This window comes from Falco rusticolus, chromosome 4 (genome assembly GCF_015220075.1).
Source record: "Falco rusticolus isolate bFalRus1 chromosome 4, bFalRus1.pri, whole genome shotgun sequence".
In the NCBI taxonomy this organism is placed as follows: Eukaryota; Metazoa; Chordata; class Aves; order Falconiformes; family Falconidae; genus Falco; species Falco rusticolus.
Window position 1 is genome coordinate 89,422,987 of NC_051190.1, and position 131,229 is coordinate 89,554,215.

At 45.2% G+C, this 131,229-nt stretch overlaps 2 protein-coding genes across 9 annotated transcripts; both read left to right on the forward strand.

Annotated features, from left to right (window-relative positions):
* The first annotated feature begins 4,226 nt into the window (after positions 1-4,226).
* On the forward strand, positions 4,227-81,716 carry LOC119145980 (solute carrier family 12 member 7-like). 8 transcript variants are annotated; one of them, XM_037382880.1, is made up of 26 exons: positions 4,228-4,442; positions 21,747-21,841; positions 26,820-26,942; positions 35,451-35,597; positions 36,341-36,395; positions 40,249-40,379; positions 43,918-44,159; positions 46,597-46,808; positions 48,329-48,496; positions 49,906-50,004; positions 50,712-50,769; positions 53,244-53,418; positions 56,640-56,758; positions 57,928-58,026; positions 60,248-60,367; positions 62,350-62,454; positions 64,712-64,880; positions 67,733-67,928; positions 68,242-68,411; positions 68,563-68,694; positions 70,418-70,525; positions 73,504-73,620; positions 75,835-76,016; positions 77,345-77,359; positions 80,150-80,283; positions 80,742-81,716. In XM_037382880.1, the coding sequence occupies exons 1-26, from the start codon at positions 4,319-4,321 to the stop codon at positions 80,831-80,833; spliced, it is 3,387 nt and encodes a 1,128-aa protein (XP_037238777.1). In that variant the 5' UTR covers positions 4,228-4,318; the 3' UTR covers positions 80,834-81,716. The 8 variants fall into 8 exon arrangements, with proteins under 8 accessions (XP_037238784.1, XP_037238777.1, XP_037238778.1 ...); XM_037382886.1 differs by lacking the exon at positions 4,228-4,442 and adding an exon at positions 8,217-8,284; XM_037382882.1 differs by lacking the exon at positions 4,228-4,442 and adding an exon at positions 14,257-14,389.
* A 14,413-nt stretch (positions 81,717-96,129) lies between these two features.
* Positions 96,130-106,035, forward strand: LOC119146333. The gene is made up of 4 exons (XM_037383837.1): positions 96,130-96,181; positions 96,805-97,167; positions 105,072-105,170; positions 105,866-106,035. The coding sequence occupies exons 1-4, from the start codon at positions 96,130-96,132 to the stop codon at positions 106,033-106,035; spliced, it is 684 nt and encodes a 227-aa protein (XP_037239734.1).
* Positions 106,036-131,229: the final 25,194 nt, after the last annotated feature.

Sequence of the window (131,229 nt, forward strand, 5' to 3'; positions counted from 1 at the left end):
TTTGTGATGATATCCTAACATGCTTCATGCTGTGGTGGATACAGCTTCCTAAATCATTCCAGGAAAGAATCCCCCAGAATGTTCTTTATCAATGATTTTGTTATTTGGAAAGAATGAGAAATCAGCCAGCTGGCCAAGATGCCACATTTCGGAATCATACCAGCATCTGCTCTTCTATCAGCATGCTCTGGAAGACCCTGGAAGAGTATAGCCAACTTCTTTCATAACAGAGACGTCACACAGGATTTCTGGAGCTGCTGCTGGGTATTCCATTTCCACAGAAAACTGCGATTACACCACTGTGGTCTTGTTGATCCTGCCTAAAAAGTGCCGGTTCACTGCTTGCATTGACTATGTTGGCAATGACTACTTTCATCAGGTTTTCACAGCTTCCATTTCCAGGTGCTCTGAACGCAAGACAGACACAAAATCTGACATTTTGCTGTAGGTGTGTCTTAGTGATCACCACAGATTATGAACAGCTACTGCAGCATCTCTGCAGAAATACCCTAGGCATGAGCACTTAGGCAACAGAAACTCTCTGGCTCTCACAAAGTTGGAGTCCATTGCCATGTGCTAACCTGAACTGTGTTCTAGATGACAGTGATAACAGACTAAGGAATCAGGTGATAGCAGGTTGTGATTGCCCCTCTTAAGGAGAGACAAGTAGTCAACAGACTAAGTCGTAGAACAGTACCACTCGGCATGGTGTATGGGACTTCGGGAAACACTTGTTTGTACACTAGAAATAAAAAGCACTGTGTAGCTGGCTCGCATTTTGGTCACAGTACAAGACAGAAATATTCGAAGAGTCAGGAAGGTCTGGCAAAGGTCAGACAAGAAAGGTGTCACAGTCAATGTGGGTTACGCTATATCCTTTTTGGAGTTATTGTTTCCCAAGATAAATGTTCACTTCCTGCAGTCCTGATACTCAGATGTATTTATGGCTGCATTATAATCCCTTTGTCTGTTCGATTCAGATTACAGACATTTCCCCCCATTACTTATTATTGCAATCATTGTCACCCACAGACTTTACCAGAAAATCTAAATTAAATTTCGTTATCATTCTGCCTCTGCTAACACCTTGAGATCTGTCAGGAAGCAGTGTTGAAATACATGGAAGGTATATGGAGTTAATTCCACAGAAATTTCCAACGAAATTTCATCTGGTACCAAATCAAATGCCTTGGCTATTTTCATGTGGGCTGTAACAACAGAACAACTTTAACTGTTCAGACACATTATCTTGTCCCCCAAAATTTATGTATCACAATCACCTTTCCTTAAAACAAAATTATCATTAAGCCAGTTAGCCTAACTTTCCTGAGTCACTCTTTTTTCCTCTTAGGTATAGATGACTCAATAATGACAATCAATCACCCTTTTGCAATTTTCCCAGTTTTTCCAGGATTTCTAACAATTTAACATCCCTGAGTCCAAGAAGTCACTGGCTAACTTATTTTCAGTTCATGTACATAAACTCCATTAGTCCTGGTGACTTGAGAATGTGTAATTTCAGTAAGATTTTTATTGTCGGTCGCATAGACTGTGATCTGGATGTATTAAGCATTTTTCTCTCCTTCTTTGCCATTTCTGATTCTACTTTTTTTCCTGTGACAGTAACTGTATTTTTTTATTTATTTCTAGTGATTTATTTCTAATACCTCAATAACATCAAAGGCAATACAAGTTTGTAAACTAGCTTCATTACACTTTCGTATCACATGGTTTTCCTGCGGGGGTTTTTTTGGGGGGAGGAGGGGGGAGTTGGGGGTGAGTGTTCAGTAGAATGTTCTCCCCCAAAACCCATTTTTGTTTACAGAAGGAATGCCTTCTAAAGGCCCATCTGGATCTATCTGGTTGTATTGGTCCTGTACCTCCTGTGTTCCTATCTTGCCAAACAGAAAGATGGTGATGGTCCAGAGCTCTCTGCTTTCAGTAAGCATCAAAGACTTAAAGCTTTTTTTTTTTTTCTGCAAAACACTTATGTAACGTTATGATTCCAGCATCGTGCTTTTTAGACACAGATCTATATAATGTCCTAATCTTATTCTACTTTTCCTCTTTTTTATTTCTTATCCCTGAAAGGGTACCATTAGAGTAGTCTGTTGTTAAACCTGGCATGTATCACAGCACTACTTATCTCATGCTATTTGAAAGGCAATGACAATAAATCAACGTAAGAAGTGAGTTACTTTTCCCAGTCCCAAGTCCTCACTGTGCAAAAACTTTTAAGAGGCTCACAAATCAGAGCTCTCAGATTACAGGGAATCTCTGTCATGGGGGACAACCCACAACCCCATACGAACTTATCATCCTCGCTTCACAGAACTGCACCCATTTTTCATCACATGGGTCTCCAGGGTTATGTCAGAGGAAACAGAACAGCTGGAAGAGGAAGTGCTGTCTCTGTTCGCTCAAAAGTTGTTTGGTCCAAAGCTTCTCTCTCTTTGGCTCTTTGCTGTTTTAGACAAAAAATTTGTATCAGGTTGAAGGAAAATTGAAGGCTGTAGTCCTAATTTCTCCCCACTTCAACCTTTTGTGTGTGCAGTATGATACACTTTTCAGCTTTATCATACATGGGTTTCTTTCAATAGACTTTGCAGAGCACCAGATCAATGGCACTTAAAAAATGATCAGCTTTTAAAATTTTCTTCTCAATGCTCACACGTGATCCCATACCTTATACATCGCATGCTGTTCAGTCCTTGTTTTGAAGAGTGAATTGTTATTTTTTGTATAAGGTTTACAATTACTTTTACTATTCTAATTTATCATTGTATCTAGTCCCTCAGTACCATTAATTTTAATAATAGTCTGCACCATGACAAAGTGAGCTTTAACATTAAAAGTGCCCCAAAACATCCTTGTGTGTGCAGGTAACATCATTAACATATTAGAACTCTGCTATCACTAGCAAAGATGCCACTGCAGTTGCTTTCTTAAGCTTGGAAAAAGGCAGGGGGAGGATGAAGAGACACATCCCTGACACAGACACTCCTTTTTTATGCAGCCACTGTTCTCATTACTGTAGTTACACCACGGTTTGAACGTGAGTGGAACTGGAAGCTCATACCAGATAGCAAAGTGTTACCATGCCTCTGTGCCTCTCCATTTCTTGCTGCCCTCCCACCTCATCTGCCACTTCACTGCCACCTTTGATGGCCAGAATCACTTTCCCCGCCCCCTCTGAAAGCCACAGACATCTGCCATCCCACCGAGGTATGGGACCCACAAATCCACCAGAGCCCCCTTTGAAACGCACAGGCAAAGACTGACATGCATAGAGTCTTTCTGCTCTATTCTAGCACTTTGCTGGGAAGGCAGAACAGCAGGAAACAAGGAAAAGGCCCTCGGCTTCCAAGTGTGTTTTCTCTACTCCTGGAGCGGAGCTGTTGCAGCCTCCTCTGGGAAGTAAGTTTAAGGTAGCCAAGAGCTACAGCTCATCACTAGTGCTACACCATTAATACTTGATTTGATCCAGTGCCCATCACCGGTTCACTGGTTCTGCCTCACTTCGGGTCAGAGCCCAGACACTGACCCCGGGCCTCCAGCGGTGCCCGCCGCACACGGCTGCCGCCTCGGAGAGCCGATTTCTGGGAACCGTCAGCATCTCCCGGCGGTCCCAAGGCGCAGGCGGGCCTTCTCCACCACCTGTCCGAAAAGCGACCCACACAGCTCCTGCTCGGGCCTTCCGCCCGCTGCCATCGCCTCAGGGCCGGGGGTCAGGGCCCCGCAGCCCGCTCTGGTTGCCTTTGGCAGGCTGTCGGCTGGGACCCCCGGCGCAGCCGCCCGGTGCTGCCAGCCCACCTACAAGGCACGGCTTGAGAGGAGAGGCATTTTCTGTGCCCCACGGCCGCAGCTGGAAGCCGACAGCACGGCCCCGGGCGGCTCGGGCCCCCTCGCCCCCCGCCCCGGGCTGCCCGCCCCGCGGCAGCCTGACCCGCGGCCGAGGCTTCTCCCCGCCGGAGCCCGCCGCTCCCCTGCGCGGCAGCGCGAACCCTCCCGCCCACTCGCCGCGGCTCCGAGCGGGCAAGTTGCGTGTATGTAAACACGAGCTCCTCGCAGCACCCCCGTCCCCTTCCTCCTCGGCCCCGAGGGGGCCCCGCCGCGACCCGGCCCCCGCCTCCCCCCGGAGCAGCGGCAGCGCCGTCAGTCAGGCGGCGAGGGGCGGGGGCGGGCGGGGGCTCGGTGCCGGCCGCCGCCCCCCGCTGCGTGAGGAAATGGCTCTCACGTGAGGCAGGCGGCAGCGCCCGCCGTACCCTGCCTGCTGCCCGGGGAGGAGGCGCCAGCGGGTCCCGGGGCCGGCTGCGCCATGCCGACCAGCTTCACCGTGGTGCCGGTAGAGGCGCAGGGCGAGGAGCGGGGGCCGGCGGAGCGGGATGGGCAGCGGCAGGAGGAGGAGGAGGAGGAGGAAGACGAGAGGGACCGGGGCTCCGGTGAGCGAGGCGGGGAAGTGCTGGGGGGCAGCGCCCGAGGGCAGCGCCGGCGCTCGTTGCGCGGGGGAGCGGGGCAGGCCGGCCGGCCGCCGGTGGGCCCCCGCAGCCTCCGGGGGGGACCGCGCCGCTTCCCTGCGGCGGGCGGTGCCGGCGCCACCTGCCCAAGTGGAGGAGTGCGCTGGGGAAGAGGGCGAAGGTCTGGCGCCCGCGGTGGCCGGGAGCTGGTTTCTCTTTGTTTCCACAAGCGCTCGCCGCTGGCCCAGAGGAGGAAGTGCTCGCGGGCGGCGGAGCGAGGCAGCCCGAGGGCGGCGTGGGGCGGCCCGGCCACCTCCCGCCTGCCGGAGCGAGCCGGCCCGGTCGGTGCCGCTGCCCGCGCAGGTCGGGAAAGACCTCCGAGTTCGTCAGGTCCAGCCGTTAAGCGCTGTTTAGAAGCCCCGTCCCGCTGGCGCTCACTAGAGAGGCGGGAGGGCGGCGCGGACTGCCCCGGGTCCCTGTGCTCTCGCACCGGCGGCCGTGCTCCGGGCGGGGTGGGCGCTCGGTACCTGTCGGAGCGCTGGGAGCCGCGCCTCCTGCCAGGCCTTGCCCCTGGGGCCGCCGGGGGGGCAGAGCGGAGCCCGCGGTGGAGCTGGGTGGGGGCCTGGCTGGAGGAGCCCCCTGCAGCGGGGTGCCGGGCTCTGCCCGCCCGCTGGGGGGCGGGAGCGGCGGGGGCCGCGGTGCCGGGGCGCTCCCGGGAAGCGGCGGCTTGAGCTCAGCAGCCCCCGCGCTCTCCCCGCCGGCAGCGGGGGCGGGGCAGGGGGCGGGGCTTCCGCGGCGGCGGGCGCGTCCTGCGCGGCGGGTCGGGCGCTGTTACAGGCGGCGCTCCCAGGGGTTTGGGGTGTTTCTTAGGTGATCGCAGGGGAAAATGGGATTTTGCAAAACGCGACTCCTTGTAATGATGGCTTCTTTTTGTGGTATAGATCACAGATAAGTAAGGGTAATACCATGTGATGTAGGGTGTGAATGTAAAGAGATGAAAACGGGTGTTTGACGAACAATATATTTACGTTATTATAACTTCATTTTGCGTAAAGACTCCTTGGGAAGATGGTCCAGTAAAGCACCAAGCTGACAAAGTCAGGTTGTTTTCTCCCCCCAGACCCCTACCTACCTATGAAAGATATATACACTGTGTAGTTGCATTTCCTTTGGCGTATTCAAGCAGTGAGCAAGTGTCCTAATAGCTGCCACTTTTTTCTTTCAAACTAAATAAAATAGTATAAACTGTGGCAACAGTTTGTTTCCTATGCTGGATGGATGACTGCAGCGCAATGTGAATCTGTTTGGGCAGCCACCCTCATGTTAGAAGAGCTGGTCAGAAAGGCGTGGATTGCGGTGTTTGCTCAGATGACATCTCAAAATACAGGCGTAGTTAGACAGGAGTTGTTAGAACCTGTGTGTGTATCAAGCGTTTGGAAATCTTGGGAGAGTGAGGGTAAGAGTGGTACTGGCACTCTTATAGTGGCTTATCTCTAACCTTTAGAGTGGTGGTTAAATAAAGAAAGAAAAAAAATTATTCATGCAGTCAAGTAGAATTTGTGTGGACTAGCGGTTACATTTGTACAATATATTTGAATTATCTCCTGTTCTGGATCTGTATCATGTGAATGGATGTATTTATGTATGACTTCCTGTTAATGTGCCTGTAAAACGGGGAGTAGAGAGGAAGATCTGGAAGAGAGAAGGCATCAACTTGTAGACAAGATACAGTCAGAGAGCTCTGCCTTCATTACGAGATTAAATGCTATACTCAGATGCAGAGGTTTAGGACATACTGAATGTTGCCTTGGGTATTATATGGATGTTTGTGGTATGTAAACCTGTAATACATAAAATTGAAGGTAATGCTGTGTAATCAAATAATTCTCCTTGACTCATTCTTCTGAAAACTGTAAAGGATCCTAAAATATTAGTATAGCTAAAACCAGTTGCAGTTAAGCTCATCTGAAAGCCTGCTGCTTGGAGAAGGAGTATTTGCCTTTCTCCTTGCTCCAGCCTTAAGGAAAACGCAAGGGAGTAAACCACTTCCTTCCCAGGGTGCCCTTCCTTTTTCCTGCATTTGACCTTGGTGCTCATCAGACACTTTGCTGGGCTGGTTCAACGTGCTAAACTGGCAGAAAACTAAACTGCAGAGGGAAAAACATGCTTCCCCTGTTCGGGAGTTGAGGTGAGCGAGCACTGCAGAAAGTCTGTGAATGGCTGGACTTGTGTCAAGGTGGGAGGCAGGTAAGGCTGAGAGCAGAGGTGGAGATAAAAAGGAGGGAGAATGGGAACATCCCCTTTGGCTCATCCTTTGCCTGTATAGCTCAGTGTACAATTCTGTTCCAGTTGTTCAGGAATCTAGAATTTTGTCAGTTTTGATTGAATTGTCTGGCTTAAAACCCAAGTAGTTCTGGAATTCATTTGACTGCACTAGTACCTTGTTTTTTTAAAAAAAAAAATCTACAAAGCCAACCAACCAAAACCCAACAACAAAAAAACACAGCAGGTTGTGTATGTTGTTTAACCATTAGATCACCAGTAAAGTAGCTCTGGTATCTTACCATTCCATGCATTTATCCCCTTTCACATGTTCTTATCTGATACTTACCTATGTGATAATGGAGTAAATTGGGATGTTCTTACTCTATGCTCTTCACTTCTTCATAACCAAAAAAATAGAAGTCTATAGAATTTCAGATGATTATGTGACACCCTCACATGTGTGAAGGAGGGGAAGACATGGGTGAGTGGCTCTTTGGCTGATTATAGCATTTGCCAGAGTAGTACTTTGGAATAGTAGGGAGGTAGAGTGTTATGCTTGGACTGAACCATGTCATTGAGTGTTGGAGCCTGCTGACTCAAATATGCACAAAATATCAGAAGGCATATGTGCCTGTGCAGAACCATATGTACCTGTGTCTTTTCATGTGTTTAAAACACACTCCCAGGGAAGGGTATTCAGGAAGTAGTAACTGGCTGAAGAGGAGAAGGAAACAGGTGGTAGGCGATAATGGATGAACTTTTGTGAGAAATTCTGGCTTTAATTTGTATTCAGTTTTTTGTTTGTTTTCTTCTCATGTGTCAGTAATGACTATTGGATAACTGGCAAAGCTTTGTAAAGTTAATCAAATCTGTCTTTCATTAGCAGGTCTGCATGTCAGCTGTTTCAAAGCATAACTAGTATTTTTAGAATCTCATAGTATTATTTACCTAGCCACAGCAGTGTCTGTTTTAGAAACCAGTAAGAGAACTAACTCCTGCAAACTCTTAAATTGAAGACCCTCAAATACAAAGCATATCAGTGATTAACCTGGTCATCTACCAAGAAGTCATCACGTAACTAAAGTAGCATGAATGCTGTGAATTCCTGTAAAATGCTAATTCCTGGAAAACCAGAAAATGGTTGAGGCAGGTGTATATGCAACAGAGGGAAGACAAGCTAATCTCACTGAGATATCCAGTATACTCTGTTGGCTTCTGCTCAAACATAGAACCAGTCTGTAGTTCAGAACTTCATCTGTACAGAAAAATATGGTTTTACATGTTTCCCTTCATCCCATTGCAGTTTGTCCAGTTTTCTGTATCCTGAAAAAATGCAAACTGATGTCTTCACTTTTTTCTTCTTTAATCTCTCCCCAGGTTAGTTATCCCTCTCTGCCTTGCTCATCTGCTTAGCCAGCTAAAGGTTCAGGTCTAGGGATATGCATGCAAGCATGAGTTGGCAAATATGATACTGTTTTCCACACGTTCTTCCAGGCTTTAACAACTTGTGGGCCAGAAAAAGATGATTCTTCAATGAAACTGGATTTGTTTCTCATTTTTTGGTGAGTTTAGAGTGTGTTCTAAATGTTTGTATTCTAAACACAGTCAGTGAATTTTTCTTACGTTGTCTATGTAGTCGGGAATTAACATATGTTTTTGGCACTTGAGAAACTGTGGCAGTAAGATCTGCTGCTTAAAGGCAAGTTACCTCTTGTTTGTTTTCTGATCCAGTCATCAGATTAAGGGCATCAAATCACGTTAATACTTGTCAGGTCCCTCTCCAGATCACTCAAGATTATTAACCTTGTCCCATCTTAACACTATTATCACTTTTCCAAACTGAAGACTTTTTTTATTTGATCATTCTTTGCATGGAAGCTATTCCATACTTAATTGTTCTACTTTCTGTCTTCCTCTGAACTTTTTCTCACTTCTGTTCATTTTGAAATGGGGGAGGTTCCAGAACTGTGCATGGTAATCAAGTTGTGAACAAGCAGTGATATATATATTTTTTTTTTCCTCTCCACACCTTTGTCTAACATGGACTTTTCCCTCATTTCATTCCCAATGTTCAGACTGTGGTTTGAAAAGTGATTATTGAACTAGTGTTTTTATGAAACAATCACAACGAGACTATCTCATTCATGAGAGGTAACAATCAGTTGGAGCCCAACTGGTTTAGGATTGCATTCCTTCACGTATGCATATATCTACTCTTAAATTTCTGCATCAGATTTTGCCTGTTGGTTTAACAGTCATTTAGTCTTGGAGATCTGCACCTCTCCACAGTCAGCCTGTACCTTGACTATCCTAAATAACTTGAAATGGTTTCACTGTCACATCTCTGGCACCTCATGTTTTTTTATTTTTGTTACTGTTTTTTATTAATGTGTGGAACGGCATGTGTCCCAGCACAACTTCAGTGACCATCTCTGAGAGAAGACCATATTTGTCTTCTATTTTCTTACTCGGTTATTTACCTCTGGCTTATCTTCTATCTTCTCTCTTATTCTATGGCTGCTCTGTTGCCCTGAGTATGTTCAGAGAAGGACTTAATCAGATGTCTTTTGGAGATCTTGGCAAACTGTATAAATTAGGTTTCCATTATCCGTCTGCTTGTGGATTCTTTCAAAGAACTCTCTTAGGCATGTGAGATAGAGCTTCCGTAAAGGGAGATTCTGTTGGGTGTCCTTCGTCAGCACCCGGGTGTCATCTTGTGTAATACAATGTTGGAATGGAAAATATTCCTGTTGCAGATAAACGCACGGCTGACATTTGATCACAGGCATGGGAGTTATACTTGGCTTTGAGGGGCATTGCCTGTTCTGATGTATGCCCAGCTCTGCCAAGGTGCTGTAGTTGATCCTTTCACTGTTGAATACAGCTGTATGTATCATGGTGAATATAAGTGTTTCTGTTAGCTATTGATAGCCTGAAGGGAAATGGGGGCAAATAAAGGAGGCAGAATTAACTAACATCGCTGTGGAGTAAGTGGTCACTTGGCATTTTGTAACTGGTCAAACACTTGTTTTAGACCGTTGCAGTTTTGACCGTTTTTTTGTGAAGTAGGGGATCTTAATAACTGAAACAGAATAAAAATAATAATTTATATCTCTTGTGTTAATTTTTTGTGAGTGAAGTGCTAATGTTCTTTTACTGTACTTATTGCCTAAAGAGCTAAATGTAAATAATTCTAGTCATAAAGTAACTTTAAAATAATATATTCCAGGAGAAGGGAACATCAAATATAGTGATGTCAACCCTCGTAATTTTAAGTTCTCTGATCCTGTAATGAAAATATTATTACTGTGATCTCTTATTGCTGACTTTTCTTTTGGTGATAATACTTTTGCAGCCATCAGAATGTGGTGAGTAAACGTCTTCTGGTGTAACTGGTTTTTACTGGTTTTCATAACAGAACTTTGCTTGTAATGTGGTGTTAAAATTGTGACGTGACCCTGTGAAATGCTCACAGGTAGTGTTGTAAAGGTTGCTTTTGGTAAGGGGTGTAGTTTGTTACTGCGTAGCAGCAGATTTTATTAGCTGCTGCTGCTGGGGAAAAAAAGTATTTCTAGTCTCTCTAGTGCTACTGCTTGTGAACTGTTTTAGGGAGCCAAATTGGCAAAAAACTAGCTAATGACAGAAAACCAGTTGGTTTTGAAAAGATGTTTGAAGAGGCTTTATTTCCTTCAATCAGCTCATTGCAAAAAAACAGTATTGTTTCAGCCCAACACAGAAGAACACTCTCTTGGCAGCACTGTCCTGAATAATTTTTCCTGCATCTTTGAACTCTGTTGTTGCTTTACATAAAAATAGATACTAAAGCATGGGGAATGAAACAATTAGCACTATTTTTACTTGCTCTCCAGACTAATGAACTATAGAATGTTATCACAGGGGACATATTTTCTGAATCTGAGTAGAAATATTAAAGCTTGAGTGTTCCATCCTGCTCTACCCCCGCAATGCGTTGCTTGGTTAAAATGAATTCTACCAATTTAAATGGTTTCTCCTACCCGTTTTTCTTTTTGTACACTCCAGACATCCCCCGCTGCTTCCTCCTTCCCCCAGCTTTGTGCTGAGCATGGTGTCCTATGCAGCAGACCCTATGCATGGGTCTGCTGGGGGCAGCTGTCCCAGCCGTGCCCCTCCCAGCCCCTTGTGCCCCCCAGCCTGCTCGCTGCGGGTGGGGTGAGAGGCAGAACAGCCCTCGGCTCTGTGCAGGCACCCTCAGCAGTAATGAAAACATCTCTGCGTTATCAATGCTGTTCCCAGCACAGATCCAAAACATAGCCCCGTAGTAGCTGCTGCGAGGAAAATTAACTCTGTCCCAGCCACAACCAGCACAGGCAGCAAAGACAAATTCCATGGAGAAGGTGTCATCGCTCCTGGCAGTGGTTATGAACATTCTTTCCTTCCCTGCTGAAACAAAAATACATGGTGAAGCGCATTGGGTAGCGGGGGGGCTACAGGGGTGGTTTCTGTGAGAAGATGCCAGAAGCTTGCCCCCATGTCACACAGTCAGTTTTGCTGGCTGCCAAGAGGGGCCTGCCACCAGCCAAAGCTGAGCCCATTGGTGATGTTGGTAAGAAAAGGTAAAAAAAAAAAAAACAAAAAAAAAACCCACAAAAAAAAAAACAACGCTGCACAACAGCATCTAAGAGAGAAGAGTAATATGTGAGAGAAAATCCCCTGCAGACACCAAGGTCAGTGTAGGAGGAGGCAGGAAGTGCACCAGGTGCCAGAGCAGAGGAGATTCCCCTGCAGGCCATGGTGAAGGACCATGGCGGTATGATGCAGGTTGTCCCCAGCAGTCCATGGAGGCCCACAGTAGAGCAGATATCCCCCCTGCAGCCCATGGAGGACCCTACACTACAGCAGGTGGATGTGCCCTGAAGGAGGCTGGAGCAGGCTTCTGGCAGGAGCTGTTGGCTGTGGAGAGGAGCCCATGCCAGAGCAGGTTTGCTGGCAGGACCTGTGACCCCAGGGGGGACCCATGCTGGAGCAGTCTGTTCCTGAAGGACTGGTGACCCTATGGAAAGGACCCGTGCTGGAGCAGTACTTGAAGAACTACAGCTTGTAGGAAGGACCCTATGTTGGAGAAGGTCGTGGAGATCTGTCGCACCAAGGGTGAGCAGGGGAAGAGCGTGAGGAGGAAAGAGCGGCAGAGATCCCATGTAATGAACTGACTGCAATGCCTGTTTCCTGACCCCTAGTGCTGCGCGGGGGGAGGAGGTAGAGAAATCGGGAGTGAAGTTGAGCCTGGGAAGAAGGGAGGGGTGAGGGGAAGGTGTTTCTAGGTTTGTTCTTATTTCTCATTACCCTGCTCTCTTATTAATTGACAGTAAATTAAATTCATTTCCCCAAGTCAATCTGTTTTGCCCATGACTAATTGCTGAGTGATCTCCCTGTCCTTGTCTTGACCCACGAACTTTTTAATCTTATTTTCTCCTCCTGCCTTGCTGAGGCGGGGGGTGGGGGTGGGTGATGGAGCAGCTTGGTGGGTGCCTGGCGACTAGCCAAGGTCAACCTATGCATGAAGTCTATGAAAACTGCAGACTCTGATTTGATATGCAATTTTTCAATAGTTGCAAAACTGGACAAAGTTTTGATGCATTAGGTTGTGCGACACTACGTTCTTGCTATGCTGCCCTGACCCTGCTTTGCAAGAGGTATAACTGTTTCTTTGGCAGCTTTTCAACCTTCAAAATTGCCATCCTTGAGTTTTAGGGCATCAGAAGTGTTACCTACTTATTTTTCAAGGTCTGACGGTAATCATCAGAAATGGATTAATGAGCAGTTAACAGTATATGAACTTAAAAGGTGGTCCCTGAATCACAGAAATGATTGCCCTAGAATCACAGCTATAGGAAAGTGTGGCTTAATAATGTTTGTGTCAATTGGACGGTTTTTATTATCTGCTTCCTGATTTCAGCAGCTAGCATTCTTAGTCAGGTACCTTAATTAGCTGTATCCTTTAGCTAACCCATAGCAACCAAAAATAAGCAGCATTCAACCTGTTTAGGAGGTCATTCTGGGAGCCTTTTGGAGGCAAGATGTTGAGTGGTAACTGCTGTGCAAAAATTATTATTAATTGTTTTTAAACTTTTATCTTCTGAAAAAAATCCTTTCTCTTTCAAAGAAGAAATTGAAAACTTGTCAGAAGGCAAGAAATAGAACAAGGGACACGCAAGTTTGAAACTTCTAAAAATTAAAAGCATCTTCCTACAAACTTACTTTATGAAGAGAATAAAACCTTTAGGAGATTAATTCCAGTCCTGAAGGATGGGAAGCTTGCATGTTTTTCTTCTAGCTTCAGAAAGGAAAGTTTAGAACATCCTTGAAAATACATCAGAACTTCGCTTTGTTACCTGTAGAAATGTCCTGATAGAAACTTCCCAGGACATGAAGATAAACAACCAGATAGCTTGCTGCCATCGATTAGTGACCAGTCCCATCTCTATCCCTTTACTGGCCTTTCTTGCTTTGTGGAACATCTGCTGAGGAGTTGCACAGGCCACTATATTTTTCTTAGTGAGGAACAAGAAGCATTCCCGGGGTGGGGTGTGGGATCCAAAAAATCAAGATGGGAGGTACATGGAGGCAGGCTTTTGCAGCATTGGTGAGTTAAAGCAGCTCTCTTAGAGGCCCAGCAAGCACCAGAGCTGGTTCTAGGATGGAGGAACTTTGGAAAGTGGGCTTGGAAGGAGCCTTCAACCCTTTCAGCCTTTCCACAGTTGACCATGCTTGTGGCATAGGGTGTTAGGATCACAGAGAAAAGCAGATTTTGGATGTAATTCAAAGATTTGCTTACAGGAACTAGCCTGTTCTAAGCAGTAACGTCCCTTTAATAGAATCAAAACAGGTTGTATGATATTGTTTGTCTGGTATAGAATGTGTGAAATAGATTAATGCATAAACTGGAAAATGGGGATATGTCTGATTTGAAAGAGAATTAACAAATTATGCAGCCAGTCTTAAAGAGGACCCCTTTATAATTTCAAAATACTTGATTTTAAAAAGAATGCTTACAGAGTTGCTAGAATTATAAAGTGCTTTTTATATGCTACATCTTAATTGCAATTAATGCAGGCTCTTTCCTACATAAAATCAATGTTTAGCAGCTATATTTACAGTTAACTTGGTTAAGATTTGGCAGTATATACTTGATGAATAAAATGGGCTTTTTTTAATAGTAGATAGATCTTTCAAATGGGTTAATACTACTTATTGCTAATGTGTCTTGATCTGTTTAGTGGAAGCATTTTGAAGTGAATTTATTTGATGGAAAGAAAACTTTAAATGTATTTAATATTAGGTGAAGACGTGGGATGTTTTAGTAACTTGATCCTGCCCGTTTCACTAAGCATAGTGTTTATTCCTGACGGAAATCCTCCAGCTTAATTCTCTTTAGAGAGTTCTGTGACTGTCATGTAGTTCTGTGTCATGTGCATGCTTCACGCTGCGTAAAGCCTTAATGACTTGTTTCAGGATTAATCCAATACTAGTAAGAAACAGGATTTAAGGTCTTACACAAAGCTGAGAGGAAGCAACTGTCAGTTCCCTGTTTCAATTCTTGATACGTGAAGAATCAGCAGAGGGGAATGACTTGATTTTTTCCTTAATCATGAGTGAACAAGACTATGAAGAAAGTGGGCCAAATCCAAGTGAGTCTCTTTTTAAAAGACAATACCACAATTCTAATGACTCTTCTTCTGAAATAGCAGGGTTTGTACTTCCAGCTATATTAGAAAGAATTTATAAAGAGCTTTTTCAGTATGTTTTCATTAGAAATAGGCTGTGCTTGATTATAGTAGTAGCCTAAGTAAAGGAAAGCTAAATTTTAGTGATGTTGATAAGGTAGGTGATGGATGTAATATTAGAATCCTCCATTATGTAAAAGGGTTTATAAGGAGCTTAAGTACACCTTGTTCTGCTTTTCAGGATAACTTACATAAATTGCGCTCGTCACTGATAAAAATAATACAAGAAATTGGTGATATAGTAAACATATTTAGACATTTCTTTACTAAAAAATCCAAATAACCTACAACTTTGAAGTAGATTGCACTCAATTCTTAAACTCATCTGATACAAAAATTCAGAGGTAAGATTTGTTCAAAGTTATTCCTGCCTTTTCATAATTTGAATTAAAGCGAGGTCAAGTTGGAAAATTTGAGTTTATGTTAAAGCTCTAACGAATACTTCTATATATGTTTGGATTAGGAGTGGTAAAAAGTTACATTTTCAGGATTGTGTGAGTTCTCTTTAGTTGCCTGCCAATCGAAAATTTGGGCATATAGGAAATATGCATGATAGAGAGCATGGAATTACAGTTTTTGCCACAGGCAGCTTTCTTGGACGTGACGCTTCTATATGTCAGTTTTAGTGACTTGTAAGTTAGGTGCTTTTTACTTTGTGAAGTTTATTTACATGAATGGTAAATGCTTGTTTACTCTTGCACGGACCGGATCTCATGTTCATATTCTTGGTCTGTAGTGTATTCTAATGTGGCCAAATACTAACTTAATGAAAATGCTACCATATTTTTTATTAACTGTTATTTTTCATCTGTATCTGGCTAATCAGAAACCAGAAACTACTTCAAGGTACATTGAGTGTAATTGAGTTGCTCTTTAGAAACTATGAAAGGTTATGACTTTTCTGCGAAGTAGTATTCTTCAACTGTGTTCTGCTTTAGACAACAGCATATAAAGCTAGAAATTTCTAGTGGAAAGCAAAGCTTTTTAGTTTTACACGTGTGCTTGTTTAGAAAACAGTTACACCTTATCTTAGCCAAGCTATCTTATTTCAGGCCATGTGGTTCAAAAGTTTTAGATCCCTCTTTCTTCTTTGAATACCACCTGTAATCTTTTGTCATGTAAAACAAATCCGCTTTTATTTTTCAGATAGATGTTGAATTCTTGCAAGCATCTGTCTCTTGTCATGCTGTTTTTTTGGACAGAATGTGTTTGAATGCAAAGGGAAATAGGAGCACTTATTGAATGTGAACAATAATGACAGCTACAGTGTGGGACAGTGAGGAAGCAGTGAATCTGGGAAGGATTTAGGGGTCAGACTGGAATAGAATAGCATGAGCTTGGTTTAATACTGTGGTAAGGAGGGCTAGCTGATCCTTGGGAGTAGAGAGGTGATGATTATACTTCTGTAAATAGCATGATTGAGACTAGTGTTAGAAGGCTGTGTTTTGACTTCTGAAGTTTGAATTTTATTTTATTTTTTTGCTTAACTTAAAAACTGGAGAGATTGCTGCCAAAAATTATTGAAGGTTAGGAAAATGTTTTATGCACAGAAGTGTTTCAGTTTTTCAAAAGGAACCTCAAAGTGATTTGATAAGTATTGTTAGTTTCACAGATAGAAAATATTAAGTGTGAGTGGTTAAATTTGGAAGGTGTACTAGGATGTTATAGTTACAAGTTTGAAAAAAGCAAAATTTAAATAGACATAAGGAACAACTTGTTTGAAATTTTTCAAGTCATTAAGAAAACCTTAATCTTTATAAAGATAAATAGATTTTTTTTCCTTCTTATTTCAGTTCTGGAAGCATCAAGAGATACACTGGTCAGTTTTCAGTATGTTTTTTTTTCACAGTTATAGAGCCTAATGCAGAAATTAAATTCTGTGACCAGTGGAAAGACAGGAAATCAGATTAGATGGTCTAACATTTTTGTCCTTAATCTCTTGAACAGGCATCCTAATGCAAATTTAGGATCACTTGATCATTTCCTTCTTTTACGCCAAGGCCTGCTCCGCTTCTCTTTAGACACCTTGTAACTATTTATTTATTTATTTATTTATTTATTTCATACTCTACCTCTTTTGATTCAGGGGCCTGGGGATGAGTGGGAAAGGGAGAAACCCAACCACTATAGTTCTGTGATTTAGTAATATTGGTGTCGATGCTAAGGACGTAGCAGCAAGAATAAAACCAAAAGCAAAGCAACTCCCTCCCAACTCAGCATTAAGAACACACCACTGTTGCACTTAGAATGAATAGTTCTGTTTGTGTGAGGAAGTGTGATACGGGGATGCAAACGGGTGAGTAGGAAGTGAGAGGGCCACCTCTTTGGTGGCAAAGGTGGCTTCTGCCTGTTTCAGCTGTATTGTTGGGTTCTGTCCTACACTGTATAAAATGCATCAGTTTGGATCAGCTTAGCAACTGTTAACATAACTCCAAGTATTCTACCTGTCAGTGTTTGTGAGGATCATTGCTCTGAAACTTCTTGAGGAATTTGAACAAAGTGCTGTCTTCTGCCTGTTTGACCAACACTTTGAACTGTGACACACAGACATATTTCTGACGTAAGTTTTGTTTGGTATGTGGAAATGTTAAGGAGAAACCATCTAATGGCATTGGCAGTTCTAAACTTGCAGCTAGTGTGAGACTAGGGTGGTTTGTGATAACTTGTGTGGGTTACGGTTCATCAGCAGTTGGGGGGCTAGGGTATGTGGGAGTGAATGCTGTGATCATCTACATGAACATTCTGAATATTACCTCCCAAACAAGACATATCTCCTGCCTTCTCTGCTTACAGCTGTGTATCTCATGTAGAAAATAGAATATTGCAGCTAATTTCCATGTAAATATAGTTACACTGGTGGCAGTGTTTGAGTGTCTCTAGAAATCAAGAGTAGGAGTTTTTGCATGTCCCATCAATACAGAAAATGCCAGACAGGCTTCTAGGAAAAGTACACTAGTTATGACTTTACTTTGTCTGCTGGTCCATCAGTAAGCACAGGGGTTGTGTTACAGTATGTGAACATCCCATAGCAGATTAAAAAATAGTAATAATAATTTTTAAGTATGTATTTCGGGGGGGACGGGACACAGATTTATTTCTGGAGCTTAGGCTTTGGTCACCTTACGTTGGGTGGAATGGAGTGGCACATCAACAGGTGTGGTTTTTGTGTGTTGTAAGACAGAGGAGACGTACCATAATCAAGACCATGGAAGACTGTTGTTGTTTTAATTTGCCTTTCTTATGAATCTCTTAATACCAGTGGTGGTCCCAGATGAGTGGCTCAGATGGGCTGGTAATCTAATTCAGATTTAAGATTTCTGCCTGTAAACCCTCATAACATGAATTACTTTCAGAAATCAAGCAACAGTAAGTATAGAATTTTTTGGAGTGCTTTAATTGCAGAAGGTGTAGTTGGATTCCAGAAGATGTGTGCATCTTAGAGGAACGTCTAAAGCTACATTGGAAGTTAGAATTTTTTTTGTATGTTTAACTCGCCTCCATGCCTGAGAAGAGTTTAAGTTGGCGCAATTTCAAAGAAGCCTGTGGGAAAGATGATTTGCTTGTCAGGCATTGGAACCGGCTGCCCAGGAAAGTGGTTGGGTCACCATCCTTGGAGGTATTTTAAAGGATCTATAGGTGTGGTGCTTAGGGGCATGGTTTATTGGTGGACTTGGTAGTGTTAGGTTAATTGTTGGACTCTGATCTTAAGGGTCTTTTCCAACCTTAATGATTCTATGGTTTGATTGTCTTTAAGCTTCCACACAGAATTTGAGGGAGTAGGGTTAAAACATAAAGCTATAAATGGCTTGAGACTGGCTAGTGGAATGAAATACGTATTTCTATATTCCATGTTACCTCTGTGGAAGCAACCAAAACAATTTTTTCTGTTTGCTCATTTCCACTTGATGCACCAGAGGTGATGTTTACCGCATTTGTGGAAAGTGTAAATCCTGCTTTTTTTTTTTTTTTTTTAGTTCTGGTTTTCAAATGAATCCCTTCTTTTGAAGAAGGGATGACCTGAAGATTGGGATAGCTTATTTTGTTAACTTCAATATATTGTTGACTTTGTGTTGAGGTCCTAAAACTAGTTCTTTTTACTGGATGGTATAATACATCGCTGTTTGAGTTACATGTTTTTAAGGCTCACTGTATGTCTAAGCATATTAAATAAATGTGCTCCCAAAGGTAGTGTTTGTTTTAATTTACAGTCAAATATGATTTTGTTGACAACAATGCTGAAAACTCAAAGGAGCTTGTTCATAGGTGTTCATAATTGTAGGATTAGTCAGCCAACTGCACATGAGAGAGTACTTGTCAGTACATTTTTGTGGTTGCTTTTCCAGTATTGATCCTCTTTCAAATAGCTGTGCCAAACATTCACAAAATACAAAAAGAGACAACTGTAATAATCAGAAGACTTCTCCAGAGCCTGGTGGTGACATGCTATTCTGAAGACTAGCATTAGAAAGCTTTAAAATAGGTAGAACGTTGGTGGGAAACACTGGAAAAGGATTTGAAGAATTTGAAACCTGAGTTCTGTGGCTTTTCCATGTGAAGTCTTAGGTGCATTTGACAAGACTTGTTTGTTAGAGACCTTTTGCTCCAATATGAAAGAGCTCAGAGCACAGCCAAGTAACTGTTTCAAAAAAACAAGCATATAAGACTTCACTATTCTACCTACAATTTAAAATGCTTAAAAATCAGCATCTCGGTACTGTGCCTCCAGAAAGTGTATTCTTTAACCTCAGAATTGTGAATACTCATTCGCATTATTCATTTGCCTACCCTTCTGATGTTTTAGATACCTGCTGGAGGAGTAACTCTAGTGACATTACACTCTGTATGAGAGAAAAACAATACTTGAAATTCCCCAGCTCACTTACTGAAGCGTAATCCTTTCTGAAGGGGTTGGAAGTACCCCAAAAGGAGTACAAATATTTAATAAGTACAGCTACTGGCTGTCAATAGGTGAGAAAGTCAATAGAAGTGTAGTCTTAGCAGGACAAATATCAAGCAACCTTATTTTTATTTTAGCTTGGAATGTGCTTTTTAATGAACGTTTTCTGAAAACTTCAACAAAAATAAGGCAGATTCAAGGAATGGAGCTAAAAGAAATACATTGTTCCAAAAATCTTGGGAAGAAACTGCAGTGTCTTAACTAGGAAGTTCAGTGCTTGTACACATTAGCAAAATGATGAGAGGAATCTGTATGTATTTGCTTGGGTACAGAGCTATTTTTTGTTGTCTATGGAAAACCTAACTGAATCTTCTGAGTACAGTGGAGCTGATTAAAGGAGAAATACCAATTTCTCAGGTAATCTCGTGCCAAACCAGCATGTTTCATGCACTGTGAAACATCTCAAGGTGCTGGTCTGTGAGGGAGATTCTTCTGTGTTCACAGCGTTCTTTCTTCTGGCCTTGCATTAAGCATTGTTGGAGGAGGGGGACCTACCCAGGCTGTAGGACTCAAAGCAATGGGAGACCAATTAATGAACTGTAGAGAAACAGGAAAATGAAAGCTGAAAGCTATGTGTGGGAGGAGATACATTGGATAAGAACAGTAGCTGTGAATGAATTCATCAACAGTTCTTCTCTGGATCATGGAATTAATTCTAGAGCCCTAATAGACAATAGCTGTCTCTTGAGTCTTTTATGATAGTGTGCGGCGGCTTTGTCATGATACCGGTAAGTATAGTGATACTATGGAGAGTCTATTGGACAAGGGAGTTACGGAGAGTGGTAGGAAATCTGTCGGGGATGTAGTCACTTATCTGCTTGAGGGACTGAGATCTATTTCTGTCTTTATTAGAAGATAATACTTTGTGCTAAGACTTGTGTCCATGTTTGCGAGAGCTTTGTTCTGGGACTTCATGTGGGGGGAGGTGTCCTGGAGGGGGCAGAGTGGGGGACACAGGGGAAAAGAGTACAGCTTGTCCTCCTGCGGTTTCTTAATTCTATAGTGAAGAGATTGTATAGGTGCTATTGATGTAACTTGTGAATATAAGGGCAAAAGCAGCCAGGTGAAGTGGCGTAGGCAAGCACTTGAGGCTACTTGGAAATGCCAATGTTGTAACAGCATTGGCATGTAACAGCTTTTGTATTACATGGGCTGGAAGGCAGTGAAAGTGTGCTGTGTTGTGTGTGGGGGCTTTGGGTTTTTTTTGTTTTTTTTCCAGAGGTGTGCCAAAGCAGGTCAGGTTTGCTGCAGCTTAATGAGATTGATATTTCAATAAGGAATAGAAAAAAATGTGTCCTGGTTTCATCTGGAATAGAGTTAATTTTCTTCCTAGTAGCTGGTACAGTGCTGTGTTTGGATTTAATATGAGAATATGTTGATAACACACTGATGCTTCAATTGTTGCTAAGTTGTGCTTATTCTAGATCAAGGACTTTCCAAGTTTCCCATGCTCTGCCACTGAGCAGGTGCACAAGAAGCTGGGAGGGAGCAGAGCTTGGGCAGCCGACCCAACTAGGCAAAGGGATATTCCATACCGTAGAACCATGCTCAGTGTGTAACTGGGGGGAGGGTTGGCTGGGGTGGGCTGATCGCTGCTCAGGGTCTGGCTGGGCATCGGTCAGCAGGTGGTGAGCAACTGAATTGTGCATCACTTGTTTTTTCATGGGTTTTATTTTTCTCACACACACCCTTATTTTTTTATTTCAATTATCAAATTGTTCTTATCTCAACCCATGAGTTTCACCTTTTTCTGATTCTCTTCCCCATCCCAGAAGATTGTGTGAGTGTAGGGTGTGTGAGTGAGCAACTGCGTGGTACTTAATTGCTGGCTGGGGTTAAACCATAACAATATTAGCACATCATGGAGAGTCCCCACAAGCTTTACAAAAGAATTCCTTTTACATGATTTTTAAAATAAATCCTGGCTCAACTACTGGAGCTTGTTTTGAGAGAGTCAGCAGTAATGAAAAGGTAGGTTGTTCTTGCTGCCCAGAAAGATTATGTGAAGTACTATTATCAAGTGCTTTTATTTTAAGCAACCTAGAAAGGTGGGAGAGGGGAGATACCAGTATATGTATTGAGGAGTAGTAAGTAATATTTAAAAGGCAAAACACTATACAGTGATCAGACTGGTAAACTTATTTTCCTTAAATGAGGACGTTGAGCCCATGTGTCTGGGCTGAAGACATAGTGTTTGGCAGCCACCTCCAGTATTAGATAGAATAAGTTCTTACTATTCCTTTTATGGTATACCTCGTCTTTTTTCTTTTCCTTTTGTTTCTGATTGTTGCGCTCTTCCACCAGGGGATGGGATTGCCAGGGAAAGTAGTCCGTTTATTAACAATGCAGAGATGGACAGAGAAAACATGTATGAAGGAAAGAATATGGCTCTCTTTGAGGTAAGTTAAATATCCCCAAAACATATTTCACCTTAGATTGAGGTTCTGCTAGTAAGATGAAAAAATGCAACACTGTTTTCTTTCTCTTCTGAAATTTAGTGGGGGGAAAATCATTTGAATAACATTTCAGTAGTTTGGTAACATTGCTTTTCAGTGAATTTGCGTGATGTAATGATGTGCTAAGATTTTTTTTTTTTTTCTTCCTTCTATGTTTTAGTTTATCGGTATAGGCAAGAACAATAATTTTGATATGCATTAAAGTGAAGATAAGCATTTCTATGGTAGGCTCTAGAAACTGTTATTGGAGAAGGTTGCTGAAGCTTAAATGTAGTGCGTTTAACAAAGCAGTATCCAGTTTTAAAAGGCTTATTTTATTGATATTATATTGAACAGGGGTAAATAAAGACTTTTCTTAAAGCTGCAAAACTATAAACCAAACTGGAACTGCGATAGGCCATGACTTGGTTGTATTGTCCAGTTACAGTGTAGAGCATACCACAGCTATTTCTACTTTCTAATAGAAACATCTGCCTTATCATGCAAGCTTAATACATGTTTAATTCACTGAATGATTGCAATCATTTACATGAAAAAAAAATCTGATATGGTATATTTAAGTGCAACACTTGCAATGAAGTAGTACTTTTAGTGAAGTTTAACTCAAGTTGATCTGCTCTAGCAACATCAGCTGGTCTTGCTTTGATGCTTGCTATTAACAGTAAACAAGGTCCTTCCAACCTGGTTTGCTTAGCCATCCTGCTGTTGTATTCTGCCCACTGTTTTCTTGTAGACCTCTTCATAGAATGGTCAAGGTTGGGAGGGACCTATGGAGACCCATCTAGTCCAACCCCTGCTAAAGCAGGTTCATCTAGAGCAGGTTGCACGGAAGCGGAACCAGGTGGGCTTTGAATGCCTCCATTCAGTCTGAGGAGGAGACTCCACAGCTTCTCTGGGCAGCCTGTGCCAGTGCTCTGTCACCCTCAGAGTGATTTTCCTCATATTGAGATGGAACTTGCTGTGTTGCAGTTTGTGCCCACTGCCCGTTGTCCTGTCGCTGGGCACCACTGAAAACAGCCTGGCCCCATCCTCTTGACACCCACCCTTAGGGTATTTGTCGGCATTGATAAGATCCCTCTGTCTTCTCTTTTCCAGGCTAAAGACGCTCGGGTCTTTCAGCCTTTCCTCACAAGGGAGATGCTCCAGTCCCCTCATCCTTTGTAGTCATCCACTGGACCCTCTCCAGTAGATCCCTGTCTCTCTGGAACTGGGGAGTCCAAAGTGGGACATAGAACTCCAGATGTGGCCTCATCACAGCAGAGTATAGCGGGAGGATAACCTCCATTGACCTGCTGGCCACGCTCCTCCCAATGCGCCCCAGGGTGCCATTGGCCTTCTTGGCCACCAGGGCACACTGCTGGCTCGTGGGCAACTTGCTGCCCACCAGAACTCCCAGGCCCTTCTCCGCAGAGCTGCCTTCCAGCCCAGGTCAGCCCCAGCCTGTGCTGGTGCAGGGGGTGTTCCTCCCCAGGGGCAGGACCTTGCACTTGCCTTTGTTGAACTCCATTAGGTTCCTCTCTGCCCAGCTCTCCAGCCTGTCCAGGTCTCGCTGAATGGCAGCGAAGCCTCCTGGTGCATCAGCCACTCCTCCCAGTTTTGTATCATCCGCAGACTTGCTGAGGGTGCGCTCTGGCCCCTCATCCAGGTCACTGATGAGTAAGTTGAACAGGACTGGACCCAGCACTGACTGCTGGGGAACACCGCTGGCTACAGGCCACCAGACAGACTGTGCCACTGCTCACAACCCTGTGAGCTCTGCCCTTCAGCCAGTTCTCAGCCCACCTCACTGTCCACTCATCTACCACACTTTCTGAGCTTCTCTACGCTACGAGGATGTTACGGGAGATAGTGTCAGAAGCCTTGCTGAGGCCAAAGTGAACAACCTCTACCACTCTCCTCTCATCTACTCAGCCAGTTATTCCATCATAGGCGGCTATCAGGTTGGTCAGGCATGATACCCCCTTGGTGAATGCATGTTGACTACTCCTGGTGATCTGCTTTTTGCCACATGCTTTGAGATGACCTCCAGGATGAGTTGTTCCATCACCTTTCCAGGGATGGAAGTGGGGTTGATTGGTCTGTAGTTTCCTGGGTCCTTCTCCTTGCCCTTTTTGAAGACATGAGTGACACTGGCTTTCCTCCAGTCCCCAGGCACCCCTCCTGTCTGCCATGACATTTCAAAGATGGAGTGGCTTGGCAGTAACATCTGCCAGCTCCCGCAGCACTTGGGGGTGCATCCTATTGGGAGCCATGGATTTGTGGGTGTCAGGTTTGCTTAAGTGATCTCTAATGTCATTCTCCTCAATCAAGGGAAAGTCTTCCTTTCTCCAGACTTCCTCTCTTGCCTCCAGGCTCTGGGAAAGCAGAGCACCAAACTGGATAGTGAAGACTGAAGCAAAGACGACATTCAGTAGCTCTGGCTTCTTTGTGTCCTTTGTCACCAGGGCACCCACCTCACTGAGCAGCAAGCTCGCGTTTCTCCAATCACCCTTGCACTGCTGATGTTCTTGCAGAAGCCCTTCTTGCGGTCCTTGAGATCCCTCTACAGATTTAATTCCAAACAGACCTTAGCCTTCCTTGTTGCTTCCCTGCATGTGCTGACAGCATCCCTATATTCCTCCCAAGTGGCCTGTCCCTTTTTCCACATCCCGTAAACTTCCTTTTTCTCTTTGTGCTTTGCCACTAGCTCCTTCCTCTTCATGCAGGCCTCCTGCCACCTTTGCTCCATTTCCTGCTCATGGGGTTGCAGCTATATTGAACTTGGGGGAAGTGGTGCTTGAATATTAGGTAGCTCTCTTGGACCCTGCTACCTTGTAGAACCCTAATGCATGGGCTTCCTCCAAGCAGGTCCTTGAAGAGGCCAAAGTTAGCTCTTCTGAAGTCCAGGGTTGCAGTCCTATTTATTGCCCTACTTCCTCCATGCAGGATTCCAAACTCCATTGTCTTGTGGTCACTGCAGCCAAGTCTGCCCCTGACCTTCGCATCCCCAAGCAGTCCCTCTTTGTTTGTGAACATGAGGTCTAAGAGCACACCTCACCTCTTTGGTTCCCTCACCACCTGTGTCAAAACATTACCAGCAGCGCTCTGCAGAAACCTCCTGGACTGCATGAACCTAGCAGTGTTGTCTTTCTGAGAAGGTATCAGGGAGGTTGAGGTCCCCCATGAGAATGAGGGGCTACCTCCAGTTGTTTGTAGAAGGTCTCATCAACTTGCTTTTCCTGATCAGGTGGCCTGCAGCAAACACCCACAACAGTGTCCCCCATGTCTGCCAGCCCCTTAATCTTTAGCCATAAGGTCTTGACTCATTGTGAATCCACCCCCAAGGAAAGCTCGATACAGTCCAGTTGCTTCTTCACATAAAGAGCAACTCCACCCCCTCTTCTTGCTGGCCTGTGTCCTAAAAAGTATGTAGCAATCTGGTCATGAGCTATCCCACCGTGTCTCTGTAATAGCAGTGAGATCATGGCACTGTGACCCTTTATGCTGTTTTCTTCTTCTTTTTACGTATCTTTGCACAGAAGACGTGATCTTTCAGTTCCTTCTTTCTGCGTGACCCAAATAAAGTATTCTCACCATTTCTCACCAAGTCTTAGAGAAGATTGTGCTAAGGGTCAAAGTCGTGTTGGTCATTAATTTTCTTTATTTGTCACGTATGCAATTTCTTACTATTTCTGACAGAAACCATGGTAGTGGAGTTTTGTCACTGAATTTCTCTCATTCAAGCTGTATTCTGTAAAGCAATGTCCAAAACCTGTTGTTCAAATTAGTTGCTGTGTTCCTCAGTGTTGATTAAATTGTTATAGCTGCTTTTTGTCCTTAATCTCCTTTGAATATATGCTTGCATCAGCTATTTTGAATAGCCGCTGGTATTAAATCCTCAGCTGATGGTATAACAATGACTATCTTTTGCATATCTCAGACTATATAGACCATGCAGTTATAGTGTTGCCTTCAAAGCCTTCTAGTGACTTCATCACCATTGCCGTAGTAGTGGTAAATATTTTTTGGTAGTACATACGTTTCACAGTGGTTTTCCTGCATTCTTATTCTTCCCATGTTTTCAGCTAACCTATGTTTTGAACTTTTGTATGAATGTTACAAAGAAGTTTGGTTATTACAAACATGATTATCATGACCTAACGCCTCAGACAGAGATACCTTGGTTCTTGTCTTTCTGTTTGCTGCCCTGATCTCTTACCTTCCTTCCAACATTTGATCTTGTGTGCTTGGTTGAATTCTTCGGTTCCACTTTTCTTGGAATAGTTTTATTGTATATGCTTCCTCTGGATTTATTATTTGTTTTAGCATGTTTTTGTTTTGTAGCAGACACTTGGCTAAAGAAAGCGGGCTGATTTCTGTGTCAAGTAATATTATATACATGCAATTATATATGATATGTATATGTACCAGTATTTTCAAACAGTGAATACTTTGGAAGTAGTATGCATGGTTTAAGGTAAAATATATATAAGCCTGCAACAGCAGGTTTGAGAGTGATCCTTAAGTGCTGCTAGAGAGAATCATTTGAGGACACTCTCTAGACATAAGCAAGATGCTGGAAAAACACTCTGACTCGACCCTGCCAGTACAATCCCCTAAAAACTGTATTGTGGTAGAAATAGATTTTTACAATTAACAATGGCTCTTCTCTAGATTTGCCTTATATTCCAGCTGTACAAGCTACACATTGTAAGACAGTGTAAAAAAGTGAAAGAAATGTTGCAAGATAGCCATGTAGCATTAGACTTCTAGAAAGATTTAGAACTCTTGTGGGTTGAAAGCTGATGGTATTTTGTCATGCTAATTTTTTATTTAGGTGAATCAGGGTTGACCTGTTAAGTATGTGTTTGAAGTATTATCATAAAATTATGATGATTAAAAAACCTATTTAATAAATGCAGTATTCTTAAAATCCCAACAGGAAGAAATGGATAGTAATCCCATGGTGTCATCTCTTCTTAATAAACTAGCAAACTACACAAATCTAACTCAAGGTGTGGTGGAACATGAAGCAGATGAAGACAGCAAGCGAAAGGAAGTCAAGGTATTTAAACTTCTAATGTGTTATTGAGACAAAGGTGTCTACAAAGACGAGCATTTTACAACCTAAAAGGAAAATATGTGGATGCCTAAAACAGGAGCAAGGTTTGTAATACTGTATTTAAAATTGAAGTGTTTGGAGTAAAGCTTGTGTTAAATCAGTGTTCTTGTTAGCATGTTTTAGCAAGACCTTGCTGCAAAAGCCCTAGCTAAAATGTGTGCAGAGCTAGGATCTGAAACATGTAGTGCACCAGTTTCATCTTCCTTTCTTTTTTTCTTCCTTCTGCCCTTGTATGAGCATCAGTACCTTCTGTCTACTTCTAGTGTGGATACAGTATGATATTTTTTTTTACTTAAAAAATATTTTTTTTTTTTATTTAATGAATTGGATTTTTACCTAAAGGTGGGATTTAAGGAAAACTTGAGATGAAGCAAATCACACTCTTAAATCAGTGGGCATATTTGCTCCTGTTCGCACGATAGCAGTTTTTTCTGAGTAGCTCTCTGGTTTCTGTGTGTCAGACTAAGTATTTTTAAAACTTAATGGACACATTCCAAGAAAACATTTGTTGCATACTTCAAAAGTATGACACTTGTGGGTGTGTGTGGCAGCAGTGGCAGGCAAAGGCTGTGTTTGGTACGTACCTAAATTCACTTGCTAGAAGACAGCAAGTGTATTCTTCAGGGGTTGTCTACTGGATACAGAAAGTGCCTATCTAGTATAGGAAGTTGGTACCAGGACAGTGAGCAAGGGCAAGGAATAAAGTCCTGCTGTTTTAGCTTTTTGCTTAACCCCACACACAAATAGACACAGGATGCTTTTCATTTGTCTCATTGTGCTTGTTCTGTATTTCTTATCTGAAGATACAGCTTGAGAGATGAGAAGACAAACGCTGATGAACTCGCACTTTTCTTAGTGCAATCCATGTCCTCTGTTCAGCGGCTGTGCAGTGCGTTTTACTAGCGCAGCACAGTGTTAGTCTCCCTAGAACAGACTAGCCAAATGAACGCTCCTGTGCTCACTTGCACTTGATCTCATTTGAGCACTGTATGGTGGACTGAAAATGTGATTCTTATGTATGTCTCTCTTTTAGTTCCGTGTCTGAAATCAAGTGATGGTTAACTAGTAACCTTAGTAACCTGGCAAAGTAGCGTTTTAATGGCATAATTGAGGCAGTAGCATTGATATCCCTTATGGATATTGCCCAAGATGTTAAAAACAAAAATTACGGTCTAAATGGCAATCCATGGTTCTTTATAACTAGTTTGAAACTTGGTGTTTTCTTAGCAATTCTGCTAACTCTATCCCAGCCAAAACCAGGACAATGAGTTAATTTCCTTCCTAGTAGCTGGTACAATCCTGTGTGTTGAATTTAATACGAGAATATATTGATAACATGCTGATGTTTCAGTTGTTGCTAAGTTGTGCTTATTCTAGATAAGGACTTCTCAAATTTCCCATGCTCTACCACTGAGCAGGTGCACAAGAAGCTGGGAGGCAGCAGAACCTGGGCAGCTGACCCGAACTAGGCAAAGGGATATTCCATGCTATAGAACATCGTGCTCAGTATATAGCTGGGGGAGCTGATTGTTGCTCAGGATCTGGCTGGGCATCGATCAGCCTGTGGCGAGGAACTGAATTGTGTATCACTTGGTCATTTTGGTTTCCCTCCCACCGCCCTTGGGTTTAATTCCCCTCTCTTTGTTTCTCACTCCTTTTCATTACAATAGTTGTTGTTGTTACTATGTTTTCCTTTATTTCAGTTATTAACTTGTTCTTGTCTCAACCCACAAGTTTCACCTATCACTGATTTTCTTTCCCATCTCCCACTGGGGTGGGGAAAGGAGTGAGCAAGCAACAGCATGGTACTTAGTTGCTGGCTACAACAGTGCTTTTTGGCACCTGACATGGTTCTCGAAGGATTGAGGTAATGACAGATCGGTTTAATAGTCACTGGTAGTAATGTTTATTTGTTTGCTCCGAGTTGTTAAGCTTGGTCTCGTATTTGCATTATGTTAGCAAACATATGCTGCAATTAAGCTGTTGATTTGGTATTTATCACCCCTGGGGCCTGGTTCTCATCTTTTTTTACTTTGTGATACTGGCATGTGATCTGCTGTGATCTTTGATCATGAAACTATTCTGGTGTGAGGACTCGGTATTGTCCTCACTTCTGTACTTCGGGAGCCATCTAGTGGAAACAGTTAGTGATTACACCTTCTGATTTTTCTCGGAGAGCCAACCTATGGGGGAGACATCTTCCTACATCTCCCCCTTCTCCAGGCTAATTAGAGAAGCATTTAAGAAATCTGAAAGTCTTGGGAACACCCTTGGGATGTTGAAAACACCCTGTTTCTGGTCCTGATCCTATTGCTAGGAATGCTGAATGTGGTGGTTCCAATCTTGTTTCGAGTTAGGCAACTAGCTGCAGCTGCTTAGGTCTCTGACTGGCATGGCAACTAGTCAGGCCCCTGGTGATGAGTGATGCAGAGAACCAACCTGTATTGGTGTCATTTGCCCCTACATGCAAGAAGAACTGGACATGAAAATAGACTCATTCAGTAAAGGACAGAGCAGGGCCACCACAGGAACAAGAGGAAGAGACAGATCACTATCCCTGAATGAGCCACAAAATATGCAAAAAGATTTTATCTGTCAAGCAGGTGAGCATGTTATCACCTGGCTGTTCCAATGCTGGGATAATGGGGCTAGTAGTTTTGAATTAAAAGACTGTGAACCCAAGCAGCTGGGATCACTTTCTAGGGAAGGGGGCATTGACAAGGCAATTGGAAGAGGGATATAATCCTCAGTCTCTGGAGACAACTCCTGTCAAGCATGACGGAAAGATATCCATCCCTTCAAGGAGGATATTACATGGGGCCCAGGGAAATGGACTGAAATAGAGAGAGGTATCATGTTACTGAGGGAATTACTCATACTAGAGATGATTTATCATGACCTGAACAATGCATAGTTACCCACAGATTCAGATGAAGTCAAATGCCCGTGACCCATGTGGTGGAAATTTGTATGGAGCACACCAGCATCATATGTCAACTTATTGGCAGTAATGAGCTGGAGAGACAAAGTGGCATCAATGGTGGATGAAGTGGCTCGCCAGCTATGGGAATATGAAGACAACATCTCTTCCTCCCTCATCTTGACTGTGGAGAAAGAGGTCCAGCAACTCAAAGAGGATAGTTCCTACCTCCTCACCTGTACAGACCCACGTCTTTTGGCTATTAACAGTAAGTGTCCTTCTGCTCAGGAGGGAGAGTACAGGAGATGGACACCCTGGGGTTTTACCTGTGGAACCATAGAGATTACGTGAGGAAGTGGGATGGAAAATCTGCCTTGACCCTGGAGGCATGAGTACATGAATTGCAAGGAAGAACAGTCACAACTGGGGGTTCTTTCATGAAGGTTGCTGCTCCAGTCTCTAGTGGACATTTTCCTAGGGAGAGTGGAAGGGCTGATCTTACTCCAGAGCCTGTAGAAAGGAATTCTAATCCATTTTTGCAAGACTTAAGTGGGCAAGACTGTTCCACGTTACAGCTGCTCTGCACCACTTGCTGCCCTGATGGAGAATCCTATGACCAGAACTAGAGGGGCCCTGCCTCTGGCTGGGTAGAGGGCAGGGACAACTGGGTTTACTGGACTGTGTGGATCCAATGGCCTGGTATGTCAGACTGACAGAAGTGTAAGGTTCTAGTAGATACTGGTGCACCGCATACCCTAATGCCATCAAGCTACGAAGGGGCAGAACACATTAGTATTTCTGGAGTGACAGGGGAGTTCAACAGCTAACTGTTGGAGGCTGAAGTGAGCCTGACTGGGAACGAATGGCAAAAAGGCCCCATTGTGACTGGCCCAGAGGCTCCATGTATCCTTGGCATAGACTATCTTAGGAGAGGGTGTTTTAAGGACCCAAAAAGGTACCATTTGGCTTTCTGTATAGCAGCTGTCTTGGAAATGGACAAAATTAGGCAGCTGTCTACCTTGCCTGATCTCTTGGAGAATCCTTGTGTTGTGGGGGTTGCTGAAGGTCAGAGAACAACAGGTGCTGATCGCTACACCAGTGGTGTACTGATGGCAATATCACACTAGCTGAGACTCCCTGATTCCCATCCGTAAGCTGAGTTGTTGACTGGAGAGCTAAGCAGTGATCAGCAGGACTTTCTCCCCCTTTACTAGCCTCATATGGCCAGTGCAGAAGTCTAATGGAGAATAGAGACTAGCAATAGATTGTCTTGGCCTGAATGAAGTTATGCTGCTGTACCAAACATGCTAGAACTTCAGCGTGAACTGGAGTCAAAGGCAGCCAAATGAATGCCACTGTTGATTTCACAAATGCATTTTTCTTAATCCCTTTGGCAGCAGGGTGCAGGCACAATTTGCTTTGAGTTGGAGGGGTGTCCAACACACCTGGAATCAACTGCCTCAGGGATGGAAACACAGCTCTGCCATCTGCTGTGAACTGATCCAGACTGCGCTGGAACAAAGTGAAGGTCCAGAACACCTGCAATACATTGATTAAACCATCATATGGGGCAATATGGCAGAAGGAGGTTTTTGAGAAAGGGAAGAAAATAGTACAAATCCTCCTGAAAGCAGGTTTTGCCATAAAGCAAAGTAAGATCAAGGAACCTGCACAGCAGATTCAGTTTTAGGGAATAAAATGGCAAGATGTACATAGTGAGATCCCAGTGGATGTGATCAACAAAATAACTGTTATGTCTCCACCAACTAGTAAGAAAGAAACAGAAGCTTTCTTAGGCATTTTGGGGTTTTTGTGAATGCACATTCCAAACTACAGTCTGATTGTAAGCCCTCTTTTTCAAGTGACCCAGAAGAAGAACTATGTCAAATGGGGCCCTGAACAATGACAGGCCTTTGATGAAACAGGAGATAGTTCAAGCAGTGGCCCTTGGGCCAGGCTGAACGCAGGGCAAGGTGTAAAAAATGTGCTCTACACCACAGCTGGGGAGAATGGCCCTACCTGGAGCCTCTGGCAGAAAGCACCAGGGGAGACTCAAGGCTGACCCTTGGGCTTTTGGAGTAAGGGATACAGAGGACCAGAGGCCCGCTATACTCCAAATGAAAGAAATGTTGGCAGCTTATGAAGGGGCTTGCGCTGCTTTAGAAGTGACTGGCACGGAAGCCCAGCTCCTCCTGGTACCCTGGTTGCCAGTGCTGGCCTATGCATTTAAAGGGAGGATTTCTTCTACACATCATGCAACTGATGCTATGTGCAGTAAGTGGGTTGTGCTGATCACCCAACAAGCTCAGATAGGAAATCCCAGTCATCCAGGAATCTTGGAAATTATTATGGACTGGCCAGAAGGTAAACAGAATATCACCAGAGGAGTAGGTGTCACATGCTGAAGAAGCCCCATTGTACAATAAATTGCTGGAACATGACAAGCAATATGCCATGCTTACTGATGGGTCCTGCCATATTGTAGAAAAGCATAGGAGATGTAGGGGACTCCATACAGTCACTTTCCAACAAGTAGCAGCAACTGCTGAAAGAGAAGGTGAGTCCAGTTGGTTTGCAGAGGTGAAAGCTATCCAGCTGGCCTTAGATGCTGCTGATTGAGGAAAATGGCCAATACTTTACCTCTATACTGACTCATGGGTGGTAGCAAATGCTTTGTGGGGGTGGCTGCAGCAATGGAAACAGAGCAACTGGCAAACAGTTTCCATGTGGGCTGCCACGTTGCGGCAAGATACTGCTGCCTGGGTGGAGAACCTGGCTGTAAAAGCATGTCATGTAGATGTCGGGCCACTGAGGATCATCCAAACAACCAGCAGGTAGATCAGTCAGCCAAGATTGAAGTGGCTCAGGTAGATTTGGATTGGCAACATGAAGTTAGATTATTTATAGCTCGGTGGGCTCATGACACTTCATGCCATCAAGGAAGAGATGCAACACATGGCCTGAGACCGAGGGGTGGACTTAACCATGGATGCTATTGCAGAGGTGATCCATGAATGTGAAATGTGGTGCAATTAAGCAAGCCAAGCAATTAAAGCCTCTTTGGGTTGGAGGACAATGGATGAAATATAAATATGGGGAGTCTTGGCAGACTGACTGTATCACACTCCCACAGACTACCAAGGCAAGCACCAATGTGCTTACAGTGGTGGAAGCGACCACTGGATGGTTGGAAGCATATCTGGTGTCCCATGCCACCACCTGCAGCACTGTCCTGGTCCTTGAAAGACTGGTCTTGTGGTGACATGGCATCCCAAAAAGAATAGAGTCGGACAATGGGACTCATTTCCAAAACAATGTCATAGACACTGGCATGGCATTGAATGGGTATATCACATCCCTTATCACGCACCAGTCTCTGAAAAAATGGAATGATACAATGGTCTGTTAAAGACTATGCTGAGAGCAGTGGGTGATGGGACCTTCAAACATTAGGGTACGCATTTAGCAAAAGCCACCTGGTTAGTCAACATTAGGGGATCTGCTAATTGAGCTACCCTGCCCAATCAAAGCTTTTACGTACTGTAGGAGGAGCTAAAATCCCTGTAGTGCACCTTTAAAAATACACTGGGTCATCCCTGCCTCGGCCAAAGGCAAACCCATTTGTGAGGTTACTTTTACTTGAGGACCTAGGTGCACTTGGTGGATAATGTGGGAGGACAGGGAATTCAGATACTTGAGGACTTGATTTTGGGTGGAAATACCCAATAAAGTAAGTCGTGTGATGTTAATTGCTATATGTTGCTGTATATATATGTTATCATTTCTATATGCCCATCGGTGTGCAGGGTATGTCATGGTGGCCATCTCTGCTGCTCTGGGTTTGGAGAGCTGAACCTGACTCCCTCCCAGTTGCCGCATTAATGAAGAATGAACCTTGATGAGACAGGACCAGCGCAGTGGCGTTGGAATCGGAACTGGCTTCAACATGCAGCAATCCAACACCTCATACCATCTTTCTTGCCTTGAAAGACTGTTACAACAGATGGAGCTCACCTTGTGGACAAATGAATTTAATGAATTTATAGAGGGGTGGTCCACAGACTAAGGGACCGATATCTCTGGGTTTATATCAAAAGACAGGAAAGTGTGGCATGACATACATAAATAGTATGAAGTAAGGGAAAGCTACTGTCCTGGTTTTGGCTGGGATAGAGTTAATTTTCTTCCTAGTAACTGGTGTAGTGCTGTGTTTTGGATTTAGCATGAGAATAATGTTGATAACACGCTGATGTTTCAGTTGTTGCCAAGTAGTGCTTACTCTAAATCAAGGACTTCTAATGTGTGCACCTGCTCAGTTGCAGAGCATGGGAAAAGAAGCCAAAGGGATACTCCATACCATAGAATGTGATGCTGAGTATATAAACTGGGGTGAGCTGGCCAGGAGGGGCCTATCACTGCTAGGGGACTGGCTGAGCATCAGTCAGCAGGTGGTGGGCAATTGTATTGTGCATCACTTGTGGGTGGTTTTGGTGGGGGTTTTTTGTGGTCTGTTCCCCCCCTGCCATGAGTTTTAATTCTTTTGTCCCTTTCTCGCTCCTTTTCATTACAGTTGTTGTTCTTATTTTAAGCATATGTTACTTTATTTCAATTATTGAGTTGTTCTTATCTCAACCCACAAGTTTTACCTATCTCTGATTCTCCCCCCCCATCCCACTGCCGTGGGCAGGGGGAGGGAGGGAGCGAGCGGCTGTGTGATACTTAGTTGCTGGCTGGTGTTAAACCAGGACACTTACAGAGCACCAATACTTATTTATTTAAATTGAACGCCTTTTTTCACAGCCTGAGTTGTGGTCTAAGAAGAACTTCTTTATCTGGAAACCTACTGTGTATAACTGTTGTTTTTAAGCTGAATATTTCGGGCCTGATTTTCTTCTTAAGTGTAGAAGACTGGAATTTTAATGAGGCATGAATATTTTTGTGTGTGTCTTGACCCATGATAATCACCAGCAGATAAAAACTGCAAACAAATATACTATGTTCTGGCAGGTTTTACAGCTTTTGAGGAAACAAATTGTAGTCAGCTCTGCATTTCTCCTGGCCTTGTCATAATACTTTGTTTGTAATTTTTTTTAAAATCGAGAACATGTATCTTGGAATTATCATTTTGTGGGCCAGCTACAGGGCAATGGATGGTCACGTTTTTGCAGAACATACTTGATACTTTGATTGTGGCAGTAACTTCTCTTCAGTGGTAGTCGGTAACTGGTATTTTAGAAAACGGTTTGTAAAGCTTTGTAATCAACAGATAAAGGGGCATCCTATCCTTATCAGGGTTTCATCCTAATTCCTGTGGAACAAGAGAGTTTGCTATCACAAGTAGTCTTCTGTTTTTTCAGGGATCTTTCTGCATAAGTAGCCTTAGAATACTTGCAAAGCTGGACGCTCTGAAGCTACCAATTTCACTTGGCATTTGTTCATGGAGCATTTGTGATAAGTGCTTGTGGAATAAAGTACTTATGGGTTTAAAGTGTTCAGTGCAAAGGAATTAAATGTTCTGATTTCATTTCCAGGTTCCACGTATGGGCACTTTTATTGGTGTGTACCTGCCCTGCTTGCAAAACATCTTGGGAGTCATCCTTTTCTTACGTTTAACATGGATTGTGGGAACAGCTGGAGTTCTAGAGTCTTTCATCATCGTGTTCATGTGTTGTGCTTGTGTAAGTTAACTTTTTTTAAAAAATATGGGCCAAATTCTCTGTTAACAAGAGTACTGTTGTCCTCTAATGTATGAACAGCAGAGAAAGGTTTCTCCATATCTGTTAAATATCATGCAGTTGAGTCACATGGGGGGGGTGTTGGTGAGTGTGTATCTATCTGTATCTGCACTGAGTGTCATGTCATTCTAGCCTGTGTGAAGCCTACATCTTCTGAGTTGGAGTAAGCTTTTTCCTGAAGTATTATATGGATTTTATTAAACTTGATTTTAGCAAGTATTTCATGATTTATATTGAGATTTGAACTGTTCTGCTTTTCACAGAACAAACTGGAATATAAACTAGAAATCAATCCACAGCTTTACATCTATAAATTAATATTTTGAAATGTGAGACCTAGTAGATGATATTGTCATAACAGTGACGCTTGGTCAGGTTTTCACTACTATTTAATCGGAATAATGAACATCTTATTTTAAGTACATTCTGTGACCTGTATTCTTCAAGTTCTTGCAAAAGACTGTCTCAAACATCTAAACTAACTGAATCTTCTACTGAAAAATTTAGTATTTAATTTACCTGGATATCCCTAACCAAAGTTATGATTATTTTTAGTTGCTGTGACATCTTATGTAAAAAAAAAAAAAAAAACAAACCCACCTTTTTTTCATTTGATCACTTTCTCTTGCCCCATCTTTCAAAAAACTTCCAGTATTTTAAATTTCCTCTATTTCATCTTTCCACAGACTATGCTAACTGCAATTTCAATGAGCGCAATAGCAACAAATGGTGTAGTTCCAGGTAATGAAGAATTTTATCTGAAATAGTGAATGATCAAATGATGGAAGTTTAAAGCTGGGATAAGAAATTACTGTAGTCTGAGATATCAAGAGTAATACCTTTGTGTCAAGTGCATATTTTCTTTTAACTGATTTAGAAATTACTTTTTAAGGTGAGATGCAATCTTTTAACTGGACTTTCTGGGAATTATGAGCTGTAGCACACATTTGTCATCAATCACTTAATTCTGTTTGAATGAAAGATAAGATGTTATAACTTGAACTCACGGAGACTTGTCTTCATGCAAAGCAGATTTCTTCACACTTACAAGTAAGGCTGCTGTTGTTTCTTCCCCTGCCCCCAAATTTGCCTGGACTCCATTTCTAAACACTGGAGCTACTTATGTTGTTTCCTGCAAGAATAGCAGCCAGTCTTAACAGCAGAAATCTTTGTCTATATAAGCACTCTAGGTTACGCTTATCTCCTTAAATTTTCAGGATAAATACATAAACGTGTTTCTCTTCAGTTATGAAGCTGATAAGTTTTTTTAGATGTAAAATCAGTTAGCCTTTGAAACTCTTGCCCTTTTCAGTTTCTCAATATGTTTATTGATAATACTGGTGTTCTGGCATTGTTATGAACTCTGTACAGCTCAGTAAGGGGTTCCAGAACAGATTTGTAAGTTGTTGAGCAAAAGCAAATGCTATAACTTGTGCAGGGTGTAGAATAAGTGTATTTCATGGATACAATGTCATATAGGAAATATAAATACAATAAAAATGTTTCAAATACTTAAAACTAATAATGAAGTGTAGTTATTCTAATCAGTATCCAGATAATGAAAATGTACTGCTCTTTTCTCCCCCTCTCATATTTTTAAAGTTCATAGTAAAAGCTTTGCTTAATATCTGAGTGTCACAGGACTCTTTGAAGTTTGCAGGTCTTAAACTAGACGGGTCTTAATTTTCACTTTTTTTTTTTTTGTTGTTGGTGCCAGTTTCAGAGAAATGCTGCTTCTGCTGGAATATATAGAGGAGGCAGAGAGCACAGACAGGAACCTAGGATTGAAAGAGACCTTCTGAGCAGCAGGATCTTGTCTCTTACTGTTCATATGACAGCATTATATTTAGCAAAAGGATTGGTGATGGATCATAAACTTTTTTTTGTCTCTTTTGTTCATATTGAAGCATGGAATCATTTAGTTTGGAAAAGATTCTTAAGATCAGAGTCCAACCATTAACCTAACACTACTAAATCCACAACTAAACCACGGCCCTAAGTGCCAAGTCTATGCGGGTTTTTTTAAACACCCCTAGGGATGGTGACTCTGCTGCTTCCCTGGGCAACCTGTCCCAATGCCTGACCACCCTGTCAGTGAAGATTTTTTTTTTTTCCTCGTATCCAATCTCTGGTACAGGTTGAGGCCGTTCCCTCTTGTGCTGTCGCTTGTTACCTGAGAGAATAGACTGACTCCCCCTGTCTACAGCCTCCTGTCAGGCAGCTGTAGGGAGCACTAAGGCTCCCCCTAAGTGTCCTCCTCTCGAGGCTAAACAGCCCCAGTTCCCTCAGCCATGCCCCATCAGACTGGTGCCCCAGTCTCTGGACAGGTGCCAGCATCTCTGTGTCACTGTTGAAGTGAGTGTCACAAAGCTGCACGCAGTATTTGAGGTGCAGCCTCACCAGCGCCCAGTGCAGGGGGCCAATCACTGCCATGGCCCTGCTGGCCACACGGTTTCTGATACGAGCTGTGATGCTGTTGGTCACCCGGGCACACGGCTGGCCCATGCCCATCCACCTGTCAGCCACCCCCACCCCAGGCCTTCCCTGCTGGGCAGCTCCCCAGCCCCCTGCCCCAGCCCACAGCTGCCGGGGGCTGCGGTGCCCCCCAGACAGGGCCTGGCACAGAGCCGTGTTGCACCTCCATCACTTGGCCTTGGCCCATGGGCCCGGCGTGCCCAGACGCCCCTGCAGGGCCCTCTGCCCCCCAGCACATCCACACTCCCCCCCAGCTCGCTGTCGTCGTTCAATCCCCTTGTCCAGATTGTCAGTAAAGATACTAACCAGGACGGGGCCCAGCATGGAGCCCTGGGGACACTGCTTGTGACTGGCTGCCAACTGATGTAACTCTGTTCACCAGCACTCTTTAGGCTCAGCTGTCCAGCCATCTTGAAAAGCAGTTTCAGACTCTGCCCTTTGATTAGAAGTGTATATCTTATTTGCGGACTAATTTTATACAAGGCTGGTGTATATTTGTTTAAAATCATAGAATAGTTTGTGTGGAAGGGTCCTTAAAGATAGCCTAGTTCCTGCCCCCGGGCAGGGACACCTCCCACCAGCCCAGGCTGCTCCCAGCCCCGTCCAGCCTGGCCTTGGGCACTGCCAGGGATGGGGCATCCACAGCTGCTCTGGGCAGCCTGTGCCAGCGCCTCGCTGCCCTCAGAGTGAAGAATTTCTTCTCAATATTTAATTTAAATCTGCCCTCTTTCAGTTTAAAACCATTCCCCCTTGTCCTGTTGCTACAGGACCTACTAAAAAGTCCCTCTCCAGCTTTCTCGTTGGCCCCTTTAGGTACTGGAAGGTGCTCTGATGTCTTCCTGGAGCCTTTTCTTCTCCAGGCTGAACAACCCCAGCTCTCTCAGCCTGTCTCCATAGGAGAGGTGCTACAGCCCTCTGAGCATCCTTGTAGCCTTCTCTGGACTCATTCCAACAGGTCCACATCCTTCTCGTGTTGGGGACTCCAGAGCTCAAAACAGCACTCCGACTGGGGTCTCACAAGAGCAGAATAGTGGGGGGAGAATTGCCTCCCTTGACCTGCTGGCCATGCTTCTCTTGATGCAGCTCAGGATTTGGTTGGCTTTCTGGGCTGCAAGCATATGTTGCTGGGCCATGTTGAGCTTTCTGTCCACCAGCACCCCCAAGTCCTGCTCCTCGGGACTGCTCTCAGTCCATTCTTTGCCCAGCTTGTGTTGATGCTGGGGGTTGCCCTGAGCCATGTGCAGGACCTTGCACTGGGCCTTGTTGAGCTAAGTGAGGCTCGCCACAGGCCTGCTTCAAGCCTGTCAAGGTCCATCACTTCTTTTGTCTCCTCTTTCATCCTCAATTGTCCCGAGTTGTACAAACATCATGAATTCAAGAGGAGATAGAGGAGAGCGTGCCTTGAGGGGGTTGGAGGGAAGTCAAGATAAAGAGCTTGAAACCTAGAGCCTTATTGAAAGTGCAATGGTACAATGGAAATAAGACTTGTAGTTTGTGACTTAAAAGAAAGATGATGCACGTATATGGGAAATATGAGTGAGAATAATTGAAAAAATCAGGGACAAAATGAATAGTATATGAGTAGACAAGAAAAAGTAATCCCTACCTAGCACTTTGAAATGGTAGTGAAATTAATGCCTGTATTAAATGTGCTAATGGTTTCACATACAGAAAAGAAAAATAACGTACGGTAATAAGACAAATTCTGATTTGTCCTTATCTTGTAAAGAAATTATTCTGGAAGTTTATTGTTTGTTTGTGAACAGCTTGAGGTTAACAACTAAAGATTGATTGGCATCTATTTATACCCGTATATCCTGTTGTTAATTTACTTTTTGATTGTTTTACTTGTGGATTTGTTCTTCTTTTTTTTTTTTTTTTCCCCTTGGTGCTTACTTTCATTTCCCCAGAAAATGCACATAAAATGTATGTTTCAAAGTGAATCTCCCTAACTGCCTAGTTGGTATAGAGATTGAATAGTTTTGCTATGAACTTTTCAATGGAGATGCATGCAGTAGTTATCTTGATTAGGTTGATTGAATTATTCAAACTTTTGTTGTGTACTGCTGTCCTTAATCTGAAGGGCTGGAGTCTTTTTTTTTTGTTGTTAAATTCACAGCTGGAGGCTCTTACTACATGATTTCAAGATCTTTAGGGCCAGAATTTGGTGGAGCAGTGGGACTTTGTTTCTACTTGGGTACAACCTTTGCAGGAGCAATGTACATTCTTGGTACCATTGAAATTTTATTGGTAAGTACTAGTTTCTCTTAAGATTAAATGTATTTGAACTGTTTGGGGAGGTTGTGGAGGAATGTATTTGGCCTAAAATGCATCCTAGTTTGGTGATTTTTAATGTTTTGATACTGTTGTTTCCAGTATGTCAATTTATTCTTACTCTATTTTTGACTGTTAGAAGTCCAACGAATTCTGATCAGCAATACAAAAACAGATAAAGGGCTGTCTGATGTAAGTTTGTTCTACTTAAAGTAGGAACCAAACAGAATTCGGTAACTGATAATTACTAATTTGTGCTAGGTGCAATATATATGTTTTCTCCTCTTCATAACATGTTCAAATAGCAAATGTCCCGTAAATAATGCCTGTGCTACTGTATGCCTACAGAATTGCAAGGAAAACTATTAATTTTAGTAAGGCATGCCTAAAATTCCAAAACTAAAGGTATAGAACTAAACTAGACCTAAAAAACTGGAGATGAAAAATATTTCAGAAGGTTTTGTGGAAAACGACATCAGATCAACAGGTAAAATTTGGAAACGTGTTGAGACAATTTGGTGATTTTGATACTAACTTAAAACTACGACTTTGGTATCAAAAATGACAGTGCCACAAGAATTAATGCAGTCCCACAGTAGGTTGCATGTGAAATTATAGTTGACAGTGCTTGTTTTCAGGGCCTCTGAAATGTCATTTGAGTTTAGTAATGCCAAGTTATTTTAGGTTTGTTTTTTTTTAAAAAAATAGTGTGTTTATAAGTGTGAAGGAATTAATTTCTTCTTTAAACATTTACTTGCATGTGTTCACGGTGCACCACAGCAAACTTACAAAAGGTTTGATCCATGTGTTATGCTGCTTTTGTGTTGTATGTCCTCCTCTCTTTCTAAACAAAAATACAGTTGCACATAACGCTTTCTTTAGGTCATCTTAGACTTGGAATTGAAAAGCTAAAGATTCTGTCTTGAGAGTCAGTTTATCTTTTTTCCTTTGGACTCTTCCTTTATTTTGACTCTGAATGAAGTCTTACTCATTTTTCTTCTTTCATCTAACACGAGAGGGTTTTGGTTCCTTTCCTTGTGACTCACAAATTTTAACAAAGGTGTGGATTTCATGGTATTACCCCTCCTTTGTCTTTTCAACAGCTTTTTTCTTTTTTTTTCTTTTTTGTTTTTTTTTGTCTTGCTGTAACTTCTCAACATATATCTTACTTAACTTTTCCCAGGCTGTATACCTCTGAGCCCTGAATCCTGTAACGAGCTCTTCAGGAGAGCTTCCACTTATTTTGTATCTACTGGAATTAATTTTACATTTTACTATTCTGGTTTTCAGATCATGACTGTAAGACTTTAAATCTGGCACCTACTTACAGTAAACAGTCAACACACCTAGTTGGCTCTATGTTTCTATTAAAAGAGCTGTTTACTCTAGGTAATTATAGTGTAAGTCCTTTTTTAAGCCTTTTTTTCTTAAGGTCTAGGACTCCCCTCCTCCTTCCAAATCAAAGTCTGTGGGCCTGGCATCAAGCGGCATTGCCAGGATAACTCACAGGAGCTTTTCAGCTTCTGCAGTGCTCGGCAGTGCCATGTGCACTGGGGAAAGCTTCTGCCCAGTGAAAGGTTATTGAGAACATGAAAGGCACATTTATGAGGCAGGAATTAAGAATCTATTCCTCCTTTTCAGACTACTGGCTGTGAAATTCCATATTCCTGTAAAGGTGCTTGTGGAAGACTGCCTGTACGGCAGTGGCCCAGCTGCTGTGGCTTTGCTTCATCCAGGAGCAGCCAGACAGCTAGTGGTCATCATACCAGAGACTGTGGGTATGCACAGGAGGTACTTCAGGATTCCTCCTTCTTGTTACTTACTATGACCCATGTCATAAATTCAAAAAAGCCTGGATTTGAAATTAAAGAGATACTGCACACTCGCTACCACTAGCTTCTGAGATACGAGCTGCATTAACACCACTAGTACTGTGTCAAGTGGTGAATTGGATTTGGTGCGCTGCTCTCTCTACGTAAATGCTGACTTTACGTATTGCTAATAAACATGTAGGGTGTTCAGCTATGGAATTTGAAGTGAAAAGTCTCCTAGGATGTCATAGCTGGCAGAAGACCTCAGAACAGGCCCCTGTCATAGCCACAAAGCACCAAGTACTGATTTTGATTTTTTTCTCCACTGAAACACGGGTTATTTGGAGGGGCAGAAATCAGTCAACTGCCTGTGACTTTGCTCAGCAAAAGCTGTGAACAGCAGGGCAACAAAGCACATGAGAAAACCTTCTAGAGTACCTCCATACAGAGCCTGATAGTTCTGCAACATTACAATGTAGAATTTTCTATCAATATGGAAATACTCTATCTGTAATCAGGTTTTCATTTTGCTTTTTTTTTATTTCATGGTGACGTGACAATTTTAATTCCTTCTAGCATTCTAGTAAGTATCAATTTGCTAGATTTAAATTTAATTTACAATTAATTTAATTAAATTTTAAGAAAATTCTGGTAAAGAATTGCCTAAGTCTGTCTTTGTATTTTGGTTCTGGACATATCAGGATAGCTTCCTGCTCAAAGTTTCTTCCTGCCTGTAGAAGTTAGTTTTAAAATGGGTAATTTAACAGTTGTTTTGAAGGAGTGGAGTTGCCTCAAGCCCCAGTACTCCCCTGACAGCTGAGCAGAATAATTTTTTTTTATGTAAAGGTGTTGGTAGAAGCAATAAAGATACCTTTATCATGCAGTGTTGTACACAAACATCTCAGAACTATAGGTCAGAATTTGTCTTTTCATTTGTGTTTATCGGTATAAGTCCTATAAGATGTGCTTCCAACTTTTTTGGGTAGAACCCAGAAAAAAATGACATGAAATTGAGATCTGTAAGTGAATCCTATCTGAAATTACAGTTGCTTAAATTGTCTGTTTTAGCATGGGACTGAGCTTTGTCACATTGATCTTAAATTGTGCTGTTGCAACTTCAGATTAAAAGTTAAAAACACTTATCAAGGTACGATGCTTAAGATATCTTTCTTTGAATTTTATGAAATGTAGTGCAGGGGTGATAGTACTGGAAATGTTTTCAGGTGTTTTTATGGTTTTGATTGACTTCATATTTGGTCTCCATCAATGGAATTATTAATTGGCAAATTCTTCAGATGAATCTGAGGATATATCTGGTTTGAGATAGTGTATATGGTTTATAGTTTTGGCTTTTTCATCCCAATTTTGTTGCTAGTTCCCTAGCCACCCCAACCCATCCCCCTGTCCTTAGTGGTTTTTCCTGCTTAGCAGAGACATGGATTTAAGGAGTGGGAACTTATAAAGAGGAGAGAAGAAGCTGGATCAAAAGCATACCTCATTCTCAAAATACATTTTTCTTCATCTCTGTCTCCCCCTTCCTTTTACTTCTATGTTTTCTAAATGCCCATGGCATCTGGTTGAACTGGTTTGTGAGAGAATAAAACTGATATTGTAACAGAAGTTTAGATTTTGAAGTTCAAGTAAATTGTTCCTTAAAAAGTTTTTGCTATTATATGTGTGATAGTGTGCCATATCTCTTGCAGACCTACATTTCTCCAAGCGCTGCAATATTCAAAGCAGAAGAGGTTGGTGACGAAACAGAGGCTATGCTGAACAACATGAGAGTTTATGGAACGTGTATTATCACTTTGATGGCCATAGTAGTTTTTGTGGGAGTAAAGTATGTCAACAAACTTGCACTGGTATTCCTTGCCTGTGTGATTCTTTCCATCATTGCCATATATGCTGGAGTTATTAAGACTGCTTTTGACCCACCTGACTTTCCGTAAGTGCAGTATCTTTAAGTAGAGTGGGGTATTTAAAAAAAAAAAACCCAACAAAAAAAAAAAACGGGGGGAAGGGAATAGCTACTGTAATAATTTCATCTTTTAAGCTAAAATTCAACATACAAGCACGTTGGCTTCAGTAGTGGGTTTTATGTGTTTTAGGCAATTATGTGCTCATTTGTTACTTTGAAATACCTATCTGAATCTTTCTTGTGTTGTTCATAAGACATGATACTCTGGAAAATTTTCTTTGGTACTTAGTTACTGGCTGTTATTCCATCCACACCTAAAGAACAGGAAGGTATTTTTTGCTGACAGTAAATATGTCTGCTTTATCTAAAGAATTAAACTAAAAATGTGTAAGGTGAAAACTTCAAGAAAACTGTAGCTATGAACCATAGTTATGAAAGAAATATACTTTCAAACTTTTTGTCATGAGGAAATCTTTGAAACTTCCATTTCTCCCTACTTAAAATGGAGACATTGCAGTGTTAAATTCATTTGTGTTTATGAAGGCTTTCTGCCCTCTTGTTAATAAAATCAAATTTAATTATTTCACACGTGGCATATTGCTTCTCACTGCTTCTAACTTGTACTTGTTTTAGCTCATTATTAGCCCACTAAGAATTATTTCTTTTGCCCAGTTATCAGTATATGGGTTGTTTTTTGTACACCATTTTCTGTTTGGAGAGAAGACAAAATGATACTGCTCAACACATTGGCAGAATAGCCTGGTAACTTTTGTTACGAAGTGCCATCTGTTAATGCAGGACTAAAGCTATCCCTTGCTGTGGGATTGTTACAGATTCCATGTTTGAAGTGTTGCTGATGACATTATGAATTGAGCATTAAAGCAGTATTTGATGACTATACTGTAAAATGATAACAGGTCTTCCATTGGAAAAAATAAAACTATATTCAAAACTGTCATTTTTTCTAAAGAAAACTTGAATTTCTAAGAAACTAACTTCTAGTAGGAAAATACTTGCTTTAGTCACCTGTATAGGTAAAAGAGGGCTTCTCTGGATATGTAGCATGGGTAAGACTACCGAGTTCCTGGCAACCTTATTTATAGCAGCTACTGTGCTGTATTATTGTTTGAGCTAAACAGAAGGTTATTTTCCAATAAAAGTTCACATGTTGACCAGTCTGCCTCAACATGAGAAACTCAGTTGTGGTTTTATATTATGGTAAAGCTGATCTGGTGGTGAGCTGGTCACCAAAAAGACCAGCTTCCACTTAAGTGGTTAGTTAGATTGGCATCACTAAACCTCCATTAGCTTTGACCATTGTGCAAGTGATAAAATAAGTTTACCTCATGATCTCCCAGTTGAATCAAACTGGACGAAGTTTCTATGCATTCAATCAATTCACCCTGCTGCTATAGGGTCACCAAATCAATAGCAATTACAAAAGAAAATGAACAAGGCAAGTAGCAAGATGATCTTTTTAGCAGCAGCTTTGTGTTAAATCTGCTCAGCTTCCCTGTGATGCTGTACCCTGAAGCTGTACTGGTGTCCTGGCATCTACTCCTAACTGCTGTCACAAACAGGACATTGTACTAGGTCTGTACTTTGCTTGGCTTGGTATACTTCTAATGCCAGGTGGTATGTTTACTGTTGTTATCAGCTTCTTAACTGAGCTCCTTCAGAATGTCGGATATGTGCTATGCGTTCTTTGACTTACCTGACACAAATGTTGTATTTGCTGTTCAGTCTTTTGTCTTCATAGCTATTCTGTATCATTTCATTATTAAGGAAGCCTGGAATGAATATCTCCTGAACTTTTTTTTTTTTGATGTAGCTTAGTAAAAGTATGTTCCTAGATCCTTAATATTCTTTGCTGTTAGGAATTTGCTTTCTGGAAACTTCTGAGTTTTAGATCTTTTATTTCTGAGTGTTCTAATTGCTTCCAGCTTCATGATTCTTGAATTTGTACTCCAATCAGTGGTTTTAAATTTCCCTGGTTTTAAATCTTGGCTTATTTCCTACCTTTTGGATTTTAGTATTTTTGAGGACCATCTGAAATATTTATGCTAGAAAAAGGCATGACATACTTGCTTAATCTTACTTTTGTATTTTCTTGGTCAGGTTCCTCATTATATTAAATATTACTTAATTTTACTACTTTCTTGTAGGACTGAATGGATCATGATCTCTGTTATTTAGTGGCCAAGCTGCTTGAGTTGATTGTGTTTTCCAAAGATTTAATCAGAAGGCAAAATAGATAGTAATACCTTAAAGTAGAAATGCTTGATTGGTGTTTCAAAGATTATTTATTATTTTATATGCAGAAACTATATAGTGTTTTAGTAAATGCAGTGCAGGGAGTAAGATAAGTACTATAACAGGTTTCTAAAGAAGCTGAATAGACAAAAAATAGTTTAATGCACAGCACTGTATTGAAGGACTGCTGTTTTTATTTTCCTGTTTATAGTATCTGTCTCCTTGGAAACCGTACATTGTCAAAACGCAGCTTTGATGTCTGTGCCAAATTTACTGAAAGCAATAATGAAACAAAGACTACAACTTTGTGGCGCCTATTTTGTGATAGTCCTTTTCTTAATGCTACATGTGACGACTACTTTAGTCTCAATAATGTGACAGAAATTCAAGGAATTCCAGGAATAATGAGTGGAGTTCTAACAGGTGAGTTGGAAAGCACTGTGATTTAAAAATTTTTGGATGTTATTGATTTGGTCTATACTGTTCAGTAATGTACTGGTCTAGCCTGTCACTACTGCTTTAGCTCTAATCTGTTTGTGTGAAAGATTGCTACCTGGAGCATGCTTCCTCCTATAAAGTTTGCATCTGATTTTAGAATTTTAGTATCAAATTTTAATTGGAGTTTTATAGGCACTCTTTCAGAAGCTATTGTTCTATTAAAAAAAAGTGATTTTCACAGCTAATGTGGTGCTGTGTTTTTTTAAAGTGTTTAGCTCTTTTGTATGCCAAAGGCTTATTTCAACCCAAGTGGTTCATAATACATTCTTAAACTCTCCTGAGGGAGAACTTGTTTCCAATTTACAGGTGGTGTGTTGAGGAATGAGGTCCTGTGGCTTGTTCAGTGTGATACAGCAAGTTAGTGATGTGTTTGGAGAAAAGCAGTCTTTCTAGCTTCCAATCTAGTATTTGGGCAGGAGATACATCTAAAAAATGTATAGATTTACTTCTGTTTACATTTTTGTAGGGTTGTGGCAGCTTGGGATTCCAGTTGCATTGGGTAACAAGATTAATTTTGAACATGTAATAGATTGGATTGTATACAAATAAAGAATATTTCTGGGGATGACATGGATGTTCTGATACCTCTTCCCTGCTTCCCCTTAAAATAAGGTTTGATGTATATAAATATGCAACTCTTCATAGGGACACTAGGTAATCACTGCTGCCATAGTAATTAAGTTTAAGACATGAAATATAAAGTCACAAATACTATGTGTTTAGTATTTGTAACTTAGTATTTTAGTATATTAGTATTTCAGTACTTACAAAGGTACTAAATGAAGCATAGGTTTCTGTGAATCTAAACTTGTATGTTTAAAAAACTAACTTAATTTCCGTAATGAAAAACTAATCTTTTTCAATTGAAATGTTTGTAACAAGAAATGTGATTTAGGATTTGTTGTATGCAGGTGCATTTCCCTGTTCTGCTGTCACTGTTGTCCAGGGTTAGTCTGTACAGTGGGTCTCAAAGAAGTCAAGTTATTACTAAGCCGCATTTCTTTTTTGACCTGCTCCTCAAAATATAAGAACAGGAAATAGAAATGTATGCTAAGATTGCCTGAACCTGGAGATAATAGTTTCATTATTTTTTCACAATGCATCCCGATAATACATCTACATGTCTGTGCAGCGTAAGTGGTCATTCTGCAAGTATATTAGAATTTAATTCTATAACTAATTTTTTCTTTAATAAAAGAGAAAACCTTGCATGATGCATACCATATGCTGCTGCACTTCCACTGGCATACAGTGGTAATGCCCACCAGTTACAATTGGTATTGATCATATTGCTGCTGCATTATTGGCTTTATAAGGAAACGTTGGGAATTGTCATGATTTTTGTGTAAGAGAAGCCATCTGATTCATAAGATTATTGCGTTCCCACTACTTAAGTATCCTGAAATGGAGAATGACACTGGCACTTGTTTTTTCTCCCCTTGTAGATAATCTGTGGAGTAGCTATTCAGAAAAAGGATCAATAGTTGAGAAAAAAGATCAGCCATCAGTTGCTGGATCAGAAGAGACAAAAATGAGTGGTCTCCCTTATGTTTTTACAGACATCATGACCTACTTCACAATGCTTGTGGGGATTTATTTCCCATCTGTGACAGGTAGATACAGCTATTTTTCGTGACTGAGTATGTGTAGTTACAGCTGAAAAAAAGATTGTGTGCGTGTGTGTGAATGTTCGTTGCTGACAATGATACTGCTAGTGTTGTCCCAGGGTTTATATACCTGAAAAATTCTGGTGCTACAGACATAGCCGGTGGTTGGTTATTTTAGGGGGTTATAAGACTTAAACAGGGAATAATTTTAAGTGCTATTTTGTTTTCTGGAAAGAAAACAAAAGCTCCACGTGTTATTAAATGCTTATTCAAATTAAGATGCATAACTTTATAATGTTTTAATCTTCAAATGCATGAGAGAACAGTTTAGTATTAAGGTAATGTTTTCAGGTATTCAAGCTGTGAACTGCCTGTGATTTGTTTAAATGTCCAATATTTTTTGCAACAGTAACTAGTCGAGACTTTTGGTTCAAGCTTAAAGGTTAGGTTAGATGTACGTAGCTTTCCTCAGGTCACATTTGACTGAAATATCCAGAGAGATTTTCCTTCATAAGTTCCCGGCTCAGTAATTGCAATATCAAGTAACACAACAGAAATCGGGTCAGAAGTTGTTTACTAGTAGGATACCGGGCTGGGGTGTTCCTTTGCATTCTTGTCCCCTGCTGTTCCCATTTCTCTACTTCAGGCTCTTTTTATCAACGTCTCATCGTATCAGAGCCTGTGGTTAGGGTTTCTTGCATTGTGTGGAGTTTGCCCATGCTTTTGCACTGGAATGTCTTGACATTAACTTCCATGTTTTTGCCTCCAACAGTGGTCAGGGCAATTCTAGGAAAGATGGCAGAATAAGTTACTGTATGATTTTTTAATTATTTTTTTTTGTCCTTCCTGTCACAGTATGTGCTAGAAAATATTTTTGTTCTCCTGTTAAATTAAACCAGGGATGTGTACATGTGATTTCCTAATCATTCTTCTTGTATTTCCTGCCTACTCTTTTTTTATTATTATTCTCTATTATTTAGTTTATTGATTTGTTTGCATATCTTATTATCTACTGTCTATTTAATAGAAAGTTAGTGCATTTGGTCACGCTGGCTAAAATTGCTAAATCCCCATTAGTTTGTAACATCCATCCCCAACATTTTGCTATTTCTGTGTATTTCCCCATTTCAAAAACAATTCTGAAGTTATACTTGAGAAATATTTTTTTTTTATCTGTCTCTTTCCCGAGTTTCTGGAATTTGTTCAGTCAACAAAGGATGGTAACACAGATTTCTGAATGTAGTTATGAATGAAAGTATAGATTGAGGATTTTTGCGGGGTTATAATACATTTCTGTAGCCTGCATTGATAATGATGTTAAATCACACTTTAATAGAATAGGAACATTAAAATTTGTTATTTACAAGGAGTTAGTTTTAATTGGTTTTGACATATAAATTTAATCTCTTTTTAAGGTATTATGGCAGGTTCAAACAGATCTGGAGATCTTAAGGATGCTCAGAAATCTATTCCTACTGGAACAATTTTGGCTATTTCAACGACGTCTTTTATTTGTATCCTTTATGCTGTGACTCCTTTGGTTTTTTTCCCTAGTGTGCATTCTGTAGGTATAATAGCATAGTTTTTTCATTGAGATGTCATTAGTTACCGGAATATAAAATGAATGGAATCTAAACTGAAAATAAATATTTTGTATTTGTCTAAAATACAAATAATACTTATAAATAGTGTTTAAAATCTGATTTTATTTTTATATATAAATATTTATATATACATTTTATATTCCAGCAGTGCTTCAAATTCCAAGATATAGTTGATGTTTTTAGTGATGGGATGTAGCTGTTTTTAGCTTCATGCATCAGCTGGAAGATTGCTTTGTTGTTATGCTCAGCATAACCACTGAAAAAACTTAAAACTACCAGCAATAGAAATTGTTGGTCATTCAATACCTAGAAAACACAAATGCTTATTTGTACGAGAGAAGTATCTGTTCTGTTGCATGATGCATGAACCGGCTGCTTCCAATACTTAACAAATCAATTGTATATCAAATGCAGTTGTAGAGAACATAAACTAAAAAAATTGCAGCAGGGAAGTTTTAAAAAAAACAAACCACAGAACAAACAAAATGACAACCACACACACTAAAAAAAAAAAAAAACGTTTGTCATGGACACTTTCATCCCTAGGTGAAAAATTGAATGTTTTCACTCTCTATGTATATGATTATAGTGTAATCTTCCTTCAGTCTCAGTAATAGATCTCTCCTGTATAGTGTTGTTTGGTGCCTGTATAGAAGGTGTGATACTAAGAGATAAGTAAGTTGTATTCAGCTTCTAATTTTACAGGAAAATGTTTATGTTAATAGGACTTTTATTAATGGCTCTTCAAGGAAATATCTGTGAAACATTTTTCTTTCCCTTAGGTTAAAACCTATTTTTTAGGAAAATCTATTTGTGAAACTGAGATGACTACAAAAATGGTCAGGTTATTAGGCTGTATCCCTTCAAGAAGTAGAAACAGAATCTAAGATAAATGTTTGAAGTGGAACTGGCTGTAATAAAACATGCTTAAGAAAGGAAATCATAGTTACTACTTGTGGAGCTGATGGATGGGGGTAAGGGGAGTGGCATTACTTGGTAGAAGTAATATACTACTGAGGAACAAAAACAGAAACAGATTGACACTTACATGACAAGGAAAGTTCATGAGAGAGACTGCAATGCATCATCAGGACTAAGATTTCCACTGGATTTATGACTTCGTTGTAAAGTTTCAGTTGTAGATCAGGAGTCATGTCAGTTTTCACCCATGTAATATTTGTGGATATTTGAGGTGCAATATGAAGCATGATGGGAATAAATGTAATGGGAGATAAGCATGAACAGAATTTCCTGATCTTGATAAATTACCACCTTGGGAGAAGCTGAGTTGACAAGATGAAGCTGTTGGCAGGTTTCACGTTTGTTTCCCTGCTGGTATCAGGTTCTCTTTTCTACTGAGGCCCAGTTTGCTCTTGGTGATAAAGCAGTGGCATTGTAGTATTGTTTGAAAAGTGATGGAGGTGATGTTGAGACAACTTATTTGAAAACACAGTCTTTTACTCTAGAAGGAAAACCATAAGTTAAAAGCTGGATTCTGATTAAAGCTAATACAAGAAGCAGCGGGGAATAATTTTTACTTTAAAATGGTATTGCTGCATATGGGAAAATCTCAGATTTCCTTTTCTTCAAAGTAAATGCACAAACCAAATCAAACTGATGCTTATAAAATAATAAATGAATTATAAATTGTAAATTAATTCAGAACCAATACCTCATTAACTCACATTTTCCAATGTAACATATTTGAAATTTACTGGGGAGGGGTGGGAGTGGAATTTTGCATGCTCTGAGTGCAGGTGATCTGTCAGTAGAGCAGGATGCAGTGGAGCAAGAGCATTGAATCAGTGTTCTTCCCTTTCTACTTCTGCCAGTTCTGTTAGGTTGGATTTCAGGCAAACAAGTAAAATGTATCTATCTTGGTCTGATTTGAAGACCAGAGGGTTTAGGTTTTTTCTTCTCATTATGGATTGTCACCTCTGCCATGGGAAAAAGTAGGTTGTACATCTTTCTGTCTTTCATCTTTTCAAGTTGGTCCTACCCTCTGTTTAATTAAAACACAGACATTATAATTTTAATTAATTAAGAATCAATGTGCAGCTGTATAAGTGTCGTCATAGAAGCATAGTATGTTTTTTCCCCTACATTTCCAAAGAGTTTGGTTTGCTCTTTTTCTGTTTGTTGAGAACAGCATGTAGTCATGCATCCAAGCTTGGGCATATGCAAAAATTTGAACACTGGCTTATTATATTAACCTGATTTTTAAATTTCTTGACCCTGCTTAAGAGCAGATCTGAACAGTCATAACACATGCAACTTTTCTTAGTCTGTAACCTTCTATTTTCTCTGGGATTTATTTTGAAGAAACTGAAAACACTGCAGGGGGAGAGGCAGGGGGGATCTATGCTATCACAGTGTAGATAGTCTTAAAATAGATTTTTGGCTGCTTACTAATAAAACTAAGATGAACTGCAGGAAGATTACCCGCTTTTAAAATAAACATCAGTTTGAGGGGAAGGCAGAGCGGAGGGGAGAACCTTTTCATAGTTTACCCAAGATGTCCATACATGAGCATGAAGTTAATTACCAAAAAAAAAAAAAAAAAAAAAGGCAGTGTCATTGGATGGGACATTCAAGACTGTAATTAAAGCACCTTTTCCTGACTTCCATCTGCTTTTTGCCATAGTCATAAAACAGTGCATCACGTAGCTTGACAGTCAGAAGGCAAGTGGATAACCTGAGGTGGTTGTGTCTAGCAGTTTCTCCTTTACAAAAGGAAAGGCTAATACTCTGATTTGCCAGTCTCCTGCTTATGCCCCAGGGTATACCTGTATTACTTGTAGAACAGACTTCTGCAGTCACAAGGATTTAAAGGATGCATGTGTAAATACTTTTGATATTGCTGTTAGTTCTGTAAAGTTTGCCAAGATACCTGTAAACTGTTATGTGTCTACTTAGAAGCAGTACTTATAATGAATCAATTATAGCATGTTTACTTTAAAACAGCACAATAAATAGAAATTGGTTGGGAAGCCCTCTAATGCATACTGTGACATGGTGTTTATTCTTGAAAAGTGCTGCTGTTCAAAAAAAAATGGAAATGTGGGTGTTGAAGCTATATTAAAAGTCATTTTAATGCTTACTGATTTCTTTTTTTTTTTTTTTTTTTTTATTCCTCCCTCTTCCCTAAGGTTTGGAGAAGCAGTTAATGGAAATCTAGTGGTCGGTACATTGGCTTGGCCGTCTCCATGGGTTATTGTAATTGGTTCATTCTTTTCAACGTGTGGTGCTGGTCTCCAGAGTCTCACTGGTGCACCCCGTCTGTTGCAGGCCATTGCAAGAGATGGCATTGTACCATTTATTCAAGTAAGAATTATTTTTTTTCTTTACTGTGCTTCAAATATGGCTTATGTTTTGACAAACACAATGAGGCATTGTTTCTGCTATTCCTGTTGAACTGTGGGGAAAAGATTTGGAGCTCAGTTCTAATTGTGTATAATAATAGATCAAGCTATTGTAGGACAGAATTGGAATGTGGTTATTTCTGTGCAATGCAATTTAATTATTTTTGTTCTTGCACGTAGAAGGTAGTGGCTCAAAGCTGAGAATATAAGTCTTCTATAAATGGAAATGAATGAAGTAAGAAGCAACTAACTACTGAACTTCTTGACTCCAGGCTGTGTTTACAACTTGTATTTGTGAGCAAAGTTGATTTAATCTCACTATGGAACTCATATCGTAGAGATACAATTCTAATTCTTACTCATTTTTGTAAGCTAAATGAAGTCAACAAAGGTGTAACAATAGCGTTCTGTCCCGTGACTCTGAACATTAAGATTGTTCTGACATCCCTGTGCATGTTTTAAAAATAGTTCCTTTGAGAAAAAATTAAGGGAGCTAGCAAACAAAGATGACAAGAGGAGTCTTGTTGGAAGTTATTTAACACAATTTCTGGGCTGCATCTGCAAAAACTAGACAACTAGACTTGAGTAAAAAAAAAAAAAAAAAATTCCAAAAGTTGATAATGTCTAAACAACACTGTGGTTTCAGTGCTGAAGTTTGGCATTTGAAAGCTTATCTCAAACTGCCAAGAATAGCCAACAGTTGCACAGCACAGCGATAACCTGCCAAGAACAGATTCAAATGCAAAGAAAAGGATTATGTCTGAGTAACTATGAGTATTTTGGGAACAGAGTTAGGGGACCGTTGTCAAATTTGGCACACAGAAAGAAATTGACACTGAAGGTAGCTAGGACTGAATTTAGGAGAATAGTGTGTTCTGTGTGGAGAGAGTCCTGAGGAGGATTTGGAGTACTGCTTTGTTTTTGTGTATCTCTTTGGGAGGTTTATATCATTATTTTGATACCTAAGTTATGTGACCAAACCTATAAGTATTCCCTACTTCACCACACTTACCTCTAGAGGCTTGATCAGAAGTGTGCTCTAGGTCACAGTCTGACATCTGAGGTCGGTGTAGTATGTTATGTTAAAATGGGCTATTACTTGGTGCGTAGCTTAAGACTCCATTCAGAGATACCTATAATCTGTCTCCAGTGAGGGCTAGCTATGGAATAGCAGCAGCTTGGTTTGATTCCTGAGTTGCCTACAATGAATCAGCACATTGATGTGTGACTTGAGGAGAAGATTCCTCAGCGAGGACGTGCCTTGGACTATTAGGAATGCTGGATTAGCTGGAGAATTTGAGTGGGGTTGGGGGGAAGCATCAGGGAAGGGGTATGTGCAGAATATGTGGGAATGGGAAAATGATGAGAGGGGACTTGTGAAGAGGGGGAAGGAGTACATAGGGAATGGGTTAGAGGAGATGGTTGGAAAAGTCGAGAAGCAAAGCAAAATGGAAGAGGTAATGCTTTGCAGAGGGGTTGTCTTTTGTGTGTGGTGGATTTTTTGTTGGTTTTTCTAAAGGCAGATCATACTGCTGTTGCCAGCTTTTCTCCTCGGTCTTTAATCACTTGGTTCCATGCCACTGCTTCCCTGGTCTTTCTGCTAGTGCCTAGTCTCGGTAGGGCTGTATCCTTGGTATTTTCTCTTAGGTCTTTTTCCAGTCTTGGGCTGGAGGGCAGAATGGTCACTGGAAACATGCTAGTATGGCTACAGGAGCCCAGGAGGGTTAGTGAATCTAGAAGTAGACAAAAAGACAGCAGCTGCTGCTTCTGTAGCCTCTCTGCTGCCTGAATGTTCTGCGAGCAGCACTGTAGCAGTGCTACTGCTAGTGGGAAATGCAACTGCTGCATCCTCAGCTTGACTGGCTGGGGCTGCTCTGCACGTACGGTATTGGCAGCTTGTTCATTGAGAAAGTTCTATCACTGTTCCCTTGGTTTAAGAGCACCTTTTCTACCAGGGGTGGAAAAGATGTTGAGGATGTGCCAGAATATTAAACATGATGATGCTTTGTTTCACAGTTGAGAGCAGTGGCATGTTCTCTGACTTGCAAGATGTATCTGTAACTGGAATACACTAAGTGTCCTGGGGTGGGGGGACAGAATCATGATGGAGTTTGACTTGTGAGTGGGAAGGGACTGTAATGCAATAAATTGTAAATGCTGGGTTGTGTTGAGAGAGAAACAAAAAATTTCACTTTTGAAGTAAAAATTTGGTATTTGGTTAAAGGGTGACAGTATGATTCTGTCTTATCGGGGTTAGATCTAAAAGGAGTGAAGAATTGGAAGAAAAAAATTTACATAGTTTGGGAAGTGAGTGACAGGGAATCCAGGATAAGCAGGATGTTTGAAGAAAGATTTGAGACTTGAAAAGTGCTTGCAGTTTTGGAGTGATATAGCTGCTGCATGGTCAGTTAAGAAAATGAATGCAAGGAGATTAATATAGGTGCAAAAGTATGACATGTTTAAGAAAAAAAAACAAAAGATGAAACAGGAGCAGAAAATACGGCATTTTAATGCATTGAAAGGAAGATTGGTGGATAGCAGAAAGCTAAGGGAAGAACACAGTATGGAAAGTGAGTGAGGTGAAGAATGCAAGCGTTTCGAAACGAAGCCATTATGGAAAATGGGAGTGAGGGTTTAGTCTTTATAATTGTATGGAGGAGAGTAAATGCAGCTGGAACTTCAGGTGAGGCATTGTGCCATCTATCACCAGTATAGCTGGGTAGAATTCTCCCCAAAGGAAGTTATCACATGCAAAATGATTTTTTGGGTGGGCTCTGTGCAGGATCATGGGCTTACTGAAGTCCTTTTCAAAGATCAATATTTGTGTTTGTAAATACTGAGTTGAAGCCTGTTTTATGTTGCAAAAAGTACTACCTTCAACTACATTAGCTTTTTATAGACTAAGCATAAGTCTCTGATGCATGTGGATTTCAAGTTACTTAGGATTATTTCAACAGCAGCTTCAATAGAGCTTTAACTTTATGCTTGGTTTATCAAGTATTTTTCATATTGGAAATGTGTGGTTTTGCAGTTTTGTGCTTTTTGTACTATAGTTTACTTCATTATCCTTTGTAACGAATGATTGTTCTTTCCAGTTAAGAGTTTGTTTGCGATCTGCATCACATTTCATAACTGTGTATTGAACAGTTTTCCTTATTCTTACTGTTTACATGAATTAACTAGGTATTTGGTCATGGAAAAGCAAATGGAGAACCAACTTGGGCTCTGCTTCTCACTGCTGGTATTTGTGAAATAGGAATTTTGATAGCCTCATTGGACAGTGTAGCACCAATTCTTTCTATGTAAGTGTGAATGTGGTGGGTTTTGTTCTTTAGTATTTTATTTTTAAAGTAACTAATTATTTCTCTTTTTTAAATAATAAATGCTAGATTTTGTTTTCTAACAAGTTATATTCATTCGATCCTGGAGCTAACATGAAACAACAAAATGTTTTGGCTGGAACCAATTTCTAGGCACAAAAAACTCTTTCCATGACAGAGTTCTCAAATGCTAGTAAAAATATGTTCAACTTGTAAAAACCTGGATTTTAAAATAAAAATTCCTGCTATCTTAGCAGGTGCCATCTAATAGAGACACACAAAACAATGTATTGTTTTAGGGTATGAACTGAACTTTATTTTATTGACTTTGTCTTGCAAGTTTGTCCCGTGTGGTACGGGTTGACCCTGATAGGCAGCTCAGCCCCACACATCTCTCACTCCCCCCTGCCACAGGGCAATGGGGTGAGAATCCAAAGTGCCAAAGTGGGAGAACTCAGGAGTTGAGGTAAAGACATTTTAATAGGTAAGGCAGAAGCTCTGCACACAAGCAAAGAAAAAATAAAGGATTTGTTCACTATCAATACGCAGGTGCTTAGCCATTTCCAGGAAAGTAGGGCTTCACCATGTGTAACTCTTACTTGGGAAAACAAACACTATTACAAATGTCCCCCCTTCTTCCTCATTTCCCCGAGCTCTTACTGCTGAGCATGATGTCAGGCAGTGTTGAATATCCCTTTGATCAGCTGTGTCCTCTCCCCAAGACTATGTGCTGGCAGGGCAGCTGGAAAAACAGAGGTGGCCTTGGTGCTGCGTGAGAACTGCTCAACGAGAGCTACAACATCCCTGTGTTAACAGCACGGGGTTGGTTGCAAATCCAGAACGTAGCACCATATAAGCTAATATGAAGACAACTAACTCTATCCCAGTCAAAACCAGTACACTGTGATTGTCAGTTGTTTGCTATGTTTTCTGTGAAATCTTTGAGGCTTTGTATTATGCTAATGCCATATTTGAGGCCTAATATTCTACAAGTATTAATTTTGTCTATGTCTTGTGTTCTGTTGGCCACTGTGAACGCAGTGTGCAAGTTCCTCCCCTTTTTTGAATTGTGTTCAGCCTTTTATTGCAAATCTGCTAGTTAATTTCCTATTGGAAAGTGTTCTTAGTGTTCTTTTTTCCTCTATTAACAGGTTTTTCCTTATGTGCTATATGTTTGTAAATCTGGCTTGTGCAGTTCAGACGCTTTTACGGACTCCCAACTGGAGACCTCGTTTCAAGTATTACCACTGGTAGGGAATACTCCTTCATTCAGAAGAGTTAAAACTAATTATGCAGCCCTAAATTGTTGATGTTTTATTATTGCAAGAAAAATCTCTCTTTTCTGATTTAAATAAGGTGATTCATTCACTGAATACTCATAACAGCAATGGTTTTTTTCATGTGCTTGGAATAGGGCTAGGAATAGCTGTGATCACAAAAACGTGGTGGGTTTGGGAAGGGGCTAGAGGATGACATTTAGTATGGCTTATAAGCCAAGTTCTTCTGAATAGATGAGAATGAAGATGAAAAAACGTATAATCTGTCTTTTATATATTGATAAGGAGAACTGGTGAAAATGTTCAGGAAGGTTCATGTGATTTTCATTTTGGTTTTGTAGATCTTACTGCATAACTAAAACTTGTACAGAAGAAAAATCTTATTTATATACATCATTTGGCTCTTTAATGATACGATCACTGTTTTCAAAATATATCATGCTTTGGACATTGCATTTGATAACTGAAGTAGACAAGTGGATACTTGACAGTCGTTAAAGATCAAATATACAAAAAATGTGTGGGGGGTGTTTTTAATTAGTTTTTTTTTTAAGCGTTCAAACATTTCAAACTAAGATTGGGAAACTTTAATTTTTACCAAATGTTAAAAATTACTTATGTTTGTTTAATTAACGCTAATTCTGTTGAGAGATATTAGTGCTGAAATGCCTTGAAGACTAGAGCCTTTAGGAGGTAAGATGGCCTAACGCTAGGATGTAAGTCGCTTATTATTTTTTTCTTTTAAAGAATTGAGTGAAAATGAAATGTCACTAGTTTAGCCCTAAAAGATCTTTTTGAATCTGCTCGGTAGGCACTTAGTATTTTGGCACATAAACCTTCAAATACCTCAGAGCCTGTCTCCCAATCTATCACTGCAAACACCTAGTAGTGTTTGCAACAGCAGGAAGGAAAATGGGGGACTGCTGTCTTTTGGTGGGTTTTTTTGTTTGGTTGGGTTTTTTTGTTTGTTTGGTAGGGTTTTTTTGTTCCACCTCTCCTGAGCAGTCTGATTGTACCTCCTACTGTACTTCCACAAAGTAGCTTAAAACTTAAGGCAGGTGGATAAAATGGAGGTAGCAAGATATACGGGATGGACCGTGATGAGGAAGAAAAAGCAAAGGGTTGTGGTATGGCAGCAGCAGAGTTTGTAACCGTTAGGCAACAATTCTTTTTTAGCTTATTTTTTTTCCCCAGATTGATCAGTGAGCCAACGGATGACTCAGTGTGTGACTGTGTAGTCGCTTCTTGCCAAAGCAGGTGTCAGAATGCTTGGCCAGAATTGGGATGGGACTTTATTTTTTGAGTGGGAGTCTTAGGTTGGCTAGTTCAAGCATGAAAGAGCAGCTGCTGTTCTTTTAGACATTTAGAATGATGTCCTCAGAAATGGTAGAAGGCATTTCTTCGGTTTAAAACTGGACGTGTTTGGACTCAATACTTGGCATGGTACACAAACTCAAGGTACCAGTCAAAAGCTGGGTCTGCCAACACTCTGTCAATACAATGGCAGCTAGCTCTGATTTGGAAATGGGGTGAAAAGACATTTGGGGTGTTACATGTGACAAAAACTATTCACAAAACTGTCTGGTTCTGAGCTGACTTACATCTATCTTGAACAATAGCATAGGCAAACCAGGCACATAAACTTTAATCTGATAATGCTTCTGTAATTTTTTCAGCTCACAATTATTCTTTCTTTATAGTCTTTGAAAGATTGTTTTCTGTGTTATCTTCTACTGTCCTGTGTTCTTTCTGAAGAGATGGGCCACAGTGGAAGTGGAGAATGAGTCAAGTTTAATTACGTAATCAACTATTTTTGCTGGAAGTAACATAATGTTGTTTACTATTGTTTAAGAATTTATTTTTTTTTTAGCTTAAATTCAAATCGACTCTTAAGTGATAGCAGTGTGTTTTGAAACTGATCTTACTTGGAGGTGCTGATAGAGTTTCAGAACTGACAAGTGCAGTACATCTATTGTTATATCTAGTTCAACTGTATTATTTATGTTACACAAAGTTTGAGAATGTAATTTTCTTGTAAATTAAAATTGGGACAATGTATTTTTATTTATATAGTAGCTATGAAGTGGCCTTTGAGGAAGAAAGGCCTTTCTGGGAGTTAACTTAAATAAGAAATTGACTTTGTAGAACATTCGCATGCCTATTTAAAAAAATGGAAAAAAATGGTTTCTTTTAGGACTCTCTCATTCCTGGGGATGAGTTTATGTCTTGCCTTGATGTTCATTTGCTCTTGGTACTATGCTTTGATTGCCATGCTAATCGCAGGATGTATATACAAATACATAGAATATAGAGGGTAAGACCATATATCTTATTTATTCTATATATAATATCTTTAACATTCAGCAAAAAGCACTTTTGTATAACATAGATAAAACTGAAGTAATAGAATTGAGAGTATTCCTTGAAACAAGGTAAGATCCCATCTCTTAAGGGCTGTAAGTTTTCAGGTTCTAATTTGTCTGGAAGCTCTGTTCCAATCTTCTTGACAGCCAGAACTGATCAAAACAAGAACCAATACAGCTGGGAAACTTCCGTCTCAGCAGAGGTTATGGTACTTCAGGAACATCAGCTTGTAATATCAAGCAACAACTATTAAAAACCTGTTACCTTAGAATTAACTTGTGCTAAAGCCCAAAAACTCTACTCTTGTGTGGACTTAAGCACTTTTTAGAATGAATCATACTGAACAATCCTGAGCACCCACTGAAAATTATTTATTTTCTGAAGGCTTAGGTAATCTTTAAACTGCAACGTACTTTTGTATTGTATGCATTTGACAAGGGCTACATACAAAGTCAGACCTGTAAGAAATGCTGTGCAAGTAGGAGACTTAAAGAGCATGCTGGAGTTCATTTAAAAAACAAAACACCACCACCCCACAACTAAACAAGGTATCCAAACACTAAAGGTGGTTATGATCAGTAATGTGTGTGCTTTCCCTTTCTAAGGAAAGATACCAGATGCTGAAAGATTCCAGTCAAGAAAAATAGTAAGGCTTTGGAGAAGGAAATTGAAGCGAGGCCAGCTGTTTTGATGAGTGATTAAGCACAGGTCTTAAGTGGATCAGTTGGTATAAACTGCTCCACCTTGTGGGTTCTCCATCTTTTAATATCTCCATTTCCAGATTAGATGCTTTCCTGGTTTATAACAGTTCCATTTATTGTGTTAATTACAAGGAAATTAACTTGCCTGTTTTAGCCAGGAATTAAGATCAGGTGATAAGTTCTGCTTGTGTGTATGTGTGTAGGATTGCACATACATGAAGTTATATGTACATCTAAATTCATATACAGGCTCTACAAATGTTGGCACATAGCCAGCATGTCTACCCGGGAGAACAAGTTCTTTTTTGCAGTTTTCTGCCTGCCTTTACAAATGCAGGAGCTGATTTGGCAGTGGGCAGAAACTTACCCTGAAATGTTATAAAATCTGTTCTCTGGAGACAACCCCTATTTCTGTTTTAATTTTTGGATAACTAAGTAAAAGAAACTTACATGATTGTGCTGTCTGTCAGGGTACATTTTAATTGCCACATTGTTCTTTAATAGCTTTTAAATTCAGTTTGGCTTATTTCATATAAATTCCAAAAGAAGGCTAGAGGTAACAAAAGTTCAGTAAGCATGCATGAATGGAAAAAAAGAGGGAGGCGGGGCAGGCAAGTGGGATGACCCCTTGCCATAGTAGAATCCCCACAAAGGAAAATAATGTGTTAGCCTAACAGTTTGTTCTTGTTTGGTTGGCCACCTGGTATATAGCACAGCTTTGTGTTGGGAGAAAGAGGAGTGGAAGAAGTATGGAAATTGAAGGTGGTTGGGAGGGCAGATAAAGCTTTAGGCTCACCCGGGAGAGAAGCTGGGAAGGAAAGGAACTGGAGAAAGCTGTGGTAATGGTGTTTGGGGGGCGGAGATAGGACACAGTAATCCATGTAAAGACAGCACTCATTCTGCTGCTTTAAAAATTATTACTTTTAAGTAGCCCTCACTTGTTCATTCCAGTGCTTAAAAGCAACTTAAGTAGCTTTTGAGGTACCACCAAAATAGACCATAATGACTATTAAGTACTTAATAAATAGTTCTCTTGATGGGACCTGAGACTGTTTCATCTTGGTTCATCTTCATTCTTGATTTAAATCTGCAAGATGAGGGTTTTTTTTCATGCATTCATGCATATAAGAGCGTTTATTTTTATGTTCGTTGTCCCTTATGTGAGCAAAATTTATTTTATTTGTATAAATAAATGGGACCGTGTTAACTGAATTTCTTCTGCACCCTGAAGAGCGGAAAAAGAATGGGGCGATGGAATCAGAGGGCTGTCTCTGAATGCAGCTCGCTATGCTTTGCTTCGTGTTGAAGATGGTCCTCCTCACACCAAGAACTGGAGGTAGGTTCTACTCCTTCCAGGGTCACACAGGTCTTGAAATATGTAAATCTGTTGGGAGTACTTCTGGTAAAGCTAATGGCCAAAGTGAAATTCACCATTAAAATAGTATTTTAACTTGAGGATGGTGATGATGTCATTGCATTAGTAGCATTTTACTGCAGTAGAATGTGACATATGGTCAGCATGTAATCAACTTGGGTGGGAATATGGGCAAACTAGCTTGAACTTAAATCCATGTGGTGTTGACTTAGTTCTCCAAAGTGCAGAAGAATATTAATGTTTAATTATTTATAGATTTTCAGAGGAACAGTTATCAGTCCCGCTATCTCTATAGGAGAAATGCTGCAATTCCATAAGTGGGTGGTTTGGGGTTTTTTGCTTTTATATATGTTCCATCTGAAATAGATTGTTTACAGAGGATCCATTATTTGTTTAAATTAATTTTTTGTGGCAATCTTTTATATATATATATATCTATATCTATCTATATATCTTCATTTAATAGTAGCACTTTCTAAATTGCTTAGATATCATTAAAACAAAAATCTTATGTTGGCTGTCCATTCATATGTAATGGGGTTAGATGTCCACAACTATTTTTGCAATATAATCTTTTTACTTGTTAATGTATCAACTTTCTCAAAGCCAACACAAAAAAATTACCTAGTATTTAAAATGAAAGGATGTTTGCACACTGTCACTTATGATAAGTGTAATTCAAATCAGAACTCTGATCAGTTGAATGCACAAAAATGAGATTGTTGCCAAATGTGATACTTTAATTGTAATTGCTGCTCTGTGATAGTACCCCTGGGTGCATACACATACCATGTGCTGTTGCCCGTCAGTATAATGGCATTATTTTACCATTTGTCAATGGGACTGATGCACATAGGTAGTTATGGAAAACATGAGCCAGTGCTTTTACCTGTGTCTGAACTGGCATCTCGGAGGCATCGATGTAGTATCTGACAAAGAGCTTTCCTGTGAAATGTCTAATGTTGCTTCGGTTCCAGATGAGTTACCCTTCTGTTGTGTCAACGTATTTCCTAGAACTGGACCTTCTTCTTGTATCTTAAACCACGCTGGTTTTGAAGGAGGAAGTAACGCTCCCAGCTCTTTGTCATTCTTTTGAATTTGTAGTAATGACAGGGAAATTATAAAATGTTGGTTTGGAGAAAGTAAGCAGATTGGATATTGATTAAAGGCAACAGAATGCATCCTCAAGTGTGCAGTTGAAACTGAACTTGGAGCGCTGTCAGTACGGTTAAAGCTGTGACTGTCCTTTTGGAAGGACCTATGCAGGTAGAGGAATGGGTTGACAAGATCATGAAAATCCAGAAGGATATGTGGGAAGTCCAGTACCTGGGACAGGCTTGTCCAGTGCAATGGTACAAGGCTGGGAACCTGCTCTGGTGAATAGGCTCTGTGGTTCCCAGTAGATGGTAAGCCAGCAGTGTGCCTTGGCAGTGACGTGTGTTGGGCTACGTCAACAGGAATATAGCTAGTCCATTGAGAAATAAATATACTGGGAAATAATATTCCTCTTTGCTCAGCGCTCATTAGACTCAATCTAGAATATTTCATGAGTTTTAGGCACCCTAGTGTAGGAAAGACATTGATAAACTGGAGTGAGCTCTGCAGAGGACCATCAAGACGATGGTTGGGCCACAGGAGCATATCTCCTGTGGGGAGAAGCTGAGGGAGCTGTGCTTATTCAGCTTTGAGGAGCCTTAAGAGGAGCCTAAGAGCTGGTATAACTAACTAGTAATTATCCAATACCTAAAAGGTCAATGAGAAGATAGAGTTGGACTGTTTACAGCAGTGTATGGTAAAAGACTGAGAGAACATGGTAAAATGGAGAAAGAAAAAAATCCCACCACTTTTGAGATGATGGTAATTAAGCATTGAAGAGATTATCTAGAGGTGATAATTCTGTCCCTGGAGATCTTAAAAATCCAACTGGATGGAGCTATAAACAATCTGGCATACATTCAATGTTAAACTATTTCGAACAGCAGGTTGCAGTAAGAGGACCTTGGAAGGGCAAAAATTTTTTAATTCAGTAACTTTCTTGGTAAAACAATTCTTTAAGGTAGCTTTTCAGAATGATGGTATGGTGGGTACATATTCTATATTTGATGTGTTGTTGCTTTGTTAAATGATGACTTCATTGCTTCATAGTTGAATGTTTTCCATTGAATTAACCACTTAATCTGCATTTTATTAATTGTAAATTATTTTTTGTTTTTTGCAGACCTCAACTTTTGGTCTTGTTAAACTTGGATAGCGAGCAGTTGGTGAAACATCCTAGATTGCTTTCTTTCACCTCTCAGTTGAAGGCTGGTAAAGGGCTGACTATTGTGGGCTCTGTGCTTCAGGGAATCTTCTTGGATAAATGTACAGAAACTCAGAAAGCTGAAGAGGTGTGTAAAAGCTTATAAACACTTGTAACTTCAACTAGTACTTAAATGTTGGATCTGGATAACTCATCTTGAATTAGAACAGACTGCTGTAAAGTATTGAATAAAATGTCAATTTTTTTCTATCAGCACAGTCAATGATTAAATATAGAGAACAGGTTGGTGTGTGTAGCAAAACACTTTATAAAATTTCCCAATAGGATGAGACAAGGCTGATACTTCTTAGCTTTTTATTTTCTTTTATGTTGAGAGCCCTTGGCTCAGAATCAGATCATGTTCGTGGGGGGGGGGGGAAAAAGTAATAGATTTTTAGCAAGTCACCCTATAAAGAAACCAGTTTTATTTAGCAAAAAAATTAACATTTATCTAACAAATGCAGATGTGTTTGATATAATTTCATTCTCTGGATGTATACAGGGTATTATTTTCTACATTGATATAGAAATATGTAGCAGAGCTAGGATTAGGAGCAGTCTTCACCAGAACTCAACATCCTTCTTGAGATCCTTTACTTTCTTTCTATTTTCTTTTCTTTCCTATTTTTGCCGTATCTCTAGAGAAGGTAGGATGAGGTAGGAAAAAATAGTAAGTTGCCATGTAATTTAAGGTGACATCTAACTGTGCTACAAACAAAAGTGAACTTAATTTGAATGTTTCTTCCCTTGCCTTGCCCCTCTCCTTCCCTGACAACTTGTCAGTATTTGGCTGTGCTACCTGATTGGAAATATATAGACATTTTTGTGGGAAGCCCTTGAAAATACCTGAACTTAATTTTAAATTGTCCCGTGAAGGAAAAAGAGAAGTTAATAGACTGAGCTGCTGAAGATCCGTTGTTTGTACAGCTTGCACTTTTAATGCAAAGCAAGTTTTACCTTTTTATTTGGTCTTAAATCGTGTGCTTCTTTGTTTAATCCATTATTGGGGTAACTTGGTACAGGTAACTGTATTTGCTTACCTCCACAAACTCTCCAAATTTTACAGAGTGGGGAAACATTTTTAGAATATATCATGTTTCATGTAGTTTATTGAATACCATTAAAAAATCTAATGCCTTTAGAAAATACTACAAAGCCTACTCCAAAAGTAGTCTCTGATTGCCACTAGATCGTCCAAAAATGGTTAATGTCTTCAGTGTTATTGAAAAGAGTATTAGTTGAAATGTCTACTGTTCTGATCCAAATAATCTTAAAAGCTATATAAACACACCTGTGATTTATTCAAATTTGATATCTCTAAAATAGGTGAGCATTTGAAATATGGAAATGGACTTAACAAAGCTAACTGCCCTTTTTCTGCCAGCTTTTCTTTTTTTCTCCCTTTTGGTATTCAGACCTGTCCGTAGTGTTTTTTGAAATAACAAAGTATGAATTCAGATGGCCTAGCTGATAGCACATGAAAAGGCTCCAAGAGACCAATTAGTTTGAAAACGTGGTGGAAAAGTGTAGCAACGGTGTGTTTGGAAGTAATTGTTAATAAGCTGTTGTTATCAGCAAGTGTGAGTAGAAAACAAGATAGAGAATACAACCAAGCCTCTTGAAATAAAATGAAGAAAACCTTTGGACAGAAACTGTTTACCCATGAGAATATGAAATGTTACCTACAGCTGGCTTAACTTGAAGTCAACTATATTTTCCAGAGATGGAACAGAAGTGAATTTAAGGGAGACCTAATTCCTAGGTTCTCTAGGCAGTCAGACCTGGTGTTAAGAGTGAGGCAACTATTGCTTTTAAAGTAGAAATGAAGATGAATTTTAGAGGTTTGAGCATCTGGAGGCCTCGCTGGTTTTGGAAAATCTGGACTAGAAAATGTTTCTAGAATATTTGTAGGAAATGAAGTTTTCTCCTGTATTTTACAAGAAAAAAGCATCTTATTAAACTGATACACCCTCACAGATATTGTTTGCACATAGTTGTTAGCTCTGCTACCAAATTCTCTGAAGATTTTCTTTCTCTACTGAACAGAATTTCTGATGTGAAGCCACACTGAGCCAGTGCCAAGTGTTCTGTGGTCAAATCTGTTGGTTTTGATAGGAATTTTGGAGCTTCCAAAATTGCAAATTTTGATGTGCTAGCTCTTCCTTCTGAAACCATGCTGATCTCCTGCACAAGTCATTGATACTGATGGGATTTTTAAAGTCATGCCATCAAAACCTAGTAAATGCCAAAGCTGATGTTCCCTAGCTGACCTTGTACCATTTTGAATACTACTTCTAAATTACTTATGCAATAAATAAATTATGCATCTGTGTGTTTGTTGTTAAATGAAAGGGAGCCATGTTGAAATTAAAGAGGTGTGGGAGATTAAATGTAGTCTGTTTATCTTGTCATTATTCAGCCAGTTATTCCAATTGTCTCCTGCACGTATATATTTCCATGTTGGGAGCCGATAAATACAATGTCAGCCTCTTAATGTCAAATTTGTTTAAGGAGCTTTGGTGGCCTCATCTGCTGAAGTCCTTGGCATCCCATTTTTCCAAACCCTTCCAACTCCAAAAGAAAGGACTTGTCATTCCAAACATACGGTGTTTTGTCAATCAGCAGTTTTGACTTTTCCTGAAGCAGTGTTACTTTATCTATCTTTGTCAATGTGGTTAAACTCATATCTTGTTCATTCTTCCTTAGAAATAAAAGACTGAATAATTAAAGTAATGAAAAACCTGTGTGGTGTCTTTTGGGGAGGTGGTTGTTTTGGGTGTTAGTTGTCGTAGAATCATGTTTGCTCTTTTGGAATTACCGATTTGTTGGTTGTACATTGTAGCTCCTGTTTTGCTGTTACTTAGTGCTGTTACTCCTCATAGTGATTATTACCGTGCTGATGACTGCATTTCCCTGTGTGTGATCTTCTTCCATTTGCAGAACGTTAAATCCTTAATGGGAGTAGAAAAGACTAAAGGATTTTGCCAGATTGTGGTGTCTCCTAATTTCAGAGATGGAATATCCTATTTGATTCAGTCAGCGGGTCTAGGAGGGATGAAGCACAACACAGTCCTGATGGCATGGCCACAGTCATGGAAGCAGACAGAAAATCGTTTCTCATGGAAAAATTTTGTTGGTATGTGTTTATAGTCTTTCTCCTATGCATTTGTAATACCACTATGTAACTACTGTATTTGCAATGTGGAGGAAATGTGATGCTGAACATCCAGTGGACAATTGAGTATTTCATGTGGGGTGGGTTTTCTTAGCCCTGGGTCTCTTCAGCCATAGCTTCTCTTGTTCTTCTCCTAAGCAGGGCAGTCACTAAAGCAAAGATGTTCCTCTTTTTCCTCAGCAGAATCTGGGAAGATTTAAGCTTTTGAATGTAGAAGAAAAGCTGTGAATGGTAACTAGAAGTTCTTGATCAGATGTCTTGCTTTCCCTTGCAGACACTGTACGAGAAACAACAGCAGCTCAGCAAGCACTGTTGGTGGCTAAAAACATTGACTTATTTCCAACAAATCAAGAACGATTTACTGAAGGAAACATAGATGTGTGGTGGATTGTCCATGATGGCGGTATGCTGATGTTACTGCCTTTTCTCCTTCGACAGCACAAGGCAAGGACAACAGAAAACGCCTGGGATTTCATTTTCTAACAATGAATACTTCTATGAGTTTCTAATGAAACACCCTTTCACCTTGATGGAGTTACTCATGGTGATAGCAATCAATTGTGTTACAAATTTTTATAATGTGTCTTTTTGATAGGTTTGGAGAAAATGCAAAATGCGTATCTTTACTGTGGCTCAAATGGATGATAATAGCATTCAAATGAAGAAGGACCTTCAGATGTTCTTATATCATCTTAGACTGAATGCTGAAGTAGAAGTTGTTGAAATGGTATGTTACTGCATGGTTTTCGGGTTTTTTTAGATGCAATTGAGACTAAATTTGGAAAATGGACTTAACGTTTTTGAAACTAAGAGATGTTAGCCCAAACGTGCAAAGGGAAAGACTGCGGGCCCACCAAGAACAAGAAGTTTTTTAAAGCAATGTTATCTTACGATGTCACAGTGCTAGTGTATGTGGTAGTGAGCTTAATAGTTTTGTCAAGTAGAGTTGAGCCATTTTGGTGTATTAATGCCTGCTTTATTTGCGAGGACTAGTCCATAGGGATAGTTCATTCAGGTAGGAAAAAACTTGGAATTTTAGCAGGCAGTGAAATGGAAGGCTGAATGTGCTTAATCTAATAAGCCATGGCATCCAGCATGAGCAAGGATGAACAAGTCAGTCTCCAGCTGCTGTGTGATTATCTCTCCAAAATAAGGAATCTCCAGGCCCCCATGAGAGTATGTCAGTTGTTTTTTGGTGTTGCCAACTTCTTTGGCACTGGAGAACAAGATAGCAACATATAGCTACAAGTTCCCAAGTCAATTATTGAGAAAATTAATTTTGTAATTTTTTTCCTTTTTTAAATACTGGTCATAAACTGCTGAAGAAAAGGGCTAAAGCCATATTCTGTCTAGACCCGCTTTGTTTGGCAGCTAAGGAAGAACTTCAGGACTCAAAGGTGACTAGCATAGTGTCCAAAGTAAGACAGAAAAACCCCATGAAACTCCCCCAGCCAAAGCAAAACCAAAAACCCACCACCTTTTAAACTCATTTTGAAGTGTGTTGAAGAAGGTGAGTCAGCTGGTTCAAAAGAAAATCCTACCACCAGTTCCTGGAATGAACACAACCTCTCAAAAAGATTTATCATGCTATTCAGGCGTAAAGCAAACTTTATGGAATCATTTAAATTATGAAAAAAATTACTTACAAAAAAATTGGTTAGTATTTTGAACTAGGAAGTAAGAGAAATCCTTTCATTTAATTTTGTTTTTGTTTGCTTAGAGTACTGAATGTAAAAGACTAAATCCTGTGGCATGTGCAGGTGAAAGAAGACAGAGTACCATTAAAAAAAGGCTCAGCCTTGGTTGGGTTTTGAGCAGAAGACAGTATAGGAAGCACAATGAATTCTTATGCAGGTCATATTTAACCCTGAGATTCTTCCAAAAGATCAGAGACATGTTAAGAGTCAGTGACAGCACAGATGACTGCTATAGTTTTTTATGTTTTATTTTAGCTTAGTGCTGATGTGAGAATATATGTTGGAGTTTCTTCATAAATGCTCCTGTTGCTGAACCTTTCTCACTGGTGAAAGGGCAATGTGTTATTTTGTGGCTCTAGACATTTTTTGAGCAAACAAGTATGCACACATGCTCAGGAGGCAGCGATGCAGACCCGTTTTAAATAAGCGCTTTCAACCCTTTCTCACTTCTGCAGCTTAGTCGGAACAGAACGATGGAAAGTCGGTCCCGAGTACCTCACATTTAGATAAAGATAAAAATCACATTGATGTTGGTATAGTAGGATAGTTCATTGTATGAGATTTGCTGTTTGGAGATGAATTTTAAGAATGAGGACAGACAGAATTCATGGGTTATATGCTTGGGATTTCTCTAATGCTGTAAATATGTCCAAGACTGAATGAATGCAGGAATGAAGGTGGTACACTAGCTCAATGTTGTTCTTCTGAGTAGTACTTTTCTTCTGATATTTCTAATGCCAATGTCTTTTGCAGTTTGAAAATGATATTTCTGCGTTCACATATGAGAAGACACTTATGATGGAACAGCGATCTCAGATGCTAAAGCAGATGCAGCTATCAAAGAATGAAAGGGAAAGAGAGGTAGGAACTTTGGCTTGGCAGAGATGTTCTGTGAAAAATCAGAAAGTAGCGTTTCTTGTCTGTGGCTTCTAATCAATTTTTTCTAACTAGTCAAAATCTTCTATAACTGCATTCTGTGTTAGTTTCTCTACAGCAGGTTTCACGTGCAAGGTTATAATAATGTGGGGGAAAAAGAAAATCCTTTTTTATTTGAACAGGTGTTTAGAGTTTTCCTGTTCTTGTTAAGATTAGTGCAAGTATTTACTAGCAAAGCATTTGAGCATCAGTGTGGACTATATCCAGAGCATTTCAAAACCTGATATACATCAGTAGCTAACGTTGATGGTTACTCAGCTGGGCTGATGAGATTTGACTTGTTCTTATTCAATTCACAACAACTGTTTTTTAGTTTCTGCGTTATTCTGAATGGTTTATGTATCAACTAATTATTGTTTCTGGAGCCAACTAACCTATAAAGCTATGCTATCCAGTGGGAAAGCTGTGTGCGCTGCTCCCCTACCCTTACTAGTCCCTGGTGGTATTTTGCACGTTGTAGTGACAAGCTTCACGCAACTGTATTTTCATGAATATTTGTAACTTCAAAATTTTTTTTTGTTTCTCTTTTGGCTTGTGCTTCTACCCCCTCATTTACCTGGTTAACTGTCCCGTTATTATCAACACTTCTTAGTGATGTAAAAGATACTGAATGCTTTGGCTTTGCTATCGCTTACAGTGATTTCCCTCCCATGCCAAGTAAGAGATCTCTACTACGTTTAACTGGTCATTTGTAAAATAACTAGAATTTTTTATTATGGCTTTTTTTCTCTACTGATAATTGTAACACTTTTTATGCCTAAATTTTTCTCGTGTTAATCCTACAAGTCCATGCAGGCTTTTGGTTTTTTTATCTCTCCTTATTTATTCTTATTTCTGTTTTGCAGGATTTTTTTAAAGCTCCTAAAGATGCCTTATATTGCTGCAGCACTGTGCTGCTGTAAATCCTTTCTTCCAATGTGTGTTACAGTAGTTCTCTTTTGATCTGAGCCTGCCTAACACCTTTTCAGTAAAACAAGCTCTTCTGTACTCCTTACTCAGTGTTTTTAAGGTTTTTTCCACATTTTGTTATTGAACACTGGTATTTTTCCAGTGGATTTTGTGTGGCTTAATCTATGGCAGGTTTTTAAGGATTTAACTTTCTCATGAATGCTTTACCAGTAGCCCAAGGACCTAAGGCTCTGTAGTCTATAGCATGTAAATTGTAGTGGAGACAGAATAATTTCTTCTCAGCTCTGTGAGTTGGTCTAAATCTGCACTGCTTCAGAGTGCTGTTTGCTTGCAAATTTTAATTTCTTCCTACCCCACCCCTGGTTTTGTTTTTTTTAATAGTTTTCGTTTGTTTTCTTGTTTGTTGTTTTTTTTTTAATTACTCACTCTTACCTGAACGTAGCCATCACCATTATAGCTTCAGTTTTTTCCTTTGTATCATGCAAGGTAAAACCTGAGATGTTCAAAATACCACTGAATTTATTTCATGGTCTTAAGTAAAATCCTTGCTAATTTCAAGAACATCTAGTACGTACTTCCTGCCTTGTCCAAGAATAAATGCCATATCCATCTGTTGTTTACGATTTCAGTATCTTAATCTACCTTGTTATCTTATACTTCCATCAGAAAATGTCTAGCTATGCTTTCACTTCCTCTGGAGCTGCAAGTTGAATATATGCACTCAGTGTGACAGGTCGTCTTCTCTTAAATGAGCCAAGCCATCCCCTCCAGTTTTATGATGACCTCCAAAGTATTTTTCTCATTAGTATCGCTAGTTCAAATCAGCATTGCTTTTATTCTCATTATCTGTCTCCAGCCATTCAAATATAAACCTGATATTCCAGCTTTGAATGGTGTTTGTTACCATGAAGATCAGTTTTTTTAACTTCACTTTCATGCTTGTACCTCTTCAAACCAGGCTCTGACCTTCCTGAAGGGGAAAATTTGGTTTTGTACAGCATTCTTTTGCTGTTTCCCTTGTAGGCATGCTCTTATCCCTGAGGAATCACCCTTACCCTCCCGTTTTCTGTCAGTTTTTTAAAATGGAACTTTATTTGATCTTGCGCCTGGTTTTTCTTGTGGAACTGAGGCAAAAGAACTCAACAGATTTTTGTTTCCTTTTTTGAGAAAGCTGGTTGATTTGCTTCCATTCAAGTGTAAATATAACACATGCATGCGAAGCAACTTGGGTGCAACTGCCAAACATTTATTTATTTGACTTTGACAATAGAGCTGCAGAAACAAAACGTAGAGCTTTGTTCACTTCCTTGCTGCCCTTCCTGGTGTTCATTGGCTTCCTTCTGTGGCTAGTCCTGAGTAATAACTGTTGGGCTGGGCACTGGTATTGTTGGACCTGTGGGAAGGCAGCCACCCATCCCACTGCTCTTTTGTGCTGGGTTGTGCAGGGAGAAGGCAGCATCCATCCCACCGCTGTTTTATGTTGGGTTGCGCAGCACCAGTGCTGCTGTTAGGTAAGATTGGCAGAAATGTGGGTGCATGTAGGCGAGGCGCACAATTATACTTTGTACATCACTGGGAAATAAATTGGTGCTTAGAGATGGAAAGCAGCTTTCTCATCTGCTTGAATTTTTTTTATGCTATTGATTGTAACAGAATAAAATAAATTCATCTGAATCATCATGTATATGATGGGATGTGACCCTCACAAACAGGGGAATATTAGAAGTTCCCATATAGACTAAAGGATTAAATTCATCTCATGTTTTCACAAGTCTCTGTAAAAAGCAGTAACCAACTGCTAAACATCCAAAACAGCACCCCATAGTATATATAAACAAGTGACGTTTGTGAAAATAAAGCAAGTTTATAACAAGCTGTGATACCGAATCTCATGTATTTAAATGAAGACAACTTTTATTTTGAATGATATGATCATCTGCTTTTTTCTGTAGACTGTTGTGGTTTTTTTGTCCTCGGTAACATTTTTGTCTCAGATTCAGAGCATCACTGATGAGTCTCGAGGCTCAATCAGAAGAAAAAGCTACTCCAGTCCACAGTCCATTGGCCAAGATGCGCAGGCACTGCTGACTAATGATTATCGAGAGGAGGAGGTAGTTGGACGTAGTACTGACTAGATATACTTTCCCATTGCAACACTTGGAGTGCCACTATTGCAAACTGAACTACAAATGAACAACTTGATCATTCATTGTTACAGAATAGTTCTTCAAAGATTTTAATTTTTACTGTAAATTCGTTATCTTACTCTATATTTTTTCCTCTGGATGATGCTTCTGTGACAGGAATTAACATCCTATTTTTCTCACACCTATTTTCCATAGAAGAAACACTTGTGTTTCTGAGAATGCCTGTTTTACTTAAGAGCCAGAAGCAAGGATATTTCTCTGCCTCCTATCTTTTAAAGTCTTAATAGCGTGTGTTTCATTAATAAGCATATTTCATGCTTTCACAAAGCATTGCCTTCCTTTATTATTCCTTTATTGAAGTACTGAAGCTTTTCGGAGACCATATAGATACACTAGGGGGACGTCTATGCTCATTCACAAGCCATTATTAACCCATAAATGTCATTAGTATTTTCTTAGTGGTGAGTTGCAAAGAAAATGGACTAATGTGATTAATGGCTTTAGTGTACACTTGAAGTGTTGCTCATATCTAAAGATGTGTAGCCTAGTTTGTAGAAATGCTGTAATACCTTTGTGTTTCTCTTTCCTCATGAAGTGTGAGAAGAACATGTTGTGTTCCATATAATTAATTTAGTATCAAAACAGCACTAACAAAAATGTGCTTTTGTTGTCTTTGCATTATCATGAATGTGTGCTATAGGTCCATTTTTTCTCTTGGCTCACTGTCTTTCTAAAAATGGCAAACTGTCTTTCACTGAAGCACAGTTGTATTGGACTCATCTTACAGTGGTTATTTCAAAATTTTAGCTCGTTGGATACTGCCATATGGCACGTATGCTATCTGCATGTATTTGTAAGCTTTTTCCATTCTCAGGATAGAACTGTATTCATGGTAACTTCTGATTCATGGTCTTGACTTGTTTAATCTTCTATGGAGATACGAAGGCCATCAAACAAATAGATAGTTACGTGAGCCTCAGAATTGAGCTCTAGGTTTTGGGAATCTACAAGAACAGGGACTTGGAGAAATTAGGAGAAATACAGAAACTTAAGCATTTACGAACAGCTGCAACTGCAGTTTGTGAACCACTAGGGGAATTGCTGTTCAGAGATAGAAAGTAGTTTTCTCATCTGCTTTGATTTTATTAATGCTTTTGGTTGTGACCTGAATGAAATTGCTTCTTTTGAGTCATCACGTATATGGAGGGACGTGACCATCACTAGCGTGATAATTGAGGTTGCCGAATAGAACAGGAGCTTCAACTCATGATGTAACAAGTCTCTGAAGACCCTTCAAAACTGCTAAAGATCTTAAACAAACAAACAAAAAACCCTCCCAAATGCCAGCCCCCTGAAAACAACACACCAAAACACAAAAACAATCCTCCCCCCATACCAATTCACTTATGATTTTAAGTCTAAGGTACTTTGTGTTGCTTTTGATGGGAATACAGAAGTGTAAGGACAAGGTATTATGAGAGAGAGTAAGTAAATAACATACGTTAAATATTTTTCTTTCCTCAAGAGGAGTGAGGGGAATGGGAAATGGAGAACACAGAAGTGCATGTACAAGTGGGAACAACAGTACTGTGTTCCTAAAGTTATGATTTCAGCTTCTGATATTATAAGTGATGAGAGGGCCCCTTCATGGTTAGATTGATTGGCTTTTGTTATGTGATATGCACCTGCATGCATAAAGGAATGTAGCTAGCCTTCAATTTGGCCGGTCCAGCCTTGTGTTACTGGGACCATGAGTCACACTGGTAGTTCAGCTAAAGGCATGTGTAATGGTCAGTGTTCATGACAGTATCTGAGAAAATAGTAATGTCACTGATGAAGCATGAGAGCATGGGCTTTCATGTTTTTCACTAGCAAAAAGCCATGGTGTCAATGAAGTACCCTCTGGCTGGATTCAGCCTCACTTTTATTTAATGACAAAAATAATGTCCAGCCCAGATATAATCCTGCAAATGTAAACAAATAACTACCTTTTAACAAGCAGTTTCCTTTAGTGATGAAGTCAAAACAGTCTGATATTTGCCCACAAAGTAAGGTGAATTTTTCTGTGCCTTCCTTTGTTCCACTGCTGTGAAATTCCTTTTCAAAATTTTAATGAAATATAATCTACAAGTGCTCTTTTTGGCTGAATCTTGGGGTGATTGATTGTTTTGTCACCAGGCTCAGCTGATCCATGATAGAAACACTGCCTCGCACTCAGCTCCAGTGGTCAAAGCAAGTGTGGCTGCTGCTGTGCCAGAAAAAGTGCAAATGACGTGGACTAAAGAAAAATTTGTAGCTGAAAAGCATAAAACCAAAGATTCAAATGTGTCTGGCTTTAAAGATATTTTCAACATGAAGCCGTAAGTATACCTGTGATGTTTGGAGTTTTGTATTTGATTGTGTGTATTGTAGTGGGGTGGGGGTTTTTTGTTGTTGTTCTGGGTTTTGTTTTTTAAGAGATTAAGATGTGTATTTAAAGTTTAGAGTACAAATATGCTTTTTCCATGCAGTTCACTTAGATGCCATTCTTCTGAAACTAGCATGGACTTGGGTGGAACAACAATGGCTGTAAAGTGTCATTCAAAAGAATGTTGAGTTTACAGCTTAGTCTGCCATATTTAAGCATTTTAACATCTCTGCTTTCTGGTAGAGTTTAGAAGTTGTGAATGAAGCTTAATGGTAACTTCTGTTTTTCTCTCTTCCTGTGGGTAACAAATTGCTGTGTATCATTTCCCTGCCTCATTTACTGTGTTTTGTTGGGGTGGAGAGAGTACCAAAGATGCAGATAAGACTCTTCCAAGACATTTAGCTTATGTGTTAGTTTTCGTTTGTTTTTGAGGGGGGGGGGGGTGTGTGTGTGAGTGTTTGTGAGTTGTTTTTTTTTCTTTTTTTTTTTTTTTTGGAAACAGAAATTCGGCCCTCATCCTGTAAATAAAAGCAATATAAAATTTGTGCTTATAGGTATGTCTTGTTATATTAGTGTTTCCCGTTGAAATATTCTTTAATGTCTTTCTCTTAAATAGAGGTGACTTAATAGATAAGAGTTACTACCTGTGTCAAGCCTGATGTAGACACAAAACCTGTGACAGAAAGGTGGCAGCTTGTTTGCTTCTGCATGTTGTGATTCAAGCACATACATGCATCTTTTCCAAGTTTTGAAAGAATGTGGTTAAAGCGTGGCCTGGACTATTTTCTGCGTATGCCCAAAGCAAAACTGTGAATGTCAAGGGAAATTTTAATATCTAAAGGAAATCTATCTTAAATCTAGGGCTCGTAGACAGTAGCATTAGAAGGTATGATTAGAATCAGCACCTTCATCCTAAGTTGTTTTGAGGATTTGCTCTGAGCTCTTTAGAAACAGTTTGTCTTCTGCAAACCACAAACATTTATATCACTCATGCTCTAAAGCACAGTTTTTGTTCTGGGCTGCATTAGATGCTAATTTTTTATTTTCTTTATTTATTTGGGGGGGGGGGTAACATCTTGGAAATACTTCCTGTTACTACTTTAGAATTGTGCAAGATACAGACTTTAGATATTATTATTTCAAAACTGCTATGCATGGTTGGGGGTGGAAATTACAGTTCAGACTTGGTGTGCCTGTACAGTATATTAATATTGTTGAATTTAAAATGTACCTGATGGTGTAAATATTTTTTCCCTGAATATTTGCTTCCCTTCCACATAGAGAATGGGGAAATCTGTAAGTCCAAGTTTCATTTCACTTAAGCAATGTAGGCTGTTCCCTGGTTCTTGTGGTCTTGTATGTTGTATGTGTGTTACATGAGTTGCACTGTGTATATTCTTTTGTGCCTTTGTTTATATACTGTCATGATGCATTTATCACTGAAAAAATATTCTTCATGACTTGTTAATGTTTTCTTCTAAATATTATCAACTTTCCAGTCGAGGTAAGTCACGTAACATGTATTTTAGTTTCTGTAAGTATATAAAATTTGATAGTACTCCTCTGCACCAGTGTAATATTTAGTTTTCTAATTAACTACATTAAAAAGTAAATACATTTCTGTTCTGGAAAAATAGCCCCCATTGCGATATAAATACTTGAACAATAAAGCTGAATTTGTTTACAGAGGGAGCTTTCATACTTTGTCAAATGCCAGTTCTTGCCTCCCTTTCTACTAACCCATGCATGTGTAGGAATAACACAAGGTCGGATATATATTGGATATGACCGCATACAAAAATATGACACTCCATCTCTCTTTGTTCTTGGGTGGAACTGACTCTTGACTGCTCTGCTTTCTTTTCCAGAGCCCACTGTTACCTTCATTTGTCTAACAAATTTAGTTTCTTACGAAAATTTAGCTTATTTTGTATACTATGTGTGATTTCGGTTCTTCCAGTGCTTGAAGGCTAAATGAAGTTAGTCAGCCTGGGTTCACGTTGTACACAATATACCTTTAGTTAATTTGAGCCTTTATTTCAGTGCTTAGTTCTTGCCGCTTCATCACAAATTTATATCCTCCTTATTTCCCTTTGCATTTTATCTTTAGTTTTACAATGTTTCTACTTCAACATTTATACACCTCTTCAACTACACACTATTGCTTCTCCCTTCGTAGTTCTTTGGTCTTCTCAACCCACTGTTCTGCTTCTGAAAAACTGAGCTTCACGTATTCTTTTGTTCCATGTATAGTTTTTGTACAGTTGGTTCTTAGGACAGATGGCCACTGTGACAGAAAATCCTCCAGGAGGGACTGATAAACTCAATTTTGGAAATGTTGTGGTCTTGGAGGAAAACGCCAGGAGTGGGGAGGGGAGTAGAGAGAATCAGCTGAAATGGATGTGTCCGGTCTCCACTGGCTACTAAACTTCAGGCCAAATGCTTTTTTTTTTTTTGTTTTCCTTCCACTTCCCCCTAATTGTCCCTGCAAAATCAAGGATGAAAATGCAATATGAGACATGCTACACCTGATACTATCCTCTTAATGGCTATTCCCTTCATAGAAAAAAAAAAAAGGGGGGGGGGGCTTAGTAGAACACAAGTATGTATGCTCCCTGCGTTCTCCATCTTGGTACCCTGTGTTTAAATGAATCATCTGTATCTGGCTGCTGTTCTCAACTCTATGCTTACTTACATAAACTGAGGGTAGCCTCATATTTCTAGAAGATTCTAGGATTAAGTGTTGGTGTGGTCCCCTGAAGAGACCTCTAGTAGCAGAACAAAGTTGTGCGTTTCCTTTTATGAATTTTGGCTTCCTAAATCTGGGAAAAGAGATCTCTTTAATTTCCATTGTTTACTTGAGCTGAAACAGTGCTGAGGCTTGTGCTGCAATTTTGATTGCTGTCAGTGGAATTCAGAAGATGCCAGACTTGATCAGGCATTTCAGAGGATGCCTTATGTCCTGCCGCTACTAATGTGCCAGTCCTCCCTCTGTAGGACAGTGTGTGAGCCCAGCGGCGCAGGGTGCTGTTGTACTTTTACTGTGAGACCAGTAGTGACAGTGCTAAGAAAACTGCGCCAGGTAGAGTGATCTGAGTGTCTTATACCAGCACACTGGTATCTGTCTCCGTTCTTGAGATGTGCTGTCACCTGGTGCTTCTGAGCTTCCCTTTGAAGTGACTCGTTTCACTTGTAAAGAATCTACTTTTGGGCGGCAGATCTTTTGGATAAATGGGCTTGCTTAGGTAGAGTCTGAATATTTCTTTTGCACTGCAGCATATGACTCATTTTCAGTCTTGGCTAGTTTTACACAGATGGCAGTTTCTCAGGGACTGTGAGGGAACTGTTCTTTTGTTTTGTTCGGAAGAGAACTGAATCATCCAAGGTGGTTCCTAAAATAAGGAAATCTCTGAAGTCCTAGCAATTTTTCCCTTTTGCGCATAAATTTACAAGCAAAGCAGTAGTTAATACTGATAACATAGAGGCAGAGGCTCAGTTGCAGTTCATTGCTTACTGCCTTACTACTGTGGCATGAGAAACTAGTAATTTTTTTCATAAATTTTATACTGTTTCTAAATTTTCTTAACCAGACATAAAATAATCTTGTAACGTTTCCAAAGGAGCATGAGGGAAGTCCTGTACTGTACAACATAAATGCTGCAATCTTTGCATTGCATTGCTGTAATTCCTTTGGGATTTCTTGTACAACTCCAGTTACATTTTTGTGTAATTCAATAAACTGGATTCTCAGTGGTTTTGACTAAATTTAAATAGAAATCAATTTCTATTAAGTTTTTGCATCATCTTAATAAAAGATAACTGAGAATTGGAGGATTTGTGCATTTTGGCAGTCCACTTAGATTTGCTTGTATTTCAGAGTTAGATGTTCTTTTCAAAGGAAAAAAATCTTTTAAACCTAGGTATTGTATTTTCTCAAATGTTTTTTGAATGAGTACAAATACTGGTGTCCATGAAAATAGCTTATTCTGCATTATATATATTAAACTTATACATTCAAATACATAACGTATAATTCAAATGCACAAGTATTGTGACAGTACTAAAAGATGTTTGTTTGCATGCTAGGAATCAGTCAAATGTAAGAAGAATGCACACAGCTGTGAAGCTCAATGGAGTAGTGCTTAATAAATCACAGCATGCTCAGCTAGTTCTCCTGAATATGCCTGGACCTCCTAAAAACAGAAAAGGGGATGAAAACTGTATCCTCTGTTATACTGCTTCTGTATTTCTTGAAATTGGGAGGGGTTTTTTAGTGATTGTGCAGTTGTCCACTTGTTGGGATAAGTATTAGTAATCATGGTAAGCGTAACTTTCACTTTAAGAAAATTACTTTTGATTCCACAGAGTTTTAAGAAATGTTGATAGTGGTTTATTTTTTTTAACTGATGTAAAGCATTCCCCTGTATTGAACTTACTCTGAAATCTCTATATTTTCCATAGGTGAGTAGGTCAGAACTAGGAACTTTTCCCTAAATTAGGCCTTGCTTCCACTTGAGCCAAGCAGGTGGATTAAGCAATGGGACAGTAAAGGGAAACGGGAAGACTCCTTGATCAAATTGTTGAACTTGATTTCTGCATTACATGTCAGGCTTCTTGTGAGATTAATGGCTATTTTGTTTCCTTTCTGAATAAATTCCTTGACTTAATGGTATTTCAGACATGGAGTTCTTGGAAGTTCTGACAGAAGGTCTGGATAGAGTTCTCCTAGTTCGAGGCAGTGGACGTGAAGTGATCACCATTTATTCTTAACCCGTTTGCACATTTTATTCAACAGCCTCCCACACCCCAAATGAGAAAACAAAGTTATTTGCCATAATTTGAGGAGCTTCATTAGGAGTTCTAGTGCATCGAAAATTAGCTTGCAAGCTGAATCTTCTGATGTGTTCTGTTTTTTCTATTAAAGAAGTTATATTTAAATTATATTTTAAGAAGATAGATTTATGTAGATAGAAAACATTTCTGTAGTGCATTAATGAATGGTGGTTGGGTTAGGATATTTATACATAGCATATTCTGACACTTGTTAAACTGTGGTGAAGCACAAGAAAAGAAATAGTAATGCAATAGGTTTTTTTAACCTATAGAAATGTAAGCAATTTTTCATTATTTTAATCTTTGTTCTGTATCTAAATAAAAGGGAAAGGTTTTAGGAGACATTGGCTTCCTCCCTTACCAAAATGCTGCTATATTGCTTCTGTTGGGATTAGGCCTAGTTCAGGAAACTTCATTCAGAAATGTATACAACTACTCAAATTTGTGTATTATGTGCATAAAGTTCACCATTTGCCACACATTTTATATAACATTTCTCTAATTAAAATACTTCATCAGATAGCTGAAGCCTCCAGGTGATGGTAACAGTAAATAGACAAGTTTTGTGGGTATTTTTTTTCCCCCATGAACTACTGGCTGTTAGTGTATTGCATAATTATACCAGTGAAACCTAAGAGCATCCAGCTCCCAGGAAGGCTATGATGCAGTAACTCCACCTGTTTGCAAATATAATTGTAACAATTGATAAACCACAGCAAGTTGGTTAATGAAGTACAGTCTTGTTTTCAAATATGTATATTTTGAAAATGTTGTATGTATGTACTGCTGTTTAAAATAAAATCTGCTTTTCTGAACTGAACAACTCTTAAGTGTGCTTCATTTGTAATCCTTGAACAGTTTAGCTTGGGTGCTCAATGGAAATGTCTTGCTTCTGTCAGAATTCTGTCCCTTTTCAGACACTGATAGTTCTGTAAGTGTTGTTTTAAGACCTAAAGTGTTCATTGGGTAGCAGGAGATTACTCTAAAAAGAATGGTTTTATTTAAACATATATTGATTGTATTATAATAGTTAATATCTCCGTTCAAACTGGGACAGCAGAGGCTAAATACCTGACTCTGCTCAAGACCAGCACTTTTATCACAGAGTGCTCAGGGAGCAAAACAAAGTTATAAAGAGCTGACAGCGGCTGTTAGCAGGCCCCATTTAATGCACAGCAACAGAGGGAACACAGAAAGATAGTCAGGCGACCCAGTGAACTTCAGATGGAGAGAAGGCAGCTGTAGACCACTGGGCATTGGTATAGATTATTTAGGCTTTGGGGTGGGATTTGAAAATTTGAAAGTGTCCGGCTGCTCCCACAGAGGTGGTGCCAGGAAGGAATTCTCTTGCTGTCCCTCATCTTCACTTTGCAGCCATAGAACTACTGCAACATAACTTGGAATACGAGCCCAGGATTCCCACATATTTTAGGATGAGCTTTGTCACAGCTGCCCCAAGGACTGGGACACACTCACCTCTGCTCTCTAGCATCTCCAAAATCCAGCAGGGATGCAAGATGTAGGGCACAGGTATGCTCAGCCACCTGCTCCCTGTGGGATGGGGATGCTCAGTGCCTGGCACTGTGGCACCCTGTGCTTCGCCCTACCACACCAGGGAGGGGGCCAGGAAGGTGCCCCCCAGTGGGCTATGTCCCTGGCTCCCCTCTGACTGCTGCAGGAGACTCGTGCCCAGTTCTGCTCTTTACCCACAGCCCCAGGGAACCAGCTGTGGCCACAGCAGGTGCCCGTACCTCAAGCACAGGGCATCAGCAGGCAGGAACTGGGCTGCCCCAGCTGCGGGGCTGAATTTTGGCACCTTGTCTCACAGGAGGCACCTGATGCCCCACCAAGCCTGAGGTCAGGCAGAGACCAGGCACAGCTCATCACACATGGCTTCAGTACCATCGAGGCAGAGACCTGGGCTCGATGAGGCAGGGCTGTAAAACCCCACAGCCCTGGGGCAAGCACAGCTGACCCTCCCCAGAACTTCTCGGCTCCCCTGCACTGCCTAGGCACCCCCAGACCCCTGCCTACACCTGGTGAAGAGCTCTTCCTCACTGGTGCAGGGCTCCCCTGCACCCCAGGGGCTGGGTTCCCACGTCCCCAACCTGTGGCTGTGGTGCCGTTTGTTCCGGCTTGAGGACAGTATGGGGGCAAACAACCCACCCTGGCTCAAAGTAGCACACCAAAACCCACAGGCTTGTACCCCACAACACCCTACTGCCCTTGGGGAGCGGCCCCCATTCCCCCGTGGAAGGACAGGGCTGTGGCCAGCCCTTGGCAGGGTCAAACCCCCCGGGCAGACACCCTCACACCTGCGCCCAGCACAGCAGGGCAATGCCAACACCCATCTCCCCCTGTGCCACCCCCATAGCTCCCCGATGCACCTGCGCCGGGTGCTATTCATGGGCCAGGCACTGGCATGCTGAGGGGGCCGGTCACAGGACACACAGTGGAAATGGGCCAGCAGCTTGCTGGGTGGGGGGGGTGACAACAAAAGGGCTGGTGAGCTGTCGTGGGGGGCATGCAGCCCTACCTACACACAGGCAAGCAGCTTGTGGGCAGCAGCAGGGTGCTGGGCACTTTGCTGTAGTGAGTTACGGCATTTTTTTGGAGAGAACAGTGAGGTTCTGAACCTGCTTTATCCCTCACCACCCCTGCAAGGTCCGACCTACTGGCTGGTTATAAAATAAAGTGGGTACAACAGGGGAGAGCCGTTGGCTGTGGGCTCCCACCTGAGAAAAAGCTCCACCTCATATTAAGTGGAGAATCCACAGAGGGGGAGTACCCAAAACCCACCACTGCTGTGGGAAGTACTGCCATGGGCCCCCACAGCACCCCAGCCCCATGGGAACTGATGGTGCTGCCAAGGGCAAAATGGGGGGGTTCCTGTACCTCTTGCTGGGGCAGGATGCACCCAGCCTGGGAGCAAAAGCCAGGCCTGCAGCTTGCAGGAGTCCCACCTTTTTTAGGATAAGTTTTGTCACAGCTGCCCTGAGGACAGGGACATGCTTCCCTCGGCCTCACTGGCACCTCTGAAATCTGGCAGCTGAAACTGAAATCCTTGTCCTTTTGACTATGGCTGCAGTCTCTTCCACCGAGGTCCCTGAGAGGAGACACCGGTTCCTTATAGCCATAATGCCTTGTTGCCTCCTCCCCCCCCCCTCCAGAGAGCCTGGGACAAGTCCTGCCACTGTCCTGCACTTGACAGCACACGCCCCACATCTCACTGCTCCCAGGAAGAGCCCTGAGCATCCTGTGAGGGGAAGGGTCCCCATTCCCAGGCTATGGTTTCAGCACTTGAACACCCTGCTCGATGAAACATATCAAGGGCTTTCAGAGTCACCTGAACATTTGATTACCAACCTGCAAGCAGTGCCTCTCACTGCTACAGCACAAACAATCAGGCTGCAACAAAGCTTTTACCTGCGGCCAGATTCTACCATCCATGCTGTTTCCCCTTCCTCCAGAGGCCAGACCACACTGCTCCTCCTCCATCCAAGCACCTCTCCCACACTCCTCAGGGCTATTGAACTACTTAGCAGGAATGAGCTACAGCTGCATATCATTTGTGTCATCCACCGTCCCTGAAGCAAGCCCATGGCTGTATATTATCAATGTTAATTAACCCACTGCCTTCATTCCTCTACATCTGACTTACTGCTTCACCAGCTCCCAGGGACAGGGACAGGGACCAGGACCTCGTCTCCTCATTCCCTCCAGGTCTCTTCAGTCACGGCTCTCAGTGGAGCCCACTAACACCCTCAGAAACTTGGAGGTTTCCTGCTGACTTTCACTTCTCTCGAGGCCAGGTCAATCTTCTTTCTGCAGCTCAAGAACGTGGCACCAGAGGGCCCACGAGCATGCCCAATGCCCAAGCCAGGCCTCTGGGCATGATTTTCTTGATTGCTCACTTCCTAGGGGATTAATTAGAGAGCCTTCAAAACCGAAAAGATTTTCTTCTGGTTTTTTATTACTGAAATCTTTCTTTTTCCTCAACATTTCTTCATTTTTCTGCTTAGACATTAAGAGTTAACAGTAATTTCCAGATGATAACTGGAACCGAACATTTCCCAAATGGAGTCTGATTATGTAGGGAAGTCAGGAGCCTGTTATGTCAGACACTCCATGGGCAGTGTTTGTCCCTACCTCCAGCCCCACATGTCTCTCATCAGGCACCTAGGACTTGCAGCACCTTTGTTCATGTCTGAGCTTTCTCTGTTATGGTCCCTAGCTACACATTTCAGATACATTCCTTAACTGCCAAAAGCCAAACCCATATGAATGCATGGTTTAATAGAAAATAAAATACATTCCTCTGCTGTATATTAAGTCCATCGTACCTCCTCTGAAGTCCACTATCCACAGTGGATTTTCTTAGACTAAATGAAAACACACTTTTGCGTCAAGCACAGACTCTAAGAACCCCCAAAGACATCTCTGCCCTGGGTTCTGTCCATATGCACTCACAGGGAGTCATACCCCAGAGTCATGAGCTCCCTGAATCCACAGAGGGAAGCAAAGAGTCAAAATGAATGAAAAGCTCTCTTTTGAATAGCCTGCACTAATCCTAACATACCTGGGTTACGGAAGCATCTCCAGGTAGGCTCTGTCACATCTAGATACACTCATTCCTCATTCTCCTCCAACACCAGGCAGCTCGGGTACAATTGCCCAGGCTTTTCTTTTTACACAAGGGAGAGGAATAAGTTGTCTCAACCAAGATGCTTTGGCTTACCCTGCTTGTCCACCAGTTCCTGCTCCATAAATGTTCCTGTCAGTCCTGGCTTGTATTTCTCAATCACATGTGTGGGCTTCAGCTACTCCCAGGGACATTGGAAGCAACAGCCACCTCTGTATGGGCAACTGCATCAACCCCTGAACAGAGATCTTAGGCAGAGGTTGAAACATACGCAGAAAAGATGCTACCGTAATGAGCACATAAGAAATCTTCATGTTCAGTGTTATGATGCTGGTCTGTAAATTCTCATAATTTTTTTCATACATCCAGTCCCTTTTGCCTGCTAACCTTTGAGTTCACTCAAGTAGCCCCTGCTTTGATTCCTACTTACCATTGGCCGTTTTCCTCTAGAGTCCTGCCTTGAGGCACTAAGACTGGGAGACCTTGCTGGAGATCACCGACTCAAGGAGAACATGAAATATCACAGATCCATTAACACCTACTCCTATGCAATTTTGCAGTGATCCCGTACTACCTGTGCTGCTGTTTTAACTGTCCCCAAATTAGTAACAGCTCATTACAGAACCCTTGAATTTACTTTCAGATTTTAACTGAGATGTGTTATAGACCACTGCTGAGCTTGGAGGATGCTGTCCTTGAATGTCACAGCACTACCCAAACTAACCAGCTGCAACAAGGCTTTTACCATCACATACCAGCTTAACTTCAATAAGTGGTTCCCGCACCTTGCCCTGGCACAGCCACCAATTCACCACAAGGTTTCACAAGGTCATCTACTCTCCACGCCCCTCCTTCATCTAGGGTGCCTCCCTCTGCTTCTTCCAGGTCTCTCTTTTTCCAGAGCTTCTGGTCCTTCAGTCCTCCTCTTCCATACCCCTTAGAGCTATTTAACTACTTAGCGGGAACCAGCCACAGCTGCACATTATCCACATCAGCCAACCCACTGCCCCTGAAGCAAGCCCACAGCTTGTCTAATTTATTTTTTTAAATTTCCTGTAATTATTACTACTTTTGCAAAGATTACTATGTACCCAAAGTTTTTCATCTTGTAATTTAAGCCCCATTCTTGTGTCCTGAGTGCTGTGAATGTACACAAAAGTTTTTCTTTATAGCTACCTTTTAGATGTTTAAGCATCGTTACTTCGCTTTCCCTTTCCACTTTCCAGCTTAAGCAGCTTTTTCTCAACTTATAGGTTGAAGTCAGACTTCTGTAGGTCATGGAGCACCCTCCTGGGCTTCCTGCAGACTCTCACCAGTTATATTACACTCCTGAAATGCAGTGCATCATCTGGAGGGTTCAACAGCTAATCCGTACCGATATAATGGTTCAGAAATAATAAATGGATGTTGTGACTCAAGTGTGATGTGTGACAAGGAATCACTGGGCCTTTTTAATTAGTGAGAAATGCTACCTAAAAACTAGGTGACAGAAATGGGACATGAGGCTGGCATACAGGTCTGCAAGCTCGCAGTGCAGCTCCGTGTGCTGTGGGTGGCTAAAGAAAAGCGTGAGGCACAGGAGAGAACTAATGCTGGATCTTAGTGAAAGATGGTAAATGCTTTGGAGAGAGGTTTTCAGCATGAGAAATGAGTCAAGTGCCCAGTTCAAAACTGCCTGTGAAATCATTGTGCACTTCCCTCGCTTGTGTAACTCTGTTGTATGTTGTCTGGCAGCTTTTATTGCAAAGTCAACAGTTATGCTGGTGTGATGGGTGACGTTATGATTTCATCATACTGGGCATAATCCAAGTCATGGAAAATGTCAGAATTGAAATGGAACCATGATAAATTATTAACAATTCAGACAACTGTCACTTACCATGCCTTCCCTGTTACAGCTGTCTTAATCGTTGATGCTGTTTCCTCAGACCGTGAGCTGTAATATCTGGTTTTTGTTTTGAGGTGTGTTATGAAGCTGCCAATGGCACTGCCTTAGCCCTTTGGCTAAAAAGATTAGCAAATGATTTGTGAATTATCAGCAGTCTAACAGCATTCTTTTCAAATCAATGGGCAAGAAAGTTGCACCAGTTTGTCTGGCTTCCCTAATCCCTCAGTGTGGTCTTTCTCACATTTATTAAACCTTTTTATTTTCCTCCTTGTTCAGGGCCAGTTGAGGGTTGGAGCAAACTGTCACATCTTTGGAAACTGCTGGTAACCATGGAAAAGGGATTGGTTGGTGTCCTCATGTGATAAGTAGACACTGTAGAAATTCTAGATTCTCATCTCTAAATAAGAGATAGGAATTAGATAAGAATGGGTTACTGGAAAATAAAATAGAACTGGGCCCCTTGAAATAGAAGTGTGTTGATGAAATCATGTAGTAGTATTAATCAAGACACAGTGAGTGTTTTATCAGCTAACAAAAAGTTCCTATGTTAAAATAAACTTTGTTCCAGGTAATTCTAATCAGTCTCTCAAAGCAATGGCTTTGCTTTGCAAATGAGAAAGTGTGGACCTAGATATCAAAACAGTAAGGGATGTTTTTCTTCTCCATTGCAAAACTGGCATGGAAGAACGTATGTAGTTTTCAAATTAGTAGCAGCTCCTTCACCTGCTCGTCAGTGCACAGAGCTGAATCAGTGCTTTCTTCTTCTGTATGAGTCCTGGGAGAACCTTGGTTGCACTCATTCACTTGTTGGAAAAAAAAAAAAGATGTTGATCCAATGCAACTGTAGCAGACACTTTCTTTACTTAAACAATATAAAATTTTCCTGCAGTGGTATTAGAAAAAAACAAAACTTGAAAAAAATTAATTTAAGGATTAAGCTGCAAGACTCCTTTCAGGAAAAAAATAGAATAATGAATAGAACCTAGCTTTAGAGAAAGAAATTTTCATAGCACTTTGAGGTGAGGAAAAATAGCTGTCTTTCCCCGCTGCAGTGTGGGGTCCCTCCCGTGGGAGACTGTCCTTCTCCAACCTCTCCAACATGAGTCCTTTCCGTGGGCTGCAGTTCTTCACAAACAGCTACAGCATGGGTCCTTTCTGTGGTGTTCTGTCCTTCAGGATCAGATTGCTCCAGCATGGGTCCCCTGCAGGGCCACAGATCTTGCCAGAAGCCTGCTCCATGATGGGCTCCTCTCCACAGGGCCACAGCTCCTGCCAGGAGCCTGCTCCATGATGGGATCTCCATGGGGTCACAGCTTCCTTCAGGGCACATCCACCTGCTGTGGCATGGGTTCCTCCATGGGCTGCAGGTGGATGTCTGACCCACCCTTAACCTCCATGGGCTGCAGGGGGACAAGCTGCATCACCAGCTCATCAGGGACAACCTGTGTCATGAGCCACACATGAACCTGGAGCACCTCATCCCCTCCTCCTTCTTTGCTGACTTCAGTGCCTGCAGAGTTGTTTCTCTCCCATATTCTCATTCCTCTCTCCCACATGCTCTTGTGCACCACTTTTTCAACCTTCTTAAATGTATTATTGTGGAGGCGCCACCACCGTCACTGACTGGCCCAGCTTTGGTCAGTGGCAGGTCCGTCTTGTAGCCACCTGAAACTGGCTCTGAACAACATGGGGCGGCACTGACTGGCATCTTCTCACAGAAGCCACCCCGGCAGCCCCCCTGCTACCATAACCTTGCCCCATAAACCAAATACATTCCACTCCTCACCTCTGTGAATCAAGTGTTTTCAATTAACAGTCATATATGCCCTTCTCAGACAGTCCACAATGCTCACAAACTCCCCCTTACATCAGCAGGCCACAGCCAGGGCACAGGACACTGTGCAGATCGCGTCCACAGAAGGATTACTCCATTGCGGTTGGTCAAGCTTTTAGAGCATTTTCTTCCATTGGAAACAGATCTGACATCATTGCTACTGTGAACCACCGCAAGCTGGACAGAAGTTGACTGCAAATCAGCAGATAGTAGCAGCTGGGACATCCTGAGTTCTCAGGGTATAAATCAAGGCAATCAGCAGGGGAGTAAGAGAGGTGTAAAGAACCATGGCAGCTCCATCAGTAGGTGGTTTAAATCACCATCAAAAAACCCCAGAACCTCTGGCAGCAGCGCCCTTAGTCTGGACTGTAAAACCTGCATGGATTCTGTACCCGTTTCCTCCATGTCCAAGATCTCCTCGGTTGGGCAGGCAAACCAGGGGGCATGCCAAGGGCCAGGAGCAGCGCCTTGGCGGTGCTGTGGCCAAATGGCTTACTCGTCTGTATGGAGAAATGCCATCCCTCCCTCTTCTACAAGGACCATTGCAGGTGCTATCCTCATTAAGAAGGAACTCCAGCTTGTTACAAGGTTTACTGTGGTTGGGTTAGGAAGTGCAGCTGTGCTGCTGCAGGTGATGGTTCCTTGTAGCACAGCTAGGGAAAAAGGATTTCAGACATGCAAGTGAAATGCCCTGATAAAACATTGCCCTTCAGTCGTGGTCCCTGGCGAGGAGCGACTCCTCTTGGGTCAGCACAGGGAGGCAGGCAGCAGAGGTCCTCCTGCCACATGAGCCGGGCATTGCTGCTGCTCAGCAGGCAGGGGCTGGGGATCTCTTCCACCCCACTAACATAGCCAGGCCCTGTTAGAACAGAAAGTCACAACTGAGACAGCCTGGGGGCAAGCCATTGCTTTGAATCCACAAGGAGAAGTGGTTTCTTGCTGGTACCTTTGTAACGTTGGCTCAGGCACACAATTACAAACTGGCTGCCCCGGCTTCACAGTCCACTTCCAGCCTGCTCCTGCTGCTGTGGGAAGGCCTCCTGCAGAGAGGTGTTTTGCCATAGACCGGGTCAGTACAACGAAAAGAGACCCCTAGTTAAAGAAGTGAGTTTATCTTTACTTACATTTTAAAAAATAGAATAGGAAGTGAAACAAGTAGTAAGTGAAAGGATACAGCAAGAATAAAACAAGGCAATGCACCTAATCACTGCTGCCTATGACAGGCTACAGCGGTTAAGAAAGATACATCACCAATTGCCTTAATACTTTACCGTCATCCGGGTCCACAGCTGCTGGGAGCCCTGGTTACAGTGAGGATTTGGAGAGCCTGTCCCGGCATTTGGGAGGTCCTACACAGGGCATCCACTCGTAGGTGAGGTCTCCAAAGTCACTGTCAGAGGGTCCAGCTCTTATAGTGTTGAATAAACAAGATCACCTAATTTCAAATGCAGAGACATCTGGTTTCACTCTCCTCTCAGATCCCACCAAAGCCTGGCCAGGGCTACCAGGAGGAACCAAGGGAGCCTCCCTTACCTACTTGATTTTAACCACCGGTTTCCATAGAAGGCCATATATCTGGTTTCACAGCCTTGACCACCTGCCTCCAAGCAAGGAAGGATGCACTCCATCTTTGCAAATGATTATATTCTATCTAAGCTACATCTTTCACTAATGATCATGCATATTTTACCAATGATTGGATACTAAATACAGATATATATATATATAAAACATTTGGTTGGCGTGTTCATCTAGATGTCAAAGTTGGCTCCTGGTCCCAGCCAGTCCCCAGCGAGGCCGGTGCGGCTGCAGGAGCTGACACAGCTGTGAAAGTTCATGTGCACAGGCTTGAGAGGCAGAGGGGAAAGGTTCAGCCCTTCGTCCTGCCTCAGCTGGGGACTGTGGTGGCAGCTACAGTGCATTACCAGGAGCCCCTGGCAGGTTTGCAGACATTGGAGAGCAGAGGGCAGCCCACCGTCCTTCTGCCACGGCCTCGGCTGAGCAGCAGGACCCTGAAGGCCTTGTGGGAGCGGGGTTGTGAATGGGGGCTGCTGCGCTCGCCAGCTGTTTTCTGCAGTCCCTGCCAGCTGTGTGAGCCAAGGGCCCTGGGTGAGAAGTGGCAGAGGAGCCCTGCTCCAGGAGCAGGAGGCAGTAAAACCGAGCAGCCCTTTGGCTTGCCTGGGGATAGCGGTTCTGGGGCCCAGGGTGGGACAAGCACCTGGCGCCTGTGGCTAATGTGGGCAGGTGAAGGGACACAGGGGGACTGCCTGTACAACGGAGAGCTGTGTGGCAGTGTCCTCCCCCTGCCAGAGTGCGGGAGCGTGCCTGTCCCTGTGCGGCTGGTTTCTGCAGCAGATGCTCTTTACAGAGATGTTTCTCTTCAGGTTCCTGCTCCACGGCCAGAGGGGAAGGGAGAGTGTGCGACACCTGGGTCCGATGCCAGGAGAAGATCACCAGGGATGCCATTCCCTCTGATGGACGGTACCTACACCACGAGGCTCTGGGGAACGTTCTGGTGGTAGAGGCTGGGGGACAGGTGCAACGAGGCCTGCCTGGAGCAGCAGGGAGAGAGTTTTGCTCCGCCCTCTGGGCTGTGGTTTGGAGGCCTCTTTGATCGGGCAGAGGCAGAGGAAGAGGTGAAGTTGCAAGCATCAGGTCCCTCCGGCTGGCAGGTGCCTGCACACCCCGTGAAGGGAGAGCGTGACATGGCCCTGATTGTGCTGGCAGCCCTGGCGGGACTGGCAGCCTTTGGTGAGATGCCACTTCCAGGCTGGGGTGAACGAGGCAAGAGTTTGCGCAGCTGGTGGTGGAAGCACGGAGGTGTCAGTCCTGACGGCCTGGGGGATCAGGGAGTGTTTCTGTAGGGAGAGCCGGGGCTGCAGGTGGGTATGGCAAATAATGTGGGAGATGTCAGGAGTAACGAGCATAAGAGGAAGGACAAGACTTTACCCTGCATTTGCAGGTACCGAGCATTCTTGAGTGTGCTGCTAATACAGTCCAAGCCTGAAAGAGGGAAGACGCTGGGGAACGGAGCTGTGTGGCATCTAGGAGCTTCTCTCCTAGGTGTGCTGGAGAAAAGGTTACCAGCCTCTGCAGGGCTGTCTCTAAACCTCGGGGGACAAACAGAGAAGGCTAACTAGAGTCAAGGAGAGCTGAAATGCTGTACAGGGACAGGGCAAGGGCAGAGGACGTGGTGTGTCATATGGAGGAGCTTCGCTAGCAAGAAGATACAGTCAGAGGTGGGAGAAGGACAGCTCATGGCTGCTGCTGCTGAAGGAGACAGCAGCAGTTAACATAGCTCAGAGGCAGATACGGAGAGAAAGAGTGGCTGGAAAGACATGTGCGCACTGCTGGAAAGCAGGATGATCTGGGCGGTGAGGAGTGGCAAGCAGCTGCAGAAAGAAGGGTGCAGGGACAAGCAGCTCAGCATCTCAGAGCCTGGGAAAAGTGAGATGGAGAGCGGGGACAGTGAGCAAGCCCAGGAAGTGACAGATGGACTGGTGCACAGGCAAGCAAGGCTGAAAGAAGTTTCTGGCTTTACAGGTCATGCCCAAAAGGACTCTGTGCTCCAGTTCCCTGCAGAAATGACCATCCAGAGAGGACACAGCACAGCTCTGCGCTGCAATTTCTCCACCAGTTCTGCCAGTTCCTACATCTTCTGGTACCAGCAGCGCCAGACGCAGTCCCCTCAGATGCTGCTGCAGGAAGTGCACAAATGGAAACCGCAGGTGGATTCAGGGAGGTTCTCATCTTCACTGTCTGTGGAGACCTCCCAGGTGGTTCTGCATGTGCGGGATGCTGAGCTCCAGGACAGCGCTGCCTATTTCTGTGCACTGAGCCCACAGTGGTGCCCACAGCACGCAGCAGCGCATAGAAACATGGGCGGTGCTGTGAGGGGCACATCCCTCCCTGCCACTGCTTGCCTGGAGCTCTGAGCTCAGCCTACTCAGCAGCAGCACCTGGGGGCTGTGGTGAGGCTGGGCCTCTGCCTCCCCAGCCTGTACTGCTGTGAGGCACAGGCCTGTGTGACTTGTGCAGCTGCGTCTGGATCCAGGCTCTTTGATGATGAGAAGTGCTCAAGAAAGCACCGCAGAGTGGACGTTTTCAAGGCCCTTCCAGATATCGAGCCTGTCCACATCTCAAGCCTATGTGTGGAGGATAATGTAAAGCTGGAGAACATCCCCTTTGCTGCAGCCACCCAAAGAATTCCCATGGTACCAGGAAAAGAAAGGAAAAGAAACATTAAATCCCTCAGTGGTAGCAGCTCCCGCCTGACCTTGGTGATCTCCTCAGGGGTCTGGGACCAGCCCCTGCCCTTGCAGAGGGAGCCGTTCCACAGTGAAACACTCATAATCCCCTCTCGGTGGAGGACAGGGATGTAGGGATTTCCATCCTTCCACTTGTACACTTTTGTCAAGACGTCGGGATTTTCATGGAGGAAATAGGATATGAGACTGTGGTGGCTGCCAAGAGACACTTCTCCCCACCCGAAGGGATGAGATTTACAGGTAAAGGGAATTCTAGGTATGTTCCCCCAGCACTGCAGCCAATTCCTGAGCAATTCCCCTCCTTGCCTTGCACCTAGGGGTTGGCGGAACCCTGAGCCTGCAATCTCACCCTGTTCAGATGCATGGATCAGCCTTTGGCAGCTTATAGAAAGCGAGGTGGAGCATGAGCCCAGTGCCAAAGCTGACAAACGGATAGATACGGCGGACACGGAGCCAGGCAATGCTGAAATACCTTTCTGGCTTGACAGATCACAGGCAGAAGGAATTTACGCTGCAGTTCCACCAGAAGCGACCATGCAGGTAGGACACACCAGAAGAGGATTGTTCTCCAAAGGCCTGAGCCATGATCGAGCACTTCCTCCGGGGAGAGGCACCTTTCAGCTTCTGGAGGGCGCTGGGACCGTGCTGTAGACACAGGTTGGAGGTCAGGCAGCTGGGGAGGCAGGGGATGCCTGGTGGCCAGTGGCTGCAGGTGAGTCAGCAGTGTGCCCTTGTGGCAAAGCACACCTACTGCGCTCTGAGATGCCAGCGAAAGCGGAGCCAGCACAGGCAGGGAAGTCATCCTTCTCCTCTCTTTGGCACTCCTGAGACCATGCCTGGGCTCCTGCGTTCAGGCTGGGGCTCCTCGGTGTGCAGGCAAGGTACAGGCGTGTTGGAGGGAGTCCAGCGGGAGGCCCCAAGGCAGGCAGGGAGCTTGAGGGCATGATGCACTCAGAGCCTGAGGGAACGAGGCCTTAGCAAAAGAAGGCTCAAAGGGAGACCTTATGGGTGTCTACAGCTACGTGCTCTGAGCACGTGGAGAAGATGAAGCCAGGCTCTTCTCCAAGTGCACGGTGCCGGTAGGCCGAGAGGCCACACAGTTTGGAACCTGCGGAATTCTACTGACGTGTGAGAACCTTATTTTCCAGTTCTTTTTGACCCTGAAAAAGCTCAAGGACTGGAATGCACTGTCCATAAATGTTGTGCAGGCTCTGGCCTTGGACGTTTTCAAGACTCGTCTGGACACAGCCCTGACCGGCCCTGTCCAACCTACATCATGCTATGGGAAGAGCAGAAACAGTTTGGCAGGTTTGTTTGATGGGACTGGAAGTAAGGGCAGGACAGCTGGAGATCCAGCTGGTTTGGAGGAAAGGGAAATTGGCAGGGTTACGGTCATCGGGAAAGGCTGTGTGGTGTTGGGTGAGCTTGGCAGAAGCTGATTTATAAGAGGGGTTGAGCAGCGGGGCACAAAGCTTCATGTGTTGCTTCCTCGAGTACCGATCTTCTTTTGGATAGAAGGAGAAAGTCCACAGTGCCTGTGGGGCTGAGTGGGACAGTTGGTGTCTGCAGGGCTTGGGGGTGTTGAAGATGATGTTTGTAAGAGCTGCAGCCTTGGGCTGTGCTGACAGGAGCTTGGCGCTAGGCACCGTGAAGGCGCTAGGACAGGCCAACCCCACCAAGGCCTTGTGCTGTGAGAGAGAGGACACAGGCATCAGGGAAGGAGAGACTCCCACGACATTGCATGGGAGGATGTGTCAGAGAGGTTGGTCCCCAGCTGCAGGCCTGTCGCCCCTCCACCCTGGCAAGGCAGAAGCTGCTGAGTGCAGGAGCAACAGGTGCCACTGCTGGAGGAGGCAGGAGCACAGCACAGGCATTTCAGGCATGCTAAGAACAAGAATTCTCTCCTCCCTTTCTCGTTCTGGGTTCCCCTGGCAGAGTCGTTTCCTGCAGCTCTGCTCTCTCAGAGCTCCCGGTGGGGATGCGGGCGGGAAACAAGGGAAACAAGGGAAAGGGAAAAACTCCTGTCCTTGGAAGAACAGCACCACGCACCAGGGCAGCCCGGGGTCACCCATAGAAAGCAGTCCTGTGCAGAGAACAAACTAGGCTTCTGGTAGACACCAAGCTGGCCATGAGCCAGTACTGTGCCCCTGCGCCAAGGAGTTCCAAGGGAATCCTCGGCCGCCTCAGACAAAGCATTGCCAAGAGGCCAAGAGAGGCGATTGCTCCCCTTTTCTCAGCACTGCTGGGCAACAGCTGGAGCGGCATCTTCTCGCACACCTTCTCTATGACCCAAGTGGGCTGCAGAGGCAGCAGAAGGCAGGCTCTGAGGCTGCTCCCCGGCACCCGCAGGGCAGCGGGGGCTGCCGCTTCCAGCCCCGGAGCGGGGAGGCAGCTCTGGAAGCTGCTCCATCTCCCGGGCCGAGGCCCCGCTGCTGCCCCAGGCTGCGGCGAGCCCCCGAGCGGCGCCGGCGCCGGGCTCAGCCCCGGGGCGGAGCTGGCGGCGGCGCGGAGCAGAGGAGGCGGCGGAGAGGAGGCGCCGCGGCCGCCGCCCAGAGCCGGGGCTGGCGCGGGGCAGCGAGGCGCGGGCGGCGGAGCGGCGGCATGCGGCGGGGCCGGGGCGCAGGGCTGGCGGGGCTGGCCGCGCTGCTGCTGGGTGCGCGGGGCTGGCGGCGGGGGGCGGGCCGGGGCTCGGCCTGCGGGGGCCCCCGCGGGGCTGCCGTCCCCTCGGGCTTCTGCACGGAGCCCTGCCGCCGCGCCGGGCTCGCGTCCCTCCCTCCCTCTGCTGCCATCCCGCCTTCCCTGCGGAAACTCGCCGTGCTCTCGCTGTCCAGCCCTGCCCGCTGCCTCCTTCCCTCCGCCTTCTGCCGCGGAGCGCCTGCAGCCGCTCCTTCCCCGCTGCTGCTTCCCCGCTGCTGCTTCCCCTCGGGCTCCTTCCCCGCTGCTGCTTCCCCGCTGCTGCTTCCCCTCGGGCTCCTTCCCTGCTGCTGCTTCCCCGCTGCTGCTTCCCCTCGGGCTCCTTCCCCGCTGCTGCTTCCCCTCGGGCTCCTTCCCTTTGTCCCTGTTTTTCTCCAGTGACTCCACCTGTCACTCTCGCGTTCGTATGTCTGCCAGCCGTTAACGGACACCTCCGTTAATGCACCGCTAGACATCCTCTGGAAACTCTTCTCCCCCCCCCATGCCCGAACGTTCCTGGCTGGGATTTGCCATGGCGAACGGCAGGCGGGGCAGGGCACAAAGCAGGTTTTGAGGATTCCCCCTTCTTTTTCTCCTCGGCAGTGGCTGTGGGCAGAGCCCAGGTGCAGCAGGAGCCGTCGGCAGAGACCACCGAGGACACCGGCATCGCCATCAACTGCTCACACCCCAGCATACAGAACTATGACTTCATCTACTGGTACCGCCAGCTCCCGGGCCGAGGCCCCGCATTCATCACGAGCGGTCACAAAGGGTCCAGAGAGGTGCAGGACCCTCCGGGGCGGATGTCGGTGGCGGCAGACCGCCGGTCCAGCGCCCTGTGGCTCGCCCGGCCCCGGCGCAGGGACGCGGCGGTGTATTACTGCGCCGTGGGAGACACGGGGCTCGGAGCCGGGGCTGCGGCCGGGCACGAACCTCGGCGGCCGGGGCCGGGCGTGTGTGTCGGGGGCGGGGGGACAGCCCCGGCCGGGCCCGCCAGGGGGCGCTGCCGCCTCGGCCCGCCCGGCCGCGGGCGCTTCCCGCCACCGCCTGCGGCACCGGCACCGGCACCGGGATCAGCGGGTGCCCCTTGCAGTCGCTGCCCGGGCTCAGCACCTCTCCTCCTCGAGGGCTGCTGCGCATCGGTGCTCCGAGGCAGCAAACAGCCGCGCTTGGGCCGCGCTGCACGGGGAGCCTGAGAGGGTCTGTGCAAGGCAGCGGGGCGCAGCGTGTTTCCCACCACGCGCTCGTGCTTGCCCAGCACGGGGTCAGAGCCTTGCGGGTACCGTGGCGTCCCCTGGCCTGTCTGAAAAGGCCTGCCGGCATTGTCCCGCAACGCCTTCCCAGAGGGGACCGATTCCCATCCAGGCCACCTCAGGCTGCTTCTCCTCTTGCCAAGGATGCTGAGCTCTTCATGACTTTTAGGAAGGCCAAGTGACACCTCTAGGTCCTCCAAGTGCTGCCATGGCACAGGGAGTTCACGATGTCAAGAATAAAGCGAACGCAAATGCTCCAGCACGATGCTCAGCTTAGTGGGTGTCTCACCTTTGCCTGGCTGCCTTGGGCAAACACAGCAGCAGCTTCCACCCGGTAATTTTCCCCATCCCAAGGACGCACACAAAGATCTCAGCTTGGAGTTGTTATTAACACTAACAAGCTCCCTGGGCATTCAAATCAGGCAATTCCCTGCAGATCCTTGTGCATTTCTTCCTGTCAGGCTTTCCTTCCTGGAGATCTGCTGTGTCACCACCATCGTCCCCCAGATGCTGTCCCCAAGATTCCTTGCCAACAGAACAATCCTTTGTGTCTCCTGCTGTTATTTTCCTGCTTCTTCCTGGCTATGCCTGAGTTCCCGATCCTCTCAGCCATGGCCTTCAGTCATGGTGTCACCATACGCAAAGTGCTTGGCAAAAAGCACTGTCATTGTTACCGAAATCTCGGAATTAAGAGCTTATCGACACCAATGTGATGTAGATAAGCAGACACTTCTTTCTTAACGGCCACGTGCGTGAGCGAGTCCTCTCACGATCAACGCACGCCGGGTCCCAAAATCAGACACCATATATAAAACTTATTCCTACATATTCATTAAGTATTCATGCATAACCATGATATTTCCCCTAAATCATTAACATATTCTCCTCCTATATCCGATTCTGCACAGTAGAGCTTAGAAAGGTCTAGAAATGGGTCTGGGGTACGATTTGGGTGGGTGGTATATGAGTCGGTGGTCGCGATCTCCCCCTGCCGGAATTAAAAGTTCACGATTTCTTGGCAGGTAACTACAAGCTGTTCCAGTCGACTCTCCCCAGTTCCCATTAATCTCATATTCTGACATTTCAATACACCTCTACATACAGAAGACTGGTTAAATACAAAGAAACCCTTCAAACCCTAAACTTATTACCTAAGTTTTAACAATGGTTCCAGCCCCTTCTTCTAGCCTTGGTACAGGATGTACAGAAGATCTCATAGCAGCTTTTACTGCGCAACTATAAGTTTCATTAAAAATATTTCTTATCCTTCTATTTTTCAATTTTATAAAATGATTTTATAAAATCAATTAATCAATCAAATAAAGTCAATCAATCTTAACTTATTAACAAATCGATAACATTTCCCCCCTTTGAAAGTGTTGAAAATCATTATTTCAATACTTTCACATTATTCATATATCTTTTGTTTCAACATATTTTGGTGATGGATCATGTCTTGATAAAATAGTTGGTACTTCTCTCATAATCATACGATTGACTGCAATTCTATTGGTAAACTGTTTCTTCAAACATGCATATACTAGCATGCTCATCAAAAAGACAATTAGTAACAGAAACAAAGTTTTAATTATAGATTGTATCCAAGAGCTCAAATTCCATCCCAGTTTGTTAAAAATTTTCCTAAGCCAATCTTCTGACACATCCTTTTGAATTGTTTCAGTTTCTTTTTCAATTTTTCCTAATAGGTCTAGATCATGTTCCACATCCTGAGTGACATTTGGAATGTGGATACAACAGTGGTCCAATTTATCCTCGAGATATCCACATACTCCATGTTCTTTAAGTAGGAGCATATCTAGTGCCATTCTATTTTTTAAAGTCATTCTGGAAGTTGCCTGTAATTGTATATTCAATTCCTTAAACCCTTTTTTGGTAACGTTTGCTAATTTTTCCACTTGACCAGTTAACTGATAGAGCCATGCTCTGTTTCTATATGAAGCTGTAGGATTTAAAAGTGATTTGAGTGCCCAACCAGTTTTCACTCCTGTTTATGGTTCATTCCAAATATCATCATTTATCTCAGATCTCTTTATTCGTTTCAATTCTAAATTCTCTAAGGATCCTTTAAATGGTGATTTCTTCCAAACTGGACACAATGTTGGCATGCCTAAAGTAATTTGTTTCACCTTACCATCTAATGGTAAATGTGTGGTCCAGGTTCCATCACTTAATGCCCAAACTAAATGTCCTGGACTTCAAATAGTAGTTTTACTACAACTAAACAAAGTTCCTTTTCTAACTGTAAAAGTGCTGGTTAAATTGAGAGTGTTCTTAAGACCTCGACAAAAACAACCATATTTTAAATCAGTGGCCTACGGAGGAATTCTTTGGATTACTAAGTCTGCATTACTGCAATCATACACTTTTTCACATTTCCACCATGGCACTATTTTATTTTCCTTCTCTCCCGATGAAATTGATCTATCATTGACCCAGGGTAATACTGAAACAAACTTTTCCATCCCAGGTAAAACACCAAGAAGTTATTGCCATATACTGAAAATGGGAAAATATGGACATAGACCATATAGAGTCCCATTGTTCTACTAATTGGGTACCTCGGCCAGTTTTGTTACACTTCCATTTCATGATACTTCTGCTCACATTGGTTTTAAGTTGTTCACCATAAGAACACCATCCTAACTGGAGATTTGGACCCCCAGGAAGAAGAACTCAAGCTATGGCACTAGGTCGGGATCCTGTTATAAAATAATAATTCAATAGTTTGGTTTTGGTTTTGGTTTTTTCTTTACAATCTGTTTCTTTACCTGGTGACTTCCACTGTTTTCTAATAACCTTTACTTGTTCATACCATTGAGTTACTGGCCTTTGTTCACAATAGGTGGTTTCATTTTTATGTTCCAGATTAGTCAGATTCATACTTAAAATTCCCCATGGAATAGATTCACCTACTGCCCTCGGTATTGGCAAACAAGCAGTGATCTGCGTGACATTTTGTAAACTGGCAAATTCTTTAGTCAATCCTACCATCAAATTTTCCTCAGCCATTTGTTTGGGAATTTCAATCACTTGTTCTGTTTCTACTTGTCTTTTGTTCCTGTCCACCAAGCCGGCCCATGATCCCACCAACACTACCGACCAAAATAAAATCCAATATAAAAATTAGACATGTTTCAGTGTCAATTTTAAAGTCTCTGGGTCACAATTGACAATCTTCCATGGAGTAGGTGCTTTCTTCACTCGAGTATAATGTATCCAAGCATCTGATTCTGCTATCTTGATAGCTGTAAAAGTGGTTAACAGCATCTGGAAAGGTCCTCTCCAGCGCTCCTGCAAAGGTTCAGAGGTCCAGGTCTTCACATAGACATAGTCTCCTGGTTGGAAATCATGCACTGAATTTTCCTGGAATAAAGGTCTATTCCAAATTACTACACTCCAAATCACAGCCAAAGTTTTCCTTAGAAAAAGCAAATAGTTATACACATCTTGTTTTCCTTTTACATATATGTTTAGATTTGGTTCTAGAGACTCATATGGTTTTCCATATAATAATTCATAAGGACTGACTGAGGTTCCACTCTTTGGCTGTACCCTGATTCATAATAATGCCAATGGAAGCGCCTGAGGCCACTTTAGACTGGTTTCTTGACAAATTTTACTTATTTGTCGTTTCAAAGTTTGATTCATCCTCTCCACTTTTCCACTAAATTGTGGTCTCCAAGACGCATGCAAATCCCAATTAATACCCAATACTTTGCTAACACTTTGGACTACTTCAGCAACAAAGTGTGGACCTCTGTCAGAGGAAATTCCAATAGGAACTCCAAATCTCGGAATTATTTCTTGTAATAACCACTTTACAACCTCTTTTTGCTTGTGTGGTGCGACAGGGAAGGGCTTCTGGCCATCCTGTAAAAGTATCAACCCTTACCAGGATGTACCGGTACCCATTTTGTCTGGGTAACTCTGAAAAATCTACTTGCCAATCAATAATCTCCAGGTTCTGTACCAGATTTCAGTCTACCCATTTGAACCTTTTTCTTAATCACTGGATTATTTTTCAAACATACTTCACACTTTGCAGTTACCATTTTAGCTATTCCCAACATCTTAACTGATATTACTTGCTTTCATAAAGATGTTACTAAGGCTTCTGCTCCCCAGTGACATTCTTGATGTCTCGTTTGAATTATCTCTCTCATCACAAGAGGTGGAATTACTACCTGTCCATTAGGAGTTAACCACCATCCCGCTAAGTTTTTCTTAGCATTTAATAACTGACCTAATCTGTCATCTTCCTCTGAATATCTTGTTTTTTTCCCTAGGAAGGGTTACTGTTTTAGAAGGAATTATTGCCATTTGCAATGCTTGTTTCTTCGCTACCTTTTTTTTTTTTTTTTGCTGTTCTATCAGCTAAATTATTGCCAGCTATTATTTTTGTATTCCCAATCTGGTGTGCCTTACAGTGCATGATTGCTACTTGATCTGGCTTTTGAACTGCTTGCAATAATCGTAAAATTTCTGTTTGATGCTTAATGTTTGATCCTTGAGAGGACAATAACCCCCTCTCTTTCCACAAAGCTCCATGGACATGCACTACCCCAAAGGCATATTTTGAATCAGTCCAGATATTTACTCTCTTGTCTTTGCTTAGTTCTAAGGCTCGAATTAAAGCGATGAGTTCCGCCTTTTGTGCTGATGTGGTACTCGCCAATGCTCCTGCTTCTATAACTGTAGTCTCTGTTGTTCCCGCATATCCGGCGTATCAAACTCCTTGTTCCATAAAGCTGCTTCCATCAGTATACAATTCCCAGTCTGGTCGCTCCAATGGCACATCCTTCAGATCTTCACGACTGGAATAAACATACTCAATGGTAGCCAAGCAATCGTGTTCCAGTCGTCCTTCTTCCTGTATGGAACTTAAAAACACTGCAGGATTTACCAGGTTAGTTGTCTTTAGAATCACATCATCTTGTTCAGTCAATACCACCTGGTATTTCATCATTCGGCTGGGGGACAGCCAATGTCCCCCCTTCTGTTCTAGGACAGTTATCACCATGTGTGGAACATAGACTGTTATTGTTCTTCCCAAAGTCAATTTCCGAGCTTCTTGTATGAGCATCACTGTTGCTGCCACTGCTCGAAGGCAGTTTGGCCACCCTTTACTCACTGTGTCCAGTTGTATAGAGAAATATCCGACCAGTCGTTTCCAGCTTCCTATCCTCTGGGTTAACACGCCCAGTGCGAGGTGTTGTCTTTCATGTACAAACAGCTGGAAATCTTGGGTTAGATCTGGCAGTCCCAAGGCAGGTGCAGACATTAGGGCACGTTTCAACTCTACAAAAGCCTTTTGTTGTTGTGGGCCCCACACAAAGGGAGAGTTCTTTTGGGCCTCGTACAGCGGTTTAGCTATTAGCCCATAGTTCATGATCCAAAGGCGACACCACCCAGTCATTCCCAAAAATGCTCTGAGTTCATGAATATTTCTCGGCTCAGGTATACCACAAAGAGCTTCTTTGTGATTTTTCCCTAATTGTCGTTGTCCTTTTAAAATCTCAAAGCCGAGATATATCACAGTCTGGCAGGCTATTTGGGCTTTCTTCCTGGATACCTTATACCCATTTAGTCCCAGGAAATTCAAAAGGTCAATAGTCACCTGTATACAAATAAATCTTTCTTCTGTAGCAATCAATATATCATCCACATATTGTAAAAGTAAATGTCCAGGTCTTGGTTTGTCCTGCTTCCAGATTTCAAATTCTGCGCAGTAGAGCTTAGAAAGGTCTAGAAATGGGTCTGGGGTACGATTTGGGTGGGTGGTATATGAGTCGGTGGTCGCGATCTCCCCCTGCCGGAATTACCTTTTACTAAAGTTCACGATTTCTTGGCAGGCATCTACAAGCTGTTCCAGTCGACTCTCCCCAGTTCCCATTAATCTCATATTCTGACATTTCAATACACCTCTACATAAAGAAGACTGGTTAAATACAAAGAAACCTTTCAACCCTAAAGTTATTACCTAAGTTTTAACAATGGTTCCAGCCCCTTCTTCTAGCCTTGGCACAAGACGTACAGAAGATCTCATAGCAGCTTTTACTGTGCAACTATAAGTTTCATTAAAATATTTCTTATCCTTCTATTTTTCAATTTTATAAAATGATTTTATAAAATCAATTAATCAATCAAATAAAGTCAATCAATCTTAACTTATTAACAAATCGATAACAATGGCACCCTGCTGGTTGTTTCCTTCATGTGAAGAAATGCCAGCTCTTGACCCTGCTCAGAGCAGCTTTCACATCCTCCTTTCTTAGGGTGTAAACCAAGGTGTTGAGCAGAAGAGGAAGAACCACGCAGAGAACAGCCACTACTCTGCCTAGTGACCTTTTCTCGGGGGCTCCCGTGTAGGTGAAGACACATGAGGCATAGAACCAGGCCACAGCATTGAAATGAGAAGCGCAGCCTGAGACAGCTCAGTGCCCGTCTTCTGCACAGAAGAGCTGCAGCATGATTTAAATCTCCATTGGAAAGGACAACCGCTGGCAGCAATGCCCTTAGTTTGAGGTCTAAAACTTGGGTGGATCCTGTGCCCCTTTTCTATCTTTCCATGGTCTCCGTTGGGCAAGCAAGCTAGAGGTCGTGCCAAGAGCCAGTAGCAGCGCTCTGGCAGGGCTTTGGCAAAAGGCCTTACTTGCCAGGCACGCAACAGAAACGCCCTTATAATGGTGTTGGCCTTTTCATATTTTTGCTATGCTTGTATGTGCTTCATTAGCCATAATCCCCTCTCGGTGGAGGACAGGGGTGTAGGGATTTCCATCCTTCCACTTGTACATTTCTGTCAAGACATCGGGGTTTTCATGGAGGAAATAGGATATGAGGCTGTGGTGGCTGCCAAGAGACACTTCTCCCCACCCGAAGGGATGAGATTTACAGGTAAAGGGAATTCTAGGTATGTTCCCCCAGCACTGCAGCCAATTCCTGAGCACAAGGTCTGTGGTGGAGAGGAAGCCTGCACGGCTCTGAACAGCACTCAGCTGTTCAGAGTCGACGTTCTTGGGCTTCTGAAGCACAGAGGAAAACCTGGTTTGTGCAGCGGCAGAGGCCCTCGCCGTGAACCGGTGGTAAAGGATCCCTTCTCCAGGCATTCTTTGCATGCGGTTCAAAGCGGCCAGCCAGCACGCTTGCCTCAGCGGTGGTGTCCTGGAGCCCAGGGCAGCACAGGCCGCCAGGGGTTCTCCAGGTGGGTACTTGGAGGGATGGATGAAGCCTGGCTGTAAAGCAGAGGGCAACATGGTGCTGTGGGTTGTGGTTAGGCTGGGCGTGTGCCTCCCCAGCCTCTGTGCCAGTGAGGAAAGCTGTGGAGATTGGTATGGGGGCGACTTTTTCAGCCAAGTCCAAGCCCAGGGGCTTGGAACACAGGAGTGAATCCTCAGCAGAAGGATCCTACTTGTCTTGCTCCTAGGCTCCCCCCAGCATCCACCGAGAGCTGCCGTTGGAGAGAATGGTTCTAGGCAGGAGGCATGATCATGCTCGTGACTTAATTCCTGGCCAAATGAGCCCAAGGAGGGAAGATCCCTCCTTGCCTTGCACCTGGGGGTTGGCGGAACCCTGAGCCTGCAATCTCACCCTGTTCAGATGCATGGATCAGCCTTTGGCAGCTTATAGAAAGCGAGGTGGAGCATGAGCCCAGTGCCAAAGCTGACAAACGGATAGATACGGCGGACACGGAGCCAGGCAATGCTGAAATACCTTTCTGGCTTGACAGATCACAGGCAGAAGGAATTTACGCTGCAGTTCCACCAGAAGCGACCATGCAGGTAGGACACACCAGAAGAGGATTGTTCTCCAAAGGCCTGAGCCATGATCGAGCACTTCCTCCGGGGAGAGGCACCTTTCAGCTTCTGGAGGGCGCTGGGACCGTGCTGTAGACACAGGTTGGAGGTCAGGCAGCTGGGGAGGCAGGGGATGCCTGGTGGCCAGTGGCTGCAGGTGAGTCAGCAGTGTGCCCTTGTGGCAAAGCACACCTACTGCGCTCTGAGATGCCAGCGAAAGCGGAGCCAGCACAGGCAGGGAAGTCATCCTTCTCCTCTCTTTGGCACTCCTGAGACCATGCCTGGGCTCCTGCGTTCAGGCTGGGGCTCCTCGGTGTGCAGGCAAGGTACAGGCGTGTTGGAGGGAGTCCAGCGGGAGGCCCCAAGGCAGGCAGGGAGCTTGAGGACATGATGCACTCAGAGCCTGAGGGAACGAGGCCTTAGCAAAAGAAGGCTCAAAGGGAGACCTTATGGGTGTCTACAGCTACGTGCTCTGAGCACGTGGAGAAGATGAAGCCAGGCTCTTCTCCAAGTGCACGGTGCCGGTAGGCCGAGAGGCCACAGACACAGTTTGGAACCTGCGGAATTCTACTGACGTGTGAGGACCTTATTTTCCAGTTCTTTTTGACCCTGAAAAAGCTCAAGGACTGGAATGCACTGTCCATAAATGTTGTGCAGGCTCTGGCCTTGGACGTTTTCAAGACTCGTCTGGACACAGCCCTGACCGGCCCTGTCCAACCTACATCATGCTATGGGAAGAGCAGAAACAGTTTGGCAGGTTTGTTTGATGGGACTGGAAGTAAGGGGAGGACAGCTGGAGATCCAGCTGGTTTGGAGGAAAGGGAAATTGGCAGGGTTACGGTCATCGGGAAAGGCTGTGTGGTGTTGGGTGAGCTTGGCAGAAGCTGATTTATAAGAGGGGTTGAGCAGCGGGGCACAAAGCTTCATGTGTTGCTTCCTCGAGTACCGATCTTCTTTTGGATAGAAGGAGAAAGTCCACAGTGCCTGTGGGGCTGAGTGGGACAGTTGGTGTCTGCAGGGCTTGGGGGTGTTGAAGATGATGTTTGTAAGAGCTGCAGCCTTGGGCTGTGCTGACAGGAGCTTGGCGCTAGGCACCGTGAAGGCGCTAGGACAGGCCAACCCCACCAAGGCCTTGTGCTGTGAGAGAGAGGACACAGGCATCAGGGAAGGAGAGACTCCCACGACATTGCATGGGAGGATGTGTCAGAGAGGTTGGTCCCCAGCTGCAGGCCTGTCGCCCCTCCACCCTGGCAAGGCAGAAGCTGCTGAGTGCAGGAGCAACAGGTGCCACTGCTGGAGGAGGCAGGAGCACAGCACAGGCATTTCAGGCATGCTAAGAACAAGAATTCTCTCCTCCCTTTCTCGTTCTGGGTTCCCCTGGCAGAGTCGTTTCCTGCAGCTCTGCTCTCTCAGAGCTCCCGGTGGGGACGCGGGCGGGAAACAAGGGAAACAAGGGAAAGGGAAAAACTCCTGTCCTTGGAAGAACAGCACCACGCACCAGGGCAGCCCGGGGTCACCCATAGAAAGCAGTCCTGTGCAGAGAACAAACTAGGCTTCTGGTAGACACCAAGCTGGCCATGAGCCAGTACTGTGCCCCTGCGCCAAGGAGTTCCAAGGGAATCCTCGGCCGCCTCAGACAAAGCATTGCCAAGAGGCCAAGAGAGGCGATTGCTCCCCTTTTCTCAGCACTGCTGGGCAACAGCTGGAGCGGCATCTTCTCGCACACCTTCTCTATGACCCAAGTGGGCTGCAGAGGCAGCAGAAGGCAGGCTCTGAGGCTGCTCCCCGGCACCCGCAGGGCAGCGGGGGCTGCCGCTTCCAGCCCCGGAGCGGGGAGGCAGCTCCGGAAGCTGCTCCATCTCCCGGGCCGAGGCCCCGCTGCTGCCCCAGGCTGCGGCGAGCCCCCGAGCGGCGCCGGCGCCGGGCTCAGCCCCGGGGCGGAGCTGGCGGCGGCGCGGAGCAGAGGAGGCGGCGGAGAGGAGGCGCCGCGGCCGCCGCCCAGAGCCGGGGCTGGCGCGGGGCAGCGAGGCGCGGGCGGCGGAGCGGCGGCATGCGGCGGGGCCGGGGCGCAGGGCTGGCGGGGCTGGCCGCGCTGCTGCTGGGTGCGCGGGGCTGGCGGCGGGGGGCGGGCCGGGGCTCGGCCTGCGGGGGCCCCCGCGGGGCTGCCGTCCCCTCGGGCTTCTGCACGGAGCCCTGCCGCCGCGCCGGGCTCGCGTCCCTCCCTCCCTCTGCTGCCATCCCGCCTTCCCTGCGGAAACTCGCCGTGCTCTCGCTGTCCAGCCCTGCCCGCTGCCTCCTTCCCTCCGCCTTCTGCCGCGGAGCGCCTGCAGCCGCTCCTTCCCCGCTGCTGCTTCCCCTCGGGCTCCTTCCCCGCTGCTGCTTCCCCGCTGCTGCTTCCCCTCGGGCTCCTTCCCCGCTGCTGCTTCCCCTCGGGCTCCTTCCCTTTGTCCCTGTTTTTCTCCAGTGACTCCACCTGTCACTCTCGCGTTCGTATGTCTGCCAGCCGTTAACGGACACCTCCGTTAATGCACCTGTAGACATCCTCTGGAAACTCTTCTCCCCCCCCCATGCCCGAACGTTCCTGGCTGGGATTTGCCATGGCGAACGGCAGGCGGGGCAGGGCACAAAGCAGGTTTTGAGGATTCCCCCTTCTTTTTCTCCTCGGCAGTGGCTGTGGGCAGAGCCCAGGTGCAGCAGGAGCCGTCGGCAGAGACCACCGAGGACACCGGCATCGCCATCAGCTGCTCACACCCCAGCATAGGGACAGGAGACTTCATCTACTGGTACCGCCAGCTCCCGGGCCGAGGCCCCGCATTCATCACGAGCGGTCACAAAGGGTCCAGAGAGGTGCAGGACCCTCCGGGGCGGATGTCGGTGGCGACAGACCGCCGGTCCAGCGCCCTGTGGCTCGCCCGGCCCCGGCGCAGGGACGCGGCGGTGTATTACTGCGCCGTGGGAGACACGGGGCTCGGAGCCGGGGCTGCGGCCGGGCACGAACCTCGGCGGCCGGGGCCGGGCGTGTGTGTCGGGGGCGGGGGGACAGCCCCGGCCGGGCCCGCCAGGGGGCGCTGCCGCCTCGGCCCGCCCGGCCGCGGGCGCTTCCCGCCACCGCCTGCGGCACCGGCACCGGGATCAGCGGGTGCCCCTTGCAGTCGCTGCCCGGGCTCAGCACCTCTCCTCCTCGAGGGCTGCTGCGCATCGGTGCTCCGAGGCAGCAAACAGCCGCGCTTGGGCCGCGCTGCACGGGGAGCCTGAGAGGGTCTGTGCAAGGCAGCGGGGCGCAGCGTGTTTCCCACCACGCGCTCGTGCTTGCCCAGCACGGGGTCAGAGCCTTGCGGGTACCGTGGCGTCCCCTGGCCTGTCTGAAAAGGCCTGCCGGCATTGTCCCGCAACGCCTTCCCAGAGGGGACCGATTCCCATCCAGGCCACCTCAGGCTGCTTCTCCTCTTGCCAAGGATGCTGAGCTCTTCATGACTTTTAGGAGGGCCAAGTGACACCTCTAGGTCCTCCAAGTGCTGCCATGGCACAGGGAGTTCACGATGTCAAGAATAAAGCGAACGCAAATGCTCCAGCACGATGCTCAGCTTAGTGGGTGTCTCACCTTTGCCTGGCTGCCTTGGGCAAACACAGCAGCAGCTTCCACCCGGTAATTTTCCCCATCCCAAGGACGCACACAAAGATCTCAGCTTGGAGTTGTTATTAACACTAACAAGCTCCCTGGGCATTCAAATCAGGCAATTCCCTGCAGATCCTTGTGCATTTCTTCCTGTCAGGCTTTCCTTCCTGGAGATCTGCTGTGTCACCACCATCGTCCCCCAGATGCTGTCCCCAAGATTCCTTGCCAACAGAACAATCCTTTGTGTCTCCTGCTGTTATTTTCCTGCTTCTTCCTGGCTATGCCTGAGTTCCCGATCCTCTCAGCCATGGCCTTGGGTCATGGTGTCACCATACGCAAAGCGCTTGGCAAAAAGCACTGTCATGACAAAGAAGCTCTGCTCCCTGCCAGCGCCGGGAGTGTGGGCAGTGGGCTTTTTGGTCACCTCCTCCCAGGTGGCTCTGCTGCTGCAATGTCCCTTCTGCACCAGGAAGGTTGTTAGACCATTTCTACTGCTGTACTGGGCCAGCATGAGCATGGCGTGTTGGGGTTGGGTTGACCTTGCCTGGCTGCAACGTCTCCCCCACTCTGCTCTATCACTCCCACTACTCACCAGGATGGAAAAATAAGAAGGCTCATGGTTTGTGGCAAGGACAGGGAAATTTTGACCCAGCAGTTGGTGTCACAGGCAAACAGGCTCAGCTTGGAGAAATTAATTTCTTGCCAATCAAATCAGAGTAGGAGAATGAGAAATGAGAATAAATTTTAAAACACCTTCCCTGCAACACTTCCTTATGCCTGGGCTCACCTTCCGTCCTGACGTCCCTACTTCCTCCCCCAGAGGAACACAGGAGGATGTGCAATGGGTGCTGCAGTCAGTTCATAACTCATTCCCTCTGCCGCCTCTTCCTCCCCATGCTCTTTCCCTGCTGCGGTGTGGGGTCCCTCCCGTGGGAGACTGTCCTTCTCCAACACGAGTCCTTTCCGTGGGCTGCAGTTCTTCCCAAACTGCTACAGCATGGATCCCCCGTGGGGCCACAGATCTTGCCAGAAGCCTGCTCCATGATGGGATCTCCATGGGGTCACAGCTTCCTTCAGGGCACATCCACCTGCTGTGGCATGGGCTCCTCCATGGGCTGCAGGTGGATGTCTGCCCCACCCTTAACCTCCATGGGCTGCAGGGGGACAAGCTGCATCACCAGCTCATCAGGGACAACCTGTGTCATGAGCCACACATGAACCTGGAGCACCTCATCCCCTCCTCCTTCTTTGCTGACTTCAGTGCCTGCAGAGTTGTTTCTCTCCCATATTCTCATTCCTCTCTCCCACATGCTCTTGTGCACCAGTTTTTCAACCTTCTTAAATGTATTATTGTGGAGGCGCCACCACCGTCACTGACTGGCCCAGCTTTGGTCAGTGGCAGGTCCGTCTTGTAGCCACCTGAAACTGGCTCTGAACAACACGGGGTGGCACTGACTGGCACCTTCTCACAGAAGCCACCCCGGCAGCCCCCCTGCTACCATAACCTTGCCCCATAAACCAAATACATTCCACTCCTCACCTCTGTGAATCAAGTGTTTTCAATTAACAGTCATATATGCCCTTCTCAGACAGTCCACAATGCTCACAAACTCCCCCTTACATCAGCAGGCCACAGCCAGGGCACAGGACACTGTGCAGATCGCGTCCACAGAAGGATTACTCCATTGCGGTTGGTCAAGCTTTTAGAGCATTTTCTTCCATTGGAAACAGATCTGACATCATTGCTACTGTGAACCACCGCAAGCTGGACAGAAGTTGACTTGCAAATCAGCAGATAGTAGCAGCTGGGACATCCTGAGTTCTCAGGGTATAAATCAAGGCAATCAGCAGGGGAGTAAGAGAGGTGTAAAGAACCATGGACAGCTCCATCAGTAGGTGGTTTAAATCACCATCAAAAAACCCCAGAACCTCTGGCAGCAGCGCCCTTAGTTTGGACTGTAAAACCTGCATGGATTCTGTACCCGTTTCCTCCATGTCCAAGATCTCCTCGGTTGGGCAGGCAAACCAGGGGGCATGCCAAGGGCCAGGAGCAGCGCCTTGGCGGTGCTGTGGCCAAATGGCTTACTCGTCTGTATGGAGAAATGCCATCCCTCCCTCTTCTACAAGGACCATTGCAGGTGCTATCCTCATTAAGAAGGAACTCCAGCTTGTTACAAGGTTTACTGTGGTTGGGTTAGGAAGTGCAGCTGTGCTGCTGCAGGTGATGGTTCCTTGTAGCACAGCTAGGGAAAAAGGATTTCAGACATGCAAGTGAAATGCCCTGATAAAACATTGCCCTTCAGTCGTGGTCCTTGGTGAGGAGCGACTCCTCTTGGGTCTGCACAGGGAGGCAGGCAGCAGAGGTCCTCCTGCCACATGAGCCGGGCATTGCTGCTGCTCAGCAGGCAGGGGCTGGGGATCTCTTCCACCCCACTAACATAGCCAGGCCCTGTTAGAACAGAAAGTCACAACTGAGACAGCCTGGGGGCAAGCCATTGCTTTGAATCCACAAGGAGAAGTGGTTTCTTGCTGGTACCTTTGTAACGTTGGCTCAGGCACACAATTACAAACTGGCTGCCCCGGCTTCACAGTCCACTTCCAGCCTGCTCCTGCTGCTGTGGGAAGGCCTCCTGCAGAGAGGTGTTTTGCCATAGACCGGGTCAGTACAACGAAAAGAGACCCCTAGTTAAAGAAGTGAGTTTATCTTTACTTACATTTTAAAAAATAGAATAGGAAGTGAAACAAGTAGTAAGTGAAAGGATACAGCAAGAATAAAACAAGGCAATGCACCTAATCACTGCTGCCTATGACAGGCTACAGCGGTTAAGAAAGATACATCACCAATTGCCTTAATACTTTACCGTCATCCAGGTCCACAGCTGCTGGGAGCCCTGGTTACAGTGAGGATTTGGAGAGCCTGTCCCGGCATTTGGGAGGTCCTACACAGGGCATCCACTCGTAGGTGAGGTCTCCAAAGTCACTGTCAGAGGGTCCAGCTCTTATAGTGTTGAATAAACAAGATCACCTAATTTCAAATGCAGAGACATCTGGTTTCACTCTCCTCTCAGATCCCACCAAAGCCTGGCCCGGGCTACCAGGAGGAACCAAGGGAGCCTCCCTTACCTACTTGATTTTAACCACCGGTTTCCATAGAAGGCCATATATCTGGTTTCACAGCCTTGACCACCTGCCTCCAAGCAAGGAAGGATGCACTCCATCTTTGCAAATGATTATATTCTATCTAAGCTACATCTTTCACTAATGATCATGCATATTTTACCAATGATTGGATACTAAATACAGATATATATATATATATATAAAACATTTGGTTGGCGTGTTCATCTAGATGTCAAAGTTGGCTCCTGGTCCCAGCCAGTCCCCAGCGAGGCTGGTGCGGCTGCAGGAGCTGACGCAGCTGTGAAAGTTCATGTGCACAGGCTTGAGAGGCAGAGGGGAAAGGTTCAGCCCTTCGTCCTGCCTCAGCTGGGGACTGTGGTGGCAGCTACAGTGCATTACCAGGAGCCCCTGGCAGGTTTGCAGACATTGGAGAGCAGAGGGCAGCCCACCGTCCTTCTGCCACGGCCTCGGCTGAGCAGCAGGACCCTGAAGGCCTTGTGGGAGCGGGGTTGTGAATGGGGGCTGCTGCGCTCGCCAGCTGTTTTCTGCAGTCCCTGCCAGCTGTGTGAGCCAAGGGCCCTGGGTGAGAAGTGGCAGAGGAGCCCTGCTCCAGGAGCAGGAGGCAGTAAAACCGAGCAGCCCTTTGGCTTGCCTGGGGATAGCGGTTCTGGGGCCCAGGGTGGGACAAGCACCTGGCGCCTGTGGCTAATGTGGGCAGGTGAAGGGACACAGGGGGACTGCCTGTACAACGGAGAGCTGTGTGGCAGTGTCCTCCCCCTGCCAGAGTGCGGGAGCGTGCCTGTCCCTGTGCGGCTGGTTTCTGCAGCAGATGCTCTTTACAGAGATGTTTCTCTTCAGGTTCCTGCTCCACGGCCAGAGGGGAAGGGAGAGTGTGCGACACCTGGGTCCGATGCCAGGAGAAGATCACCAGGGATGCCATTCCCTCTGATGGACGGTACCTACGCCACGAGGCTCTGGAGAACGTTCTGGTGGTAGAGGCTGGGGGACAGGTGCAACGAGGCCTGCCTGGAGCAGCAGGGAGAGAGTTTTGCTCCACCCTCTGGGCTGTGGTTTGGAGGCCTCTTTGATCGGGCAGAGGCAGAGGAAGAGGTGAAGTTGCAAGCATCAGGTCCCTCCGGCTGGCAGGTGCCTGCACACCCCGTGAAGGGAGAGCGTGACATGGCCCTGATTGTGCTGGCAGCCCTGGCGGGACTGGCAGCCTTTGGTGAGATGCCACTTCCAGGCTGGGGTGAACGAGGCAAGAGTTTGCGCAGCTGGTGGTGGAAGCACGGAGGTGTCAGTCCTGACGGCCTGGGGGATCAGGGAGTGTTTCTGTAGGGAGAGCCGGGGCTGCAGGTGGGTATGGCAAATAATGTGGGAGATGTCAGGAGTAACGAGCATAAGAGGAAGGACAAGACTTTACCCTGCATTTGCAGGTACCGAGCATTCTTGAGTGTGCTGCTAATACAGTCCAAGCCTGAAAGAGGGAAGACGCTGGGGAACGGAGCTGTGTGGCATCTAGGAGCTTCTCTCCTAGGTGTGCTGGAGAAAAGGTTACCAGCCTCTGCAGGGCTGTCTCTAAACCTCGGGGGACAAACAGAGAAGGCTAACTAGAGTCAAGGAGAGCTGAAATGCTGTACAGGGACAGGGCAAGGGCAGAGGACGTGGTGTGTCATATGGAGGAGCTTCGCTAGCAAGAAGATACAGTCAGAGGTGGGAGAAGGACAGCTCATGGCTGCCGCTGCTGAAGGAGACAGCAGCAGTTAACATAGCTCAGAGGCAGATACGGAGAGAAAGAGTGGCTGGAAAGACATGTGCGCACTGCTGGAAAGCAGGATGATCTGGGCGGTGAGGAGTGGCAAGCAGCTGCAGAAAGAAGGGTGCAGGGACAAGCAGCTCAGCATCTCAGAGCCTGGGAAAAGTGAGATGGAGAGCGGGGACAGTGAGCAAGCCCAGGAAGTGACAGATGGACTGGTGCACAGGCAAGCAAGGCTGAAAGAAGTTTCTGGCTTTACAGGTCATGCCCAAAAGGACTCTGTGCTCCAGTTCCCTGCAGAAATGACCATCCAGAGAGGACACAGCACAGCTCTGCGCTGCAATTTCTCCACCAGTTCTGCCAATCCCTACATCTTCTGGTACCAGCAGCGCCAGACACAGTCCCCTCAGATGCTGCTGCAGGGAGTGCACAAATGGAAACCGCAGGTGGATTCAGGGAGGTTCTCGTCTTCACTGTCTGTGGAGACCTCCCAGGTGGTTCTGCATGTGCGGGATGCTGAGCTCCAGGACAGCGCTGCCTATTTCTGTGCACTGAGCCCACAGTGGTGCCCACAGCACGCAGCAGCGCATAGAAACATGGGCGGTGCTGTGAGGGGCACATCCCTCCCTGCCACTGCTTGCCTGGAGCTCTGAGCTCAGCCTACTCAGCAGCAGCACCTGGGGGCTGTGGTGAGGCTGGGCCTCTGCCTCCCCAGCCTGTACTGCTGTGAGGCACAGGCCTGTGTGACTTGTGCAGCTGCGTCTGGATCCAGGCTCTTTGATGATGAGAAGCGCTCAAGAAAGCACCGCAGAGTGGACGTTTTCAAGGCCCTTCCAGATATCGAGCCTGTCCACATCTCAAGCCTATGTGTGGAGGATAATGCAAAGCTGGAGAACATCCCCTTTGCTGCAGCCACCCAAAGAATTCCCATGGTACCAGGAAAAGAAAGGAAAAGAAACATTAAATCCCTCAGTGGTAGCAGCTCCCGCCTGACCTTGGTGATCTCCTCAGGGGTCTGGGACCAGCCCCTGCCCTTGCAGAGGGAGCAGTTCCACAGTGACACACTCATGTGGCCGCAGAAGGGGTGTGTCTGGGACAAGCCAGACTCCCCTTGGGCCGCAGCCGCTGAGGCTGGGCATCAGAAGTGATGTAGCAGTGAGCCTGTCTCTAGGCTCACGTGAAGGCAAATACCCTCTCTTGTAAAGGCAGAGAAAGGCAGGAGCAACATTAATTTACAGAGCAGCTGAGCAAATGGTTTGGCTGCCCTGTGAATGCTCACGCATTCTTGTTATTTTTCCCCTGTTTTAATTGCTGTGCTGGCCTTTGCTCTGCTGCTGTTTTGCCTGCAGGTGCGGGTGCGGTAATTGCCCGTAGCAAGAGGGAGCTGCCAGCAGCCTCCTCTGTGCGCCTTGAGCTGGCTGGCTTTATCCTGCAGACACAAAACAGGTTTTGCACATAATCACACCAGGGTAATGACAGTGCACGTGTTTCACCTAAGGCTGTGGTAGCGGACGGGCTGCAGGGATGGCTTCTGCGAGAAGCTGCCAGAAGCTGCCCCCATGTCAGAGCCATAGACAGAGCCAATGACAGCCGGCTCCAAGGCGGTCCTGCTGCTGGCCAAAGCAGAGCTAATCAGCAGCGCTGGCAGCGCCTCTCTGATAACATATGCAAGAAGGGGTAAAGGTGCTGTGCATCACCTGCGAGAGAAGAGTCAGAAAATGTGAGAGAAACAACTTGGCAGGCACCGAGGTCTTTGAGGAAGGAGGGGGAGCCGGTGCCTGAAGTGCCAGAGCAGATACTCCCCTGCAGCCATGGAGAAGACACTGGTGACACAGCTTGTCCTGTGCCAACCCACGGAGGACTATGATGCAGCACATACCCACCCTGCAGCCCACGGAGGACCTCATGCCACAACAGGTGGAGATGCCCTGAAGGAAGCTGCAGAGCATAGAGAACCCTGTGCTGGAGGAGGCTCCTCAGAGAAACTGCGGCCCACAGAGAGGAGCCTACGGAGGAGACATTTTCTAGCAGGACCTGTACAGCAGGGGGGACCCAGACTGGAACAATCCATTCCTGAAGGACTGCAGACCGTGGAAAGGACTTTATGAAGAATGGCAGTGCATGGGAAGGACCCATCTGGAGAACTTTGTCAAGGACTGCCTCCCAGAGGAGGGAGTAATGTAAGTCTACGAGATACTGCTTTTAATAAAAAGTTCCTCTAGCTTTCAGTGGTGAGTGAACTCGCACAACTTGGTAGTTTCCACAGTCAGAGTAGATGAATATGAATTTGTTAATTTCCAACCCTCTAACACTGAGTGGAGGGTAATCTACTTAACGGTTACACAATCTTACTGGTCAACTACACATGCTCGTTGAGGAAGGGTGTCTTTGTGGGCCGAGGCATCTGGTGTAAGGGCTGTGAGTTATAGTATTATAATGAAGGCAGTTTGCTTAAGGACAAATCTCTTGCTACCTGTGCAACAAGGATGAGGTACAACTTTCCTGGATGTAATTCTTCTGCAGAGTCACCTTGTCCCAAGCAGCAATTGCCTCAGCTAATTATCCTTGATAGTTCTTTGCATGGCACATCCTGAATCAAAAGTATGTGGATGTTCTCTTTCTTCAAGAAGATGTGCAGATTATTAAACAAAACCGTATGTCCATATAGTATTGTTCATTAGCTTATACATTCTGGTTAAAACATTTTGTACCATGCCCAAAAGCCAGGGACCTACAGTCCTACACCAGGACCCAGTCGCTTGCTTTACAGGCCAGCCGGGTTACTGAAAGGCAAATGCCCCTGCTGGATAACCCCAGGCTCTAGGAGTGTTTGGCTTGGTGGAGACCTGTCAGCAAGCCCTGAAGGCAGCCAGTCCTGCTCTGAGGCTACTGTCCTGGAGGGAGGGGGCTGCATAATGTGGGGGGCAAAGTCCTCCCCGCTGTGAGCTGGGTGGATGTGGGAGGAATATTTTCCCCCGCTGGATATGGAAAGCCTTTCCTGCTAAGGGATCGCGGCCTGTGATATGTAGCAGGGCACTCTGGAAGCCCACCCCAACTTGTAAGTAGCTCGTTTCCTCCTGGCTGCAAGGTTAGAAAGACTTTTGGGGACAACTCTTCTGCCTCTGCCCCCAACAGCCCCTTCCCAACTGTGTTACCGGTCATTGCTTTCGTCTTGGGGTGATGGTGCAGATTGCCATGAATTAGGGTTACTTCTGCCCCAGTATCCAGCAGAGCTGTAACACGGCGAGTGTTGTGCTGGCTCCGCAGTGTCACAAGCAGAACTCAAGGGCTGTGTTCATTCCCGCCCCTGGCCCGCCCTGTCCCTGCCCCAGGGCTGAAGAGGGGACACCCCTTCCCTGGGCTGGTTTGCAGGTGAGGAGGGATGCCACCCCGTGTGCCCCCTGCTCCCACACCACCATGTGCTGCCCAGATGCGTTTGAGCTACCGCGCCTGCATCTCACCTGGGGCTGCTGCTTCAGCTCCGAACATCCCCACGTCCACCTCCAGCACGGATGCCACAACCAACACAGCACAGGTTCTCCTTGCCTTTTCCTTGTGCGGGCCCACGCTGCCTGAAACAAGTTAATTGTTCAGGGGGGCTGGGACATTCCGATAATCCCTCCTCACTTCCCGCTTCACCAGGAAAACCACCTAGGCCACGTGTCCCGTAACAGCCTTCCATGGCTGTGTGCGCGGGCCCAGTCAGGCATTTGCTCTGTCTCTGCTTCACTATTGAATAATGGGCCATATACGATTTATTTAAAGAACATGTGCTCATGTTTGTCTGAGGAGACCCTTATTGTTAACTTGAGGGTGTACGAAATCCTTGAATGGGTGACACAGGGAGTGTGCTAATTGTCCAGGCATGAGATATCTTAATATTGTTAACTTGAAGATGTACTAAATCCTTGAATGGGTGACACAGGGAGGGTGCTAAATTGTCCAGGCATGAGATATCTTAATATTGTTACCTTGAAGATGTACTAAATCCTTGAATGGGTGACAGAGGGAATGTTGTGCTAATTGTCCAGGTGTGAAATATGTTAATGAGTTCATGGAAAGTTAATGAATAGACATGAGTGACTTGTATAAAGAAGGGGCTGAAAGGTTCCCTTGCTGTGCATGACTTTGGTGCAGCGATCCCCCATGCACCCACCGCTGCCAAATAAAGATAACCTGCGCTTGCTCATATATTGCTAGAGTGATTCTTTAAATCACTGTCCTTCCCCTGCAAAGGCATTTCCCACGGGGACCTGCCAGCTGCACCAAACGTTTTGCACCAGGAGCTGCTGGTTTGATTCCCAGTGGAAAGGCACCCAGACTCTGTAAATGGCCATTTCTTATCCCAGAGAATGCCACTGAAGAAAGAGATGGCAGTACAGATAATCCTATGTCCTTCAGACGCTGGGAGCCCTAAGCTACGTGCTGTCAAATAGGTGGCTCCAGTCAGGGCACAGCACACCACGCTCGTCCTGCCCATGAAAAGGTCACCCCTTCTTGGTCAGTCAAACTCTAAGACGATTGTCATGAAATAAAACAGCTCTATTCAGCATTTCTGCTGCGAAACAGAAGCCATGTTCACATGAGACCTTCCTGCTGCACTTCAGATAGAGGCAAGGACACAAGGGCAGTGCAATCACTGGCACCAAGCCGAAGCTGCCTGAAAGCTCATCGGCTGCAATGGACGGGCTGAGTTTGTCCCCTGGCCAAGGGATCTGTGCAGAACAACACGGGCCTGAAGGCCAGGCTCTGCTTGTAGCAGGGCACAGCAGAGGCCAGGGCCTCCTCAGGATACCTGGATCACCAACTCCCTGACCTACGGTGATGTGGGGGTGAGGGTGATGGCACCCTGCTGGTTGTTTCCCTCATGTGAAGAAATGCCAGCTCTTGACCCTGCTCAGAGCAGCTTTCACATCCTCCTTTCTTAGGGTGTAAACCAAGGTGTTGAGCAGAAGAGGAAGAACCACGCAGAGAACAGCCACTACTCTGCCTAGTGACCTTTTCTCGGGGGCTCCCGTGTAGGTGAAGACACATGAGGCATAGAACCAGGCCACAGCATTGAAATGAGAAGCGCAGCCTGAGACAGCTCAGTGCCCGTCTTCTGCACAGAAGAGCTGCAGCATGATTTAAATCTCCATTGGAAAGGACAACCGCTGGCAGCAATGCCCTTAGTTTGAGGTCTAAAACTTGGGTGGATCCTGTGCCCCTTTTCTATCTTTCCATGGTCTCCGTTGGGCAAGCAAGCTAGAGGTCGTGCCAAGAGCCAGTAGCAGCGCTCTGGCAGGGCTTTGGCAAAAGGCCTTACTTGCCAGGCACGCAACAGAAACGCCCTTATAATGGTGTTGGCCTTTTCACATTTTTGCTATGCTTGTATGTGCTTCATTAGCCATAATCCCCTCTCGGTGGAGGACAGGGGTGTAGGGATTTCCATCCTTCCACTTGTACATTTCTGTCAAGACATCGGGGTTTTCGTGGAGGAAAGAGGATATGAGGCTGTGGTGGCTGCCAAGAGACAATTCCATCTCCCAGAAGGGATGAGATTTACAGGTAAGAGAATCCTCTTCCCCCAGCACTGCAGCCAATTCCTGAGCACAAGGTCTGTGGTGGAGAGGAAGCCTGCACGGCTCTGAACAGCACTCAGCTGTTCAGAGTCGACGTTCTTGGGCTTCAGAAGCACAGAGGAAAACCTGGTTTGTGCAGCGGCAGAGGCCCTCGCCGTGAACCGGTGGTAAAGGATCCCTTCTCCAGGCATTCTTTGCATGCGGTTCAAAGCGGCCAGCCAGCACGCTTGCCTCAGCGGTGGTGTCCTGGAGCCCAGGGCAGCACAGGCCGCCAGGGGTTCTCCAGGTGGGTACTTGGAGGGATGGATGAAGCCTGGCTGTAAAGCAGAGGGCAACATGGTGCTGTGGGTTGTGGTTAGGCTGGGCGTGTGCCTCCCCAGCCTCTGTGCCAGTGAGGAAAGCTGTGGAGATTGGTATGGGGGCGACTTTTTCAGCCAAGTCCAAGCCCAGGGGCTTGGAACACAGGAGTGAATCCTCAGCAGAAGGAACCTACTTGTCTTGCTCCTAGGCTCCCCCCAGCATCCACCGAGAGCTGCCGTTGGAGAGAATGGTTCTAGGCAGGAGGCATGATCATGCTCGTGACTTAATTCCTGGCCAAATGAGCCCAAGGAGGGAAGATCCCCTCCTTGCCTTGCACCTGGGGGTTGGCTGAACCCTGAGCCTGCAATCTCACCCTGTTCAGATGCATGGATCAGCCTTTGGCAGCTTATAGAAAGCGAGGTGGAGCATGAGCCCAGTGCCAAAGCTGACAAACGGATAGATACGGCGGACACGGAGCCAGGCAATGCTGAAATACCTTTCTGGCTTGACAGATCACAGGCAGAAGGAATTTACGCTGCAGTTCCACCAGAAGCGACCATGCAGGTAGGACACACCAGAAGAGGATTGTTCTCCAAAGGCCTGAGCCATGATCGAGCACTTCCTCCGGGGAGAGGCACCTTTCAGCTTCTGGAGGGCCCTGGGACCGTGCTGTAGACACAGGTTGGAGGTCAGGCAGCTGGGGAGGCAGGGGATGCCTGGTGGCCAGTGGCTGCAGGTGAGTCAGCAGTGTGCCCTTGTGGCAAAGCACACCTACTGCGCTCTGAGATGCCAGCGAAAGCGGAACCAGCACAGGCAGGGAAGTCATCCTTCTCCTCTCTTTGGCACTCCTGAGACCATGCCTGGGCTCCTGCGTTCAGGCTGGGGCTCCTCGGTGTGCAGGCAAGGTACAGGCGTGTTGGAGGGAGTCCAGCGGGAGGCCCCAAGGCAGGCAGGGAGCTTGAGGACATGATGCACTCAGAGCCTGAGGGAACGAGGCCTTAGCAAAAGAAGGCTCAAAGGGAGACCTTATGGGTGTCTACAGCTACGTGCTCTGAGCACGTGGAGAAGATGAAGCCAGGCTCTTCTCCAAGTGCACGGTGCCGGTAGGCCGAGAGGCCACAGACACAGTTTGGAACCTGCGGAATTCTACTGACGTGTGAGGACCTTATTTTCCAGTTCTTTTTGACCCTGAAAAAGCTCAAGGACTGGAATGCACTGTCCATAAATGTGTGCAGGCTCTGGCCTTGGACGTTTTCAAGACTCGTCTGGACAGCCCTGACCGGCCCTGTCCAACCTACATCATGCTATGGGAAGAGCAGAAACAGTTTGGCAGGTTTGTTTGATGGGACTGGAAGTAAGGGCAGGACAGCTGGAGATCCAGCTGGTTTGGAGGAAAGGGAAATTGGCAGGGTTACGGCCATCGGGAAAGGCTGTGTGGTGTTGGGTGAGCTTGGCAGAAGCTGATTTATAAGAGGGGTTGAGCAGCGGGGCACAAAGCTTCATGTGTTGCTTCCTCGAGTACCGATCTTCTTTTGGATAGAAGGAGAAAGTCCACAGTGCCTGTGGGGCTGAGTGGGACAGTTGGTGTCTGCAGGGCTTGGGGGTATTGAAGATGATGTTTGTAAGAGCTGCAGCCTTGGGCTGTGCTGACAGGAGCTTGGCGCTAGGCACCGTGAAGGCGCTAGGACAGGCCAACCCCACCAAGGCCTTGTGCTGTGAGAGAGAGGACACAGGCATCAGGGAAGGAGAGACTCCCACGACATTGCATGGGGGGATGTGTCAGAGAGGTTGGTCCCCAGCTGCAGGCCTGTCGCCCCTCCACCCTGGCAAGGCAGAAGCTGCTGAGTGCAGGAGCAACAGGTGCCACTGCTGGAGGAGGCAGGAGCACAGCACAGGCATTTCAGGCATGCTAAGAACAAGAATTTCTCCTCCCTTTCTCGTTCTGGGTTCCCCTGGCAGAGTCGTTTCTGGCAGCTCTGCTCTCTCAGAGCCCGGTGGGACGCGGGCGGTCTTTGAGTCGCTCTCAACATGCAGGACGATCCATCTCAGCATGGTCCTTGCGTATCTCGTCATCGTTGACTTCCTGAGGCAACCGCTGGGTAAGCTTGGCTTTGACTGAGGTACGATTCCTCGTCTGCTCTGGTACCAGCAGAAGAAAGGCTAAGCCCCACAGCACGTCGTAGCAGGCAGCGGGTAGTCCCAGGCAGAGCGGCCATTTCACCACGTTGCTGAACACCACAGGGAAATAGAGCGTCCTGCAGCCAGCGCAAGTCGAGGTCTCGGCCAGTGCCGTGCACCTTGCTGCTGTGCAAGACACCCTGGCACAGGGAGATGCTCCGGCTGTGCGACGAGCCAGGGGAGGGAGGGGACGTGCCTGTGCAAGGCTGAGCTTGGGGGAAGGGGCCCTCAGGTGTCCCCGGGCAGCGCTCCTTCCCCCGCCCCCAGAGCTCTGCAGGCCAAGACCCCTTCCAGGGAGGGCGGTGTCAGTGGCCTGAGAGGCAGCAGAAGGCGGTGAAAGAATCTGAGGTCCCCGTGCCTTCGCTGTGGCTTACGTGAGTATTCTGCCCAATGGCTCTGCTGAGGTGACAGGCAATGCAGGAGATCAGCACAGTTTCTGCATTGGTGCCTTGCTGCTGCTCTTTGCTTTCTGGTTTCCCTGCGGCACGTTGCTTCTTCAGGTATTCCTGCAGGCCTGTCTCTTAGAGCAGCTGCTCGAGGATGCGTCCCTCACAGGTCAGAGCTCAAGGTAAGAGGAAAGGTACATAAGTGACATGCCACGTGGCAATGCTCCTTCCTGGAACGACATGATGACAAGGATTTTGGAAAACCCTCCGGCTGCTGTGTGTTGGGAGCCTGAGGAAGTCTCTTCTCAGTGCGCTCTGTCCGTCCCTGGAGCCTTTCTGCCCTACCTTGTGTGCTGCCCTCAGCCCTGCTCATCTCTTCTGCAGCGGGACCATGCTGTACAAGTCTATCCAAGAGCTGAATGGGGGAGCAGACCAGCAGGCAGAGGTGGGCAACATGTCCTCCAGGAGAAGAGCTGGCCTGGGGGAAAGCTGCTTCCTGCCTAGGGAAGGCCAGGCAGCACAGAGCAGCTGCGGGGGCTTGGGCACTGGGTGCCGTCGTCTGTGGCCTGGCCAGGCTGATTTCAGCGTCAGCCTGTGAGTCGCCTTAGCCCTGCCCATGCGTGCAACTGCCGTGCTGTGCAGGGAACTGTTTCTGGCATAGAGGGTGTACAGGTCACCTGCCCTTGCTATCCTTGCCCTTGGGTGCAGGCCATGGCCCATCATTATGGGGACAGGTGGGAGGAGGAGGAGGAGGAGAATGTCTTGGGCTCTTGTAAATGCTTTTCCTCACTCCAGCCCCACTCCTGCTTCCTTTGGAGCCATCTTCTCACTGAGCTTCCTTTTGCAGCACTACGCTACCGAAACCATGAGGAATACCATTCCTCATAGGCCTGAGAGCTGCTGACAGCTCAGGCACGCCAGCAGCACCAGGATCCTCACTGAGGGACAGCCGTGGTTGGGCTGCCCATCTGCAGGACATGCTCTGAGGCCAAGGGGCTGCTCCTGAGCAGAGATGCCAGGATACAGGGTCTGATTGTCACTGACTTGGGAGGAGCTGGCTGTGTCTTCCTCAGCCTGAAAGGGAAGGGGAGGCTGAATCTTTGGCTGCTTCAAAGATGTACTCAGAAGAGTCCCCTGGGATAAGGCCCTAGAGGCAACAGGGGCCCAAGAAAGCTGGGTCCTAGTCAAGAATTGCATTCTCCGGGCTCAAGAGCAGCCCATCCCACAAGGAAGAAGTCTGGAAAGAACGCCAGGAGGCCTACATGGATGAACAAGGAGCTCCTGGTGGAATTCAAACACAAAAAGGAAGCATACGGAAGGTGGAAGCCACAACAAGTAACCTGGGAGGCGTACAGAGACAACCTCCAATGAGGTTAAGGAAGAGAAAGCCCAGCTGGAAGTCAGTCGAGGGAGGGATGTCAAAGGCAAGAAGGGCTCCTCTAAGGGCATGGGTAACAAAAGGAAGAATACGGCAAATGAAGGAGCATGCTCAATGAGATGAGGGCCCTGGTGGCACAGAATAGGGGAAAAACTGAGGTGCTGAAGGCCGCTTTTGCCTCACTCCTTACTAGCAAGACTGGCCTTCAGGAATCCCAATTGCAGACCTGGGGAAAGTCGGGAGTAAGGGAGACCTGCCCTTGGCAGAAGGAGATCAGGTCAGGGAATACTGAAGCAAACTGCACATAGAAACTGTCCGTGGGCTCTGACAGCATGCACCGCAAGAGCTGAGGGAGCTGGCTCATGTCATTGCCAGGTCACTCACGAGTATCTTCAAATGACCACGGTGACTGGAAGACGTGCCTGAGCACTGGAGGAAAGCCAATGTTGCTCCTTCATTCAAGAAAAAAGAAGGAGAATCCAAGGAACCACAGGCTTTTCAGCCTCACCTCAGTCTCTGTGAAGGGGATGGAGCAGGTAATCCCAGAAAGCCTGATTAATGCAGGCATGATAGCGATGAGAAAGCCACCATGAGTAGTCAGTATGGCTTCACCAAAGGGAACTCACGCCTGACCAAGCTGGTAAGCTTCTGCGATGAAGAGGCTGGCTTGGGAGATGATGGGAGAGCAGTGGATCTCATCTGGCTCCACTTGAGCAAGGCCTTTGATGCCATCCTCATTAAAGAAGCCATTGACATAGAGCGCTGCATGAGCAGACAGTGAGGTGGATTGAAAACTCTCTGAATGTCCAGGCCCAGGGGGGGCCGGTCAGTGGCGCAAAACTGAGTCACAGGCCACTGAGTAGTGGGTGTTCCATGGATCAATAGTGGGCCCTGTTCAACCCCTTCTCTAATGATCTCTATGATGGAACAGAGCGTGCCCGCAGCAGGGTTGCAGAGCACCCCAACCTGGGAGGAGTGGCTGCTGTTCCAGAGGGTCTGGCCACTGGCCACAGGGACCACACCAGGCTGGAGAAATGGGCTGATGGGAACCTCATGCAGTTCAACAAGGGAAAGGGAAAAACTCCCGTCCTTGGAAGAACAGCACCACGCACCAGGGCAGCCCGGGGTCACCCATAGAAAGCAGTCCTGTGCAGAGAACAAACTAGGCTTCTGGTAGACACCAAGCTGGCCGTGAGCCAGTACTGTGCCCCTGCGCCAAGGAGTTCCAAGGGAATCCTCGGCCGCCTCAGACAAAGCATTGCCAAGAGGCCAAGAGAGGCGATTGCTCCCCTTTTCTCAGCACTGCTGGGCAACAGCTGGAGCGGCATCTTCTCGCACACCTTCTCTATGACCCAAGTGGGCTGCAGAGGCAGCAGAAGGCAGGCTCTGAGGCTCCCCGGCACCCGCAGGGCAGCGGGGGCTGCCGCTTCCAGCCCCGGAGCGGGGAGGCAGCTCGGAAGCTGCTCCATCTCCCGGGCCGAGGCCCCGCTGCTGCCCAGGCTGCGGCGAGCCCCCGAGCGGCGCCGGCGCCGGGCTCAGCCCGGGGCGGAGCTGGCGGCGGCGCGGAGCAGAGGAGGCGGCGGAGAGGAGGCGCCGCGGCCGCCGCCCAGAGCCGGGGCTGGCGCGGGGCAGCGAGGCGCGGGCGGCGGAGCGGCGGCATGCGGCGGGGCCGGGGCGCAGGGCTGGCGGGGCTGGCCGCGCTGCTGCTGGGTGCGCGGGGCTGGCGCGGGGGGCGGGCCGGGGCTCGGCCTGCGGGGGCCCCGCGGGGCTGCCGTCCCCTCGGGCTTCTGCACGGAGCCCTGCCGCCGCGCCGGGCTCGCGTCCCCCTCCCTCTGCTGCCATCCCGCCTTCCCTGCGGAAACTCGCCGTGCTCTCGCTGTCCAGCCCTGCCCGCTGCCTCCTTCCCTCCGCCTTCTGCCGCGGAGCGCCTGCAGCCGCTCCTTCCCCGCTGCTGCTTACCCTCGGGCTCCTTCCCCGCTGCTGCTTCCCCGCTGCTGCTTCCCCTCGGGCTCCTTCCCCGCTGCTGCTTCCCCTCGGGCTCCTTCCCTTTGTCCCTGTTTTTCTCCAGTGACTCCACCTGTCACTCTCGCGTTCGTATGTCTGCCAGCCGTTAACGGACACCTCCGTTAATGCACCGTAGACATCCTCGGAAATCTTCTCCCCCCCCATGCCCGAACGTTCCGCTGGGATTTGCCATGGCGAACGGCAGGCGGGGCAGGGCACAAAGCAGGTTTTGAGGATTCCCCCTTCTTTTTCTCCTCGGCAGTGGCTGTGGGCAGAGCCCAGGTGCAGCAGGAGCCGTCGGCAGAGACCACCGAGGACACCGGCATCGCCATCTGCTCACACCCCAGCATAGGGACAGGAGACTCATCTAGTGGTACCGCCAGCTCCCGGGCCGAGGCCCCGCATTCATCACGAGCGGTCACAAAGGGTCCAGAGAGGTGCAGGACCCTCCGGGGCGGATGTCGGTGGCGGCAGACCGCCGGTCCAGCGCCCTGTGGCTCGCCCGGCCCCGGCGCAGGGACGCGGCGGTGTATTACTGCGCCGTGGGAGACACGGGGCTCGGAGCCGGGGCTGCGGCCGGGCACGAACCTCGGCGGCCGGGGCCGGGCGTGTGTGTCGGGGGCGGGGGGACAGCCCCGGCCGGGCCCGCCAGGGGGCGCTGCCGCCTCGCCCGCCCGGCCGCGGGCGCTTCCCGCCACCGCCTGCGGCACCGGCACCGGGATCAGCGGGTGCCCCTTGCAGTCGCTGCCCGGGCTCAGCACCTCTCCTCCTCGAGGGCTGCTGCGCATCGGTGCTCCGAGGCAGCAAACAGCCGCGCTTGGGCCGCGCTGCACGGGGAGCCTGAGGGTCTGTGCAAGGCAGCGGGGCGCAGCGTGTTTCCCACCACGCGCTCGTGCTTGCCCAGCACGGGGTCAGAGCCTTGCGGGTACCGTGGCGTCCCCTGGCCTGTCTGAAAAGGCCTGCCGGCATTGTCCCGCAACGCCTTCCCAGAGGGGACCGATTCCCATCCAGGCCACCTCAGGCTGCTTCTCCTCTTGCCAAGGATGCTGAGCTCTTCATGACTTTTAGGAGGCCAAGTGACACCTCTAGGTCCTCCAAGTGCTGCCATGGCACAGGGAGTTCACGATGTCAAGAATAAAGCGAACGCAAATGCTCCAGCACGATGCTCAGCTTAGTGGTGTCTCACCTTTGCCTGGCTGCCTTGGGCAAACACAGCAGCAGCTTCCACCCGGTAATTTTCCCCATCCCAAGGACGCACACAAAGATCTCAGCTTGGAGTGTTATTAACACTAACAAGCTCCCTGGGCATTCAAATCAGGCAATTCCCTGCAGATCCTTGTGCATTTCTTCCTGTCAGGCTTTCCTTCTTGGAGATCTGCTGTGTCACCACCATCGTCCCCAGATGCTGTCCCCAAGATCCTTGCCAACAGAACAATCCTTTGTGTCTCCTGCTGTTATTTTCCTGCTTCTTCCTGGCTATGCCTGAGTTCCCGATCCTCTCAGCCATGGCCTTCAGTCATGGTGTCACCATACGCAAAGTGCTTGGCAAAAAGCACTGTCATGACAAAGAAGCTCTGCTCCCTGCCAGCGCCGGGAGTGTGGGCAGTGGGCTTTTTGGTCACCTCCTCCCAGGTGGCTCTGCTGCTGCAATGTCCCTTCTGCACCAGGAAGGTTGTTAGACCATTTCTACTGCTGTACTGGGCCAGCATGAGCATGGCGTGTTGGGGTTGGGTTGACCTTGCCTGGCTGCAACGTCTCCCCCACTCTGCTCTATCACTCCCACTACTCACCAGGATGGAAAAATAAGAAGGCTCATGGTTTGTGGCAAGGACAGGGAAATTTTGACCCAGCAGTTGGTGTCACAGGCAAACAGGCTCAGCTTGGAGAAATTAATTCTTGCCAATCAAATCAGAGTAGGAGAATGAGAAATGAGAATAAATTTTAAAACACCTTCCCTGCAACACTTCCTTATGCCTGGGCTCACCTTCCGTCCTGACGTCCCTACTTCCTCCCCCAGAGGAACACAGGAGGATGTGCAATGGGTGCTGCAGTCAGTTCATAACTCATTCCCTCTGCCGCCTCTTCCTCCCATGCTCTTTCCCTGCTGCGGTGTGGGGTCCTCCCGTGGGAGACTGTCCTTCTCCAACACGAGTCCTTTCCGTGGGCTGCAGTTCTTCCCAAACTGCTACAGCGTGGATCCCCCGTGGGGCCACAGATCTTGCCAGAAGCCTGCTCCATGATGGGATCTCCATGGGGTCACAGCTTCCTTCAGGGCACATCCACTGCTGTGGCATGGGCTCCTCCATGGGCTGCAGGTGGATGTCTGCCCCACCCTTAACCTCCATGGGCTGCAGGGGGACAAGCTGCATCACCAGCTCATCAGGGACAACCTGTGTCATGAGCCACACATGAACCTGGAGCTCATCCCCTCTCCTCCTTTGCTGACTTCAGTGCCTGCAGAGTTGTTTCTCCCATATTCTCATTCCTCTCTCCCACATGCTCTTGTGCACCAGTTTTTCAACCTTCTTAAATGTATTATTGTGGAGGCGCCACCACCGTCACTGACTGGCCCAGCTTTGGTCAGTGGCAGGTCCGTCTTGTAGCCACCTGAAACTGGCTCTGAACAACATGGGGTGGCACTGACTGGCACCTTCTCACAGAAGCCACCCCGGCAGCCCCCCTGCTACCATAACCTTGCCCCATAAACCAAATACATTCCACTCCTCACCTCTGTGAATCAAGTGTTTCAATTAACAGTCATATATGCCCTTCTCAGACAGTCCACAATGCTCACAAACTCCCCCTTACATCAGCAGGCCACAGCCAGGGCACAGGACACTGTGCAGATCGCGTCCACAGAAGGATTACTCCATTGCGGCTGGTCATGCTTTTAGAGCATTTTCTTCCATTGGAAACAGATCTGACATCATTGCTACTGTGAACCACCGCAAGCTGGACAGAAGTTGACTGCAAATCAGCAGATAGTAGCAGCTGGGACATCCTGAGTTCTCAGGGTATAAATCAAGGCAATCAGCAGGGGAGTAAGAGAGGTGTAAAGAACAGCGACAGCTCCATCAGTAGGTGGTTTAAATCACCATCAAAAAACCCCAGAACCTCTGGCAGCAGCGCCCTTAGTTTGGACTGTAAAACCTGCATGGATTCTGTACCCGTTTCCTCCATGTCCAAGATCTCCTCGGTTGGGCAGGCAAACCAGGGGGCATGCCAAGGGCCAGGAGCAGCGCTTTGGCAGTGCTGTGGCCAAATGGCTTACTCGTCTGTATGGAGAAATGCCATCCCTCCCTCTTCTACAAGGACCATTGCAGGTGCTATCCTCATTAAGAAGGAACTCCAGCTTGTTACAAGGTTTACTGTGGTTGGGTTAGGAAGTGCAGCTGTGCTGCTGCAGGTGATGGTTCCTTGTAGCACAGCTAGGGAAAAAGGATTTCAGACATGCAAGTGAAATGCCCTGATAAAACATTGCCCTTCAGTCGTGGTCCTGGCGAGGAGCGACTCCTCTTGGGTCTGCACAGGGAGGCAGGCAGCAGAGGTCCTCCTGCCACATGAGCGGGCATTGCTGCTGCTCAGCAGGCAGGGGCTGGGGATCTCTTCCCACCCACTAACATAGCCAGGCCCTGTTAGAACAGAAAGTCACAACTGAGACAGCCGGGGGCAAGCCATGCTTTGAATCCACAAGGAGAAGTGGTTTCTTGCTGGTACCTTTGTAACGTTGGCTCAGGCACACAATTACAAACTGGCTGCCCGGCTTCACAGTCCACTTCCAGCCTGCTCCTGCTGCTGTGGGAAGGCCTCCTGCAGAGAGGGTTTTGCCATAGACCGGGTCAGTACAACGAAAAGAGACCCTAGTTGAAGAAGAGTGAGTTTATCTTTACTTACATTTTAAAAAATACATAGGAAGTGAAACAAGTAGTAAGTGAAAGGATACAGCAAGAATAAAACAAGGCAATGCACCTAATCACTGCTGCCTATGACAGGCTACAGCGGTTAAGAAAGATACATCACCAATTGCCTTAATACTTTACCGTGTCACCATACGCAAAGTGCTTGGCAAAAAGCACTGTCATGACAAAGAAGCTCTGCTCCCTGCCAGTGCCAGGAGTGTGGGCAGTGGGCTTTTTGGTCACCTCCTCCCAGGTGGCTCTGCTGTGCCACATCCCTTCTGCCCAGGAAGGTGTTAGACATTTCTACTGCGATATTGGGCCAGCGTGAGCATGGCGTGTTGGGGTTGGGTTGACCTTGCCTGGCTTTACTGTCATCTGGGTCTACAGTTGCTGGGAGCCCTGGTTACAGTGAGGATTTGGAGAGCCTGTCCCGGCATTTGGGAGGTCCTACACAGGGCATCCACTCGTAGGTGAGGTCTCCAAAGTCACTGTCAGAGGGTCCAGCTCTTATAGTGTTGAATAAACAAGATCACCTAATTTCAAATGCAGAGACATCTGGTTTCACTCTCCTCTCAGATCCACCAAAGCCTGGCCAGGGCTACCAGGAGGAACCAAGGGAGCCTCCTTACCTACTTGATTTTAACCACGGTTTCCATAGAAGGCCATATATCTGGTTTCACAGCATGGCCACCTGCCTCCAAGCAAGGAAGGATGCACTCCATCTTTGCAATGATTATAGTTCTATCTAAGCTACATCTTTCATATCATGCATATTTACCAATGATTGGATACTAAATACAGATATATATATATATATATATAAAACATTTGGTTGGCGTGTTCTCTAGATGTCAAAGTTGGCTCCTGGTCCCAGCCATCCCCAGCGAGGCCGGTGCGGCTGCAGGAGCTGACGCAGCTGTGAAAGTTCATGTGCACAGGCTTGAGAGGCAGAGGGGAAAGGTTCAGCCCTTCGTCCTGCCTCAGCTGGGGACTGTGGTGGCAGCTACAGGCATTACCAGGAGCCCTGGCAGGTTTGCAGACATTGGAGAGCAGAGGGCAGCCCACCGTCCTTCTGCCACGGCCTCGGCTGAGCAGCAGGACCCTGAAGGCCTGTGGGAGCGGGGTTGTGAATGGGGGCTGCTGCACTCGCCAGCTGTTTGCAGTCCCTGCCAGCTGTGTGAGCCAAGGGCCCTGGGTGAGAAGGGCAGAGGAGCCCTGCTCATGGAGCAGGAGGCAGTAAAACCGAGCAGCCCTTTGGCTTGCTGGGGATAGCGGTTCTGGGGCCAGGGTGGGACAAGCACCTGGCGCCTGTGGCTAATGTGGGCAGGTGAAGGGACAAGGGGGACTGCCTGTACAACGGGAGAGCTGTGTGGCAGTGTCTCCCCCTGCCAGAGTGCGGGAGCGTCCTGTCCCTGTGCGGTGGTTATGCAGCAGATGCTTTACAGAGATGTTTCTCTTCAGGTTCCTGCCACGGCCAGAGGGGAAGGGGGAGAGTGTGCGACACCTGGGTCCGGCCAGGAGAAGATCACCAGGGATGCATCCCTCTGATGGACGGTACCTACAACGAGGCTCTGGAGAACGTCTGGTGGTAGTGGTAGAGGCTGGGGGACAGGTGCAACGAGGCCTGCCTGGAGCAGCAGGGAGAGAGTTTGCTCCGCCTCTGGGCTGTGGTTGGAGGCCTCTTTGATCGGGCAGAGGCAGAGGAAGAGGTGAAGTTGCAAGCATCAGGTCCTCGGCTGGCAGGTGCCTGCACACCCGTGAAG

Coding starts and splice junctions, on each gene's coding strand:
- LOC119146333 (XM_037383837.1), top strand. CDS start 96,130: ATGCGGCGGGGCCGGGGCGCAGGGCTGGCGGGGCTGGCCGCGCTGCTG. Junction 96,182..96,804: donor GCTGGCCGCGCTGCTGCTGG/GTGCGCGGGGCT, acceptor TCTCCTCGGCAG/TGGCTGTGGGCAGAGCCCAG. Junction 105,171..105,865: donor TACGGCGGACACGGAGCCAG/GCAATGCTGAAA, acceptor CTTATTTTCCAG/TTCTTTTTGACCCTGAAAAA.
- LOC119145980 (XM_037382880.1), top strand. CDS start 4,319: ATGCCGACCAGCTTCACCGTGGTGCCGGTAGAGGCGCAGGGCGAGGAG. Junction 68,412..68,562: donor TTCTCCTTCGACAGCACAAG/GCAAGGACAACA, acceptor TCTTTTTGATAG/GTTTGGAGAAAATGCAAAAT. Junction 73,621..75,834: donor ATGATTATCGAGAGGAGGAG/GTAGTTGGACGT, acceptor TTTTGTCACCAG/GCTCAGCTGATCCATGATAG.